Raw genomic sequence first — 102,202 nt, 5'->3', positions numbered from 1 at the left:
AGTTTATTTTACCAATGTAACTATTTCTAAATAGAAATTATTTAGATGACATACTATGCTATACTATACTATACTATACTATACTATACTATAATATACTATATATATATATATATGCGTGCGTGCATGTACAATATATATACACACACATATATATACACACACACACACATATATATATGTATGTATGTATGTATGTATGTATGTATACAGTCATGTATACATACATGACTGTATACAGTCATGGAAAAAATTATTAGACCCCCTTTGTTTTCCAGACTGTCTAGTCCCTACAGTAAAACATGGGGGTGAATCAGTGACGATCTGGGTGGTAGTTTCAGGATGGGTGGAACAGGGCAAATGCAATTGTGTGAAGGGCGAATGAACAGCTGGAAAACTCCTTTCCGCCTCCAATGACTGGATTTTCCAGCAAGACAATGCCCCTTGCCACATGGCAAGGTCAGTTCAAGGCTGCATGGAGAACCACAACATTTGAACCATGTCTTGGCCTGCTCAATCACCAGATTTAAATCCAATTGAAAACCTGTGGAAAATCATCAAACGCAAAATGGAGAACCACAAGCTCAAAAACAAAGTAAATTTGTTAGAATTTGTACAACAGGAATGGGCTGCTTTGACAGAAGAACAATGTCAGAAGCTGGTGGAGAGCATGCCAAGGCGCATGGCTGCAGTCATCAAAAACAATGGTTGTTTAATCAAATCCTAACTCCTGTGTGTATCATGTGACTAAAACAGACAGAAAATAAAATATGGAATACCTAAAAGCACTGTTTTTGTACAATGCCATACCTATTGATGTAAGAACTTAAGTGATTTTGGTTATTATCCAGAAGACCATGGAAAATGTCTAGATATCAACTCTTAAATTAAACTCCTATGAGCAATTTTTGTTGTTGTCACTATATTCCTCCAAACAAATGTACCTTTAGTTGTACCAGGCATTAAAATGAACAAGAAATTGAAGAAAACAAGGGTGGTCTAATAATTTTTTTTATGACAGTAGTTGCCCTCAGTAGGATCTGTTCAATCTGATGTGATTCAAAATCTAATGAGTCATATATTTTTCATGTGGGTTGGCCCGCTTAAGAAATAGGGGTTTAGTTTTCCTTTTAATATCTCCATAGAAACAGACAAAAAGCCATTGAGATTGGCCTGTCCTGTATCATATGGGCATAACTAATACAGCATTTCTAATTGTGATGAAGCTATTCAAAGGCACTGATTGTGAAAGTCGTACCCAGTTCTCACTAGATAGTCCATATCAGCACTACTACTTTCCACCAGTGAAGAAAAAGATCGAACTTATCAGATCTTTGGGAAAATGGCGCCTGGTGTTTCCAGTTGTCATTATCAAGAAACTCCTCATTCCATCTCCTTCTCTGGATCTGGATTTCTGGCCACCTACCAGTTAGGGGTGGCCCAGTGCTTTCTAAATCATGCGCCCTGGATACTACGCAATGCACCATCCGTGCTTGGCGCATCTGCTGGATCTCTGGTAGCAGCTGCTGTGGTGTGTGAAATTAACCTGAGTAAGTACCTCTAGCCTGTCCTTTGTTCTAAATTTACCTCTGTGGGATGTAATTGTTATTTCTGACTCAAAGTCCTTTTTTTCCCTTTTTTTAAAAGTTACCATGCGGGATGAGATCATTCATTTTGCCAAACAGGTGAAGGCTTCTACACTTGGACCGTTGAACCCCTCAGTCAATATTTTCCACTGGTTAGAGTGTATTGTGAACAAATATCTTCCCCATGATGCTCACCAACTGGCCGGTGGTCGTCTGGCCATCGCTATGACCCGCCTGACTGATGGCAAGCACGTTGTCATGTCTGAGTTCCACTCCAAGGAAGATATAGTACAAGTAGGTTTGCACTACAGCCATTTGTAAGGACTCAAAGCAGGCTATAAACAAAAAAAAAATGCTTATAACTAACAGTTGTTGTACGTTGTCCATAGGCTTTGCTCTGCAGCTGCTATGTGCCTGGATACTGTGGTTTTCTGCCTCCATCCTTCAAAGGAGTAGTGAGTATTTGTCAGCCTTCTGGCGCTTACCTGTTTAATCCCAGTAGAAGCAATTGCTGCCACTCATTTTTCTTTTAATTTTTATTCTCTAAAAGTGTTGTTTCGGCTTTGGGCAGCTAATGCAAGTTTTAAAATCAAAGAATAGGTTGTCTTGTCTAAACTGCATCAATGTCATGTAACTAGTGTGAATGGTCCCATGACTAGGCCTTATTACTTCCTGCCTGCACCGATGGAAGGAGGTCTGCCTCAAACCTGTACAAGAAGAATTTATTTAAATACCTTAATTTACAGATATAACTGAGATATTTTGTACATACATTTTTAAAAGGGTCTACTACTGATATATAATCAGAATTTTATGTCTGCATGCATCTTTTGATCATAAGCAACATTTGTTGCCGCTAACATAATACATAGTCATAGTGTTGTGCTACTTGTCAAAGGTTCTGACTGTTTATCCTATTTATCTTATGCTTTTTTTCCCATACAGCTTAAAACTATCAGAGGTTTTGAATCATCTAGACGTAAAAGAGCCCCAAACTGATATGTGCTACATCATAGTCATTCCTACACCATAAAAAGATGCAGTTAAAATTGACTGATAGTGACCGCTCAGATAGAGAGTACCAGGTACCAAGGCGAAACAGGCCATTTGTCTGATAGACTTCTGAATGGTGAAGCAGAGGTGACCAATCTGGAGGATGAGGAAGATGTTCTCCTGATAAGTGTAGACCAACACAATAACTACCTTTTAAAATAAGCAAAATAGGAACAGCGTTTTTAAAATATCACGATGACCAGCCACATCCAGTAAACCAGATCTTGTGACCTATGGAGCAACTGCAGCAGACTGCATGACTAAGGGTGCTCACAAGATGATGCCATACACAAAACAGCTATCAACTGCATGAAAGCATTATGTACACTCATCTTCTGGCCATGATGTTAGTGGTCAGTAAATAGTCAATCTAAGCTACTGCCACACTGTGAATTTATTTTATTTTTGTAAACTATGGTCAGTTCTTATTTTGTAAGATCAAACACTCTTAGCTCTACGGTTATTTAACTGTTTTATGAGACTGTGAAATGCAGTAATTGCAATGTTGTCAATTTTAGCTCTCTTCAGTATGCATTGCCATGGTATCTTTATGTATCTTATAAAATTGTGAACACATTTATAACCATGCCAAGTTACAATATAGTACATTTATTAGTGTTATTCTTACTTTTTTTTAAAAAAATGTGTAAATAGGTCAAACTGAAGAATCTGTGTGAATTTAGATTATGCGGTTTCCCATGGGGCAACGTTTTCAGTAACAAAACCAACATGAAATGAAAAAAATGTATACATATTATGTGTTAGGGAGGTCAAAGGAGTAAAATACATGCACTTATTTTGCAGTGAAAAATTTGGGATTAAACAGGTTTTTAATTAAGCCACCTTGTTTAGTCTGTGTTGTAATACATGTGATCCTACCTGGCAGCGTTATTTGGATGGAGGCTTTACCGGCATGCAGCCTGTGATGACTGTATCCCCCTGGAACACACTGACGGTGTGTCCATTCTCTGGAGAGACTGACATCTGCCCGACTGACACACCTTGCATGTGGGACGTGGTAACAAGTGGGAGCGTTCTCAAAGGCAACATGGCAAACAGCTTAAGGGTCATCAATGCCCTTTTCCCTGTGGCTGTGGAGGTCAGACCCCAACACCACACACACATTAACACATTAACAGTTTTACCAGTGCAACATAGTAAATTGTGCTGATTCAGAAAGTCACATTTTCTGTCAGTTTGTCAATTTTATACTACTGACAAACCTATGACCATATGACAATCCTAATTGGCCATTACCTTTACATTTGTTGATGAATTAGTGTGAACGAAGAGCAACCCAACAGCTACTCTCTGAACTTCATTTGTGTCTGTGTGTTGTTTTTTACTCCACCAAGCAACACGGCAAAGTTATATGACGACTGCCGTTGGTTTGTTTGTTTGTCTGTCTGTCTGATTGTCTGTCTGTTAGCAACATTTCTTAAGAACAGACTATGGATTTGGATGACATTTTCAGAGAAGGTCAAAAATGACACAAATGATTAGTTTTGGAAGTGATGTGGCTCGATGGATTTATTTACGTCACTGTAACTATGACTACAAGTGAACACAAAGTCAGCTGCCTGCTGACGATCACACGATTACGGTCCTACTACAAATTGACCGTTTGCGGACTTATAAAATGATACAAGAAACATTTGATTAAATTGTGGGGGTGTTTCCGAGTCCCATCAATCCCCGCCGCCCGCTACATATTTAGGTCACACGATTCGGTATCCGCACATAATGTACACATGCATAACACACATCTGCACTCAGCACAAGGTCATTTTGTTTGTGGGTACATCTATATTAAATTGCCACATTCCATGTTGCCATGATTTCTGATCATCCATAACTAATAAACAAATGCTGCATTTTGGGGGAAAAAAATGCTGCATTTCTGACAATGCCATATGGGGGGATGAACAGTCTTGGTGGAGTACTGCACTCTCTGAGCACTTTCCTTGTTTTCTCTGTAGGCTCTGGAACAAGCCTTCCACGGTGGCTACAAAGATGCCATTAATTTCCTTCTGAGCAGTGGTGGTAAATTACACAGTTAAAGACACTGTTAATATTTAGTGATGTGTGCACTTGATATGACCTCAATTCATCTTTCATGTTTCTCCCTCATATGTTTTGCCCCATATTTGATGGTACACAAAGTGTCCCCAGGGCCGCTTAGCTTTAAGCACAGTAATGAATGGATGCACCTGGAGGCCCCCAAAAAGCACGAAGAGGAGACCATGGTGGAAAAGACGGCCATCAGTCTGACATCGTTTACAGGCAACACTTCCAAGTCTACGGAGCAGGAACCCACAAGATATCCTCTCCTTTTTGACGTGATACAGAATGGTATGGTTGGAATGAACATGCAAAGACACACCAGATATAAAACAAACAGCTTTTTGCTGCCTATTCCAACTTCTTTTCATTTAAGAATCTAGATTTAGATTTCCTTTTGTAAATTTCATTTAACACTATTAGAATAGCTTTTACTGTCACTTGAACGTGTACATTACGGTTTGTTTTATTCATTTAAGAGTTAAAACTGATGCAAAGATAATCACTATAATTACTATTATTTATTTACTTTTGTATTTCAGGTCTGCTGATTAATATGGTGACTTATCTAAACATGGTTGGGCTCCCTGCGAGAGTCTTGTCCTACCTGCTTCTACCTCTCACGCTGCTGTTCAGTGTTGTACTCCAGAGTAGGCACAGGTAATAAATACACCAAACACAATACAGAGGACAGTACGTGGCTTTCCTGTAAATCCAACTTGTTGTGCAGATTATTAAAACAAGACACTATGTGTTAATTTAATTTTAAAAGGGTTAGGACATGGTGGTAGCAGCTAAGTGTTTTCCATTGATTTTGACCTTTAGCCACCTGGATGCTGGTTTAGCTTTTAATTTAGCTTCTCATGTTTTTAGTTTTTAGAGAGTGATTGATCTCATCTCACTTAACATGCTGAAAAAAAACAAATAAGACTATCTCAAATTGTCAAAATATTGTTTTTAGATAGATGTAGCATCCTTAAAACACTAATGCAGAGCAACTCAAGCCGCATCACACTTTTTTCTGACAAGGCCATTGACTTTGGTGAGTGTTTAGGTCAGTGTATTTATGTTAAAGTTATGAGACCGGTTCGATCATTTTGTTGGACAGAGACACTAACATCATTTATCAGTTAAAAGAACATTGTAATTTGACTTGCTGTGCTTTAGTGCATCTTCTTTGTTTCCCTCAGACTGCAGCTGCTGTTCAGGCAGCCGCCTGAGTTGATTGGCTGGACTTGGCACAGCATCAGACTTTTTACCTTATTCTTTCTCACTGTGGTTGTCTGTACCCTCAAGAAGAACATAAAGGACAGGTGAGGTGATGTCCTTAGCTGAATTATTGCTCTGGGAATTTGGTTGGATTCTTTCAGGATCACTGCTTGCTTCTTTTACTACTAATTTGAACTGTGCTCAGCCTTTTTATACTCGCCTCAGTTGGACCTGACTGAACTCTACACTTGAGCCCTCTCTGTGTTTTAGGGTCATGCCCGGCATCCTGATGTTGCAGTGGCTGTCGACACAATTTGAGGCTGCAGGAGGTCAGAAGCACCCATCACCTCAAAACAAGCTTTCCTCACATTCAGAAGATGTCAGGAGCGGGAGCCTGCAAAGACTAATAAACTCTCTATTTCCAGATTACAAGAATCCAAAGTTACAATTTATGTCGAAAGCTGACCAACCGGAATTGTAAACACTGTTTGTACAGCTGGTCACATGTATAGTGTGAAATATCTAAGCTTTTATGAGTGTACATTTCCACTGACTGCACTGAAAAATTGAAAGGAGTTTACAGTATACAAAGAGGGCTTATTTTATGTAAGCTTGTTATGTTGTGCAGACCTCCACTGAGACCCACTTCTAGCAGGAAAGGTTCTTATACAGTCAACATTATACTGAATGTATGGCTGAGTAGTTAAAGACTAGTTATAGAGACCGGTCTGAAGTCTGAAGGTGGCACAAGGTATAAAGACATTGAAGGTGAAAGCTGGACCTGACGTGGTGCTATTTGTAATTTGTTGTTTAACTTGTATGTTTATTAACTCCTATAACTGCTGACTTATCATAAGCTCACTGTATATTGTACAACGATATAACTATAATCTTTAAATACCTTCTATGCTATGTCCAATAGACAGTATAATCAGCACTAATAATCTTTCATATATTGTTGTGTCTGTTGCTAAAACGCAAAAAGGGCTTAGCTCTGTGGTACACTTTCATGCTTTGACATTTTCAGCATAAGCTTTTGAACATTCGCTTTAACTTGGCATGACGATTCACACGTGTCGTAACATATTTTAACCAGGTTCAAAGTGTTTTGAATATCTTTTGTGACTACAAATCAATAAATAATGCTGCTCTGATTCGAGTTGTATTTTCTATTTGTATTGTTTTATGTTAACTTTCCACCCATGCTTGCTACTATTGATTTAGTCTGAGAAACATGTAGCTAAACTTCTCTTTCTCAAGCAAAGGATAAGAGTCACTCTTTTAAGGACAACTGACTTCTGTGACTATAATAACTGTTAATTTAGCAGATAGTTATAATTACAAAAAGGGGCATTATGTGGACATTTTAGATACCATTATGTCTTGTTTGCTCACTGCAACAGACATAGGAGTGAGAACACTGTTTGTTTGATAATGCTTGTTTGGGCAGATATGTTTCTTCTCAATAAAGCAGCAAAATGAATCATTGATCACAAGGATGAAATAAAGTTAGGCTTTGTTAATTAGGAATGTACCAGGCAGTGGGATCAGAAGGTCTGCTAGATCTTTAAGAACAAACCCAGCTGAGAGAGCAAACATCAAACCAACACAAAAACACTGGTTTTCTTTGGACTCCTTGAGGTGGAGAGAATTTTTAATGAGAACTTTTACGTTGTTGATTTGGAACTGTACCTTCCATTAAAAATAGCATCCTTTTCAAATGGATTAAAAGGTGACATTCAAAAACATATTTGAGAAGAACTACGAAACTATAAAATCCACTAGGGTTTAGAATATTTTTTTTTTGTTTCTGAGCGATATGTCAAGCTTGAACATACTGTATGTGATTTCTGCATCTGTTTCATCAGCTGGTTGGAAAGCGAATAGTTAATCTTTTGATCACACTCCTGCTACAGACACACATTTGTGGGTATTTTTATACATTTATTACAGACAGAATAGAGGTTACAGAAAACTGCCAAGGAGAAAAATGCACCAAAGGCACTTACATGGATTGGAACTAGTGATGGTCTTAACCCCTAAACTACAGTCCATGCTCGCTTGATTGGCTAATCCACTTTTCGCACTCCTGTCTGAATGGTAACATGTGTTGGCACAGAGCTGGAACACACGATTTTGATCTCTGAGCTTCATGTCCTTTTTTATGCAGATGGCCCGTTACCTGCAGAGAGATCCTCTTATATAATGAGTGCGGATGGATCATACGGATAACACACACATCTGCTCCTGTTTCTACATCAGCCACTGATCCAGCCAGTCAGCTGGCAACCAGCTGGCTTTGTAAAAACAGAGCAGAGACATGAGGTGGTGTCTGTATAACTGAAACATGCATGGGTTCATACATTTAGGATATGCCCAAAAAAATCTGCTAATTAAAAAAAAAAACAAAAAAACTTTCAAGCGAAATCTCCTCTTCCCCTGACTGTCAAAATGATTTAAGAAAATGCCTGGCATGGCTAAAATTACCAACAAGCGTGGACTGTTTCCTGTCTCATGAACATGACCTTTTTACTAATCCGCCTAGTAGTGAACAGAGTATTTAGAACGACACATATGCAGATACACAAGTGTTTGTAGGTGTTGTTTTTGTAATTTTTGATATTCATAAATAGGTGTGGCATGCTGTATGTGAAAGAGAGCAGAGGAGGAACAGCCTGGGGTGCTGGTTGATTTCATACTGATCGAGTGCCATTGCCTTGCCACTCCTTGAGATGATGGAAATTGGTTGTGACATTTAATGCCTGACAAAGCACTGGCTGACTGATCAATGTGCTTCAACAAACAAACAAACAAACAAACAAACAAACAAACAAACAAACAAACAAACAAACAAACAAACAAACAAACAAAACCCCACCACATACACACAGATGAATAAAAACCATGGAAACAAAAACACCAGGAATTCTTCTTTTAGTTACATTTTGTATAGTGTGTTCGTGTGACATAAAGGACATATAACAACATCACTGAAGACTGATTGTGTAAGTGTATGAGAAGCCCCTTGGATATAAGCTCTGTATGAATGCAGTCAATTGGCACTTTCATGAGAACAGACACAGAAGGGAAATGGAGTACAGGAAAGAAAAACCACAGATGAGTTGGAAAATGTAAAGAATCCACAAGCTTTCATACAGAGCATCAACTGTAAAGTCTGTGCAGTCATCAGATCTCAACACAATTAAACCCAAGAACCTTTTTCTTCTCATCACAAACACACATATACAACTCAAACCAACACAAAGAATTGCCACAATCCCACATTTATAGATTATCTGTGACAATGTGCATAGGAATATCACAAAAGTCTTCTTAAAATAAATAACATTGTAATGCCAGATATGCCAATTACTAATTTTTAACTAGCAGCATTGTGAGCATTCCCCTCTGCTTTCCATTCAGTGCATCATTTGCTGCGTTTACATGAAGCAATTCACAAAGAACACAACCTTTTAGAACTGAAATTAGAACAGATCACAGGACAGACAGACATCACTACATGACTCTTTGTCCACTTAGCTCCAGGAGCAGTAGAGCCCTTAAGTCAGTGCAACGTGCTCAGATTGAAATGTCTCAACAACTATTGGACAGACCACTGTGAAATTTGGATGTTCTGTGGATGACTCTGATCTCATAACCTTGCCTCTGGCTCCATCAGCAGGCTGACATTTTAATGTGATATTTTATAACAAAATACTTAGAAAATTCATTCCTAGCCGCCTCAGTCAAACCAGTTTTGGCTGCCGACTCTTGCCATGCTTGTATTAATTTCACGTCATCCCAAGAGTAAAACAGTAAACAAGTTCTAGAAAATTCTCCACCTTTAGACGCCCAGAACATATGCGAGTATCACTTTGTGTCTGTCTTGAATGTGGTTAATCTGCGTTTATCTGGAAGGGATAATTTAGATTAAGTCAGTTACTCAATCAACAGAGTGAAACAGATGTTGTCAGGTTTCACTAGTGACAACTTGCATGTTATAATGAAAGACTCTGTTTGTGTGTATGTCTGTGTGATCTCAGACCCTCAGCAGGATCCTGTCATACAACGGACTAATAAACAGCAGCAGATTGACAGGTTGTTTTTGTTTCTAATCTTTTCTTCTGCCTCTTCGGGTACCTTCTAAATTTAGGGCCTGGTTGATTAGACTGAGAGAAAGTCTCTTATGGTGATGAAGCTCCACACTAAGGGGTGTCCCTTCTTTTTAAAACAGACTGGCAGTATTCCATTAGTCTTAATTCTGACTGTTCCACTCTTTACAACCTCTGCTCTCTTGACATCTTAAAACCACATCTAATCATCCCTTTAATTGAGAAAGTTGTTCCTAGTGAGTACTGTATGTGTACTGCCTACAGATTCCAGATTTAATGCCTATAACATTAACATTAGTAATTAAAATCATGTTTGAATTTTAATTTTTATTCATACTAAAGCATGTAATTGGTATTATATTTTCTAATCATGTCTGTATAAAAACTAATTATGCGACTTAACCATTTAAATATTTTTCAATTTATCAACTAAGTCATTCCAGAGAGACAGAAAAAAAAAATTGTTGACACAAACCCTTTACTGATTAGAAATGTTTCTCGGTAAATATGGTAAACAACTGTAAATATGGCTGTGTAAATACTGACTAATCCATTTGTGGATCAGAGATCCAATCTATAGATGGGATTTCTGCTCCACAGAGATCCCATCTATAGATTGCCTTTGGATGTGAAATAAAAAAGAACTAATCAGAGAAAAACTGCTGTAGTGAACAGTGCCCTCCAGAATTATCGGCTCCCATGGTGAATATCAGCAAAACAGGCTATTAAAAACTGCTGACCTTTTACTCAAAGTATTCACAAAATTTTACCTTTTCAATTAAGTAAAATTACTGAAAACAAAAAAAGAAATTTCTCCAAAACATATGCGCTAAACCTTTTGGTAGCTGTGGAAAATCACATGTTCGAAATTTAACAGAAGTATATTTGCAGTCATACTTTACATTTTCAAATTCACCTGCTTAGTTAGGAACTTTTAAGCAATCAGCCATTAATCACTGTTTCACTGGGGCCTAAATATGATGCGACACAGTTCAGATATCCTTAGTCATCATTCTCAACTTGAGAAATACTGTGACAATGTGGGATGAAAAGTTGAGTTTCACAAATTGGGATATGAATGTAAGAAAATGTCTGAACAGTCGAAAGTACCAATTTCCACAATCAGAGTGATAATCAGAAGTTTCAAATGACTGGAGATGTTAACAATAGTCCTGGAAGACATTGACACTGTTTCCACGTGCTGTGAGGAGGAGGACTGACTGAAAAGAATCTACAAGGATCACGGTTGGAGAATTGCAGGTTAGTTGAGTCTTGGGTTCAGAAAATCTCCAAAACATCCTATTGGACACCACAAGCTGTTTGGGAGCATTGCCAGAAAAATGACAAAAAACAATCACCTATCGTTGATCAAGGATTACTCAGACTTTACTATTTAATAGATCATTAAATGCTGGAAGATAGTAAATGCATTATAGGAGGCTTCCAATGGCCCATTTCAGCTGGACAGTGATCCAAAGCCTGCATCAGAATCTACAGAATAATGGTTCACCAACTCCAGATTAAAGGTTTTGACACAGCCATCATAATCCAGTTTAAACGCCATAAGAAATCTGTAGGGTGAGTTGAAGAGAAGAGGAGAGTTCATATGTGCCAACCTCAGAATCCTAAAGATCAGGAGGGGATTCTGTAAATTGTCTTGATCCTGATCCATGTGTCCTCAAACCTCATCGTGCATTATCGAAAACCTTTGCTAAAGAGAGGCTGCACAATCTATTAAATAAAAGGGTCACAATAATTATAGTACACACAGATTTGAGAAAAGTCTTTGGTGACACATTTATTTCATGGTTCTGTAATTTAAAATTGCAATTTTTTTTTGTTTAGTCTCGCACACTATTTAAGGTTTTGTTAATTGATGTTTCAATGTTACTTCAATTAATGGTTACATTTTTACATGTATTTGAAATGAACGACCATGAGGAAAAAGCCTGATGGCCTTTATCCTGACATCTTGTTCCGCTCAGTTTATGAAAGGATGTAGTTCAGTATGACACTGTATCTCATGACTGGCTGCAATGAAATGCAATTTTGTTCCGAATTGGTCTCACAAGAAGATGATTTAATCGGTACTAAATACGGCTAACAACCAAACCAGGGCACAGTTGAGATGATTGTGTCTGTATGCTTTTAATTCTAATCTTTTTGCTCAAGATGAAAAGATTCTCAGAATTACTGCATTTAGGAATGGCTTTGTGGAAAACTTTCTAGGAGAAGGATTTGTCCTCAGGGAGGTCTTTGTCATCGGACAACGAGAGCAGAGAATACTTCTGGTGCACAGAGAGATCGAATTTGGAGATAAAGTCAACACGGAAGAGGTCGCCCAAGCTGTCAGGAGAATATCACAGGAACTGCAGCCTTCAGAGAAGAAATAAAGCTTTCTATTGCCCCTGCTGAATCAGAATATGAGCCACAGAAAGTGTAGAAGGGTGTAAATGTTTGATTTGCTTGTATATGTATATATTTAAAAAGCTGAGTTGTGTGAATGGGCACCAGGGAGAGATATATAAATATTTATATATATATTATACATATATATATATTTATATATAAAATTTTAAGGAGAGGATGTGTATGTATGTATGTGTGTGTGTATACATACATATATACAATGCTGCACATTTATCAAGACTGCAAATTAAGAAATAGTCATGGCTATTAACTTGTTCTCCAGGGTGAAACCAGTGGAGTGCAAGGGAATGCCTCAGTGAAATGGAGTCTTTCAATCCAAACAGTCACCTGCTTGTTAAACTTTATTTCTGTAGTCTGTACATGTTGATAACTTGTGTAAGTCCATTACACCAGCACAAACAACATGTCCTGACCTCATTCTGCCTGCTGATGAGTACCATTCTGACCCCACACAATGCTCCCTTAATGGAACAGCTTATAAATGCTGAACTTTACATCACCTATAATGTCCTGCTCAGTATTAGCCATGCCTGTATTGCAGCCGCAGAAACTTATCTTGACTATCTATCAGGGGCAAAGAGAAGTGGTGACCTAGTGTGACTGCTATTATGACAGACTAAAGACTGACTACAGCCCTGATCTCTCCATCCAATAGTGAAGCCTTTTAGATGGCTGCTCGTGTATTCATTGAGTGTAAGTTATATCCAGTAACTACTATTTTTCTGGCAGAACTTTATTTGTGAAACTATTTCTTAAATAAAAATGTTAACAGTGCAACCACCCTCTCCATTCAGCCACATACAACCAAATGGTTCTGAACAACCACAAAATGCTTACGGCAATTTGGCAGCAACTCAACGATTTTGTATTATTGTCCCAGAAAACTGCATAGACAGTCTAAAAATGTGTAAATGGTGTTATATATAAATAAAGAATTTGTTTGTCTTAACTAGGCATGTGTTCTCAACAGAACAAGACAACAGCTTATTAAAAAATCAGAACTTAAACAAATGTTTCAGATGTTAATTGATTATACTGTATAGGAGTAATTGCCTAAAAAAAACAACAGACAAAAAAAAAACACAATTTGCTCTCATTTACTTGTTAATTGCTAAAACAACAACAAAAACACTGATACATTCTGGGACCCATGTATGAGTCCTGGTCTCAGCCTGGCCACCCCTATAAAAAATTGTCTGGCTTCAACACTGTCTTCTGCAAGTCTAATATGTACAGTTTTCAAATTACTTTGTTCAGAGCCTCTCCTCTTGCTCATGCGGATTCTGTAAATGAAATCCAATCGGAGTTCCATAAATATCCTTACATTTGAGCTAATACAATACCTAAGCTTTTAGTTTTTCATGGATTTTGATATTGTTCATTTCCCTAGCCAGGTAAATCTCCTGTATTACTGAGAGAAATCAAAAGGGTGGCCTATTATAAAAGCTTGTATAAAGAAGACAAAACTGAACCATGAAAGCCATAGAAAAGACTAGAATAGAGTTTTTTGAAATCTATTTTGACATCAAAATGTACCCAGTGGCATCAGTACTTTTATGGATTGGTGCAACAACCAATTCTTTGTTGACTCACTGCTCAGGGCTGAGCATGACTGTTAGCTAATATACAATATATATGTCATTTTTTACTGGTAAAAGAATAAAAAGCCATTGGTGCAGGTAGCTAGCTATTTAGCCAGCTTTGGAAATAAAGGACATGCTAGCTAGCTAATGTTAGCTGAGGTTTAGCTAGCCAGCCAACGTTTAGGAGATGTTCAGCTTATGTCAAGATTCACTTTAGGTGCGTCTGAAATTGTATTACAAGTCACTTCCATGAAAAAAAAAACAAGCAAATAACACTAGTATATTGTAACGTTCATGATTACAGGCAAGATAGGAAATGTTTTGAAATATTAACATCAACCTTATCAGTATACCTTATATTAATATACATTTTTGAAAAGCATAATCCTTTATTTTTTTTTACATTTTTTTAAGATGACATAATTTAATGTTTTCATGTGATAACCGGAGTAGTGTGATGCTACCACCACTTCTGTTAACCCCTTGCAGTGTTCAGAAGCCAGGGAACAAACACCACACTGTCTGCCGATGAAACCATTCTACATGTCACTCATTATATCTGCAAACTCATCTGTCATTTGCACATTTCTGTATCACTCTTGTGTACTTTGTAGATTTTTTTCTGCATTATATTTTCTATATTTTTATTTTAACTTCATTTTATACACTAATATTCTGTGTGGTCTATTGTTTACCCAGTTATTGAATATCCATGCTGCTGTAACAGCTTAATTTCCCCCTGGGGAAATATATCATCCAAGTCTAAGTCACAGGCAAGTCACAGTACAAAGAAATATATGGCATTTTATTTAGTTCATTAAAAACAATGAGGGGCCCGTCAGCAGCAACTACTAATAAGAAATTACCTCTGGAAAACTGGCAATGACTTCAGTTCCATGTGTTCATACTGAACTGGGTAAAAAGGCTTTTGTTTAATCTGCACTTTTTGCATGGAATATGTTGCAGAAAGACTGGAAATTAACTGAGTTAATCTCATTGAGTGCTTTTAAATTAAAACTACAAGTTCTTGAGACTGATTCCACAACATGCACTTGTTTTTCTGAACTTGCTTTTTTTTTTTTTTGTTCGTGTTTTAATTATTTTTTAATTAATTTTATAACTGTGTTTTGTATTTGATGCTATCTATCTTGGGAAGAACTGGCAAAAGAGGTTGTTAATCTCAATTGGATTTCTCCTGGTTAAAAAAAAAAAAGGTTAAATTAAATTAAAATTAAATGACCCCACAGCCCAAACACACAGCACTACAAATCATAAAAGCCACACCACTGGCACTACACAGCTTCAAGGCTCAATTAACACCAGCACAGCAACCTGGAGAGACCAGTCCAGACTGTAGGTGGGCCAAAACCATTTGGCTTCCTAAAGGAGCGTGAACGTTCCCTGTAATTAATTAGGGTTCAGAAAACTTAGTGCTTTTGATGGACTTTATATTCTTAAAAGTACAATTTAGAAAAATGATAAAAGACAATAACTACAAGGAAACATTGCATGCAGATTTCACGTGAAGAAAAGAGTCACTTAGGTGACAGCGGACACCCCCCTGTGGGGTCCGAAAATGGGGAGTCCCGGCAGACCAGGAAGCGGCGGTTGAGTAAAGTTTGACAGAAGCTGATACCAGTAGAGTGTCAAATTTCACTCTTAACAGCATGAAGTGGTGTAAAGCTGTAAAGTTAAACACGAATACAGGCCAGAGACACAAATTAATTTATGTTCCCGCGTTGTCTAAAGGAAGCTTGAACCCTCCCCAGCTAAGACAGACAAAGCTCACCAGTTGGACTGTCTTAACTGCCGGTAAAAGTTTGCTAACAGCACCCCAAGGCACCCAGCCTGGCCTTCAGTCCGTCTCAACTTGTGTTCTCATGGTCAGTGATCATTTTATCCTACAGAGAGCTCCTCCCTGCCTGCTCATACAGGTGACCATCATCAGTAACCCACCCAGGTAAGAACTCACCTCCTCCACAGTCAACACAACACATAAATGGAGATTGTCCTGTTTTTTTTTTTGTTTTTTTTTTCTTACGTACATGTCGTGCTTGCTTTGACAACTAGGTCAATATGTAATTGAGGGACTTTTGAAGTCCATGGGATATATCTTGCATCCATTTTTGTTAAAAGTAGAACAAAAATAATATTTTTTATGTTCATAATGATCATGTCTTTACAAATTCCACAATTATTTATTAGGGAAACAATCACTTATTAATAAAAAAATGACTGGATATCACTCAAATGTCAGAATTTAGTAACAGCCACCTTCTAATTAGCTAAACAATAACAAAATTAGCTTATTAAAAATGTTTTGATTGTGTTATTTTATTAAGTTGTGATAATCATGACAGATATTTCTTTTTTGGCAATATATCAAATTTTATATGGAAAATAAATTGTATCTGTGTCTGAGAAATCACTTTCAAGTTTCCCATTACAAAAACGCCTCTCAAGGAAGTGTGTTAATTCCAGATCACATGACCTGCTCCATATGATGTCATTTCCTCCTGAAGAAAAGACTGGCAAAACTCCAAGGCTTTCTGAGTTATTTAATATAAAGTAGTGTGTGAGTCAAGTGGGGATTTATAGCATGTCAACAGGTTTACTACAATATCTTTGTAAATAACTTTCAATTTACTCAATTATATGTCTAATCTGTAGAAGAAGCAGCAAAAATGTCAACTATGATACCTGTCAACTATGTTACAAAAAGTCCCACAATTGTATATTGACCCGACTGCATAAGCATTTCTATTTTAAGATGAGACCTTACTTGAATCCATACACCTGTTTCACTTTATTTCAGTTGCTGTTTCTCAACTTCATGGTTTATTGCTCAGCCAGTCATGGTGAGCAAAGTTGTAAAAATGATTACAATAATAATGACAAAGATAAGCCAACTTAGTGTCATTGCAAAACAAAGAAAATGCAGATAAAGTGAGGTGTTTGTGTTTTCTTGCAACGTCCTGATTTTCACTCTGAAAATATTGAATTCTCACAATTGTTCTTCATAGTAGCCCAAATATAACTAAATAAAAAAGCCAAAACACCAACAAACAAATGAAAAAGCATTTAGTTAACCAAATTGGGTTTTTTTTTTGTACTGTAGCGATATACACTGTGACAGTATTATTAACAATTTAAGTTAATTAAAAATGGACACACAGCATGACACTCAGATCAGTGTGGCCCCTGCGTGAACAGAAATAAACTGGTTGCCAGGTTTTTCCTCTGTGTCACACAAACTCCCTCCAAATAACTCTTCTCGTGTCCTCCGCTGTCTTCAGTCATCCCAGCGACTCCCCATATCTCTCACTCAGTTGTGGAACTTTCCATCAAAGCATCTCGTTAAAGATGGAGCACTCTCATGCAACTTTAAGAACTTGACAGGGATCTTCCACTCTGCAATTTTAACCTCTCGATCACACAAACTCACGCTCACTTAATTTTTTATTTATTTATTTTTTTTAGAGAAAAGTCTACGGTAGCAGAGTATCCACTTTATTTCCACTTGAATGATGAAAACCGCAGTGAAGAAAACGTCTTGACTGGATAGTGGACACTGCAGGTATGCACTAAGGAGGAGCAGAAATTTTTGTATTTTGGCTCAGATCTGCACTCATGTAATGTGTAAATGTGTGAAAGTGAACATTTTTTGTGGTTGTGTGTGTCAGTTTATACGTATGTGTGCCTTTGGAAAGCCAAAAAGTGCAATAAGAGAATAGAAGGAATTCTTGTAAAACAGTTTTGAGAATGGGAACTACAGAAGTCCATAAAAAAGGGAAGAATTTTTTGTCTGTAAAATGCAAAAGCTTATGCACAATATGCATTTTTTTGTTGTCATAGATTGAAAACACACTATACACATTTGTAAATTCAGGTATAAATCCGTATAAAACACCTCGTTTGTTTATACACCAAATACGGAAGGTAATCTGGAAGTATCTATTACTGAGTTTGGGTAATCCCTTGGATTACATTACCAATTACAATTTTGATGAGCTATCTAGTGACTGTAATGGAATACAATTTTAGTCACTCATTCCACCCTTGCGAAGGATTCCGCTGGATGTGGTTAAAACCCCACACTGCCATGAGAATATGGGACACACACACAGACACACACACACACATTCTGGATAAATAAACAGAAGGATTAATACGAAAAGCTGTTTTACTCCTCGCTGATTTGATAGATGATATTTAGATTTAGGATTGTAGATGGATGGTATGCGCTTTTTAAATATGACTTTGAATCCATGTGAATGATGAGGCTCAACTGTGTTTCGAGTCAAAATACAGCAGCTGTTGCTAGCTTAGAAACCTGAACCATCATCACAGACACAGATGCTACCTTGGATAGAAGGCCCTACAATTCTACCATTTCATTTAGCAGGCGCTTTTATCTAAAGTGACGTACATCTGAGAGTAGATGCAACACAAGCGAGGATCTAGTCAGGAGAAAAACTGTAGAAGTGCCATCTGTTCATCTGTGTTAGTAAACAGTGAGAATTAAATCAGTCTGAATAGTTCTCTGCTGTTTTTGAAAATATGGCAACAGAGACCATCCATCCTGATGACAATCACAAGAACAATGTTTTAAAAAGGAAGTTGTTTTAATACATTTCAGCTGTCTTTTCTCTGAAAGTTTCTGTTGTGCTGTGTGTTTGTTATTTTAGCGCACTTTGGATTGGATTGTGTTTTTTGTCAAGAATCTAGCTTAGATTTTACTATGGCTTCAGCCTACTCTTGCTTTTTTCCAAACGAGTCAGATCCATAGAGGTTTTTCTCACAGGAGTCATGTTGACTTGTCATAGCAGGAAAAGCACAGATGGACCAAACAGTAACGGTGACATCAATCATTGCAATGCAGTAATTAATGTGGCTCTTACTTGTGGCTAAAATATGACTTTTTCATATGTTGTATAGACTTTTGATGCTCAAATTGTGCCCAAATATAACCATAAATATGCATAATCAACCTTTGAGAACATGACTTTCAAGAGATATACAGACACTGTATTCTACATGCTACTAAATTGCATCTACAGATATTTACCTACATTGTAATGTTTTAATTGACAAATTTCCTCCTATGGCATACTACCTGATAAAGCAGAGGCTATAAAACGCCATAGGGTGTGGTCAGTGCATCTGAATTTGGGGATTTTATTGGTTAAAATATGATTTTTACTCTCATTTTTCAGATCACATAAATGCTATTTTTTTTGCACTAAAATGCAATAGTCTGCTTTCCAGTCTTTGTGTGTGCATGTGGGAACATGCAGACTTACAGTATGTGTGTGCCACAGATCTGTTTCACTTGTAACCTGTTTCCGCACCTGCTTGTAACGTATCTATGTGGCTGATAGTCCATGACCAGAATCCAGGTAGCGTGTGAACTCCCAGCTCCCAAGTGTCATTCACCCCTCCTTTCTCTCTTTTCATTTGCAGCTCTGTTTTCACTAAGCATTGTCCTTGGATGTCCCTCGTTGTCACAACAAATAATCTGGGTCATACATACATCCAATTCGGGTCCCTGTTTAAGATCTTCCTGAGTGCAACAGCAGCTAGAAAATATTCCGCATTCAGTTGAATGGTGGAGACACTTACTGTATTACTGATAACACAACACTTGTGATGTGACACAGAATATGATTCAGCTCTACACTTGCCTGTTTGTCTTAATCTACATTGCTAATTAGACTTTTTGTTGCAAATCAAAAGTTATATGTCAGCAAACACCCTGTAATTGTTTGCCTAATTTTAATCTACTGCTTGAACAAAGACACACCATCATTTCTGATATCGTAGGAATGTAGTCACATTTACTGTTTCTGTGTTTAGATTTAAGTGTGCATATGTCTCTCAGAGTTACATGCATAGTTTCATAGAAACTGCTTTCTGAAGTGTATTGATTGGACCAGAGCCCTTTGCATTATTTTAAATACTGGATTTTTCATCAGTTTTGATTAGTTGCATGACATATTGCAAATATGCATATCATTTATAGACATGTTTTAATGGTAAAGTTGCATCTAAACTTTCACAATAATTTATACAAAGAAAAACAATTGATTATTACTTGTACCATCCAAATATGAAGAACATAAACATGTATACTGTTTATTTACAATAAGAAGCTATTGTTGTCATCTTGTGCTTTCACGGCCCACCGGTTGCCTATCATGAATATGCATTGAATATTTTTAAACTGTTCATTCAAAAAAGGGATTAAGCTCTTTTTTTACCCCATGAATACACATGGAGGAAGCAAAGGCTTATTTTGGGATCCCTTTGGTGACTGCGACATATTTTTAGATGATAAAAAAAATGGAGAGCAGATGTCTCAGAGTTCAAAGATGCACAACATTTATTGCATCCATCTGCGTAGCTGAGAGTAGCCTTTGTCAGTCTGAGATGTGTTGAGGTGAGTCCACAGAGAAGGGTATCAAATGAAGCTCGCTAGCATTAACAGATAGCAGACTACTCCATGTCAACCAGAGACTGGCATCCTGTTGGTGTTTGAAAGACTTCCAGTGATACGGTACCACACATGCTTTGTTGATGTGACCTCTATCTTTGTGTGTGTGTGTGTGTGTGTGTGTGTGTGTGTGTGTGAGTGTGTATGGCACTACAGTGAAAGCAGAGACAGGTTAATGAAAGTAATGACGAAATCTTATATAACACGGGGGATTTTCTTACCTGAAGGGGAACACCGATGGAATACAAGAACGCTAACTCCTTCTCTCTCTCTTCCACTGTCTGTTTGTCACAAACAGGCACACACACGCACACACACGCACACACACACACACGCACACACACACACACACACACACACACACACCTTCCTATCAACACATTGGTGCACAAAAAACATGACAGCACACTTTTTAAAATCCCAGAATGTATTGCATCTACGTCACAGTAAATCATATACTGAAATGTTATCGTACATATAAATACAGTGCAATGGTCTTGTTGGTGTAATGAACTCTGGCCTGCTGTAGCCATGACGATACCGGTTAACTTGCTGTACAGTTGAACAATGACTTTACAGATGAAGGACTGGCTATATCAAAAACTGACATCAACTGTCATCATAACTGACATAATCGCCATGAAGCTGATGGTCAAACTGACAGAAAAAACATACACATACATAAACATAGTGGCAAAAAAAACAGGTAAAACTTTTGGAATTGTCTGCATTTCTGAATACATTTATTATGGTAAGATTTTCCTTTAAATCACAACTAGTAACACACAAATCTTTGTATCATTCGTGTCCATATAGCACATTCAGTGAACCTTTACCAGTGACACCAACAAAAGCTAGCTGGAGTCAGAGATTAGTCCGTTAGGGCTGAATTTACTTTTCGCAAGATGCAGCTGCTGATGTGGGCCATGCATAAAATACAAGTGATCCCAGTAGACTTAAGATCAATAATTACCCACAGTGAGACAAGCTGTAATTAAATGGAGACAATTCAATGTGGTGACTACTCTCCCTAGAAGTGGGCACCCAATTAAGATGACCTTAAAGGCAAAACACAGAATGGTCAAGCTCGGTGAAGTAAAAAAAGAAGCCCGGTCTAACAGCTGAAGCCTTGTAGGAATCATTCAAGCTGGTTATGATCTTACTTCAAGAGGCTACAATACATAATTACATGGAGCACTGTGTCGTTTTCAGCCACATCTGCACCCCTGAAGTTTGTCAAAGAGCCGCCTTCACCTTGACACTACTGTGAAAATGTTTTTGGACTGTTAATATCCAAGCAGCACCATTTTGCTGAAAACATGTATCTATGTATATTGCGTAAACAGGATGTTCCCCACCAACATTAAAGCATAATCCCAAAGGCAAAGCATGGTGGAGGCAGCATCATGATTTAGGGATGCTGCCTCCACCATGCAGCCTGCCTCTTGGCTTGTACCATCATCAAAATAATCGTATCTGTCTATTAAAGTTGCTTACTTTCTCCAACATTACTGGCTATGTCCAATTAGCATATTAAGCAAAGACATAAAATATCTTAATTGTTTGTGTGTTACTAGTTACAGCACATTTTGTTTGTGTACACTTGTCACTGCTATAAAGAACAGATCACACTTTATGACCACTTATTGCAGAAAAACAGGTAATTCCAAAGATTTTGCAAATTTTTTTCTTGCCACTGTATGATGTTAAGTTGATGCAAAACCAGAAATGCAGACGCTACACAAGTCTAAATCTATTTTGAGATAATATGATATTCCCAGATCTGGATTGACATGTCACTTACATCCCAAACTTTCTTCTATAATAGGAAAACACTTTATAAAAGAAACACTCATAGAACATACCACCAGTATGTTACACTGATACAGCATAATTTACAATTATTTGTGAAAATCGGATCATGGTATATGTTGGCCCAATGTCCCATGGCCCTACAGCAGTTATTATTAAGCAGTTATCTTTGGCTTACTGCTTCCTTTTCACTTTAGGTTTCTCATTGTTTTTCCAAAATTGATGGATGTATTTCTATGAATTGACAAAAATGAAGATGCTTCATCTTCATTTCCAACATAAAATTCATATTTTAAAAAGACTTTGTACCTCATAAATAGATAGGATCTCTTACAATTTGGATATTTTACATTGTGTTTCAGGTCAGGATAAATGTGTTATTTGGACATTATTTTAGAGAAAAAAAATGCCAGAATGGGGACAGAGTGGTTACAAACTTCTGCAGTGTCACCCAAGCAGAAATCTAAATACTGAGCATACATATATGATAAACATAGGTATTACAGAATGATTATATATGGCAAATTTGATAGTATTCCAACATGACATAAATTAAGGCACTCCATTATAATACATGATGTGGAGTCAATTAGACTGTTAGTGGAGAATTCTTACCTGCACTACTTGTTGGAGAGAGTAAATAAATAAATACAGGAGACTCATGATACATTTTAAAATACATAAATACAGGCTACAATCTAGACACTATGCACAGGTTACTCAAGACACTTGAGGAAAATTGTGATTGATTTTTTTGTTCATTTTTTTTCTAACAGCCTTGGTCTTATTTCTTTTGAACTGGCCATCATTCCTATCAGTTTCCCAACAAATTTTCACAGTTACTACACCATCTACTGGGAATCACAGAACATACACTTAAAACAGTTTTTTAAAGGTTGAAATAAGATGTTACAGGAATGGTCTAATATCAGTGTCAGCTTTAGTGTTTTCTTTATGCTGCACTCACACGCATGCACGCACACACGGTGGGTTGCACAACTTCCACAACCTTATAACTCATCATAAAAATCTGATGATTTATTAGTTTTCCAGCGACAGAAAGCTCATTACCATAAACGGAACCATGGAGTACCTATGCAATGCAGTTCTAATATTATAAAATTAAAACAGTGAAACTAGTGAGCAAAATGTCATAAACAATAGGATTAATGGCCAAGGAAATGAAAGTAAGACCGAAGTTATAACAAAAACAACTCTTAGATGGTCAGGATACAATAAGTAAGTAAAACTGTGTGCAATATCGCTTCAATGTCAAATGATTCAGAACTGTATTACCTATTAATATTAGAATTATTTCTAAGCAGGCATGTAGATTATTTTCTCTTACAGTCAGCATACTTCAGAAAGACTATATTGTAAATTCGGACTCCAGTAGTAGAAAGTAGAAACTCGATGCAACCAAAATAGCACAACCTGTGAGGACTGACACCAAACTGAGTACACCTGTGGTTTCCAATTAGCAGAATATTATTAGAATGGTTACAAAATGACCAGAATTTTCTCAACTTTCGACTAGTGGGTTGTGTCTATTTGTATATCTGGATCATGGAAAGGAATTTCCAGAGGAATTAAAAAGTGTGATTGTGAGACGACGCAAAGATGGAAAATGATATACAATGAAGACTGACTAAAATAAGTGTAGAATGAGCCTTAGTACCACTAAGTGGCCATCCTCCTCAAAATTAGACAGTATGGACACTGCACTATTTGCATAATCTAGCTCTGAAAAACAGATGGGCAACTGCTTCAGACTTGTAGGAGTTATCAGAGAGCATCAGAGCTTTTTCTGACAGCTCAGACAGTGTAAAAAACTCATAATGCATAACATTCATAATGCAAACCTGTAGGGATGGTGCCCCAAAAAAACACCCCTGGCTTGCTGTTCAGCACCAAACTACACGACTAAAGTTTGTTGAAGGACCTCAAAAGAAGCCTCATTAATACCGGGAGCTCATTCTTTGGAGAGATGATATCAAGACACGTTTGTTCGGCTCAGATAGGGTCCAGATTGTTTGACGTAAACCTGGCCAGGTCTACCACAGTGAATGCATAGTCCTGACAGCGAAGCACAAAAGTGGGAGTGTGAGGAATATTGTAGCATGATAACAATCCCAAACAAACTGCCAAAATCTAAACCTCTGTGCAGACTCCATGCAACAAAAACTCCATGTAGAGAAGGATTGTGTCTGTCTTCAAAAATAAAAGTGGACATATGAAATATTGGAAAAAAAAGAACAATCTGAATCTTAGGAATGAAAGGTAAACTTTTTCTATTTTCTAGTTTCTACTGTGGGGCTTGCATTTTCGATATTGTGAAATCTAAACAGCTAGTTTTAAATTCGACATATGAGCAACTATGCTACTGTTAAACTTAGGAGTGATGCAGTTTGTGTGAGGTGATACAACTTTGACTTATTTGACACTTAAATGATATTGCAGATATTGTTGCATACTGTACATGTTGCTGAAGTATGACAATGACATATTTTGCTCTGTCTATATGCAAATAAAATGCCTGATATTAAGTAAACTTGAAATATGTTGACATAAATTCCTGAACATGGTAAATTCTTCCACTTATTCTTCCACAACTTCAGTCTCCTTTTAAAAATATACACAAAAGAGGTAAATGTGGTCCAACTGGATATTCATTATAAAACATATTTTTCAACCACTTGTCGAGTGAAATCATACCAGTAAAATATTGTCCATATTATTTTTCTGCTGCATTCTTCCTTTGTGGCAAAGTTTGTCCTTCCAGTCCTTTGTCCTAACAGTATTCTTTTACAGTTATTTTCCATTGTCAGTCTGCCAGATGCCATTCGCTTTATTGAGTGATATATTGCTACCCTGTTTGGTACTTGTCTCGGCATGCATGGCTTGCTCAACAGCATCCGCCAGGGGCAACTTGTCCTCTGCTTCTGTTTCTCTGTGGTAGAAGTAGTTGAAGTTGGAAACGATGACAGGGACAGGCAATGCAATGGTCAGCACACCTGCAATGGCACACAAAGTGCCCACCACCTTCCCTGCCATTGTAATGGGACACATGTCCCCGTAGCCTACAGTGGTCATGGTAACCACAGCCCACCAAAAGCCATCGGGTATGCTGACAAACTGTGTGTTAGGCTCGTCTACCTCAGCAAAGTAGATAGCACTGGAGAAGAGAATGACTCCGATGAAGAGGAAAAAGATGAGCAAACCAAGCTCACGCATGCTGGCCTTCAGAGTCTGTCCCAGGATCTGCAGCCCCTTGGAGTGTCGTGAGAGTTTGAAAATACGAAACACCCTGACCAGGCGGATAATACGCAGAATGGCCAAAGACATGTTCTGTCCTGAGCTCTCCTCAGGGGTCGTGACCAGTTCTGTAACCACAGTAACAAAATAGGGGATGATGGATATGATGTCAATTATGTTCATGAGGTTGTTGAAAAACTCTTTTTTGCTAGGACAGACCACAAATCGTACACACAGCTCAAAGAAGAACCAAGCAATGCAGGCAGTTTCAATGAAGAAGAAAGGATCAGAGAAAGTTGTGGGCTTTCCACTAGGTGGCATCACAGAAGGGTAGCCTCTAGTTTGGTTGAACGGTTGTGCTGCAGTGGGCACAACTGAATCCGTTTCATCTCTGAATTCTGGCAGCGTTTCCATGCAGAAAATAATGATGGATATGACAATGACAAAGACAGATACCAGTGCTACACCTCGTGCTGCATTGGAGCTCTCTGGGTACTCAAACAGCAGCCAGAATTGCCTATACACATCATTATCAGGGAGAGGAATCTCAACATCTTTTATGAATCCTTCCTCTTCTCTGAACTGCTCCATGGCCTCGTTTCCAAGCTCATAAAAAATTATTTCATCTGCAAACACATCAAGGGGAACATTTGCAGGTCGTCTGACCTTACCCCCTGACTGGTAGTAATACAAGATCCCATCAAAGCTTGGTCGGTTCCGATCAAAAAAGTATTCATTTCTCATTGGATCAAAGTAGTCCATCCTCTTAAATGGGTCTCCCAGAAGTGTCTCAGGAAATTGGTCCAGTGTTTTGAGTTGTGTCTCAAAACGAAGACCTGCGATGTTGATGATGACTTTCTGGTCTCCATCATCCAGCCCCCGTTTGTCTACGAAGAGATCTTCACAGCATTCCTTAGCGAGCCGGTTGAAGATGATCTCACTCTCCTTAGTGCCTTCACTGTTTAGTAGCAATTTCCAGTTAGAGATCATACTGGCACAGCTACCGTGCCATTGTCTGTTTGGAGACAGCATTGTTGGGGACTGGGGTACTTGTAATGTCTGTGTCTGTGGAATAGGTGAAGATGACGTGGATTCCCACATGCGGGAGGGCACAGGGCTGTACTGGGAGGGTGTGGAGGATAGTTGAGGGGCTCGCAGAAGGTAGCTGCTGCCTGGGCCGGTGTGCTCTGGGGTTATGTCCACAGTGAGAGCTGTGGTCTCATCTGCATAGGTGTCCACCTCATCCTCGAGGCTGCCATTAATGTCATCCAGACTCTCAAAGTCTACCAGTGCCACCTCCATGACTGTGGTTGAGCCAGTGCAAAGCCTTGGGACACCAGAATAAGACAGTTACTGACAGACAGACTGACAGATGGAGGGCTCAGCCAGCAGAATCAGCAGCAGTGTACCAGAACATCCAGTTTTCGGCAAACTCACAGCATGCACTGAAAGCTTCCACTACTCTTTCCCCCCTCCGATACCTGTAGAGTTAGAGCCAGAGAGATAAAGAGAGTCATTATTTTTCTGTTAATAGTTTAGAACGTCTTCTATTTATCAACTGTCATTAGGTCATAAGAATATGACATCAGAATGAACATATTCTGTCATGGTTGCTTGTTTCTTAGATACCTATCTGTTTGGAATCAAGCAATGAGAGGGAAGACAGGGGAGGAAATATGCAAAACACTTAAAAGATAAAATGAAGAGGAGATTATAACAGTAGTGGAAGATGTGTTTTTTGTTTTTTGTTTTGTTCAAATGAGAAACAAAGTAAAGTTATTGCAACTTCTTTCCACAGTCTGGTATTGTGGAGGCACTCCAATGAGTCATGTAACTGTGAAATAAGAAAACAGCAGACATAAAATACAACACAAATAGAGTATTTTGATGCAAGTGTAGCAAAGATTTATTTGTTGCATGTTTAAATATCTCTAACCAATCAAGCCACTTTGACAAATTATTGACATAAACAACAGACTCCTTCAACTCTTAATCCATTGCACATACACAGTACCACAGTAATTAATATACTTAGATACAACATGTGCACACATAGTTGTATTTCTTCACACACATAAACATAATCACAAACATAACACCTGCTCAAGGGAAATGGAATCAAGGTGCACACCCTGCAATGACCCCAACACAGGTAGTAGGAGGCTAGAATAGTGCAGGGTAATTGGGACTGTGCATACATTAGTGCATAATTAACTGGCTGTGCAGTGATAGCATGGACCAAGCTTCTTTTAAATACCAAGGATCACATTTAAACTGCCCTGAGCCACATTATTTCTACTAGACGTGAGACTGAGCATCTTATCTGTTCATTTTTTCCCATAGATTTAAAGCTACCTGACCTTGTGTGACTTTTTAACAGAACAAAGATCACATGAAATGGTAAAATGATCTGTAAGAAGTGCATGTCTTAGAGTGTGTTGGTCTGAATGTGTATCGCTATGTGTGTTCGTGTGCTCATACTGTGTGTGTGTGTGTGTGTGTGTGTGTGTGTGTGTGTGTGTGTGTGTGTGTGTGTGTGCGTTTGTATTTATATCTCGATGGGGTCCACAACCTGACAAATCACTCACGCCGTGGGGTCCAATTTTTCCCGTGGGGCCCAAAACCGGGGCCCCACAGGCACAAGCATTGCAATCAATAGAAAATGGCCTCCTGACATGCCTGGTGCGATTTTCTTGAAAAAAAAAAATGGACCCCATGGAGTCTGACTTCACACAAAGTGTGTGTCGGACAGCGTCCCCAGTGGTCATTGGTGGGTACTGCAGTGTGTAAATTTGCATCCGTGGGGTCCATTAACGGAGAGTGTGTGTAAGTGTGTGTGACAAAAAAATTCATATTTCATACAGATTTATGCATTTTCAAGTGATTAAACTCGAATGTTATTGAATTACTTTGCCTAAAATCAATTCAGGAATCAATTTAATCACTATAGCATCCTGTCAAAGCAGTCAATTCGTTTTATTTGCAGTATGTATATGTAAATATAAATACATATTTTCATATAAATATTGTCATAGTGATTTTAGGATCTTCTCACTATCCAATGTTAGGATGGTTGTGCTGTTCCACTGCAATGTGTTCGGTCAGAAACACGAGGAGATGCCACTGTAGTTTGACGTCTTTATTGAGCACTGCCTCACATATAACACATTCCATGCATATTCTGTGCAGCTCTGTATCTCCCACAGCTTCAGTCTCCTCTCCACTACAGTCAGATACACTACCAATAGCCGTAACATCCTATTGGCTGTTGGCTGAGGTGACATGAGGGGTGAGCATGTCACTCACATGGGAGAGAGGATGCAACCTGGCTCACAAGAACTGCAATGAATCCTTTTTACAAATATAATGAATGTACTAGTTAAAGGCAAACTGTGAATGTCATACCTCAAGAAAGTCCTGAGGGAATTTCTTCACATTTATGCCACACCTCAAGAATTTAAACATCCACTTAGACTTGGACATTAACTGATTCGATTTTGAAGGTCAAAGGTCAAATGATGTCAAAACATGTTTTTGTCTATGACTCAAGAATTCACATTAATTATGACAAAGCGTCAAACAAAACCAACTGAGATAAAATTATTAAGTGATGACATGTATCCAAGGTATAACACTGAAGGTCAAAGGTCAGGCTCATTCCTAATAGTCAGATATTTCAAGAAAGGCTTGAGAGAATTCTTTCAAATTTGGCATAAATGTTGACATAGACTCAAGGATGAACTGAGTAGATTTTGATGGTCAAAGGTCAAGGTCACTGTGACCTAACAAAACATGTTTTTGGCTTTGTTTTATGAGATCACGTCAAATTAATTTGTTAATGATGACAAAACACACAAATGTCTGAAAGATTAAAGGTCAACAACAGAACACTGTCTCACAAAAATGCTATTTATGTCAGTTTATGGCCAACATCTCTCATGTTCCTATATCAGTTGACATGAGTGATGTCTATTTCTAAGCCTGTTCTCCTGTCTAATGCCTGATCTTCAGCTGACAGTGCCTGCTAACATGCTCCTGACACACCTGCAGCTCATCCTCACTAACTGCCACTCCCAACACCTGCAGTTTAAAGACCAATCTCTCCCTCCGCTCTCCACCAGTTTATTGTAAATCCACTCATGCTATCTGTTCAGTTTCTTTTCCTCGTGTGTTTCTTTCTGCTTGTAGCCCTGCTATTACCTCCAGTTCTGTAAATCCTCACTCAGACTGCTTCCCCATCACACCCCAGTGTTAGGATGACTGTTTTACAGTTGGATAAAACAGGAGGCTTGAGGCGAGATAAGATGCAGGTCAACCTGGCATTTGTTCACCAACATTCACATTAAAAGAACACAAATAGCAAAGGTGGTTAACTGGTGTGTTGTGTCGCTCCTTTCCTCTCTCCTCGCTCTCACTCAACTGCCAGTCTTTTATAGGCATCCCCCTAATCAGCCCCTCAGGCCTACCAACATAAGGGTTAACCAAAATAATCAAACACAAGAATTTCCCAAAAACGCAATGTCTTTAATTTTAACTATAATAACAAACATTAAAACTGGATATCCATTTCCGAAAAACGACTACCAACATCCTCATCAAGCAATACATTTATTTTATCACCTGAAGAGATTTCTTCTCACCCTCTCCTCACCTACACTTGGTTCCTCCCGGAACCTTTAAAAAGATGTTCCAGCCCATGGGGACTCTTTGGCTGGAACACCTGCAGTGACAAAAGACAGGTGAGTCATGTCACACTTTTCAATTTATGCATTATCAAAACAATGCCCCACACCCACTTCTACAGGCATTCAGTTATAAATGAAGTCCAATCAATTAATCCTTGTACTCAAACTGTTGCTTTCTGCCTTGTAGGCCTCAGCAGGGTTTTCACCCAATGTTGCAAGGAGAAGCCACCAAACAGCACATGGCTGCACATGGCAGCACATGCCAGCCTCAAACCCACACTCATTAAATCCATAAGACACAGTCATTGTTTTGTGTCTTATTGTATCTTGAATGTGAATTCCATATAGGTAATGAAGCTACCTTCATTAGACCCAGTTTTCCTCCCTGGATTTTGCCCACTGCCCCATCTCCTACTAAGCTCTGCTTTCCCTCAGTTATAGTTTTTGGTTTTTGTAATTAACTCTAAACCTGCATCCGTCTCTGTGTCTCCTTTGGGAATACATAATATCAATATCTACAAACTGAATTCGCAGTAAACAGAAAATCTGCCCTCTGTGCCCTTCTCCTCCCTGACTGAGTATTCAGTATTTGTACAATGTCACTGCTTGTCTGTCAACAATAGTCACCTACAGTGTATATCAAAGTATGTCAAAGGAAAAGGTGAATCACTCAAAAAACTAAGCTGGGAGATTTAAAAAAGCAATTGGATATATCCTGGCCTTTTCCTTTACTTATTTTTAAACTTTTACACTGATTCATTAACTGTACCACTTTAACAGGGCTCTGCTTGAGTCACACTTGTAACTGTCTGAACAACAGCAATGATTCTGTTGCCTTTTGACCAATTTCTTAGTCTGATGTGATGTTGGAGGCCATAGTTATGCCCTGTTTCCCACATATTTCCTATATGTTTGCAGACTGACTCAGACTCAGTCCCATCCTTCATTTCTATCACAGCTGATCATCATCTGATTAACCATGCCAGGATATCAGTAACTAACAGTGTTTCAGTGTGCTGTTTCAGCAGTGGAGGGACTTGAGGGCATCACATTTCTAACCATTAGCATGAGGGTCTTCTGGCTCACTTCAAGTCAGCTACCAACCTCAATTGCATGTAGCATTTACCTGTCCTTTCCTGTGCAGTAAGCGTTATGCAAGGAACCCTGAAGCATGAACATTTTTTGAGTTGTTTCTGAATTTTGCTACCAACCTAGCATAGCCTTCATCTGCCAGCTGTGGTTGCAATGGTAACTTTGCTAATGTTTACCGAAATCTGGTGTGAAGTCTTTGGTTCCTATAAAATATTGTCTAATTATGGAACATAGTGGTGGGACCTCTGCATCTTACTCACTCCATTAGATTGGGATGCTGAGCCAAACTGAAGAAATCTATTTGAAATGGCAAGATGTGCTACTTTAGCTTGAGCAGAAGCAAACTCCACAAGGACAGGGCCTAGCTGTTCAAACAGGAGTGTGGGTCATAATGTTATGGGTATGAGCATGTCAGACAATTAGGACAACCAGGAAGAAGAGCATTTCAGATTTTGAATACAATGCTCTGGTAAAAATTAACCTTGATTACAGCTAGAGTACATGACCAACTACAGACCTCTCAAAAAGGCTCCTTAAACACAAATGTGGGTTTGTTATGGAAGTTGAAATTATATGCTCACACACATATGCACTGCTTGAATTTTATTTACCAGCTATATACGTTGTATATTTAATGCCAAAGTCATACATCATAACAGTAAACTATGAATCAATTTCAATACTAGCTTGTACCTTGTATGTATCATCTAGCTATTCATACATGTATCCAACTGTATGTTATATGTTCCTTGTTCCCCTCCCCCCCTTCTCCCCTTTCCTCTCCCTCTCTGCCTCTCTTCCTCTACCTCTACCTCTCTCTCTCTACCTCTACCTCTCCCTCTCTCCCTCTACCCCTCTACCTCGCTTCCTCTACCTCTTCTGTCCCCCTCAACCCGTCCGGCCAGCAACAGATGGGTCCCCCCACATAAAGAGCCGGGTTCTGCTCAAGGTTTTTTTCCCTGTTAAAAGGGAGTTTTTTCTTGCCACTGCCCCATTAGGACTGCTCTGGGGGTTCAGGCATATGGTTTCTGTAAAGCGTCTTGATACAATTTGACCTGTAATTTGCGCTATATGAATAAAACTGAATTGAAGTGAATTGAAATGGTTACGCTAATGGAGAATGACACTTTCATATCAAACACTTACTAAAAACAAGTACGCAGTCAACTAGTCTATTAAAAATACAAATGGACACACAAGCTGGGCATATTGATGAAGGTTATAGAAGTAAGAAATCTTTTCTCCAACCACAAATATGAAAAAGGCAAATAGCAGAACATGTCCTTTACCAAAGAGACAATAAGCAGTGTACTGGTGTACTCCATTTGATTGCGAGATTTAAATGAAGCAACCAGAAAATTAGTTTGCACAATAGTTAGCAGGTCTTCAATCAAAAGACAAACAGAACAATCATTCTGGGAATGGCAGTGTATTGTTGTTAATTTGGGGGATTATGAACAAAGTGATGGTGTGGTGAAGAAGAACCACAAGAGGTTTATATTTTCAATAGGCCAGCTTTAACAGTTTACACTGTAAGTCAAGATGAATATCATGTAAACAAGGAGAGTCCTGACATGCCACTGGCAGAAGGGCATTCAGACATGGTAAAAAGATTGACTGGTTAATAAATTTCATCCACACCAAGTCATACATCATGCATTTACTGACATGAAAAGCCACATTAACTTTGAAGTTATGGCTATGGTTTTTACCTTTGACTGTCTTGCACAACTGGAGAAGTATAGCTTCTGTGCTGAAGTATATCTCCACTCATATTTTCAGAAAATGTTTGCATTAATCCTTCCTAGTGCAATGTTTTAAACAATGAGGTGCTTTGTGTACTGTCTTTTTGGCCAGTTGTTCGTTTTTCCACTCCATGTATGGCCATTTAATAAGTCCTGTTTGACGCGTTGAAAATACTGGTCACGTTCTGTGTGAATCTGCTTAATGCATCTCTTCATCTAACAGCTCATCCCCACTGCACTATGATCTCCTGCAATATTTAACTTGATCTGCAGATTAAACAACAGAAAATGGCCAAAAACTACATAACTAGACCCATTTTAACGTAAGTAAAGCACCAGTAATGAAGCTTTGCTAAGTTAGTGTCATAAACATCACATTTCCTGTTGCTTTCTTCATAACTGAAGTATCCCACTTGTTCCCTGATGGATCACTTTTATTGTGAAGGAATACCAACAGGAAATGTTAAGTTTTCCTTAACAGCAACTTAACACAGCTTTGCCATGTCATTACTGAGTGGAGGATGATATAGTCACCATGGGGACCACTAGACAGTAAAGGTGTGTACCAGCACCAAGTCAGAGGTAAGGGAGAAACACACACCTATAGCGGGCCCCACGCCGACCATGCCCATCCCCCATAGTCGGCATGGGGCCCGCTATAGGTGTGTGTTTCTCCCTTACCTCTGACTCGGTGCCGCAAAAGTCAGGAAGTGTGTACCAGCATCCACTCAGACATCAACTCCGCTCTGCTGTCTCTCCTCTCTGCTGTCTCTCCTCTCTGTCCTTTCCGCTGTCTCACCTCTCTGCTGTCTCTCCTCTCCGCTGTCCCTGTTGTCTCTTCTCTCTGCTGTCTCTCCTCTTCTCTGTCTCTCCTCTCATCTGTCTCTCTTCTCTGTCTCTCCTCTCTGCTGTCTCTCCTCTTCTCTGTCTCTCCTCTCCACTGTCCCTGTCGTCTCTCCTCTCTACTGTCTCGCCTCTCTGCGGTCTGTTCTCTCTGCTGTCTCTCCTCTGTCCTTTCCGCTGTCTCACCTCTCTGCTGTCTCTCCTTTTCTCTGTCTCTCCTCTCTGTTGTCTCTCCTCTCATCTGTCTCTCTTCTCTGTCTCTACTTTCTGCTGTCTCTCCTCTCTACTGTCTCTCCTCTCTGCTGTCTCTCCTCTCTACTCTCTCTACTGTCTGTCCTCTCTGCTGTCTGTCCTCTCTGCTATCTGTCCTCTCCGCTGTCTGTCCTCTCTCCTCTCTGCTGTCTCTTCTCTCTGCTGTCTCTTCTGTCTGCTGTCTGTCCTCTCCGCTGTCTCTCCTCTTTGCTGTCTCTCCTCTTCTCCTCTGTCTCTCCTCTCTGCTGTCTCGCCTTTTCTCTGTCTCCTCTCTGTTGTCTCTCCTCTCATCTGTCTCTCTTCTTTGTCTCTACTTTCTGCTGTTTCTCCTCTCTACTGTCTCTCCTCTCTGCTGTCTCTGCTGTCTCTTCTCTCTACTCTCTCTGCTGTCTGTCCTCTCTGCTGTCTGTCCTCTCCGCTGTCTCACCTCTCCGCTGTCTGTCCTCTCTCCTCTCTGTCCTCTCTGCTGTCTCTGCTGTCTCTCCTCTCTGCTGTCTCCCCTCTCTCTCTCTCTTCTGTCTCTCCTCTCCTCTGTTTCTCTTCTCTGTCTCTCCTCTCCTGTCTCTCTTCTGTCTCTCCTCCCTGCTGTTTCTGCTGTCTGTCCTCTCCACTGTCTCACCTCTCCACTGTCTCTCCTCTCTGCTGTCTCTCCTCTCTGCTGCCTCTTCTCTCTGCTGTCTGTCCTCTCTGCTGTCTCTCCTCTCCGCTGTCTGTCCTCTCTGCTGTCTCTCCTCTCTCTCCTTTCTGTTCTTTCCTCTCCTCTGTCTCTCTTCTCTGTCTCTCCTCTCTGCTGTCTCTCCTCTCTGCTGTCTCTCCTCTTCTCCTCTGTCTCTCCTCTTTCCTCTTCTCCTGTCTCTCCTCTCTACTGTCTCTCCTTTTTTCTCCTGTCTCTCCTCTCTACTGTCTCTCCTTTTTTCTCCTGTCTCTCCCTCTCTCCTCCTGTCTCTCCTCTCTACTGTCTCTCCTTTTTTCTCCTGTCTCTCCCTCTCTCCTCCTGTCTCTCCTCTCTGCTGTCTCTCCTCTCTGCCGTCTCTCCTCTTCTCCTCTGTCTCTCCTCTCTACGTCTCTCCTCTTCTCCTCTCTCTCCTCTTTCTCTCCTTCTCCTCTGTCTTTACTCTCTGCTGTCTCTCTTCTCCGATATCCCTGTTGTCTCACCTCTCTGCTGTCTCTCTTCTCCGATATCCCTGTTGTCTCACCTCTCTGCTGTCTCTCCTCTTCTCTGTCTCTCCTCTCTGTTGTCTCTCCTCTCATCTGTCTCTTCTCTGTCTCTCCTTTCTGCTGTCTCTCCTTTCTACTGTCTCTTCTCTCTGCTGTCTCTCCTCTCTACTCTTTCTACTGTCTGTCCTCTCTACTGTCTGTCCTCTCTGCTATCTGTGCTCTCCGCTGTCTCACCTCTCCGCTGTCTGTCCTCTCTCCTCTCTGCTGTCTCTCCTCTCTGCTGTCTGTCCTTTCCGCTGTCTCTCCTCTCTGCTGTCTCTCCTCTTCTCCTCTGTCTCTCTGCTGTCTCCTCCTCTGTCTCTCCTCTGCTGTCTCTTCTCCTCTGTCTTTACTCTCTGCTGTCTCTCCTCTCTGCTGTCTCTCCTCTCTCTCTTTTCTCTGTCTCTCTTCTCCTCTGTTTCTCTTCTCTGTCTCTCCTCTCCTGTCTCTCTTCTCTGTCTCTCCTCCCTGCTGTTTCTGCTGTCTGTCCTCTCCACTGTCTCACCTCTCCACTGTCTGTCCTCTCTCCTCTCTACAGTTCTGTGTAGCTCTGTATGCACTGATTGTGCATGTTTGGTTGACATGTTGAGGACTGAAGAGATGTTGTTACAGTACTGTAAAGCTCTGTATGGACATATATAGTACTTAAACCATCTAGTGTTGTTAAAGTACCTTTCAGTTCAGCTGTTGTTGTGAAATGGCTGACTTATCACCATGGTTACTTATGAGTAACATGGGGGACAAAATAAAATCATAGCAGATTGATTTCAGAAGCCTGTCTTTTGTTCAGTAACACTTCCTTACAGAGAAGAATGATCCTTCTAATGGTCACAGGAGATGCTGTTCTCTCTGGTTCCATCAGTGGAGACCTGAAGAACTGCTTCTCTCTGCTTCTGTGAGGCTAACAGACGTAACATGACTGAGTGGTGGTGGTGGAGTTACTAGTCCCCATGGGGGGCTACAAATCTGACTGAGGTGACTGGACCCCAGAGGGGACAAAATTTCAGGTCTAAAATTTTTGTGAGAGTGTTTGAAGTTTCAAGTGATTTTCAACCTCACAGGAATTTTTAAAAAATTTAGGAGTTAAAATGGTGTCTCTAGACCATTCAGAAAGGGTGGATCCCATGAGGAGGGTCCTGGTCAGGGGGTCTCACGGGGAAAGAAATACAAGTATGTGTGTGTGTGTGTGTGTGTGTGTGTGTGTGTGTGTGTGTGTGTGTGTGTGTGTGTGTGTGTGTGACCGAGTGCTGACGCCTGCAGATGTTTAATTAAAGACTCTGGAGATGAGTCACCACCTAAAACTAGTGCCAGTGACACCAATCCTGCTGGGAGAGAGCGAGAGAGTGTCAGAGAGAGAGAGCGAACATGAAGGATGACATGAAAATTGTTGGGAAGACGGATGTGGGTGGAAGGACTGGGTAGGATGAGGTCAGCACTGCAAAAAAAGGAGTGACAATACGACAGAAAGGGAGTCGATAGGTGGGTGGATGGATGGACAAGATGATGAGAGAGGACCCCTAACGAGGGAAGAAGGGTCAGTTGTCAAGAGCAGAAGAAACATATGGCGACGAAGGGATAAAAGGAAAAAGACTGTGACAGACTACACAAGTGGAAGGTTCATTCCAAACTGAAAAAGACATTTAATGGGAACAAGGCGAAAACAGAATAAATAAGGCTGAACCCGCTTTCAAGTGGGATTGCAACACCTGCTCAAAGACTAAAAGTTAAAGAAATAAAGTCATGCATAAGTAAGACAATGAATGAAATCAAAGTTTGGCTACTCTCCTTTCCCCTCCTCACTTTCTAATGTTCCTAAAATAGAATTCAGACACCAGAATCCACTGTCAAGACATTTGCACCTCGATCAATAGCTGGAAATCAGTGATACTGTTCTGCTTGATCAACTCCTAATGCTTTTCCGATAATTCGATATGCTATCAGTTGTAATGTTGCTTATTGCAACAGAAAGAACTACCAACTCTTAAAGGTTTGCCTCTGAAAGTAATGGAATGACATATGACTTCTCTGACCCTCCACAAAGACAAATGCTTTCAAAAATCGATGGAGAAAGTGGTGCTGATGCAGGTATTTACTTTTAATTACAGTCATGCCCAAGTTGTGTTAAAAGCGACAGGCTTATATTGCCATTCTGCTTACTCCTTAAAACAGAGTGAAATTTTGCTCAAGACATATTAAATGTGTCTCTGACCTAATAATGTAATTTCAAAAACTGCAATATCACATTTGCTCCCTGGACTCTTTATGTTAAAGGAAAAAACAGTATAAACCTCCCAAACAGGCTAACAGACAGAATAATAAACAAGCCACACACACCTTACCTTACGCTGCACAAGGTTTTCAGACCATGTGTGTATAATATGCTGTGACAAGGATAATTAGAAAAAGGCCCTCCACAAGTTCTGCCACTGCTGCAGCTTTCTGCTACCTTCTCATTTGGGATTACAATGACCTATCTATCACGGACTACATTGGGTAACCTTATGCTAGAGTAGAAACTAGAGCTGTGGCAAAGGCCATATGCGCAAACAAGCGCGCACACACACAAACACATGCAAACATGCACCACGGGCCACTAAATAACAAAGCAAAACAGCGGGGAGCAATCTACTCCTAAAGATGGTTAATTCTTTAGACAAGTGTGTGAGTGTGTTTGTGTGTGACTGTCTAGCCAAGTGTGTCATAAGGTGTCTCTCTGTGACCTAAGTTGGGTACTCAATGTCTTCTAGACTGGAACGGTGTGATTAGATCCTCAGATTTCTCCATGCTTGACTTACTTCCCCGACAAACGCAGACACACACGCATCCAGTTCGTATCCATATCTGACTTATTTACAGTATCACAATCAATAATTGATATTTAACAACTCCATTAACATGGTTAACACAACAGGGTAGAAGGGCTGATGGGAGAGCGACATCGCTGCAGATTTCCACCTTTATTTTAAACTCTTTCTTTAACTGTAAGCCTGCCCCTGTCTGAGCTGCACACCTTAAGAGCATCAATCTTTCTTAACTTTCAGTCTAAATTACTGTCTGACATGTTCCATCACTGAAGCAGAAAAAGTGGGACATTTAACCTCTTTAGGGGCCCCCAGGCATTTGTTAGCACCCAAAGAGATTATAGATGATCTTATGTCACATTCCACAAAGCGACACTTGGACACACTCGCCATTCCTCCCTGTCTGCACGCCGTAAAAAATATTTACACACATTGGCCTGTAAAGAAGCCACCACTCTATTTTTGCAATTCCAAAAGTATGTGTGAACAGCTACCGTGGAGAGCCTTGTCAACACTGTTTAATCAATATTTGTTGTACTTTCAGTTAATATTTGTGTAATTGTGAGACAGAATAAGGCTTGTTTTGCGACCTTGCACCTGACCCCAGCAAAAATATAAATTTGACTTTTTAGTGCCATCATGAGAACCTGTCAAAGTCATATTGTAATGACGTTGATTATTATTAATTCTCTAAGTAGAATGCGACACTGAAAAATAAAACAAATAAAAAAATAACAGTCAAACTTGCAGAAACTTGTCATTATATTGCATTTATATTCTATATTACACTGCTGACTGTGTGTGTCTGTGCTGACAGATGGCAGCACATATATTATATACCTGTAAATTCTAAAGCAAAAAAGTGGAAAAACCGACTAAACAATTAAATAAACATTAGCTTGGGATTTTCTAGCAGCTAAGATTCCTGCAAATTTTGCAGCTGTTGGTCAATTGCAGGATACAAATGAACAAAAATATCCAGAAGATAAAGTGGATTGATGTTCATAAACCAAAGCACAAATCTTTCTGACTGTAATGAAGTTAAAACTGATATACTATTAGCGTCAACATTCTGGAATTTAAGAAAGCTCTTTACTCTTATTTACTAAAATCTGGTCTTTAATTACAGAGGCTTTCCACATTAGAGGTGAAAGAAAATTGATTTGGGGCATAACAGAATTGGGGATTCAACAGAATAACCAAAACTTGTGGAATAAAAAGCTATCCAACATATACACAACCAGTCGAAAATTTGGACACACTTTCTCATTAAAATGAATGAGAAAGTGTGTCCAAACTTTTGACTGGTTGTGTCTGTGCAAATGCTACAGAGCAGTGTGGACAAAGCGCAGTGTGACCTTGTCTTGTGGCAGGACAGTATAAAACAGAGGTGTCATTTGGGGCCCATGCCAACCCATGGGGGTGTAACTATTCTTGCCCTGCTATTAATACACAGGGAGTCATAGTGAGAAAAGCCCATGAGATAACAACTCTTGCTACATGTGATGCTCTAAAGCTCACAAACAGTCTCGCACTGCACACCGTGGAGAGAAAAAAAAACCAATCTGGGACAATATAGGGATCTGCATCAGAAATATGGTAATGCATGCTGTACTGAGCTGTACATTTTAGTAATCTTTCCCCTCTGACTTTATCACATGTGTGTAAACACGGACAGATGTTCAGGCAGATCTAGCTTAAATGCAAGCCAATCCTTTGCTCGCTGGTTGGCAAGAAATGCATGTATATATCCGATATTTAAGTTAGAGAGCAAAATATTTAGTTGCATAACGTTCAGTGATTATTAACCTTTTCTGCTTTAATGCAATAGATGGGATGCTCTATTAGCCACCTTATACTGCTGTTACTGTCTTAACAAGACTGGTGACTTTGGACCTTTTAAAGCATTAAAAGGTTAAAAGCAGAGGTCAACCTAAAGACAAAAGCTATTTATTACACTCTATATGTTTCTCTGACTCTGAGCTCTGACCTCAGCTAATCTGTTTCCATTGTTTTTGTTGCATGTTTTTTTTTTCTTGTATTCTTGTTCTCGATAATATTACTCAGGCTTGTGTAAATTTGAGGTGATATTTGGCTTGCAGCTGATGAGGAAATATTCCTTAGAGAAATAAAACTCTACACTGATGCAAGTTAAGGGATCACATTTTTGACTGTTGGTTCAAATAATCGTGATGAGAAAGTTACAGAAAGAACAAAGTGGGTTTTTTTCTGTTCAAACTAAATAAAGAATAATTTAAATAATTCAAAACAATGGGACAAAAACCCACTTCGGTCCATGGAAGTCATCAAGATTCAGTTTACAGCTGAGCATGGCTGGTGCGAGCTCACACAAGTGTGTAGGCATTATGGTTGACTTTTAATTCAGCGTAGGGGATTACAATATAAGACATTCTAACTTTAACATGTATAAGTGCTGCATAATTGACCTTGTATATCGGACTCTTTGTTGTACTCCTGTAATGCGGTGTTGGTGGGGGTCTCAGGCTGTGTGAGGCCGTTGGTCGGTCGGTAGAGCTGGTATTTTTGGATCACTGTTTTGACCCTATTAAGCAGATTAATGCAGGCTGGGCAGCTCAGTGCTATAAGCCGAGGGATCTCTTCCGTCAGATCAACACAGATACCCGTGAGTCATAACAGATATGCACACAAACACAACAGACACAGATGTGCACACACAGAGTCACATATTTCAGTCTTTCAGCATTTCTAGATCCATCAGACAGAATATACAGATGGAACGTGCAAAATTTTCATGTTTATCATCTCACAACTAGGATTTCCTCAGAATCTGGAAGCTAAAGTTTATTTATGGCACACAGAACACCATGTTAGCAATGCACTCCAAAGTCACAGTTAGACCTGCAATGGACCATTAAAAAAGGCTAGAAGTCAATGCAGCAAACTCGGAGATATTGCCCTTCTTTCTCCATGCCTTCTTCCTGTTTATCAAAATTCGACACCTACATTCCCCACAATACAAACTGACCCCTGATGCTTAAGTTGGAGATCCAGTTTTTTTTTTTTTTTTTCTGCATAGCTTTAACCTACTATCCTCAAGCAAAGATGAAATTCAGGCTACAAAGGTTTGTTAACCTCACTTTTTTCCAATGGCACACCCCCAAATGTTTTTTTTTGTTTTCAAACTTGTGATCTCTAGCTCCAATTGAAACCGATTTTTGCGAAACTCTCTCTAGAACCATACAAGACTTTACCAAAGAACTCCTCAACCTATAAACAGATTTATGTGTCAAATTGGTTGAGTTCCTCTCTACAGTTAAATAGACCACATTACAGGACGTTCATGGCTCAAAAATTAAGCAGCAATGATTAGTTGATCAATGGAATTTTTCGGTCTCCAGAACATTAACTGCAGTCCATTTTCATGCAAAGTCCCCCAACATGTCCTGATTCCAACTTCTCAAATGCAGAAGGATTTTCCCCTGCTCTCATATCTTAAAGTAAATTGAATATATTTTAATCTTGCACAGTTGTGCAGTTGGGCTTTGGGAAACTACAGTTTGTATTTTTATATTTTATTCCATTTAATAACCAAAACAATCAATTTATTGTCTAAATAACTGACATATAAATAAATATGGAATATTATCATTAACTCTGAAGCTCTACTTCAAGTTCCATATTAAATTTCCCTTTCTTAGTTTGTGCTGCGCTCTATAAGCTTTACACTGCTTTGTGGAGTCACACAAAGTATGAGTGTAAAACTGATCATTCAGAAGTTTTTTATAAACATAATTCACAGAAGACAAAGATATTTTTTCAGTTACCCATTTTAAATCCTATTTTTTTTTACACAAAAGGAAACATTTTAAAATTCACACAAGCATCATAGTACATGCATGAAGGCAATCACCGTCAAATACACATACTCCCACAGTGAGTAATTTCTATTAAGTACAAACAGGGTTTGCAAAAAAATCAGAAAGTAACACAGATGGCAATTGATAATAAATGTGTAATTATCAAACATCTATTTATCCAAATAACAGATTTTTAAAAATACCCTTAACCCTCTCTCTTGAGCTTTTAAATCACTTACCGAAATGTGAATTACAAATCTCTATTTGGTAATGCAGTTCTCATAACTCGGGCCAAATGCTGCCTCTCATTAATTGAGTTAAAAATAGATACAAAGTGGACTCTCAATGTTCAGTGTGTGACTATACTGTAAGTACTGTATCAGTGCGAGCATGTTTTGTGTGAGTGAGCTTCAGTGTACTTTGGCTTTATTGCTTGCTTTCTTTTTAGGATTTCTGATGTGCAAACTGCAAATACGTCCTTAACTTGTGGGTCATTGCAAGAGAAGAGCGAGTAAAGATGAACACACACAATCAGAGGTATAAAAATATCAAGATTTATATGAAACCATTTAGTGTAGGAAACCATGCCCAGCAAGGCGGGAAGGTGCAAATAAACGCATCATAAAGAATGCTGAAAGCATCAACTTCTTTTATGAATGATGACTATAGAACTAGTGTGCTTTTGTTTTTGCAACTTACCTCTGTTATTTATATTTACATATTTTATACCTTTTTTAGGACTTTTACAACATCAATATTATATACTATTGCACAGTTACATTTTTGTGTTTATTACTAAAGTGGAAATGTCATTATCACTTTAAATGTTGTGTAGTGTGACCCAGGTCAGTATATAAGGAGATGGACTAAAGAAGATTATTGCCAGAGAAACTGTAGCTTAATTATTTACCCACAGCTCAGCCCTGCACGCTGTGACCAGAGTGATTTAAACATCTGGAATTAAGAGAGTGATTGATTTACCTACTTACCAGTCCATTATGTTGGATGACACACATGCATCACGTTAAATTAAAGACAGCTGATATGACATGTCATGACCAACTGTTAGGAAACATCTAAATGTTATTTGTACCCATGTAACCCATCCCTAGTCCATATGTCTGTCTGGAGCAGATTGGTAGTTTACGTGCAGCCTCCGCGAGGCATTCATAAGATGTAAGCTGCTGATGCTGACATGGGTGTGTCTGCAGGCTCCAGGCCAAGTCCCAGTGCACAGCAGCTGGGACCAAAATCCTCCTCTGGCCATTTGACAAGACACACACTCACATTTACTCACAACAACAGCAAAGTACGACCAAAATCACTTCCTAATAAATTAAACACTTCCTGCGGCGCATAACAGCATGTAGTAGGCAAAGCGTCTCTAGAAGCAATTATTACCGTCATTCCCTCAATCAGACGAATAATTTAAGTGATTAAAAAGTCAAAGAGAGATTATGGGAGTCTGTGTATTAAAAATTCAGAACCTGAAGCAAATTTTGAGTGTATTACCAGAATACTGCAGATTTCGTCTACCTGCCTCTCAAACACTATGCAGAAGTTTGCATAAACGCCTAACATTGCTGACTGAACTATAGCCCTCGGCACAGAAACGTACATTGTTTCTTAATACATGTAAACGTGGACAAACGGTAAATACTGCATGTCGGTGTGTGGGTGAAGAAAACAAAAGGAATCAGCCAAGTCAAGCCTTGTTGCTTTGACAGCACATCCTCAATTACTGGCACGGTAGTTGCCAAAAAGGCTGATATGCCAGCTTGGGTCTGTTTGTTCCACACCTACCACACACTTGCAGAAATCCAGCCAGAGGCCAGCCAAAGCAGAGTCTGACATGGTGCAACACCATCTCCACGATAGTGTCAAATTTAGTCATACACAAAAGAAAACAACACTAAAGAAATCTTATTTGCAAATGTTTGTTTTTCTCTGAGACTATGACTTTTGTGCCATTCGACTACACTCTTTGGAATTTGTCTGTATCCCCGACATTAAAAACAATGGACAACTCTAAACCACATGAATTGTCCTGTAAAGTCCTTTGTGCGACATGTGACACCCCTGCTTTACCTCACAAATTTCCTCTCCAACGTTCAATGTTTCTCACTGTCATGCTCTTGACATCCTTGTTCAAATCTTCATGACTTCCATCCAACAGCCATAGGTTATTTATTCCATGCCCTAAAACATCTAAAAAGTGAAATACTATCATTTTGTGTTACCTAAAAAGCTACAAAATCCATGCACCCTCAAACCTCCCACTGCCATCTCCCACCCAGGTCACCCACCTCCTCCATCTGCTGGCATTCTTCCTCCACAGTGGGGATTAAGCCTGTCTCATTTACAGAAATATTGCGTTATTTTTTAGAAGCCTTTTTTATGCCTGATCCAGACGGGCGGGGGGAAAAAAAAACTACGCCATCTGGTCTGACTCTCTATTACATACCACTAATCTCAGGTGGCACACAGACAAGTAGCACATATGCACACACTGGAACGAACACACTGCACACACACACACACACACACACACACACACACACACACACACACACACACACACACAGATACCAATATGCACTGTGCATATTGAGTGAATCTCCACATCTGCTAATAAAATCACCATATGATGCGTACTGTACCACGTTTGACCCTTTAAGACCTCTCTATCAACAAGAACAGACTCAAAAAGTCCGCTGTACACTTTCTTTTGGAACTAATGCAGCTAAAACGGTACATTATGGCTTTTGGCTGGTGGTCATCACAAATTATTTATGCTGTCATAAAACTCATTATGATTCCAGGTGAAACTTAGAGGCAAAAAAAAAAACTGTTATTGAAAGAGTATGTGGGGAGATGTGTGATACCCTGCAAACAAGAAATATAACAGTGCATAAAATGGAATTATTCAAGAGAGAGGTGTCTATATTTGGCATTTTGTGGCAAGCATGGGAATAGTTACACAGTGACCATGAGGTAATAGTGAATGTTTCATAGATAAATGTCAAAGTTGGATGCAACAGATTTCTTTTTAGTAGAACAGCCCTGGAGTAATGTGAGTTACATGCAGCTGTAACACACTATCTCTATTGTAAATACACGCATCCCTCCCCTGCTGCTCTTTTTGTGGTTTCTTCCTTTTCTTCTGTTCCTTATCCGAATGGATGGACTACAGATACAGAGCATCGTGTGCTGTGCAGATTTAGGTTTTTATGCAACTTGGCTCTAAATTAGATAATCTGAAACGTCCACCCTGCTGTGATTTTCATGTCGTTCCAGCGATAGGAGACGCGCCGCTCATGCGTCACAACTGTGCAAGAACTAGTTGGAACTCCCAAAAAAATTTAAAAAAAGACACCGTCATCGCTTACAGTAACCTGTAGAACTTGTAGTAACAGTCTGTTGAGAGAGAATAAAGCCGCCTACCTTCAGTGCCGGGACGATCCCGCGAACTTTGAAGCGCTGATGGTGAAAGAAGTTTGGTGCTCCGGGCCGTGCCGGAGGCATGGTTAGTGCGCACTGGATCGACTGACCATGGCGCGCTTCCTGTCACCCCCGGCTTGACCGCACCGACAGCAGGCACGGCTGAAGTGTCCCGGCCAATCACCCGGGGGCCAGATGTGAGAATGACATAACAACAGCATGGTTGCTTAATTTGGCCAATTCCCTAACCTTTGTAAAAACAAAAAAAAAAAAAACCTTGTTTTTCTTCGTCCTCCAACCAAAGCTGTCTCTTTATCTCGAGGGGAGGAGAGGCAGATAGAGAAGCAGACAGAGAGATGGAGGGAGAGTGAGGGGTAGAGAGAGAGGGGGGATTATCAAGGTTCTGCCCTAACCTCGGCCAGTCTGCTTTATGCGCTCTTGGCTGCACGATCATAACTTTCTATTCTGATTTCTAATCATAGTGTTGAAGAATGGAGCATTTCTATTTTTTCTGTCATGACAAATTATGCCTAAATGATAGATTTGGGAATTAGCATTGTTCTCCTGTCATTGAATTCATGGTGTGCATTTTTTTTAAAAATATGAAAAACAGTGCAGCAGAAACAGAGATGACCTCCTTTTGGTCAATATGTTCTTCACTGCTTATTCCCTCTTGTAATACAGGCTGCATAGTCAGTTAAGTTTAAGACAACTAAGACATCTTGAGAAGCCCTGAGAGTTTTAAACGTCTCCAGAGAATTGTAGGAGCTTCAGTAGAAATCAACTGGACCTCTCTTGTAGGTTCTTGAGGATGTTTTACCTCTCATCCAAAAGGTTTCTTCGCTTCTGAGTTGTAGAATTTCTCCAGCTTTCAACACCATACAGCCATCACTACATACGGTAAACATGGGCTGCCATCTGTCTGCATGGATCACAGACTACCTCACCAGGAGACCACAGTGTATGAAACTATGTGACGGTGTGTCTGATCTGATGTGTAGCACATTGGCTGTCTTTTCTCTCTTTTCTCTCACCTCAATAACTGCAGCCAACTTCACACATTCTCTGATGATGCAGCCATTGTTGGTTGTATCTCACAGAATGATGAAAGTGAATCCACAGGGCTCATTTGGCATTTTGTCAACTGGCACAAAGAGAACTGACTCCAAAATTGGATCACTGCAAAGGGTCTCATTGGAGAATGAGACCCTTTGCAGTGAACTGGACACTGTTTAAAACGTTCCATGACACTGTAGTGACATCTGCTCTTGTTTGTACAGTGGTGTGCTGGGGTGGAAGGGTCCTGAATAAACGGATCAGGAATGCCAGCTCAGTGCTGGTGGGGGGTGGGCACTGGACTCTGTGTGGGACGTAGGGGAGACATGGACGATAGCCAAGCTGTCATTAGCTTTGGCAGTGCCTCCCATACAGATACAATGAGGGTCCTGAGAAGCTCCTTTAACAACAGGCCTGTACCCCCATGAAGGTACAATATAGTCTATGCAATCACTTTCAGACAATACGTGCAATAATCTTAGAATTTGCTTAGTAATATAAAAGATATAATTGTCTGTATCTTTATAATGGACACGGCTTATGGTGACATTTCAGTGACAGAAAGATAATGACACAAAAGTAGATGTAGGAGTAGGTTAATCATGTTCAAGGTATTACAAACTGAAGATAAAATAACTGCACAAGAATGTTGTGATTGAGTGTTAAATGTGTTTGTGTGGAAGAAACACAAAGTAGTAGATCAAACTTCCTGGTGGAGACCTATAAAGTAGAGAGGTGACAAAGAGGTTAGTGTTCAAGCCACTTACATAAGTGCAGGCTAAAATTAAACAGGGTTTCTTCTTCTTTTTTCCCTTGTCTTCCCATTTGCTTGTGAATTAGAAAACAAACCAACCACACAAGCAACAGGCAGAGAAGGAGGGATGTCCCAAAACAGACAGTCAGCTCAGTTCAGGGTCATCTGGCTTGTACTTAGAGTATCAGAACACAGCCTCATATTGTCACTATAAGACTCTGCGTGCTGCACTTTTTGTAGCAAACATCTGGCCAAGTCTGGATTGTTTTAACATGGACTTGTAAAATATAAAACTTTCCTTCATTGCTATGTAGCCTTGCGTTTCTTCTGCTTCCCCTTTATTTTTGACAGCTGTATGTGCACCACTTGTTGGCTGTTGCATATTCATCCAAGTACCCATAGTGCATTTTATATGAGCAGTGCAGGTCAAAAGGATACTCCCTGTGGTTGAATGAGATTAGTTTACTGCAGTGCCTCCTGTAATGTTATTCTCGCTGTTTAGATGGATGGGTCTGGCACAGACGCTTCCACAGGCTGACCCTTGGACCTGCACACAGTCTCCGGTGGAGGACGAGAAGCCATCATCTGGCTCCTGGCTGTCTGGGTAGAGAGTCACATGCACAGTAAGGATTGGTTTCCCTCTGCTGGCTGCTAGTAGGACTGCTTCTCAGCTCACACACTCACGTAAGTGTAAAGTGACCAGATTTATCTGTAAATGCAACCAGTTTAAAGTCAGTCTTGGACTGTCAGTTTAAGGATGCACCATTTCCAAGAAAAAACTGCTTGATTGTGATGTAATCCCTCTAATTTTGTCCAGAGGAATATCCCTTTATACTCATCTAAAAGATAAATCCTATCTGTCTGTCTGTGGGGACACTACGTCACGGGTCTCTGCATTTTCATAGTTAGATGGACATAGATTTTCAGACTGCAGCGCACAGCCACAGACCAGTTACATAACATATTTAGCAAAAAAAAATCAAATCTAAAATGAGGAGAGCAGTTTCCATATTTATCCTTCTGTTGTTTCTACCACTCAATAAGCTCATATATCTTTTATCTATTTTCAGTATTATATATAGTGTATTTCAGCTGCTGACTGAACTCTCTGTACATTTAAGCTCTTTCTGAAATTTAAATGTCTTCCTTTTTTAGGTAAGACATACTCTACAACATGTGATGCACTGTTTTCTCACTGACATCCAAGTCTGCTTGTTTCTGACTGTTTATGTGTCTTTCAATCATCTTACTTCATATTCATGAGCAGAGCCATCCTCTTCCAGCAAGCCAGGAGCACTTGTCTCAACAGGCCTAGACTCCTACTCTTCTCTCTCTCACTCACACTTCTTTGTTTTTGTCAGATTTGAAAGCTGTTACTACAAAAAAATTTTCTGCTTTCCCACTGGAGCCACAAAAATAGGTCAAAGAAAGTAGGGGTATTTAACTACTAAGACAGTGCTGGAGAGAAAAAGACATGAAGGGGAAGAGACGGGAGATCTTTGGTGCTTTATGTCAGCTAGGTTTGCTAATACAGTTTTTTCTTATCAGGAGAATGAAAGTCCTCCTTATTCATTGCATTTTTTTTCTGACCCAAGTACTTAGTGATATCTCTGTTAAGTTCCATCCTTGAATGGTGGGGTTTCTATCCTTGTCTTCCCCACTTGGAACTGATTCGAGATGAACAATGAAGCAGGTGAAAAGTCTGGCTTAATCTCTCAGCATATCACAGATTGATTTTTTTTGTCTTGTGTAAGAAGCTATAATTCTGAATGTGAATAAAATGAAGCGATATATTTTATTGGGCTGGATCTGGAACAAATGAGACTAGCCAGATGGAGGGAGCAAATGGGCAATTGTGTTTAAGGTACAAATACTAATGCAAAGTAACCACTGACTGCTAATGCTTTCCAATCAGCATCCTATTATGTAATCCACCTCTGAGGCACACTTGATCAATACACTGAGAGGTAGGAAGAACAAAGAGAAACAGAATCGAACGAAAATGTGTGTGTGTGTCCAGCAGAACTGTGATCTCACATTTGCAAATCTGTTTTCACATTGTGCTTGTGCAAAAACACAGATCCGGACAGAAAATAAATCACACAGTATAGCAAACTTGTGGTTGAACTTGTAAAAGCACACCTGCAGGAAGACATACAAAACCAAAAGGGACCACAGATGAGGGAGTAACAGGAGACCAGGGAGGGATTGTAGAGCATTTGAGCTTATGAATTATTTAAGCGGGTGGGATATTTTAAGCCCCTCATATCATGTCTGTGAGCAATGAGTGGGTGGAGGTAGTGAAAGGAGGAGAGGAAGTGGATATCATTTGCCTTTTTCGCTCACCGTGATAACTGTTACTGTACTTTGCAACACACTTACAGACACACAAAACCTTGCTTCCCCACATGGACACGTAGAATGAACTATAAAAATAATCCTTGATGCCAATCAACACATTTTAACGTTAGAAGAGAATATTTCTCTGTCCTCTTGTGAATGGGTTTATTGCAGCTTTTGGGAGTTCAGATTTTTGTAGGGAGTGGTTTTTGACAGTCTTAATTTCTGTTGCATAACTGCTGGCTTTAAATCACAGAAAAGCAAGAAAAGCAGAACTGAAACTACACTGAAAGAAAAACAAGAAATGTGTGGAAAGTTATTTTTAAAGGCTGACTTTCCTCACAGAAACATAAAAGATGAGGAATATATACTTTTTTTCATCAGCATTTAGTGCAGTTTACCACAAATATTTAAATATGAAACAGTCTTCTGGATTTAATTTTTAAAGTAATAGAAATTAGAAAGACTTTTTTGATTGATTTTCTTTGTTGACAATCTCATATACACAGTATCTAAGTTGCACAGTTCTCCAGTGTTGCACAGATAAGCAGCATTTTTGATCCCAGTTGTGTGTAGACGTTGCCATGTCTCCTTATGGACACTTGAGGGCAGAAAGGATAATAGTAATGAATGACTGAGGAGTAATGCTCCATTGTCTCTCCACTCTCAAGTGGAAAAGTCTTGATGTCCATCTCCTTATTTTGATCCAAATTCACTGCCTGCAGAAACTGGGTAAATTTTACCTCTTCAGGTCATCCATGAAAGCAGCCGGATTTCCAGATGTCATGCTGTTTGTCTACAATTCTGCAATTTTACAGTTTCATTTAGCAGACACTTTTGCATCTGAGAGTGGATACAACACAAGCAAGGATCTAGTCAGGAGAAAACAACATGAATAAGTGCCATAAAACAAGTTCAAGAGTCATAATAGGACCGTGGTGCCTACAGGTGCACCACGGTCCTATTATTAGACGTAATAGGATTTGTATTTTTTTTCCAGTCTGTCAAGTGCAAAGGTGCTCAGTGAAGAGATGGGTTTTTAGTCTTCTCGTAAAGACTGAGAGAGACTCTGCAGATCGAATAGAGTTTGGCAACTCGTTCCACCACCAGGGAACCACAGAAGAGGAGTCTAGCGATCATCCGGCCCTGTTGTGCCTTTTGTTGGCCGAGCGTAGTGAGTTCAGTAGTCAGTTCTAATTCACAGAGTTACTGGTGAAGCTTTTTAATAAAGATGAGTGTCTGATCAAAATAATAAGAAAGGTTTTGTCTGCAGTCACTACTAAGTCTATGTACTTCAGACAAAGCTGGTTGCCTGTTAATATGCAGCAGTGCTAATGCTAAAATGATGCAGTGAGTGTATTCCTTTACTCATTTATTGCACAGTTAAGAATTCTTTGGATATTTAGTTTTCTCAAGGCCACTGCAGTGCCTGATGTGGTAGATTATGTAGTTTAGCTTGTTATACCACACACGGTTTGCTTGTTTTATTTCTAAGTGGCTCATTTTGTTGGTGGCAAATTTAGTACAGTAAAGGCTGAACATATTAATAGCAGTACTTTCAATTTCTGTTCACATGCAGGAAATGCCTCCTTCATATACGTTATATATGGATGTATTTATCAAATTGTGTTCCTGCAAATCAGCTGCAGAAATGAGATGAAGTGAAGAATACAAATTAGCATTCTATACACATCATCTATTAAAAGAGTCTTGATATTACACACTATTTTTATGCATTGTTTATGTTACATCTTTGAATAATATGAGACTGTGTCACTGATATTAAATTGTGACTATCAGAACTCTTAAAATTAACTCACTACAACTGCTATATTGTAGTATACATTTATAATTATATAATGATAGATTAAAAAAAGTATCAACATAAATGCATCTTATCAGATAATATTGAAATTCAGTGCATTGCTGTGTTGGACTATAAGCAAAGATATATGATGGCAGCCAACAGAATGTAGGCCAAAATCATAAATCAGTTAATCTCATTAAACACATTGACAGGCTGAAGCTCCCATGTGGCGTTCTTTATTTCTCATATGTCCACCATTTCATCTCTCAAAATCTATCCATTTTCTCCCCCCATCACCTCTATTATTCACTCTCCATCTCAGCCACACCCTGCATCTGATCATTTAGTAACCTGTGTTCCCCAATCTGTAGAAATACTCTTATTTTGACCCTTTGTCCTTGGATTCAGTGAAAGAAATAGTGATCCAACAAAAAAAAATCTTGGTGGCCCATGATCATAAAGTGCACAATTTACATAGCCTGCTGCCTGTTTGACTATGAATCATGAGCTATAGACCTATAAATAAAAGGCGACCTACTGCGGGTAATATAGGGGGTCTTCCACTGTTAGGACAGGAGTAATGAAAAAAGGGCTTTCCTCTCCTCCACAGACACACACATATGAAATTACATGCGTGCACACAGTATGTACACAGGCTTCCCCTATGGAACTGTGTGTGCTATAAAGAAAGTTCAGGTTGACAGGCTATTAAGTGGGCTGTGTATTAGGTTATAAATCAGCTCATACTGCAATGGCTGAATGTTCCCAGCATGTGAGGTATTCACTTGGCTTATTGGGTGTTGCCTCATACAACATCAGTCCGCTTGTGTTGATGAAAATGGTAGGCTATAGGATTGAAACCACGCGATAAAAGTTATAGGTAATAGAGTATGCACATTTTATTATTTTATTGTGGCCACTGAATCAAATGTAAATAGAGCTACCTTAAAGCATCAATTAAGACAAGAGCAGAGAGCCTCACGTGTTTTAAGACATGATAAAACACAGACGTGTGATATAATTGAAGCTTGGTTGTCTGTCTGTCTGGCTTAAAGTAAACTTGAGAAAAGCGTTTTTTATCAAATGCACTGCTAATCAAACAACAATCAATGCATTAATGCCCATCAGTTATTTGGAAGGCTGCCGGGCTGCTGTCCTTAGCTGACATACTGGAACCCAGTCAACTGAGACATCCAGAGGGAGCATTGGACTCCTCCTAATATATGTCTGGCAGGAGAATGAGATCACCCATTGCATTACTTTGGTGCTTAGAGCTGCTCGAGAGGGGGAGAGAGATGAACACGAGAGAAAATGTGTGGGAAATGAAATGTGAGAGGGGCAAATGATAGAAAGAGGAAAGCGAGAAATAACTCAAGCAGCAGTTAAAGGAGCAGAAGGGTAAAACAACGCGAGCAGAGACAACCCAGCTACGAGGGGAAGTGTTAGACTCGACTACATGGCAGTGATACAAAGAAGTGTTTGTACTTGTCCTACTCTGTGCTGAACCAGAAGTCAAGAGGCTTTTGCTCTCCTCCCTCTTACCTACTCTCCCTGCCTCACTTCCCTCCTTGCTGATTTTATAAATAGGCCACTTTGCCTTCTCAGTAATCCACAGAGAGCATAAGATTCACTTAAGGGGAATAGCAGGACACAAAACCATTTAGGAGGTGAGGGTTGATAGTCCATTCAAATATACATTCTGTAATGGACATGAGAGCAGCTGCACCAGTAGTGCTTTTACCACTGTATAATAAACTTTTTACTGTCTCTCTTGTAGCTTTACTCTTTTGGCTTTCAAAAATGGAAAGTGTTACGTACGTTTTCTTGGGGCACCTTAATACAAGTCATACGATAAGTTGTTCACTGACATTCACTGTCACTGATTTTAAAGTATCATTGATTTCTGTTCTTTAGGCATATAAATTCTAAATTGTGAAATAAATCACAACTGGTTCTGGCTTGCATGACAATTTAAGCATCATTTTGGGACAACATGATCCAAATCCACATGCAAAAAAACACAGCAGTAGCTTGAGGTTATCATAAAGATGTTATTATTGTTATTATTTCTAATACTTTGATTAATTTACAGTTATATAATAATATTCTCTACTGATCAGTTTGTATTCATTTAAAGTCCATGTAAAGGGCATGACAACCATTCAGATCCATTTTTCCTTTGTGTTTAACAATGTACAGTTTGCATCTTGGTTCAGTCTTTTCCATACAATGGCAGAAAAAGCAACTGTTTAACAGATAGCTGAGCACTGACCACCATAACAGCAATACAGTCAAGGGACTGAGGATTATCTAAGTTTCATCCACACATATATGTGAATGGCAGATAGTTGAAGAAGGCAGATAAAGTAGATTAAGTGGAGATGGGTGTCTGGGGTAAATATGTATTAAGACAGATATGATGATGACAGAATCTATTCGACTAAGGCCTGCATGTGTTTTTTTTTTTTTTTTTGTTTTTTTTTTTTAATCAAACCTCAGTCCCTGTACTGTGTGCAGCTCAAAGATGAGCAAAATGCTGACATTCAAATATAAAAACATGGTGAAAAAAACAAACAGATCAGTTTTACAGCGTCTGATGACACAAAGTTGTCATAGAAGTGTGTGTGTGTGTGTATATATATATATATATATATATATATATATATATATATATATATATATATATATATATATATATATATATGTACGTTGTCCCTGGAGCATAACAAAGCTAAGAGCGAATACCCTTATTGTACAACTTTAGTTTTATGAATTCAGCAAGCATACATCTCGATTCCCTACTACAGGAATCTATACATGGCAGAAGCTTGTTTTAAAGCTGAAGCTTTAGGCATTTTAAGACATCATTAAAGCAGCTGTAAGCCTTGGATACATTTACATGGCTACAGGTGTGTAAACCCACCAGCAGCAGGTTTAAGTCCATTGTGACCTTGAAGTCTGATAAAGCCACAGGTAGACGTGTGTCCTGACAGCAGACACGTCCGTAAAGGTTCCTGTTCACAGGCAGTGTGTACACGTGTGTGTGTACACCGGCTGTATATGTTCAAATGCCCCGTGTGTGTATAAATGTCCTCTCATTTGTGTTGTGGAGTACAGAGATGATGTGGCTTTCTTGGTCCAATCCTGATGCTGCCCTGTTGGCTTCTCCAAGAGAGTGCTTTTTATCTTGACAGAGTGTCACTTCAATTGTGTGCTTGGTAACAAGAGCAGAGAAGACAGCAGTCCAGGTCAAGCTTAAAGTGGCATAGGTGGTCCAGTATACAAGAGCAGTTTAGAGAAATACAAGTACACATCAGAGTAAAAGCACAGAAGGGCGTGGGCAGCGTTATCTTACTTTCATTATCCCATTTTCCTTCCCTACATTTCCTCTCCTTCCTTGTATTTCCTCTCTTCCATTCCATGGAACAGGCCACAGATTAGGCTGCACTTTATCTCAAAAGTCAACACATGCTCATAGATCTAATCTGTAGCGAGTGTAGTAACACATTACTTTCAGTTTTGTTGTTTAATATACTATGTGCATGTGTTGAATATATACTGTATAGCACACAGACTGGAAACAACGTGCCTAGATGGGACAGAGTGCACTCACTGAGCACCATTGTCATCCTGATCTGGATTCAAGAAAAGCAGTGTTTTCCAAAACTCCTACCGCATAGTCTCTAAAAGCTACACCCTCAGCCTGCGTGTATCTAAAAGCTCTCAGTTTCTGTCACGATCCCACACTCTTTCTCTCTCTCACACACCCATGCACAGACAACACTGCACACACAATGTGATGGAGCTATATATCAGAGGTTGGGGCACTCAGACAGTTCCTTGGAGCATTATGATACACTTGGTCGAGCAAAAACTCTGACTGACCAGCTATGAATCTCTGGTGCATCCATTGGACTGGCGGCAGATCGTAGCTGTTGTTGTGCTTTGATTATGTGACACAGTTATTTAGGTTGTGACTGCAAAAGACTGTAAAGTCTATAGAAGTGAAGGGAGTGGGATGTTCTTTAATATTTATTAACTGTGGGTCTTAGGTATAGAAATCCCTGATCTGGAGTCCAGAGTATAACTTTAAAGTCTCACCTCACCATGCTGTGTTTTCTACACCTCTCTAACTTAACCTGTTTCCTCTCGTGTTTAAGCTGCTGTTACTCCCTTAATCTACATAACACTAGAGATAACAAATTGCCTCGTGAACACATAAGTATTTTACATGGATTGCGACGCAAGCACTAAACCTCTAGAGACATAGGAATATATTTAAGTCAGTTTGCTGTTTGAATATTATTCATACTAATGCATGCTACAATGACTACTTTACAGGACATGCAGCTCTACAAAAGCAGAATAGCATTTATTTGATAAAAAGGACACGTAAGCTAGGTCCTCTATTATATCGTCACAGTGGACCACTGGAATGATTGCTGAAATTGCATGGATACAAAAAAAAGACAAACAGAACTACTAAGACAAATAAACTGTCTTTTACAACCCAAGATGCAGTGTGCCAGGTGGCAGCATGCAGCAAAAAAAAAAAAATGGGAACACATTTTTGTTAGTTTTAGTTTGTTGCAGAGGCAGACAAAGTTGACTAATTCTGATGTATTTGTTCAGGCGAGAGATAAAGAGGAGTGTAGGCATGAAAGGCTAAAATGATGTGGCAGTAGTTTCGGTCTGATTAGTCATGTTTACCAGTAATGCTAATTGCTAATGGGTTTCTAGATACCATAAGCAAACTTAGAGTAAACTTAGAGGCTGACTTTGCTCCTTATCAGTTAACCAGCAAGACTCAATAATACAAAGCTGGCATTGCTGGAATGACTATAGATGGACCTTAAAGGTCTTATAGATTAACTTTATTTCGTATTTTAGCACTTTAGTTGCAAATCTGTGATTTTAAGCCTTTGGGGTAAATACCATAAAAGCCTTAATTAATTAAACATCAGACTAGTTAACTTTGTTGCCTTAATTCCTAAACTGTGTTGACATTAACTTCTGAAAAACTCACTAAAATGTAATCCATTTGCCCCTTAATCTCATTTTATCTACTCCTACAAACATGGAATGCTATGAAGTCAAGAACAGCAACATCTTTGCTGGGCAGTGGAGTCAAACTGAACACTTCACACTGTACGTCTGTGTCAACGGCAGCTAGAGACACACTTAAAGGTACAGTTAAGAGGATGAACAAATAGGCACTCACTCCAAACACTACAACGAAAATATTCTGTCTTTCATTCTACATTAGGCATAAAAAATATAAAAATATTGGTGAGAATCCCACATTCATCATGTATTAATCATATTACAAAAAAAAATACATAATTACAAATCAAATGAACAGACGTCAAAAAAAACAAGATACTCCATTTAGAGAGATATTTCTGTTGTCAACCTGTTAGTCTGCATTGGTTAGAGACAATAAAAAGGCAGAGTCTTGGCAAGTGTCTACATATGACATGCATACTGTAAATCCACTTGAGCTTCATCAAGAAGAAACGGCAGGAAAAGAACTTGGTGTGCTACTGTGGTCCAGAATTACAGCACAGTCTTCTATCTGTTGGTCCCTACAGAGGCCACTAACTTGTAGACAAGATCTAGTGAGAGCCAAGGGATGAATGGTAGTGTATTTTCTCTGATAGAGAAAGCAAAATAAAATAGAATAAAATTGACCATTTGGCCAAAAAGATATTACTATTATTCTCTCTTTCATTCTCTCTGTTGCTCAATTCAGTGTTGCCCTGATACAACAGCTGTGATCTCAGTAATATGTCTTCCTCTGAGTCAGGACCTTGGCAGTTAGAGCAGCAGATTTTAGTTGTTCTTGAATGCTGATAATATGGCTTGTGTTAATCACAAGGTATTAGGTTAAGTTACATGTAAAAAGGAAAAAGGGTGTCTGATGTAAGTTGCTGTTTCACTTAGCTTCTCTAGAGCAGTTTGAGCACGAAAGTTTAAACTAGTGGTCCCTTTATGTTGTTAGTATTAATTATTAGAGGTTAGGCTACTATTTGGCTACTGTTGCAAGCAGGACAACTATTGTCACATAGGTAAGACTAATGCCATGCAGACACTAACAATGTCCTAAATAAGACGGGTGGCAGTATTCTGATATGCACTGATAGGTCCAAATGATGTAGAAGAACATGGGTTGCGCTCTGTTGACCCTTTCTCCATGTTATCCTCAGTCATCTGCTTGGTGTACTTCCGTACTGGGCCCCATATGTTGGGCAGTACTGGGAGTCACACCTCCATCTTCCTGCTACAGTCTCTGTAGATCCTGGCAAACGCTACCCGCGTACAGTAGCTCACATTATACATCTGTACGCATCTTAGTGATGTTTACATAGTTGGTGTTGGACATGGTGCAGTTCCCTGTTTTCCTGCTCTCTGGTCTGAAGTCCTCAGTGCTATGGTTCACAGCCTCCTGGATCTCCACGTAGTCAGACTTGCTGAGAGTTGATCCACTGCCGCTTCGACCTTCTTTCTTCAGATCATCAGCTGAGCTGGCTTTAGGCACACTTGGGATGTTCAGATACTGTGCCTGTTCCTCACCCTCTGTCTCTCTGTGGTAGAAGTAGTTGAAGTTAGACACAATGACAGGTACAGGCAGGGCGATAGTCAGCACACCGGCAATTGCACAGAGAGACCCCACGATCTTTCCTCCAATTGTTGTTGGGACCATGTCTCCATAGCCTACAGTGGTCATGGAAACCACTGCCCACCAAAAGGCCTCGGGGATGCTGTTGAACTGGGAGTCTTCCTCGTCTGCTTCCGCGAAGTAGACTGCACTAGAGAAGAGGATAACGCCGATAAACAGGAAGAAGATGAGGAGGCCCAGCTCACGCATGCTGGCTTTTAGTGTCTGTCCTAATATCTGGAGACCCTTAGAGTGGCGAGAGAGTTTGAAGATACGAAACACCCTCACTAGACGAATGACACGGAGAATAGCCAAAGACATAGCTTGCTGGCCTCCCGGGCTGTCCTCTGGGCGCTCTGCTAGCTCTGTGCCCAGGGTGATGAAGTAAGGAATGATTGCCACAATATCAATGATGTTCATGATGTTGCCAAAAAATCCAGCTTTGCTTGGACAGGCAAAGAATCTGACGAGGAACTCAAAAGAGAACCAGATGATGCAGAGGGTCTCTACAATGAAGAAAGGATCTGTAAAATATGGTGAGCTGTAAACGGTAGAGGTGCTGTTGGACCCATACTCGAATAGAAACCGATTCATCATTTCTGCATCATCATTTCGGAAAACTGGCAGTGTCTCCAGACAGAAGCTGACAATTGAGATGAGAATCACCATGACAGAGATGATGGCAATGATGCGAGCTGGTCCTGAGCTTTCTGGGTATTCAAACAGAAGCCACACTTGCCTCTGAAACTCATTCTCTGGCAGAGGCCGCTCCTCTTCCTTTATAAAACCTTCATCCTCCCTGAAGATTTCCATAGCCTCCTCACCAAGTTCATAAAACCGGATCTCCTCAGAAAATATGTCCAGGGTCACGTTAACAGGCCGGCGTAGTCTCCCTCCAGATTGGTAATAATACAGAATTGCATCAAAACTTGGCCGATTCCGGTCAAAGAAATACTCATTCCGGAGAGGATCAAAATACCTCATCCTTTTCTTTGGGTCACCTAGTAGCGTCTCTGGAAACTGGGAGAGCGTCTTTAGCTGCGTCTCAAAGCGCAACCCTGAAATGTTGATGACCACCCTCTCGCAGCACTCGTGGTCCGGCTCTGGGTCGTACTGGTCATGAGGCTGGCCTGGATGTGCTGCCGCTTCGTCGGCAGGGTCGCTGGTAGCAACCGTCATGGTGGAACAAGATGGGACCTGCAGCTTTCAGACAAGGTGGGGCCACGCTGGGCCTTGAGGAGATAAAGGCTTCACACACTCGTGGGTTCAAGCACTGGCAGCAAAACCTACAAGATGGGACAGAAAGCAGAGGAAGGCTGACATATTAATATGATTACCACATGCTTCATGTTTTGTATGTGATCAGCAAGGAAACCTTTACTTTCCAACTAAGTGACAGATGTAGATTTTACGAGTGTAGTTCTATTCCATTCATTTCACTAAACCTAACATCTTTCTTCACACTCAAATTGTCAGGATTTCCCAGAAATACATTATTTCCACACCTCCCTGCAGACAGAGAACAGCAAAGAAGATGAAAATAACAAGCAAGGGGGGGCAGAACCATTTGAGCACATTGGCTCCATTGTGTCTATGTGTATTAGGTTATGAGTTCTCCCTCATATGAGCACGCTGCAGGATCAATATGCGAGCCAGTAATACTGTATCCACTCTCACCGGGCTGCAATTACAACCAACAAATCTGATTATACGCTGAGTGCTCCATACAATCTCTGAGATAAATTTGCTCTTTCTGTATGTGCAGTGTGACCAACACTCCCTCCTAAAGCTGAGAGAGAAAAAAAAATTCATCAAGTCATTGATCAAATTAATCGATTATCAGTAGACTATATTTAGGGGTTGACATTACCCCCTGCAGAACTGTTTCAAACTCTAAAGGCCAGTCCACCATGCACTAAGCCTGTTTCAGGTCACAGCCCACAGATGTGATTGTAAAAGCAAAAGTTGCGAATCAAAATCAGAATCTCCTACCTATTTGCACTGGCACTTGTCAGGCTCGTTCACAGTTTGTCCTCTGGGCTCTACAGAAGTGTCCGGTCCAAAGTCAGCCCACCCTCTCAGGTCAAAGCGGCTCCTTTCGGTCAAATCATGTATCACCAGAAGCTCCGGCTCTGCAGCAAGGCGGCAGTGGGGATGGGAGAAGGGGACAAGGTGTGAGGATGCAGGAGTTACCTCCCTCGTCCTCAGTAAACCAGCAGACAGCTACATGTTGTCATGCAGCTACTCTACAGGTTGAAAGCTGGTCAGAGGAGGCGATTGTAGGAGGAAAAGTGAAAAGCAAACATGCTGACAACAGCAAAAAAAAGGAAAAAAAAATACACCCTCCCTCCTCAAAACAACCATGCCGCCGCCAGCAGCAACAACAAATAGCAAACAAAAACAAAAAAAAAAAGGTGATCCTCCAGCCTGGTATCTGCAGAGACGCACGGAGGGAAGGGATGGTTGCGGGAGGCGCTGCTGGCACTGTTTCTACCAGGGAGCACCCATGCTTCAGCAGATTTCATCTAGGGCGAAATCACCTGTTTGACACCCAAACCACTTTGTTTGTTCTTTTAGTTGTTAATCGTTATCTCAATGATTCACTATTTAGTCATGCATCTGCGCGTAAATTCCACCATCCTGTTTTATTTGTTTCTGAATATGAAGACACCAGTGACGCGCATTAGTAAGAAACGGAGACTTATGTTCACTGCCCATAACACAGTACAGTGTTTCATAAATTTGCAGCCAACTTCATGCACTATACTGTTCAAACATGTTGTAGTTGATTGGCAAGCGCGAGTTAGTTTTGGAGAGGCAGGTGCCAGACATGCTCAAGCCATTTGCAGCCCTTAATATCCCGTGTGGATCACGGGCAGCCACAGCAGACTCCATGCATTAAAACAAAGCAGCACAGCATCATTCTGTCAGGCTACAGCATCATAGTGGCATGCAGGAATTCACCGCGATTCGCTCGTTACGCATGTATGTTTTTTTATCCAGTTTATCTCCTCTTAAAAGGTGCCTTGAGGTCGTTCGTCCGCGCCTTCATATTATCTCCAATTCTTCCCTATTTATTGGACTAATCTGTTCGGCGGCTGTGTCATCTCATCACGACTAACTGTTGTCGAGCTGCCGGCTCTTCCCGTGACTCTCATATTTCACCATATTTCACCGTAGTTGAGGTGCGTGGGCTGCAGTTGGGCATTGCAGCGCATACTAAAAGCTCCGTGCGCGCCTCGCCCCATCCCTCTGCGCTCCCCTCTTTTCCCGACACTCCTGTCCTCGCTGTTTCACATTAAAGAGGAAGCGTCGCCCACCACGCAGGGGAAGCGTTTTTAAACAAAACTCGAGGAGAAATAAATAAATGGATACGCGAGAAAACAGATAAAACAGCATTTAGAAACAGAGGCAGATGAAAATATGATATGGATTTCCCTAAATTGCTGTAAATGACTTGGATTGCGCTGTGCCACAACTTGACAGCATGCATGCCCATAATGTGAATTCAATCTGGGTCAATGATACACTGAAGGTAAACAAAATCCAATATAGACATATGTTTTCTTTTGGTCTGCAAGATCGTGTAGGGAAATTCTGACAAATACAGCTGGGAAATGAAGAAATGAAGGAACCAGCAGCTGCAAAACCTGTGCACAACCGTTTCAGGAGAACATCAGAACCCCAGGTCAAGATGCCAGAGCCATCCTTGTGACCCCATGAGTCATTTTAATCAAAATCCTCCTCCATATTCTCATTTGAGCACTTGACTGGGCATGCAGAGTCTTGGATGGCTGCCCCTGTGCAAGCGTTGTCACAATTTACATCTCTACGCACAAATATAGAGTATGCTCAAGCATTAGGGTATAAGATTTGAACTGTGTGAAGGAAAATGTGTGAGCAGCCCAATGAGGTCATTCAAAGGCAGGCACCAGAGTTGTTGATTTTGCTTTGATCATTTACAGGGCTGAATGCTACATCACCATCCTGCAATTACTGTCCAGACCTATTAAGCACACATAGAAAACACACTCTCAAACACAGAGGACTCATGCTAAAAGCTCTTAATGCACTCGCAAACTAGATGAAACTCATACCATTCCAACAATTACGATACAGCGAAATTAACTGGCGCACTTTAGTTTTCCTCCAGTCAGTCTTCCCTGGCCTTCTTTCCTCCACAGCTTTGAAAGTGGGCCAGGTGGAAACCCAGATCTGTCTCCAGGCAGAGAGCAAGAATTGCACATAAGAGAAAAAAAAGAGACTCCACAGCTCTCAGGGGGATACATAGGGGAATACTACATGTCCTTCCCCGTGTGTTCTCCTTGCTCTGCCATTCTCTACGGCGCCCAAGGACAGGTTCAGCACAATATGCAATCCTTCTCCAATCAAAGTGTCAAAATACTGATTAAGATGATGACATGGGGCCACAGGGACTGCAGCAGTAGCTCACTCTGCGTCGAGCTGATAACCAGCTCGCTGCTCTGGCTGAAGGTCTCCATGAGGAGCTATCGACACTTTTACATAAGTAGGCTGATTGATGGCCAGGAACTCTTAAGTCCTCGTCATCTGTGAATGTAAATGAAGAGGGCCCATTTCTAAATGCCGGGCAGTTGAGAGCACGGCCAGCCAATATCCAGTGCCGGGTGTCAGGAGTGGAATGATTCATCATCCACCACATTCACAGCAATTATATATAGCACAGTTTTACTCGTGGTAGGGGGAAGAGGGCACTTAGGTTAGGCTATGGGATGTGAAATTGAGTTTGTCGAGACTGAAAAAGGGGTGAATCCAGGCCTCTGACTGCAACGTTTTATTCAATTCTTGCAACTATACTAACATTTCCATTGTGAACATATTGACAGAGTCATGTTACAGTTCAGCACTTTAAACCATGAATGCTATTTTATTCTGAAACAAAATAAAAGCATTTTATTTAGCTATGCGAAATCCTGTCACCGATCAGCAGTAAGTAATAAACAGTGAATATGCTTTTCTTGTCTATATCATCAGTTGCCACTCTCAGATCTCCTTGGGGAAGAAATTATTTTTGCTTTAGAATATAGGCCTCAACATGACATAACTCTATACAGTTGGTACTTTTTTTTTAGTGATGATCCAAAACACATTATATCAAGTAAAAATACAAAGGAACAATATGTAACATTAGGGAACAAGGAGGTAACAGACGTAACTTGGTCTGTTATCATGGGTTTCCGTATGTATCTTAACTACACTTCATGATTAATTGAATTTGTCCAATCTAAGTATGTTAAGCAGTCTAAAATAAGAAGTTATGAACTTTTATTTTATTGGCATCCAGTTCTCAAACAATACACAGTAACACTGATGATAATTAGACACAAAACATTTATCAACTGTTGCTACAAAAAAACAATAAGACAGCAATAGACACTGAGTTAATGACTGCAGGTAAGCAAACTGAATAGTTAACTGTGATCGTCATGGAAGCAGTTAGAAAAGCGATGATTTATTTAGAATCACTTTGGAATTGAGAAACCAGTGAGATCTTCTGAATTAAGTTGTTTAGCACAAAGAAAGTGATACTTGCATAGTCTTTGAAGTAGCTGCTGGACCAGTGTCGGATGTCAGGAGAAGCAGAAGGGTGTGTCAGTGGAGATCTGCTGGATGAGGCTGGTTCAGAGCCATGGAGACAGAATGACACTTTTACAGAATTGTATCAAAAAAGTGTTCTGAAGTAAAAGTACTGAGACTCAAAGCTCGTGTTTATGAAGAAAAAAAGAAGTGGTTGAGCTGTAGCATTGAAAAAGCCCCAACAAAGACCTTATTGTTGAAGGTAGAGCAATTGTATTTAACAAAGGCAATGCCTAGTTACAGAAATAGAAAGCTTCAGCTGCCTCCCAGTCACTTTCTTTTATACAGAAAGTTTTGGAGCAAAGTTCAAATTGGCATCTAACCAATCAGACATACGCTCACGTCTGGGGTTGGTCTTCAGCTTCAATGTTTATGAGAGGTCAGAGGCCAAATGCTTTTAGAGCTGACGTTACATTAAAATCTTCAACATATAGACGTGATTGTTAAAAGCTGATCGTAATGACAGATATGAAATCCATATTTGAGATTAAACACATCTCACTTCCTGAGATTATAGTGAATAGTGTAATTGTTACACATAGTAGCAAACTTGTATTAAAAATGGAATACAAGCATGTACACATGCATCATTAAGAAAAATAAGCCTCCATTCTCTTCACTGCTGGCTCTGATGACCTGGTGTCAAGGACTGGGTTAATTGTTTCTGGATAATCCCTTGGTGTTGGAATTTAATTTTGTTGCATAGTCTGCTGTTCTATAGAAAGTTATTTTGTTTGTAACAAAAGAAGTCAGGAGGCCAAAGTAAGGAATTGCATGGGTGAAAATATTTAGATAGTCTAAAGCAGTAACAAAAATTACAAACCAGCAAAAATTAGAACAGTGACACTGGATGGGTTACAAGTAGACACAACATGTTGAAGGCATTAAACAGAAATGTCTGTCTTTAGGGTATTAGCCAAAAACAAAATTTGTTAAAACAGATACACTGGTTGTTAATGAACTATTTTTTTCTCCTTGTAGCAATAACTCCGTCAGATTTGAACAGACATTATGTAAAATAAGACCAGAGTCTTCTTATTAGTTATAGCCGAAGAATCATCACATCCATATGTTTATGGCAAATAGAAATGGCTAACAGTGATGTGGTATACTTGTAATGCTGACAACTTGCCAAAATGTGAACAAATATAGAATTTAAAAAAAAATAATTAAATTTTAAATTCTGGCAGAATAGGGATATTTAGGAGTGGTTGACTGTTCCTTGACTATCACCTTGGCGGAATTTCCAAACCACTGATCATAAGCTATATATATATAAATATATATATATTGCATATGTAGTATATATACAGTAGTAATTGTTTTAAACTGTCACATTTTATCCTGAGTGTTGACAGCCCAAAGCCCCTTTGCCATTTTAGATGGTCTGTTCTGCAGTTAGTGGGGTCTCCAGTTCCCCCTCACTTCCAGGATGTGTGAACAAAATGGGTCCTTTGACTGTTTTGTGTTTTTCCGAGTAGACCGGACAGAGCCTCATAGCTTCGGAATTGTTATCAACCATTGACCCCACATAACTTCATCACCCATGTCACAGCCTTTTTCACTATTCAGAACATGTCTTTGTTTCAGACATTTTTTTTCCTTGTACCATTCAGTACAGATGCTGCAGTTGAGTCGGTTACCCAAATATCTTGACAGAATGCCTGAGTTTTTTGAGTTTTACATTGTTTATAGAGTGAATGATGAAGTACAGTGCCTATAAAAACTGCTCATCCCCCTTGAAAATGTTTCCCTTTTATTACATTTCAGCATTAAATCCTGGTCCGTATAATTTGTCTTTTTTTGACATGGAATTTACAAAAAAAAAAATATCTTTCTTGTTAAAGTAATGTCTAATAAAATTCTACCATATAAGATATTTGATTGCTTTAGTATTCAACCTGTTCAAGTCAGTATTTCGTAAATATGCCTTTGCCCGTAATGACAGCATTAAGCCTGTGTGGATAGATCTCAATCAGCATTGCACACATAGACACTGCATTCGTGTTCACAAAAGTGCTCAAGCTCTGTCAGGTTAAACGTGGACTGTTAACCCCAACAGCCCCTTTCAAGTCCAGCCACAAAGTCTCAGTTGGAAATAGGATTGAGCTCTCGGCCACTCCAGAAAATTCCAGAAAATTCTCTTGCCGACTGCTTTAGGTTGTCCTCTAGTATTTCACTATATTTTACTGCATTCATTTTACCCTCTACCTTTACAAGGCCTCCAGTGACTGCTGCTGAGAAGCAGCCCATATCATGATGCTGCCACTACCATGCTTCACAGTAAGAATGATGTCAAGTTTGGACTCATCACAACAAAGAACCTTCAGAGACTCCCACGTGACTTCTGAGGGACTGTAGTTGAGACTTGATATGAGCTTTCTTCAACCGCAACTGTCTGTTTGCCATTCCCATAAAGATTTGACTGGTGAAGAACAGACAACAGTTGTTGTTTGCACATTCTCTCCTATCTCACCTGCTGAAGCCTGTAACTCCTTCAGAGGAGTCATAAATGTCTTGGTGGCCTTCCTCACTACTCTCTTGCACGGTGTCTGAGAGGATGACCGTCTCTAGGGGAACTTTATGCATGAGCCGTATTCCTTCTTTTTCTTTATGAGCATTTAACTGTACTCCAAGGGATATTCAGTGACTTAGACATTTTCTTGTGTGCATCCCCTGACTTATGATTCTCAGTAACTTTCTCACAGAGTTGCTTGGAGTGTTCCTTTGTCTTTATGGCATAGTTACAGCCAGGAGTACTGACTCACCAGTGACTGGACCTTCCAGGTACAGGTGTCTTTATACTACTACTTGACACATTCACTGCATTCAGATGATCTACGTTTCGCTAACTGTGTGGCTGTTGGCTGCAGCCCTGTTGAATCAGTTGAGTCAGTTTAAAGAGGGGGAAAACATCTTCAATCCTATATTTTACATTTAATGGACATTACTTTGTAGAAATCTGTTTTCAGTTTCACATGAAAAGTTCTTTGCAACAAAACAAAAAACAAAAAAAAAAAAAAAAATGAATTAACCATGATTCAGTCTTGACCAATAGTACAAGGGAAAACCTTCCAAAGGCATAATTACTTTTAATAGGCTCTGCATAAGGGAATATAAAGCATTATTTCAATTTACTTGCGATTTAATTCTGAGAAAAAAATCTCTATTTTACCACGTCACAGAGAACAGAGATCAGCTGAGATATATTGTGAGCTGATTGGGATATTTGTATATCAGTGTATGATTCAGCAGACCTGCACACCTCAAATCTCCACCCTTTCCATTGCAGCAGAGAGCGAGGAAGAGACAGAGTGAAGGAGAAAGAGGGTGTTGATCCAACTTATGACAGCAGACTGCAGGGGAGGAGCTTTGTCCTGGATGACCTCTGCTGGTGCTGCAGCAGGTGATCACTTACTTACCAGCTACTGCACACCCACAGACAGCAAAAGGCTGCTGTATTGGTATATGCATGAACACAGCATTAGAAAAATGTTTCACACGTTGAAAAAAACATTTAGATAAAGGTATACTGGCTACCTATTTCTTTGTAGGTCCTACTTAATACAGCAAACCTAAGTACTGTATGTTTGCATAAAATCTACGTCCACACTTACTCCAATACTTCTTAATTTACTTCTTTTTTAAACTCTACACAGTTTTAATGGATAATAGACAAACAAAACCATATAGACGCATAGTATACACATTCTCGTGTGACACTGTCTTGCTCTGTTACACAACTTGGCTGCTTTGCCATTTTCACACTAATAGTCCTTAAGGATTGAATGGCAGAGCTACATGTCATTATAACATTTGAATATATGAAAATCCTCCTTCTGCTCCTCATTCAATACAGGATGTAGGCATCACCATAACACTTTGCATCAGGTATTCTCCTCCAAGCAATTCAATTGCCTCATCAGCTTATTTTGACCCTTAATCACGCCTTTCTCCTCATTTTCTCCTCCGACTTCTCCCTCTCCCTCCATGCCTCCCTCTGGGTTCCTTCTATATTTAGATACTGACCTTGTAAGTTCTACCTGCCTGTTGAAAGCAGCCAGGCTGATCACGATCACTGCTTTCATGATGAGATACGTCCTTACCTTTAGCGTAGATTACTCCAGTATTGATTCTGGTTGTGGTTTCACTTTCTGTTGTTTTCTCAACCTTAGAAAACAAGGAAAAATCAATGACCTGGCTGATCCGGAGGTGTGGCTTAGCTTAGAGAGGAGTATATAAATGAAAATCAATTTTGCACGATACATATGGCTGAATATGGATGCTATGTATGCAGAGATCACCCTTGCAGTGAGGCTTGGCAGCCTGATTTTGAAATGTCCACTGAACGTGCAGGGCCACAAAGGAAATCTCCCCCCAGGAAATGTTTCTTTCTGACACTGCAGGCAGCAGTTAAGTGCTGTCTGTTCGGTCAAATGGACCATTAATGTATACAAACCACAGTCTGGCAGCCAAAAGCATCAGCCAACATTCTGTCTGTTGTGTCTGTGAGTCTTCTGCGATTTGTGGAAACACGGTGCCAGAGACAGCATCCACAGCACCTCTCCCTGGAGAAATGAAACTGAGGGAGCATGAGAGGACAGAATTAAAAATCAAATGGGTGAAAATATGTCAGGAAAACCAGATGTTTGTGTTAGAGCAGAGAAGACATAGTGAGGAGAGTAACATAGTCAGCAGGAAATGCAGTTAGAGGTGTGCAGAAAATGAAAATGAAAGGGAGGGAAGGAACAATAGAGGTTGAGAGGGTAGCAGATAAAGGTCACAGTGACAGAGTGATGAGTCATCCAGTATAACACACCAGCATCCCTCTCTCTCTGTTCCACTATCACCCTCTCCACCATCTGTCTGTTTGTTTTCACAGCAAAAACTGAGATGGCTGGCAACAGATCATCCCTTCCAACAGCTAGAAAAAAAATCTAATGTGTCTTAACATCTGGGTCTGAATATGCTATTATTTGTGATCATTTTGCATTGTCATGTTTGTGGTGGCCCTTGTGTGTTTGTTTGTGCATTTTTGAGAGTGCATTTCTGCAATGGTTAGGTTCTTCTTGTGCATATAGAGCATATGTCTGGGTTGGAAAGTCTGCCTCGTCTGCTGCGCCTGTGGAGAAAAACTGGTACTGATCAGCCAATCAACATCCAGAAATAATCAGATTTTTGTGGAAGCACTAGCAACAGCATCATCGTCCTTAGCAACCGCTCTTCCCTGCCCTGCCAATGGTGTGGCTCTGCTGATGCACATGGAAATACCACACAAGTGAAAGTCGCAAAAAGACAAAATGAGCCATGTGCACTGTAGGTGGCAAGTGTGAAGAATGAGAAAAGTTTTGTCTTATTTTAGGTCATGTTATGTAAGCCAGGACAATTTAAAAATCATTAGTCGGTTTATTTTTAAAGGTCTTGACATGATTTATGAAATCGTGTCAAGTTAAATCAGTTCTGTTTACTTCAGAAAATTGCATTACCTTGACACCCTAGCTCATTACACCATTACAGCTGTAACTGGTAGTTCTTCTTCAAAAAAATACTGGACATTCATGGTATTAATTCATTTTAATTTTAAAATAATGTATCTTGGTGATCTAGAAGAATTTAATTGTGCAAAATGTTATAGAGGCCTATTTGAAGTGCTGTTAGAATAAATGACTGGACTGACCTTGTGTGCAATCTATATTATTTTATATTGAGAGAATAACATTCGAACAAAGAATTCTGATTAAAGTGTTTGAAGAAAATAAGTTGAAATAGCTTTTCGAAATTTCAGCAGTAAGGCCTCACTTTTCTTCTTCTTCTTCTTCTTCTCCTCCTCCTCCTCCCTCTTCTTCTTCTTAAGATAAGATAATCTTTTACTGCGCCCCACGCCAGGGGAAATTCACATTGTTACAGCAATCATATTTAGCAAATAAACATAGTAATAATAAAAAATGGTAATAATATTAACAATATGTACAAGGATGAGAAATGAAAATGAACAAATACAGTATCGACACACTGTAAACAACACAATATAAAGTGGCTTGAAAATAAATTTTAAAAATGCAAAGATGCAGCAGTGCAAATTTTATGGTTTGGGATGATATGAGTCCAGTTTATGTTAACATCAGCCAGTGATGCTGATATTGTCAAGTCTTACAGCAGATGGGATGAATAGCGTCTTCTTGTTATTATTATTGCTTTTGTTTACTTGTTTTCAGCACTCATGGGTCAGAGCACACCCAGCTCTGAAGTCAGCATTGATGTGGCACTATATTGATAAAATCTGTGCACAAATAGACATATCAACACCTGCCAAAGTTCTCAAATACAGCCTTTGTTGTTCCTGCTGCAGTAGGTGTCTCCAAGATAGCAGTTTGCCATGATAAGAAACACACGCACAGACCCGCAAGGTAAAAACAATACCGCCTTTGTTATGGCAGCTGCCAAAAATCTATCAGATGAGAAGGTGGAAACAATGTGTGAAGGTGATAAGTAAGAGGTTTCTTGTAGTGATGACAAAAATCTGCTTCGCTGAGCTTCTTAGTGAGTTTTAGCTCATTGTGTGGCCGTCTGACATTAAGTGTTCTGTTCTACAGTCTTATAATGCAGTTTTTTGGCCACAGCAGGCAAGTGTGTTAAGAAAGTTGCTTAAAAACCCCACTATGTTCTACCTGCTCGCCACCAAATGGTAAATAGACATGGTATTTCTCTTAGGGGACGCTCGTTGCGTGTTGTTTTGAGAATGAAGACAAACAGCTTCTCTCTCTTTCGGCTGTTCATTCTGCAGTGATGAAGAAACTCGCAGTCACAAAGCTATTACTCTGCAGCCAACTTTCCCAGAGTGAGCGCTGGATGGAGTGTACAGATACTGTATATGTTATACCATTTGAGAGGAGCTTACAATTATGATTGGTTGTGACCAGTTTAAGGAGTGACCTGCCTTAGACTTAGGTCTCCCTTCGTTGGTGCACAGACTTGTCCATATCCTGGAGAGTCCCAACCTGAGAGTTCCTCCCTGTCCTGATTACGTTGCATACGCTGTTGGTCCTGACGTGACATCTACCTCGCCATATCTGACTCAAGTGCGTGGTTAACTAGAACGACTTACTTGCAATTTTTGTGCTTCTCTCCCTGATTATCATTCACGTATTCTGTGATTATTTATCTGTGTCTTTGTGTGGGTGTAAGCTGCATGTTCTTTCTCAAGGTGGTTATTTATCTGTGTCTGTGTGTGGGTGTAAGCTGCATGTTCTTGCTCATGACTTCGGTTAACCTTCATGTTTCCAACCCTTCAGAGCCTGGGGCTGGTGCTTGAATCCTTTCTTCATAAGTTTAGGTCAGGACAACTCAATAAAATAGCACAATAGCATCAGTGTATGTGTGTGTGTGTTAGCATAATCATAAGCTAGCATCTCTTCTATCAAAATAAGGCACATCTCGTACCAAGTAAAAATAAAATCCTCCACATGCTTGAGACCCACAATGGAGCTAAAAGAGAGTGAAAATTAGATTTACGATTGCCAGATGGCTAGTAAGACAATCTCTAATCGTAATGTTGCTTTATGATTTCTTGATGTGTAATTAGACAGCTGTTTATAATAGATTTAATTTAAAAAGTTACGATGAATCTCTTTTGCCCACAGGTGACCAAAAAATGTGTTTTTTGGTGATTCCATCGCCTTAGATGTTGGAGTGTCCTTTCGTCAGTCTTGTAATGGTTTCATTTTATTTGCGATCTGATGTTGGCTCATAGCGCTGGTGTTTTGTTAACTCAACTTAGACTTGTTGCCTAATAATGAGACACAATCTGCCTTTTGGACAATGCACTGATCTTCTGCCAGAGACACAAACACACACACATACAGTTTACAATGCTCATAGAGGCACAGACTCACACTGCCAACCCCTCCTGTTTCTCAGAAGCCGTGTACGCATTAATGCTGCAACAGATGACTCTAATCTCTCCAGTGAACCTGTAGACGGCTGGAACTGCCATTCCCTTCATCTCAGCAGCAACCCTCCCTTGTTACTATGGAGATGTCCTACTGTAGTGCCACGGCTCGTGATGAGCTTTGATGACATCATAGGTATTTTAGTGAACTCAAATGCAATAGTAAACAGGTTTATTAGACAATACCAGACAAAACAGGCACAAATCAATTACATGAGAGCTGTATCCATGTCTGTGTTGTACTGGTAAACACGGGAAGCCCTAATTTTCCAATATCTGTTGCAAAAAGGTGCTTTGATACTCTTGGCCACACATTATTTGAGAGAGATGGCAGAGTTATTAGTGAACTGGCAAGCTTACCGAAGCAATAAAGCACACTTGCTCATACACAGCATGACAGTATGATTGCTGTAAACCTCTGGTAGAATGTTAATATTTACCTCTTCGGCACAGAGATGATATGAAGTTTTCCACTGTGCTCGGACACCGTTTAGTTCTCTTAAAGGTCCAACCCTGCAGTTCAGGGAGCACCCAAATATATGGCAAGCAACAGGAGAAAATATTCTCATAGAATAACATTTTAGAATCTCTTTTCCAAACTAAATATAAATCCCCGGTGCTTGTGATGTTGAGCTTCTAATATCCATCAGACAGAATAGTGTCTTTTATTTGTGGTATTTTCCTTCTGCTTCATTGTTGTTTATAGATGCAGCATTCTCTCATAAAGGGACTGGCCCGGTCACCCTGTTACAGAATGGGTGCCTTTATCTGTCTTCTGTTGTGTAGTGTGTTTTTCAGCGCTCAAATGACTGAGACAGAGACTGCTATTCACTACTAGAATACAGCCCCTGTGTGAAGCTCTGAATTGAAAAACACATACTTAGCAGTGGCATTTCCTGCATGTCAGTAGCATTTAATAGACATTTGTGTCCAGATTAACTCAGGAAATTAGTGATTTTGAAAGAATTGTTTACCATGCACTCAACTGAATTTCTGTCGCAAAAATGTTTTGTTTTTTTTTTTTTTTTTAATTTGACTACTATGCTGATACATCAAGCGTCTTGTATTGAAGATATTGAAGTAAGAGAGACGAACACACAAATGCTCTTACACAGGGGGTTATGTGATTACATCTTTACATTAAAACTAGAGAGTATATTTCACAGAACTGAAATATACTGTATCTACACAAAAAAAGATCTGAAACTAGACCTAGATATCCTCCCAGACATAAATCACCACCATTCTCTTGGTAATTAAGCATAAACAAACTGCAGCTCCTCTCAAATAAAGACAGTACACCTCATAATCTCTTTATATGGATCATGTTTAAGACAGCACAGAACAACACAGAACAAATACTGGCATACACAGCCTTCCCCTGACAACATTCTACCATCCCACAAAAACACCAGAGAACTCTGGGATAGCAGAGAGCCATCCACAGGCATGTGTATACATATATGTGCATGTTTGTGTGTCTGTTTGCGTGTACGTGAATGCCTTTGTGTTGTTCTCCATGTATACGTCGAGGGAATAGCAGCAACCAGCACACGTACATTATGTGTGTTTCACGTATTAGCAATAGAGCACACAGAGCTTACAAAGGCATATGGCTAACAGTCTTTGATTTGGATCACAGTTTCATATCAGTAAATCACGGATGGCCTCAGTTTTTGCCACTTTTGACTTGCACTTGTTTGCCAGTTTTTGTCCATGATGAAAATCACTTCCCAGAAACATGAGCACAGAATGTAGAAATCTTTGTAAATTCCAGGAATGTGAAATGTGCTTTGCAAGAATGCTGGCTGTTTCCTGAACTGTCCTTTTTGAATTTCATACAGAAAGCAGTGTGAAGAAATGCCAGAGTTCTTAACAGAGTTCCAGCTGAATACTGTCACTGTCTGAATCATTTTGATCTTGTGATGGCTCCATTCACAGTGTAACTCCAGAACAAAAGCAGTTATACAACTGCGGCTACAAAACTGTATGAGGAATATCTTTTGAGTCTGTTGCGATTGTATTTTGTTGCATTTTTGCGGTCCACTGGACGGGGAGAGCTGCTAGGCACCACTTGTTTGTCCAGGTTTGAGGGCACCAGTTGAGAGCAAGAGGGCATGGGAAGAAGAATTGATCCAGCAGGATTTCTGCCTCAATTTCTGACTTTGGCCCATCTGGCCCAACAGGAAGACCAGAGTCACCGCGACCCTAAAGGGGTAAAGAGGGCCACAGCAGGTTAATGGCTAATCTATACAGCTTGGAAATGAAAATTAATTAGCGTGAATCTTAATTAAAGGTCATGCCATGTTTACTCTACGAATAAAACGCAGCCTGTTTACCCAAATGGGAGGCAGTCTACTTGGGGTGTTTGGGGGTTCCAGGAGGTCTGAGAAGAAAAATGGAACAACTTGCACCTAGGAAAAAGAGGAAGAGGAGGAGGAGGAGGAGGAGGGGGAGGGAGGCAAGAAAAAAGCTAAATTGTTAGAGACACACAGCATGTCCATCACACAGTTCGATGGTCTTATTAACAAAGCAAGGCTGCTCTTCTCCTCCCTGGTGTCTCATTACCAGTCATGCGAAAATCTAACTGTAAATACCGTCAGTTCAGAAGGAGAGGAGAGGAACAGGCAACGTTGTGACAACAGAGACTGTAACAAGACAGTTAACATTTCCAAATCTATCCCCACTCACTGATGCCTTTCCTATTAAACTGTCTATTAGTCAAGCTGTTGTGCCACTTAACCGCTGGCTTATTGCAAGTTAGCCTGCATAAGAGCATCAGCTAAATCATCTACAGTGTGGCAAACTTAAAGAAGAGAGCAGCGTAGGTTAAGGAGATGGAATTAGTGTGTCACAGAAACAAATGTAAAACTCAAGTGATCTGTGAGGATTCACATTAGCAAAGGACGGCAGAATGTGAATGGAAAAGATGATTGCAGCAGTAGTGCATGATGGCTGTGTTTTTGCCTCGAACAATCCATCCTGCCCGTGCCCAGGAGAATAGCTTCCAGACTGACCAATCTAGTTAGATGATAAACAAGTAGCTCCCATCTCCTCCATAATATATCTCACTTACTGATCAATAGACCAGTGTTTGTCGTCACTGGAGATTTTATGAGACCTGAGAAACGAGCAGGCCGTTTAACTCATGGCCAATAAGAGTGTATTCGCAGGAAAAATATAAAGTCTGGTCAGGGGTCAAATTGGATTGGAATAATCAATGAAGAGGCCATTCTGCTAGACCTCCCACTGCGCCTTTAGGGCATGCCACCGAATGAGACTGCCCTAATTATCACCCAGCCCTGACTGGATGGTTGTAGATATTATTAGTTCATATACTACTCACATATGGTCACAAGCACATGTTCGAATACACACACAGCCGCACTGAATAGATTCAGAACACGGACAGATTCCACATCCTGCCTTTTGATTTTTTCCCTCTTCCCGTTTGCAGTCTGTTTCAGTTAGAGTAACCACAGCCAGTGAGGACAATGGACATAAATCTTGACATAAATCTGGAGAAATGGCACTGCAGCAGTTTCATAGACAAGAATGTTCTGTGCAAATACAGCAAGGGCATTTTGAAATAGCTTTTCAACCCAGTGCATACATGAATATAATCAAATAATGTAAACATAGGTATTATGATTTACTACAGCAATTACACTACTTGTATTAGAAAACATAATTTATTCAGTTATACCACTGACAAAGAGTCTGCTCTTTTTGTGCTGTTGTCTTGTATCTCATTGATATTTGACCTTTGTGTCTCCCTGATGTCAGTGTTGAGAGGATACAGAGGTCACAAAGCAGGTATGAGCCACCTGCTCTGTTAGCAGGAGATGATGGCCACCAGAGAGCAGCACTCAGACAAGCTGGGTGGGCATGCTGTTGGTGCTCTTATTCATTTCATTGACAAAGTCAGCTGAAGGTGAAATATAACCTGGGTACACTGCAGGAGCATCACGCCCATTATACATAATAGGAAACCCTACACACTCAGGTCGATGGAGGTCATAACATATACATACCTGCACCTTTTTAGACGTCATTAGATTATCAAAATATAAACAATCAGCTGCATCCTCCCTGCAATATGCTGTAATCTAAATAGATGCAATAATGGAAAAGAACTGTTTTGACTTGAACCTGTGAGGGAAACTTGTCATATTTTTGCAGATTGAACCAACCTGCCCTGGATTGACAGTTCTGCAAAATGTGTAAATCTACAAACAGTGAAAATATGATTAAGGGCAAAAAGATCATTCAGAAGGAGACAGAGGGCATGACAGTGCTCAGAACTTACCAAGTTTGTCTGTGGGAGAACAGCAGCCTCTGCTGAGCGCCCACAGTAGCGCACTCAGGACAGCCAGACAATGTGCTCCCAGTCCATTCATAATTCCACACGTGCTGTCTCTCCTCATTCTGAGTTGTGCCTGGGGTTTTTCAGTGGGGGCAGTTCATTGTAGCAATTAATAAACAGACCTCCTTGCTCCAATTTGTGTTCGTGCCAATGTTAAAGTCGCCGGCTGAGCTTGCTGATTTGCTATAGGGGCGCTGGGCATGTTTGGACTTTTACGCACGCAAAATTAGAGACTGGGGACAAGATATTTTCGATGAGAATCTTCAATATAGCTTCCAAGCCATCTGGGAGGTTACTGTGGAAACAAGGGTGCCATGGCAACGGTGACTGGGGGTTACCGAGGAAACGACCGTCGCCATGGAGACTACATCACAGCGGGCTATATTTGAGGCATCCAAAGAGAAAGACGCTCCATCTTTGATCGCTGTTTGCGTGCGCGATGGAGCTCTGTGTTGCACCGATCACGAGACACTGACAGTCGGCTGGCCCCTGTGTTTACATGGCGGCATGTGTGCATTAAACAGCCCACCAGGACAGTCCATATCGAGGAATTGTAGGACAATAGCATTTGGACTAGACTTTAACGCACGATAAAGGCATAGCACAAAACGGTCTAATTGAGATAATATATGCTGAACTGTGTTTTTCAGACATTACATGTGTTTGAACACACACACATATTTAAATGATTCTGAATATTATACATAGGCTATGACTGACGGATCACGACTCATAACGCATGTTAATACAATGTGAGTCCTTCAAGTAGCATACATTTGTACTCATCTTTCACAGTTATAAAGCTTCTATTTCTACCTGCTGTGATAATATACTGGCTATTGCACAACGCACAACAGGTCAATCCCCTCACTCAGAGAAGAATAGTAGGCCTAATACTTTAAGGAGCTCTTTCTCTCCATGCAAGCGCGAATGGAACCATACAGAATTATGACTTCATATCACTGAAATGAATAAAAATAAATCCTGATTTCTTTGAATGGAGCACAAAGCAGCTTCTCTGAAAAAGACAGGGTTTGCTCTCTCTTTCCTTCTCCTTCTCTTGTCTTTCTTTATTCCCTTCTTTCTTCATCTGATCTACCGCTGCTTCCACACGCTGGTGCGCAACGACAGAACCAGCTGCGTGTTGACACATCACCGCTTCCTGCGTCCAGGGTCATGACTCTTAAAACTGGCTACACGTCGGTGAAAATCTTTTTGTTTATGTTCACGCAATTCTGCGAGTTGTTCTGGGCAGTGGTGGGGAAGTTGGGCTGCTGCTTGAACGCGCTGTTCATGCCGTGCTCCTCTATCACCATGTACTCGCTCTTGCTGAGTGAGGAAGAAGAGCGCGTCTTCCTCAGCTCCTCCGTGTCTGCCAGAGGCTGACAGCTGCCCACGTGCAGGTACTGTGCCTGCTCCTCGCCCTCCGTCTCTCGGTGGTAGAAGTAGTTGAAATTGGAGACGATGACAGGCACGGGCAGGGCGATGGTCAGCACACCGGCGATTGCGCACAGAGACCCCACAATCTTTCCCCCGATCGTCACGGGATGCATGTCGCCGTAGCCCACTGTAGTCATGGTGACGACAGCCCACCAGAATGCGTCCGGGATGCTGTTGAAACCAGAATCTGGGTCGTCTGCCTCGGCGAAGTACACAGCACTGGAGAAGAGGATGACACCGATGAACAAAAAGAAGATGAGCAGGCCCAGTTCGCGCATGCTGGCTTTTAAAGTCTGTCCTAAAATCTGAAGCCCCTTGGAGTGACGCGAGAGTTTGAAGATGCGAAACACCCGGACGAGTCTAATTACGCGCAGAATTGCTAATGACATGGCCTGCTGTCCGTTTCCCTGCCTCTCTGCCAGCTCGGTGCCCAGGGTGATGAAATAAGGGATGATGGCCACGATGTCAATGATGTTCATGATGTTTTTGGAGAACGTGGCTTTGCTCGGGCAGGCGAAGAAGCGCACCAGCAGCTCGAAGGAGAACCAGATGATACACAACGTCTCCACCACAAAGAACGGGTCTGAAAATGGGCTGATGAAATATGGGAGTGTGCCATTTATCCCAGGCGCGATGGTCGTTGGATCCCTGTTCTCGTCCCTAAACTCCGGCAGTGTCTCTAAGCAGAAGATGACAATGGAGATGAGGATGACCAGGACAGACACTATGGCTATTCCCCGGGCGGGACCGGAGCTCTCTGGGTATTCAAAAAGCAGCCACACCTGTCTTTGAAATTCATTCTCTGGCAACGGCCGCTCCTCCTCCTTTATGAAGCCCTCATCCTCCCTGAACTTCTCCATAGCCTCCTCACCCAGCTCATAGAAGCGTATCTCCTCAGAGAAAATGTCAATGGGCACATTTACGGGTCTTCTGATGCGCCCGCCAGACTGGTAGTAATAGAGAATGGCATCAAAGCTGGGTCTGTTCCGATCGAAAAAGTACTCGTTCCTGAGAGGATCAAAGTACCTCATCCTCTTCTTGGGGTCACCCAGCAGCGTCTCTGGAAACTGTGACAGAGTCTTGAGCTGCGTCTCGAAGCGTAACCCTGAGATGTTGATGACCACCCTCTCGCAGCATTCGTGATCCGGTTCGTATCGGTCCAGAGAGTGGTGGCCCGGGAGAGCCGCCGACTCCTCCAGCATGTTGTCGCACGCCACGACCGTCATCACGTCGGCTTCTGTCTCGGTGTATCCGTGGTTCACCAGGTTGTCGCCCCGGGTTTTGGTTGCGCTCGGCGGGGGTGATTGCAGGAGGCTGAGGTGGTCGTCCATGCGCGGCTGAAGACGCATACAGGGGCGGCCGCCTCGCCCCCTCCGCGTACCCCGGTCAACCACAGCCGCCGCCACAGCCTCGTCTCCTCCACGTCTCTCGCACTCTCTTCCTTTTTCCTTCACTTTCACTCCCCACTCTTGCTGTTCCCGCCCACGGGGGGACGATCTGGGTTTATAAACAGGCCTTCCACCCGCCCACGGCGCACCAGCGCTGGGTACCTTTCACCGTCCTCCGCCAATCGCAGGACACACCGATGTGCCGGAGAAGCAACAGACGGGCGTCATTCAACACCATCGGCTGGGCGTGCCCGCCTCCTTCTGCCCCTCTCCCCGTCTTGTAGACACGCGCGCACACACTTACTTTCCGAGCCCAAACAGTCTCCTTTTAAAACAAGGTCATTACGCACAGACAGGGCATATTCTCTTCATTATTTCTTAATAGATGCGCCAATAATACGCGTGTCCTTTGGTGACATCTTTTGTTCATATAACAATTGGGTGTGCCGTTGTAAAATTAAATGCATTCGGAGATGGAATAATGCACCTTATCCCTTATCTTTTTAAAATTACGCACAAAGAAAGGAGGGATACCGTTTGACTTCCCATCTGGAATCTGGAGTCTAATTGACGTCTGCGTCCCAAAGTGGCCAAGTGGAACATATTCAAGCGAAGAGGAGCAAACAGGGAGGGGAGGGGAAAGAGCAAAGAGGAGGAAGATCAGACAGGTCGAAGTGAGAGAAAGAAATGTGTGGTTCAGTAATAGAAGCATGATAAAGAAATATGTGTTATACACACATAAAAAACAAACAAGTAAAGAAACACTAATGATCACAGCATCAAGAGACACCCACACACACTCCTGTCATTGGCACCCTGACCTCACAAGGGCTAATATGGTGAATGTCAAAAGGGCAACTGCAGTATGCAGCAGCTTCAGCCCTCTGACAGATTTGATCAGATATAATCACACAAAAAGACTGAGAGAGTAATCCTCCCTTTCTCATCTGAAACGTGACCAGTTTTTACCCTGACGGATTATCAGCCCCACTGTGTTCACCAGTCATGTTCAGCCTACTTTACGTCTTGAATGTTAAGATATTCAGCCATAGAATTCAGCACGTTTAGAACTGACGTGTCCTCACATATGATCATCACAATACATGAACAAGCAAGAAAATAGCAAGTATTTGATTGTAGTACTATTATTCTGAGTGTGACAATGGTACATCATAAGCAGATACTGTATTGTAGATTGACAGAATTAATTTTTCTGTTAATACATTAAATGCAGAATCTTTTCTTCCCCAGTTAGTGCTCCAGTTGTCTCCTCTGATTCTTCCATAAGCTCAGTGGCTAAGTCTTACTGTCCAGTGACATTAGTTGCATGAATCTTCTGAAGTGACGCTGCTTGAAGGGTTGCTGTCCGAGGTGCTGAAATGGCTCAAACTTGACCATTCGTCAAGATTTTTATATATGTTTTTTTGCATAAATATTTCTGAGGTGGAATTCAATTGCTGGCAGAAACACCTCCTCCGGTTAAGTCACGCTGAATAGGCTTACAGTAATACAGTCACTATACTAGCACTTGGTGACACAGACAACTGAGAAAGCTTGTATAGCCACTAGTTGCCATCTGAAGCCTGTTGCTATTTCACTAAAAAACAGTGTAGCTTCTTTCTGAGTGTTTTTTTCCATTGAAGCTGAAGATTAGGGAAAGAAAGGTGTCTTACTGGCTTAATTTATTAGCAATAACTCAATTATATTTTTACGTTTGGGAGCACTAGTAACCCAGGGGTTAATGTGCCAACCTTAACCAACCCTGATTGTGCCATGATCCAGTCCAGCTGGAGACATTTGTTGCGTGTTTTTCTCTATTTCTCTCCTCCCTTGTTTGCTGTCATGGTATTTTTTTGATTCAAATGATGCATGAGGGTTTTGGGTCACTAAATATGCCAAAACTGAAATAAAGTTTCAAAACCATTTTCTGGCCTTCATTGTTCTGTGATTGTCAGAATATACTTTTTTTTCCCACTGTTGTCGTGGAAAATTGCTGTAATTGTTGAGCTTAGACAAAACACTTTGCAGTGTTTTTGGCAGATTTACTGTTGTATACAATATGGAAAATAACAGTTCATCCAGATTCTCAAAGGAGAAATACAAATATAACAGCTTTTATAGTGAACAAACAGTCAGGAATTAGGGTTTATTTGACATTATACATTGTTTGTAAGTTGACCCTGTGATTTTTTTTCTTCATAACAAAGAGAAAGAGTCCACATTTCCAAAGACAAAAAGCCTTTACGGTGTGTACATGTATTTTCTGAGGTGGACTTCAAACTTTGCCTTTTGACCTCTCAGGTAAACTTTGCAAAAACATGCTGAGCTACATGAAAGTCATTCTATTACCATGACAACATTCCCCAGCAACAAAGATGCATCAGCATAAAATGAACAAATAGATAATAAATGTCAAGATAAAAGCTCACAATTAATCTAGTTTTGACAATATTCACTTTTAAACAAAGACAAAGTAGAAATTCAGAAGGTGAAACTGATCTACTGTACATGAAGTCTGCTTGTTTATTCAGAGTCAGGTCAGTGGCATGTAAGGAAACGCTGGGGATTGGAGAAGATCTTTCTCTATCTTTATAATCAAGCACTGTGACAATGTTAGAATAAATTATGACTTTACCCAAAGCTGAGCACATTGTGCTGGTTCTCACTTCTTTAAAGAGCTGCTCAGTGTTTAGGGATAAATGTAAAAATGGAAGTTCCTCAAGCCGATCACTGCCAACGCCAAACACATCCCTGTGTGTGTGGGTGTGGGTGGGTGGTGGTGCACATGCGAGCTGAGAATAAAACGAAAGGGAAGCATAAAAGCAAGAAAGCTGACTAGTTACTAAGCTGAATCTGCTCAACAAAGAGAATGCCAAATACAAAGAGTGTCATTAAACATTTCCTCTGTCTCTCTCAGTCTGCTCCTCTGATGTCTTTAAACAGTTGGAAGTGTTTACACTCTGTAGTTTTACCTTCATGCTCCCTACATCACAGTGGAACATGCTCTCAAACAACATATCAACAAGTGGATGGGGAAAAAAAACACCAAAGAGAGGAAAAAGACCTCGAGCTAATTGTGAGCGATGACTGTTTGCTGTTCATGAACATCTGCTTCCAGATTAAATTAAATGTGCAGCGAATGGCTGGTCAAATCAACATGGGCAATCTGTGGCAACACTCATTCTGACACATTAAGTTCCACATTCACACACTCAGCACACAGAAATTTGTACTTTTGTGCACTGCATTTTTGGGATAACATTTATTTACATGCATTTGCATTGCATGTTTTTTCCAGCAGTCTTAATCTATGTTTAATCAGATGCGTAACAAGACAAACAAATATTGTAGACACCATCCTTTTGAGGCAAAGGAGAAACAAGTCGTCAGAGAGAGTGGAAGAATGAAAGTTTGTTAAAAACTTTGCAACCAAAGAAATACCATATTTCCAGTAACTGACCCTCAAAGTATTTTAATATCTAAACCCGTTGCTCATAATACACATTAAAATATATTATTGCTGTCAACAACCAGCTACAGGAATGTTGTGTATTTCAATCCTACATCACATTGTTATTCTTATTTATACTTAGACACTACTTACTTTCCAGATTAAGTTTTTCAGACAAAACTCTTTATTAATGTGGAACATATTATGCACTGTTAGAGATTATGCTACCAAACAGATCCTCGACTAGATTTTCAGAAGTAAAAATAGCTATACTTTATTTAATACTTTAAGTGCATGTCTTCGAATGTATTTTTACACTTTTACTTAAGTGAGATTATGGATGCATTAATGCTTGCATTTTTGCATTACAATACAACTATTCTCACTTAAAGGTCTGACAGCAGAACTGAAGTTTTTCAACCCTGTGCTGGAAGCACAGTCCTCTAAATGCAAAAGTTAATGAGCACTTTAATAGAAACAATACAGGGGTAGAGAAGTGAAATTAGGAAAATGATTGCAGTGAAAGATCCCCACTCTGATGCATGATAAATGTCAAATTCCTGACAGTGATTTTAAGTATTGTGACTCTGACAGATTCAGTATAGACCCTGTTTTCTTATTCAGGCCACATTGAAGCTGTCTTGTATTAAAAAGGGCCAGTCAGTCCAGAGGGAAAAAGCTCAGGGACAGCCAAAGGGCCTTCTAATGTGGTTTCCACTCTCTGTGTTAAATATAGGACCACCCCAACTCCCTTATTAACCTACGAAATTAGGCTACCTTGCACTTGAATACTTTCGAACTGGAATGCGGCTGACTGAAAGACATTGAAACAGGCCCAGACAGCATGTGAGGAGGGAGAGTGGGTCATTTTACAGGGAGATCAGCTCCTTTGGCTGAGGTGGTGGACATCTGGTTGCACTTGAAAAATTGGGCTGGTTTGGATCTTCTGCAGCCTCCTTTCACAGACACACACATATAGCTCCTGGAAAAAGGGTAAAGTTAATATCCTGCCTAAAACTAACGAAAAGCAAAATAGGAGTTTTGGCAACCTGTTCACGATTCTACTAGTTAACATTTACGAATAGTTGTAATCTCTGACTTCACAAGTAGACTATATGTGGATTAGTTTTTTCCAAACATGCCCTCAGGTATTGTTACCTTTAGTCTATATCCCACCCACTTTGTTGTTGTCGGCACTCTTGCTGTAATGGAACATTTATTCTGCACGCTGTTGGTTTTTTTTGTTTGTTTGTTTTGTTTTTTGCTTTCCTTGTAAGCAAAATTCCTGTCCCAGCATCTGTTTACAACCAGCCACCTTGAATGGGAATTCCTCTTCAAACTGGACCAGTTAATGCCTCTTTGTTGTTATCATTATTCTTATGTTTTAAGATTGTTTTTGGATGTTGTGGAGACATCCTATTACAACCATTTGCTCATATCTCATTTGAGTTAAGGAGATGCTTTAGGTTGCTTTCTGTTTATATTCCCCAGTAAAGGCCTTAGGCAGAGTTTGGAAAGCTAGTATCAATGACAGAGTCATGCTATGCAGGATTTGCATACAAAATATACGTGGAACTAATCTTTTTAGCATTTCTGCAGCAGTTTTTATTTCTTCTTTTCTTGATTTAGAGATAAACATTTGCATGGCACTATTCTTAATTATGGCCAACTTAATTCGATGACGTGCTATTCTGGGATGCAGTTACAGCCATATCCACGAGCCTTTTGTTATTACGCCTGATGTAACTCAATAATTCCACCAGCAATGTATATAATTAATTAGAAGCAGATTGTGAGCCCTCTACTTTTACAAGCCATGTCTTCCTGTTACTCAGCCACTGGCGCGTCCTCACCAATCCCATATCCTCCTCCTTATCCGCAGGCACATAAACAGTAGAGGCACACAGGGGTGCTGTAAACTGAATATTTACAAATGAAGAAAAGGCCCATATGGACAAAGCACCTGTGTGTGGACTAATTAATTAACTGCTCGTATTAGCATAACTGTAGATATCAGTGCGAGGCTGCAGCTGCACATGACAGAGAGGGACGGAGGATCAGGGCCCATCTTGTAAAACAAAGACTAACCGGCCAGGAGCTGCATCAGGTCCTGCTGTAACCCCAGCAACCAAGAGAGGGATGTGGGAGAAAAGGGTGAGGTGTGGAGGGAGGAGCACGGCAGAAGCTCTGCTGTTTGTGGCAGTTTGTCATTGCTCGGACCTGATGATCATCTCTGCATTCTGATTGAAGCACCACACATGGTCGCACAAACACAGAAGAAAACACATTTACCAACGGGACCAGACTTTGCGTGGCTGCGCTTTCTCGTTGTCTGTAAACTGACTTTGCCACTTGAAGGCATCTGCTTTTCTGTCTGAATTCAATCTGGTTGGTGTTTCTCGCAGAGTTCCAGCATGACTGGAGTGTCATAAATATGAAGATGTAGCGGCAGGCGATATGTATGCATAATAGATACACTCCCAGCAGAGAATATCAGCTGCAGCAGCGAGAGAGAGGGGCTTCCCTGCTTCACGCACCAACCATCAGTTCTATTTAGACACAGAATGAGGACAGAAACAGGAAAAAAAAAACTTTTCATTTGCAGTGGAAAATCCTGGAAGGTCGAGGCTGATGGAGCTGAGGACTTCAATGCGTTATACATATTGAAGCTCTGGAGACCATGCAGGACTTTGATGAATTATAAAGCCTTGTAATTATCTATTAATTAGAGTGTTTGTCTTTGTCTTCTGCCCTAGTTAGACCCTGCTCAAAAACCAAATCTTTCTTAGATTCGAGCATCAGAATGAATAAAACGTACAAGCACAAGAACAGCCGTGGAATAATTGCATTACATGACAATTACTTCATGTGTTAATCCATAAAATAGAAACCAGTGTGCGAATTCCTTCCCATGGTGACAGTATTTGTAAATAGTCTGGGGATTTGAAACGAAGAAATGTGAGAGCCTCATCACATTCCCATCCTCTCTTTGCTCCCACCTCCCTCCTCCTCTACAAGTAGACATTGCACACGCTTTAATTTCTCACATCTGACATGACTTTCAAGCTCGCTCTTCAGTTTTTTGACCTTAAAATGTTATCTGTCATCTGGCCAACTTTTAGCATTTTAGTCGTCTATTTGGAGACAAAGAATATTCTTTTGTCTCTGCTGTATGTCTACATGTCTTCATTCTCTATAGGTAGAAATGCAGAACCGTTCCCCTGTAAAATGCTTTTCTGCAATCTGTTGTTTGATTTTATGTTCTTATGCAATATCTATTTGACAAAACCAGATCAGTTACCTTGATTATTTTAACCGTACTGAATGTTTTTACGGGGCTGCACAGGTGGTTGGTGTTTAAGCACTCTTGCCTTGCATCTAGAAGATTCCCGGTTCACGTCCCGGCCTGCGCCTGGGATCTTTCTGCATGGAGTTTGCATGTTTCTGTTGGGTATGTAACACAAGCAGTCCTTACTTGATTTCTTTACTTTATTTCAAGCCAACGAATAGCATGGAACAAACCTGCTAGCAGGGTCCTCCTTCCAGCAGCGCTCTTACCCTGCTCTCCTTCCTGCTCACTCTGTCCTCGAGCGCCCTCAGGTGGTTAGGCGAGACACCACATATCCCCCTTAATTAAGCCACCCTTATATCTATATGAACATTTTAGCTGTGAAGGTGAATGAATTACAAATGTTATTCGTAACTGGCATTAGTATTTAGAAATGAACTTAACTCATGCTCTAATGTTCATAAAATCAGTGAACCCTTCTTAAAGTCTGCATAAAGAACATGAATAAAGTAACAGTAACTTTGCAGTCTATAAGTTTCTAACATTATCCTGAGCAGTTAACTATTCGTTTTGTTCAACGCACAAAGTCTTTAGTCCACTCAGGCAATCGTCTGAGCCTGACTGGTCTGGTCGAGGGTGTAGGTGTCACTGGTGGTGTTGGTGGTGTGTTCACAAAGTCCAGTGGCGGTAGTTGACCATTACTACCCTTCTCCGGACATGAAGCAGGTGCAAGGTAAGATGCGTTCCAGGATCTTCCGTCTGACAGCAGGTAAGTATACTGTCCTTTTTGCTCCATTACTCTGAGTGGTTTGGAAAACTTGCTCTGGGTTTTAGGAATAATGCCAGGTTTTCTGACCCGGACATATGATCCACATTTGAAAGACACTGCTGTTGCTCCTCGCTTTCTATCCGTGTACTCTTTGCTCTTCTTTTGCATTTCACTCACTCTGCGAGCCACCTGTTCTGATGACTGTGTTTTATTGGTGGTCAGTGGACGTCCAGCCACGTTCAGTTTTGTGCGCATGGGTCGACCATGTAACAGTTCAGCAGGCGAACATTGGGTTGTAGAGTGAGGAGTTGCACGATAGACATGTAGAAATTCCCTCATAAACTCCTTCCAGGGTCTTCCTTCGAGCACGGCTGTCTGCAGAGTGTCTTTAAGGCTGCGATTGAAGCGCTCAATCTCACCATTAGCTCTCGGATAATAAACTGAAGATTTCCTGTGTATGATGCCTCTGTCACAGAGAAATGATTCAAACTCTTGGGACACGAACTGGGAACCATTGTCCGAGACTAGCTCCTTGGGGTCACCTTCCCTGCTGAAGACTGCAGATAAAAACTGGATAACAGTTCTTGAGGTAACCTGTGGGACAAAGGTTAGTTCTGGCCACTTACTGTAGTAGTCAATAAGTGTTATTGCAAAACGACAGTCTATAGGTGCTCTATCAAAAGGCCCCACCACATCAATGGCTACCTTTTCCCAAGCTCCATCTGGATATGGCACAGGTTGTAGAGGAGTATTGTGTGTGACTGCGGACTTGTCGTGTGACTGGCATGTAATACATGCTTTGATGGCTGCTTCGACTTGTACATCCATTTTTGGCCACCAATATGCTTCTCTGAGTCTCTGCTTAGTTCTCACAATACCCTGATGAGTGTCATGTGCCAGTGAAATCATTTTTGGTTGAAGACTGTCAGGTACCACTAGTCTGTGCGTGCCACGCACGATTAAGTCATTTTGTAGGGAAAGTTCATGTCGCAACTTGTGAAATGGTTGGATATCAGGCGTTAAGTTTTTTTCTGACTTTGGCCATTTGGAAGTAAGCAGTTCACGCAGTTTTGTCTGTACAGGACATGCAATACAAGCAGCTTTAAAAGCAGAGTCAGAAATGGCCGTCAATGTAGAGGTAAGTGCAACCTCTGTGTCCTCCTCTGAAGTTGGTTCTGAGCTTGGCAGTGGGAGTCGAGACAAACAGTCTGCAGTCACGTTTTCTCGTCCCGGTTTATACTGAATATCATAGTTGAATGATAACAGTCTAGAGGACCATCTGGCTATCCGCATACCTGCTCGTCCTTGTCCTTTTGATGCGAGAAGTGTGGTGAGAGGGCTGTGATCAGTACGTAATGTGAAATGTCTCCCCCACAAATACGTTCTCCATCTTTCCGTTGCCCACACACACCCCAGGGCCTCCTTTTCAACAGTAGAGTATTTCCTCTCCGCCTGGGTGAGTGTACGGGATGCAAAAGCAACTGATTTTTCTGATCCATCTTTATGAATCTGGGTGAGTACTGCTCCAAGTCCGTAATCTGATGCATCTGTAGTGACCAAAGTAGGTAGTTCTGGGTTAAACAGAGAAAGTGCAGGACTGTTCACTATGAGCTTTTTTACAGTCTCAAAACTCTCTTGGGCTTCTGGTGTCCATGTGAATGTGTCTGCTCCCCGTAACAGCGCTCGAAGTGGCTCGACAACAGCGGCATATCCTGGTATGAATTTAGAATACCAGGATGTGAGTCCAAGAAACGACCTCAACTTGGGCAGGTCTGTAGGAGGAGGAGCTTGAGAGACTGCAGTCACATGTGAGGCATCAGGCTGTAATCCTTTACCTGATACTGTGTGCCCTAAGAAAGATAGTTCTGTTTGCCTGAAGTTGCATTTTCTGTGATTTAGTTTAAGTCCAGCTTCATGTATACGACGAAGTACAACTGAGAGTCTTTTGTCATGCTCCTCAGTCGTTGTTCCCGAGACGATAATGTCATCAAGGTAGCATTGGACACCTGGTAAACCTTTGAGGATGGTGGACATCATCCGTTGAAAGCAGCTGGGCGCAGATGCCAGTCCGAATGGCACCCGCTTAAAACGGAATAAACCGTCATGTGTGATGAAAGTTGTTAAACTACGGCTGTCCTCGTGTAGTGGCATTTGATGGTACGCACTCTGAAGGTCCAATGTGGAAAACAGTGTTGCACCTCTCAGCTCTGCAAACATTTCCTCCATATGAGGTAATGGAAAGCCATCAATGACAACAGACTTATTTGGTTCTCTTAAGTCTACACAAAGTCTTGGCTCAGGTCTGTCTTTTCTTGTAGTGACTACTATGGGTGAAATCCATTCTGATGAGTCCACTGGTTCTATAACATCCTGGTCCACAAGTTTCTTTAGTTCTTTAGACACTGCTTCTCTCACAGAGAAAGGTAATCTGCGTAGTTTTTGTTGTACTGGTGGTACATCTGGTCGAACTTTAACTTTATGGACAAAAGCTTTGGCACATCCTATTTCTTCAGCTTTCACATTTGCTACTGTAGTTTTATTGGTATCAGTAGTGACTTTTCCTCCAGCGACTTGCATCTTTAGTACATTGAACAGGTTTCTGCCTAGGACTGCTGAACCTTTCTTAACAATGTAGAGTACAGTGTTTGCACTTAGGTCACCAAATGTCACATTAGCTTGTAGACAACCCTTCACAGGAATAGAATTTCCACCATAATCCTTCAATCTTAGTTTTGGTTCTGTGAGGGAGGATGCAGGGAAGTACTCAGTGACCATAGATTCTGGTAGGATGGATACTGCTGAGCCTGTGTCTAGTATTAGCTCAATATCCTGACTCTCAGATTCTGCAGTACTTACTTTAACTGTACACATTATGACATTAGAGCCTACACTATTCACATTCAAAATAGTCACTTCTGGGACAGCGTCAACCTCACTCACATGCTTGTTTCCTCGGCAAACTTTGGCGAAGTGCCCCTTCTTTTTGCAGGAATTGCAGTGTGCCTCTTTTGCAGCACATCCTTTGAAATTTGCAGTGTGTTGGGTTGAGCCACATCTGTAGCATGATTTCTGTAGTCCCGTTTGTGATATTTGTGGTGTAGGTTTTCCTCTTTTAAACTTTCTGTTTTGTTGTGGTCCTTGATGAACAGCTTGGACAGCGTTGTCTGTTGCTCCAGTGCACACAGTCATAGCTTTAGCTTCTGCCACCGCAGTTTCAATTTGGCGCGCAATGGTCAAAGCTTTGGCGAGTGTAAGGGGAACTTCCAGTAGTAGCCGCTCCCTGAGGCGGGCTGAATTAGTCTTTTCAATGATTTGGTCCCTTATCATCTCTTCTTCCATGTTCCCGAACTGACATGTTGTGACCAGTTCTTTCAAAGCGGCAACAAACTGATCCGTAGTTTCCCCCGGGCGCTGGCTACGTTGCCTGAAACGGTAGCGCTCCGCAACCACATTCACAGTTGGGGTGAAAAAGTCTGTGAGGGCCTGCAGTGCTGTGTCATATTTATCATCAGCTACTGTCAATGTATAAAAGAGTCTTTGTCCTTCTGCCCCCAGACAATGTATTAGTAGAGCTCTCTTACGTGCCTCCTTCAGATCAGCGTCTGACAGTGCTAGTAGGTAGTTTTCAAAAGTACGAATCCATGCTTTGAATGGGACCGGCGGTTCCCCGACATTTTGTAGAAAAGGGGCCGGCTGGCTCAGGTTCAGGGCCGTCATCCTCGTCGCCAATATGTTGGGTATGTAACACAAGCAGTCCTTACTTGATTTCTTTACTTTATTTCAAGCCAACGAATAGCATGGAACAAACCTGCTAGCAGGGTCCTCCTTCCAGCAGCGCTCTTACCCTGCTCTCCTTCCTGCTCACTCTGTCCTCGAGCGCCCTCAGGTGGTTAGGCGAGACACCACAGTTTCCAAAGACATGCTGAGGTTAATTCTTGATTCGAAATTGTCTGTAGCTGTGAATGTGAGTGTGTTGTTTGTCTCTATATGTGTAGCCTTGTGCAGGGTGTCCACTGCCTCCGCCCTAAGTCAGCTAGCCCCCCACAACCTTAATGAGGATTAGGTGTATAGATAATGGATGGATGGATGAATGTTTTTGCTGTTCCAAGGTCATTGTTTATGCATTTCCTGTCATCGGGGAGGGAATATTTTTCCAACTGGATCGTATTTGTACCCATCTGTGTTTACAGTTTACCTCTGTTTGACATATTCCTCAATGTGCTACTGCCTGCTTCCATTTCCACCAAAGCTCTGCTCTGGAAAGTTGGTCTACATGGTTGTTGACTGTGCATCCGCAACAGCCAGGTGTCCTACACACCTAAACGTCGTCCCTCCCGTGAATCCATTTTTGACACCATTTTTTGAAACATTGCTTGAAAATATTATGGTTGTTGATTTTGTCCTGACAAGCAGATTTCCACTGTTAAAGGTGCTAAATTTTACACAGCATTACATCCACTGTTTTCAGACTAAGTAAAAGATTGGTCAAACAATTAAATAAAAAAAGCAGCTAATTTTGGACATACTCTACCTTAATTTTCTTGGCAAAATGTGCAACACAAAACCATTTGGTGAGCAACACTTATTCTACACTCCTCTAACAGAAAGCTAGGTTTACCACAGCAGCTAAAATATTTACAGAACATTCACAGTTTCCTCAAATTGTGTCATGTGACTTTTACACGATGATGTCAGAAAATGTAATGCATTGCAACCAAACTGGGAAGCTGCATCGTGTCCTATTAGATACAGCTGGAATAAAGAATTTGGTATACACAGATGCTGCAGGTGAAAATAGTGTTAGGTAAAAATAATTGGAGAAAAGGTTAACATCTAAAAATGGCATGTACTGCATGTTGCACTGTGGTAGCACTGCTTCTCTACTTTTACAGTCTCTAGTGTTTACATTTTTTCAACAGACGGCAGAAAAACATTGCCGTTTCAATGATATGCTACTGTCAATGGCTGTATGGCTACAGGAGCAAAATACTATTACTTGCTAAAGTGCTCAGTATAGCATAGATAACACAGTGTTGTTAACCAGACATGATTTATTTTATCATAGGTACCATTTTTTGTGTGCTAGCTTGAAATTTTTATTTTGCTGATTAGCCCAGAAGCCAAAGTACAGCTGAGGCTGAAGGGGATGTCATTAATTCTGCAGGTATCTGGTCCTAAATCAAATTAAATTTTTACCAAATGTGACTCATCCAAGTTATTACAATTCATTTCGAGGGCTTCAGGAATCTCTGTAACACATTTCATGCTGTTGGACAAAAGAGGTGGGCTGACAGATTGACATACGTCACCAGCACGGCTACAAATCCCCACAGTCAGGGCCACAACTGTGCCAGACTAAGCCATGAATTTTTTCATTCATATCTAATCTTTTTTTTGTGCAATAATGACTTCCATATATGAATTACTAAACACAAAGACTGTAATATAAATGCTGAATGGAAAATTTCATAGAAGCTTCCACTGTAAGCCCCCATCAGGCTCATTTCCATATTTCTCTTCTATGACTCTCTCCCACTGTGTGTTTGACGGGAACGGGAAGATTTTTGAGCCCCAGGATGTGTGTGTGTGTGTGTGTGTGTGTGTGTGTGTGTGTGTGTGTGTGTGTGTGTGTGTGTGTGTGTGTGTGTGTGTGTCTGTGTCTGTGTGCGTGTGTGTGGCGAGTGCTTCAGTGATGGTGTCATGAGAGGTCCAATACCTTTTCAGAGTGAGCCAGAACTCCAGAGAGGCAGAGGTAATAAGTCATTAGCTGACACACACTGTGGCTGGAGCTCCTTGGTGGCCTCTCTGGCCTCTGTGCACATTCCTTCTCAGGCAGTACATCCTCGCTAAGTGGGTCAGCTTGTCTTTGCCAATAGCAACACTACAAACAAGAACTTTTTGGCTTTTATATTCACCTCCTTGACTTTTTAACACCACTGTGCATTAATCTTGTGCCATCTATTTTTACTGCCATCATCAACTCCTGAATTATCACACAAACCAAATATGTGTGCATGTGAGTGTGTGAGGGTGTTTAACTAATTAAATAAATGTTGTTTTAGTGTTGTGAGTGCAATGTCACACAACAATGTTATTACCATGACAGCTCAGCAGTTTTTTAAATGACAGTTTACTTTCATTAACACATCACTCACACAGCTAGTTAGTTCTTTGTCCACCTGGGATTCACTGTCACCTAAATAGTTGGAGAAGGATTTTTTGTTGTTGTTGAAAATTCTCTCTAATTATCATGTCTTAAAAACATGTATAACAATTGACTTTAACTTTATTCCCTTCAGTGAATGAGTTTTGAAAAGTGTCTACACAGGCAAATGATGAGTCACTATGCAAGCATTTTTGTTAGCTGCAAAAAACCTGATATTCATTACTTCCCTCATTAAACGTGTTTTCTCTTGTTTCTGGCCCCATATTGAATTTCAAGCAAGATGAAAGGCCACAAATTAAGATCAGGAAAAATGTGACTTAAAAAAAATGAACTGAGGTATTTTTTTTCATAAAAATAGCCTTATAGGTCAGCCTGTAGAAGCATTGCTTTGTGTTTGGTCTCCAATATAATCTCTTTGGCACATTTGTACAATTAAAATGTACTGTGCATGCATTCACAGTAATTGAAAAAATTTTAAAATGATTTTAATTTGTAGTGTCACAACTCATATTTTCTTGAATTAGATTTTTTGTTCTCCTGGTTGACAGGTTATTCTGCTTATCCTCTACTGCACAACCAGTTCTGACAATTCTTCTCTACTAATATTATCTTTATGCTTAATGTTTCTTGCAGAAAAACAACAACAACAAAAATAACTCATTCGTTGCTTGGCAAAATTTTGAACTTCAGCTCTCCATATCTTGAAACCTGCAGTTTTTGCCCTGAAAACCTGCGAGGATTATACCCACTGGGTCTTGAAATAGAAAGCAGCAAGGACTCCCTCCTGCTGGCAGGTGCTCACGAGGCGGAAATGGTCCTGTTTTCCGCAATAAGAAAATAACTTGGTAGGATTCAGAGTGATGATTTTTCCAGCTTGGAAGGGGCATCACCGTTTGAGTCAGTATCACCAATGAAAGTCTAAAATGTGTCTCCTGCTTCTCTGCAGTAGCATCTAGCTGCACTCATAGAAGAAGCCCTGGGTTAGATAGTAGCATTTGTTCTCATGACAGAAGTGTACATCAAAGTTTGAAAAGTAAAACAATAGTAAACTTATCTCATTTCCGGCAGCACTTTCTGAATGAAACATAGGAATGCATTCAGAAATACTGCTATGAGTCATTTTAAATTTATTTTAAATTCGTCTTTTGTTCAGTAATGGAATTCGGTTTCGTAATTAGCACACCGTCATATCAGAGAGAATGTGCTTGATTAAAAAAAAGTTGCCTTTCAGCTGCTGCTGATTAACATGCATGTCAGGATTAATTCAGGAGCCACTACTAATACCAGCTCCACTCCTGAGCTGTCAGTGCATGGACACAATGTATGTGTGGTCACATACACACATTAACACACTGAACACGAGCAGTCGTGTCTCTGCAGCTCCTGCTTACGTGTCTGCATGTTGTCCAAAGGTGTTGTCTTCTCCACAGCTCTTTCTCTCCACTTGTCCACCACTCACTCATTCATGAGACTCATCTTCTTTCCATCTGTCTTCGTCCCCATCCCTGGCCTCTCTGAAAGGTGTTGCCTTGATAAATTATTCAGTTTTGGCATTTAGAAATCTCTGCCCTTGTGAACAGAGAACACACACATTTAAATGTGTGCCTCATATAAACCCTGCCCTCAGCATGTGCAGCATCCTCTTCCCACTGCTTATGTTTTTAAAATTAGCAGTCACACAGAGACCGGCAGTGCGCTGGTGTTTCTACATGAGAGACATGCTGGATCTTTTAAAACAGAATTGCAAAAAAGGCTTTACGAACTCAGACTATTGAGCTCAAACAGGTGGAACCTGTTACACCGTAGTAAAGTGTGGACCCAAATGCAGCACACAGACTCTGGGAAAGGTTGAAAAGGTTTACTAAAAAACTAAAGGGGAGGAAGGGAAACATGAATGAAGCTCAAGATGGGATGGACTTGGGATGGAGAGTGAGCAGGCACCTATAGGTGAGGGTGAGCGAAGAAGAGGATAGATGAGGCTGGGAAAAGAGCAGAACTGATAATGAGAATAACAGGCAGGCAGATGGCAGTTTAGAAAGCTGGCTGGCCAACAAGGGAGAATCTCAAGCACAGGGAGACACACAGTCAGTTCAGCAAAATCACAAAGAACAAAGCTCAGAGTGAGACAGTTGGCCTAAGAGCGTAGCTACTGGGTGACAGAACAATTTGGCAAGGACTGGGAGGAAAGCTGAGTTGACATACTGCAGGGGGCAATGAGGAAATGAAGAACAGGTGCATCAGCCACAGGTCGCTCAGTAGCACGAGGGAGAAGTCGTGCTCGGCAAAATATATACATGTAGACACACAGAGAGAACACAGAGACAGACAGGGAACCATAGGAGACACGAGGGAAATGGAAAAAACAAGCACAAGGAAGAATACACTGGAATCATGACAAGAGCCATGACAGAACCATAACAAATAGAGGATTTCCTTCTTGTTTTTAGCAACACTAAGCATCGCAATAGAGTGCAAGTTATGTATTAGCCATCATTTAGGTAAAACAAAGCATCACAGTTAGACTCATTTAAAAATATTAGGCTTGTAGCACAACAATCAAAGACAGGCCTTTGAAAAAAGCACAAAATTTACATAGTTATAATATCTAAGTGTTCTTTCCAAACATCAACAAATTATATGTCAGAAAGAAACAGAAAGTCTTTTTTTATTCTGTCACAAAAGCACATCTGACAGGCTAAATGCACTATGTAATACCTTTTGCTTGCAGTGGAAATTAAACCCGAATGAAGTCTCGTATTTCAGATTGACACCCAACTCACATTGTTGTTACACAACTAGAGTTTTACTGCTTTGTGATGTCCACTGTTTCCCAACAAATCAACAGATTGCCAACCTGTTTTTTTTCTGAGATAAAACTTTGTATTTTTTTTTTCTTGTCACTGCTCATTTTTTTAAAACTCTCTTTGTCATTCGGTACATTGTGTGCCTGTGATTCTGCGCTCGTTAATTAGACGCACAAGCTTTCTGTTCCCTGTTGTGAGAGGGGACAATGTGATGAAAGAACTAACCCAATTTCTCACAGCTTTCCATAAAAGGCTTCTGATACGATTTTCTCAAGCACCCACATACACACACGTATGCAAGAGATGCACAGACACATGCACACATGCATGAACACACACACCAGAAGTTCAGTGTTTTTTTTCCCTCTTTATGTATGGAAAGATGCACAAAGTCTGGACCACCAGCGATACTAATGACAAGACTTAGTAACTCGAAACAATCGAGAATTGAATGCCACCATTAAAAATAGAAAAACTTTCGAAACAGTTGAAGAACCTACTGTAAGGTAATGAGTCCGCGCACTATTTTAGTAAGTGGCGTCATTCGGAGATTACAAAGTCAGTACATCTGTGCTTTTCACTCACCTCTGGTGGGCCCGAGGCTGCTGTCCTGGGACTCAGTGCTATTTCTATTCAGAGGAAGAGAAGAGAAGAGAAGATGCTCGAAGTATGAAGTTATTGTCCGTATATAGAGTGTTTTCTTCCGTCTTTCCCTTCAGAACAGGGCAAAGGGCTAATAGCACTGAGACTGTGGAAGGCCTGAGCAACTGGAGGAATCAGAGCAAATAAAAACTGCCCCACAAAGACCTACAGAAACACACATAGACATTCATACTGTAGATACACATCCTCGCTCACCACAAACCTCCCCAGCTACCCACTTTGACAGATGACTTCCTCGGGCATCTAGGGGATGTGAGACAGTGTGAATTGAATTTCAAGGGGGAAAAAAAGAAACATACACGCACACACTAATGCACAGAAGTGCACAATCATCCACACCGCCCATAAACAGAATGACATTGGCACACTTAAATCTCAATTACATTGCAGCGATGGTGCCCTCAATCTCTATAAGACCCAGCGTCACTTTGTCCTCTATTGTCCCTTTTCATCCTTCCTCCATTTTTCACCCTTTGTCTCCTTCATCTTTCAATTTACCTGCCACTCCACCGATTCCACATTTATTTCCGATGTGTCGTGCTTGCTTGCAAATCTACGTGTTCTCATTTGAATGTGCATGATTTTCTGCATCCATAAGAGTGTTGATCCTGAGGGAAGATCAGCATTGAAATATTAAAAAAAAAAATTTTTTTAAAAAAACAACAAGAAACTGTGAAACAGAGGAGCTGAAGCTGCAGGAGCCATGATTGTTCTTGGGGAAGTAATTTCAGACGCATGTGGCAGAACAGAGGTCTAAGAGTTGCTGTCGTCTGACCTCATTTACATAACTACGCCATGGCTAAAGGGCTCCGATGATGAGCACATGGTTATAGGTGGGGAAAGTATATCAGGGAGAAAGACCCCACCAGGTTTGTAAGTGGAATTCATGTGAGGAACAATGGGTGCACAATGATTGGGGATAAAAAAAAAATAGCATCCTTTTTAAGAAGGTCTTGTCAAATCAACAGATTAGATGTCTGCATATGCTGTATATCTAAAACGTGCAACATTTTGTATTAATTGTTTTGTGTCTTTTTTTGGTTAAATATACTTTTTTAATTTAATGCATATACATGTGGAGTTTTTGTCATAAAATTGTTAAAATATGCTCGGATATCTGACAAGTGTGCCAAAACATGTAGATTATTATTTTTAAAATTTGTTGCACAAGGGAAATAATTAAAAGAAAACATGTAATTGAGAAGGCTACAACTTTTTAAATCCTTTAATTGGCCACAGAAACAATCTATTTGCAGTAATTTTAAAAATACTTAGAAGGAGCTTTTATACAAGGCAGCATATACTGTAGTGTTCTTTTTGAATCATGTCTCTGGTCTCATTGAGATCACTGAGATTAAGCTTTAAGAATTGTTGCTTGGTATAATAGTAAAATCCTCAGCCCACTGTTGCATTTAGAGTAAACCAAAGCTTTAAAGATGTGAGCCAGAAAGCCAGCGACAACCCAGAATGAGCTAGAGGGCAGAAAATACTCAAGGAACAGCTGGGTGGTAATAACGGTGGTCTATGATGCATTTAGATCACCTATTAAAATGAAAGTTTTAACACCTCCCTGTGAAAATATACCACTGCAAGTGAAAATGGGGCTTTCAGAGCCTTACTTAAGCAAAAGTATGCAAATATTATCAGCAAAAGTTACATTGGGTGTCAAAACTGGTCGTTGTGAGGTATGTTTCTTGTCAGTTTTTGGTATATAGAATGTTTTTGGATTAATATTACTGCTGCAGTAATGTGCATATTTCATTTTACTCCTGTAGATGTTTAATACCAAGCCAATTCTAACCACTTTATACACTGTTGGACGGTTTAATATACAGGAAAGCATCACGTTCGACGAGATCGCCATATGTTTGTAGGGGCTCTGCCAAGTGAGAACTACCTTTTTATGAGCACAGTAGTAATCCTTTATTTTATCATTAACATTCAGAATCCCAAAATTTGGAAATATGCGGTTTTCACTGGATAGGAAGAATTGTATTCTGAAGAGTAACCAGTGAATAATGCTGTCAGTATTTGCCTCTGAGATGTAGTGGAGTAGAAGTGAAACAGCTGCAGAAAACGGAATAAATAAAAAGTAAAAGTACTTTAAGTAAAGTACTTGAGTGAATGTGTTTAGTTACATTCCACCAATCCAAATCAAATGACAAACAGTCTTTTGTTTAGTTGTTAATATAAAATATGTATCATAGCTGCCTTAAAATGACTTCTATTTCCTTCTTAAATTCACCTTTAATTATATTGTAAGTATCCTATACCTGCCCTGTTCATCTGACCCAAGCAAGACTTCACTGTATTTGTGCTGAAATGCAAAATGAATGTTGAAAAGTCAGAGTTCTTTTTGCTGAGAGGCTTGTATATGATTAGCCCGGCTTACAAAGGTGCCACTGATATACTTGATATCTGTGTCTATTAGTGGAGCCCTCAGACTAACTAAAGGCAGGTCAAAATGCTACCTGAAACTCATTTGTTCAGCCCCGTGTGTCGCTATCAAGCGGCAAACTTAGGGAGGACAAACCAAACCGAAGAAGAAAAGAAGGGATGTATTCAATCAGAGATGGAGGGATGGAAGGAGAAAGAGATTGAGTGTGTTTTTTTGGGAGGGGGAGTTGGTCTGTCTCTCCTCTGGCCTGTATTGACCTTTACCATAGCAACAATGCCCAATAGAGGCATGTTAATAATGTAACAGATGGGAAAATAAAGCTGCCAATCAAAGAGCTCCAGTCCCCACTGCACTGAGTGAATTATTCACCACAGGCACTGATTAGACTAGGCAGAGAGAGCAGGAAAAAGAGACTGACAAAGGTGTGGAGAGCGTGACAAAGGAGAGTGATGTGACTCAAAGGGGAGGGGGAGAGACGGACCGAAAAGACAAGAGGGAGAAAGAAAGGTATTCGCTTGTTATGTAACTCAGGGGTTGAAAGAAGAGAGCAGTGGGTTGTGACTATTTCAAACCGCTCAAGGCAAAATAAGTCTTGTTGAAAGAGAAGGTGGTAACCTCATGGTACAGCACTGTCCTGCTTGGACATAGTGTGCTACCTTTTAATGTCTCCGTCTGTAAAAACCTGTTGTTCTGTGCTATGACTAAACTGGCAGATTTAACATTCATTCATTTTTGTGAACTTTTTTTTTTTATTGCTTACATCTGTCGCTCGTGCCCCAGTTTTCTTTCTATTGCTCATTCACTTTTCATGCTCTGAAAGTGGTGGAAATGAACACTCACACACACAAAGGAAACATATGTAAACATGTCATCTTCTAGTCACCGACAGGAATGCAGATCTCCGACAAGCAGCTGCAATCACCATCGAGGACAATGACACATAACACAGTCATCCGTTTGAGAGGCATGAAGCAGAAGCTTGTGTGTGTGTTTTCATGCGGTAGTTTGTGCCGTTAATAGAAGCAAATATAATGCTGAAGAAACAAAGACGGTTGATGGCTTTTCATTTGATTCAGTCACAAATTCCACAAGATTTTCTTTCCTGTTCACGTCTCCGTTTGTGTCCCTGCTTTAGACACAACACCACTTCCTGCCCTTTCAATTAGCAGCGCTTGAAACACGTTGCTTCCTGGTAAACCTTTAGTCATTAGGACGCAATTAGTGACTTAAACACATTGAGCTCATGTATAAATTTAGCCACGGCAATGCAGGCATGGAAAGAAGCTTGTAATTAGAAGTCTGTGGCACGAAAGGAAATGTGCCACATAACCATTTGCACGTGCGTGCACACAAGACACACATGCAGGTACACACACTGCACACACACTTGTGATAGATATACAAGGCTTTAGAATAAGCAGAGGTCAACCTTTCTAGTTTACTCATTTCTTTTAATTATCATATTTTCTAATTTTTAAGTTGTCTATTGTCAAAGTTCTTTTTATTTCTTTGTTAGGTTCTACTTTCATTTTTAGGTGAAATAATTTAATTAAATTAAAATTAAATTAAATTTCCTACACTTTGAGAATTGTCCTGAAAACTACAATATAATCACTCCAAATATGGGCAGATTACAAGTAATCTAGCAAAGCAGTTTTCCTGTCCACGTTCATTAGCATTTCCATCAAAACATTTCTGGTTAGCTCTGTACATCCAACATGGCATATATGAGTAAAGACACACCAGCCCACATGTGCCGCCGCGGTGAACTCAAATCACCAGTCTTTCCTTTGTGACCCAGTTTACTGTTTTTCCAAGACTGAGGGCAACCCTCTGTGATGAAGCACTGCTGGATGAAGCATCGTCTTTCCACATGTTGGTAGTCAGTGTGTGCATGTGCGTGTGCTTGTGTGTGCTTGTAATATTTATATTGTGAGGACTTAAACTTGTTTACACAGTCACATTGCCGGGATTCTCCTCCCTTGCGGGGACAAGAAGCAGCTGTGTGTAATGTAAATCATTACATTTTAATGTGAACGCTTGGCTGAAATGTTCAATTGAGTTAGGTTAAGGTTAAGGTTTGGGAAACAGTGGTTAGAGGTAATCTCCAGGAAATGAATGTAAGTCAGTGTAATGTCCTCTGAAGTGATGGAAACACAACTCAGCGTGTGTGTGTGTGTGTGTGTGTGTGTGTGTGTGTATGTGTGACCGTGCTTGCATGTGTGCGTGTGTGTGTGTGTGCTGAGGGTGGTAAGACATTGTTGAGTTTTGTTTTTGTCATGATTACACATGGTGGAATAACGCCTCAGGCAACCAGATGGAGTCTCTCTGTGTGAGAGCTACATAATCAAATTCATCTTTGCAGTCCGCTTACTGTGTAAGAACAGACATGCAGCAAGGGAACCGAGTATGAAGTGGCCCCTCTTCAAATGCATGATCTTATTAAAGATAACTTTTTGAAATAATTGTCACAAATATATTTGGATTAATAGGAACAGAAACAGAAGTCCCAAATACTTCACCCGGTCATTAATTAATTAATTAATGCAAATGTACAACACTGTGAATGCTTGACTTACTGCTTCTCCTAATTTTCCAGTCTGCTCTTTGCTAGGAGAAGTTGACTAACCTCAGCATCTGTGTTCTGAGCACAGTGCTTTTGATCCTTACTTATTATTCATTTTGTAGTGGCCATTGGAAACCGAAATTGGAAACTTGACTTTATTGCATCTGAGCTATAAATGTGTTTTAAAAAATGGCATCTGCGATATTTGTTTTCATTTTACCAACACATGTTCCACAAAACAATACTGAGGCATCTGATTTAAGACTTGAAACAGCTCTACCACATTTGAGAAGGTAACTCAGCTGGGTAGTTATGGTGTAACGTAACATAATCGTAACAACAGATACAGATACACTTGCAATAAATATTTTTATTCTCCTATATGAAACCACAACATTAAAAAGCCCTTAAACCCTTCACACTCTATCGAGCACAAAAGTATGTAAAAATAAATACAGATTCAGTTTGATCAGTGCAACATGTCATTAAGTTATCACCAGCAGTTCAAATAGATAGATTTAGCAGATCCAGCAAACACCGTTTGTTATTCAGTCCTTGGATGGGTTGAACAGAGTAATAAATGTTTTTTTCTTCTTTTGCTGATACTAAAATGCAATTTGCTGTTTTGTCTTAAAACTGGAAACCAGCCTATCTCATTATCTCCTGAGACATAATGCACATTTTCTCAATTACCTGTCAGCCAGACAGCCCAAGTTTAAAATAAAACACACTTCATCTGATGAGTTTGTCAGTGTAGCTGTGCCTGCATGCTTTTTGCTCAAATAACTGCACCTGCACTTCAGTAACATCGAGAGCGGGCCGACAGTGAAGCCTGTTTTCACCCCTTCATACTGGCTATGGCATGTATTTATGTGCTTGATCTGCTCCATAAGTGTTGCCTTTTACAGACTTTACACGCTTGACTACGCTTTCTCAAACCAGAATTACCACTAATAAAGTCAAAAGAGGCTCCAGTAGTCGAGGCTGTGTTATGATTACAGAACATCAGCTGAACATATAGAGGGCTTGAAATGTGCATGTGAATGAGCTCCAGTTTAACATGGGGGGCCCTGTGTTTTCCGCATGATGTTAGACAGAGAGACAGATACAAATTCAATCCACATGAGCATCGGCTGTGTGGTCCCTGTGTGTAGATTAAGCATAAAGGTGACAGAGCTGTTGTTATTATTAGCACAATCTTAAAGACAGATTGATTAACGTCTGTGTATGTGCA

The 102,202-nt window shown here is 40.5% G+C and overlaps 4 protein-coding genes across 5 annotated transcripts; 1 reads left to right on the top strand and 3 right to left on the bottom strand.

Moving 5' to 3' along the window:
- The first annotated feature begins 1,254 nt into the window (after nucleotides 1–1,254).
- pnpla1 (patatin-like phospholipase domain containing 1) lies at nucleotides 1,255–7,063 on the top strand. The gene is made up of 9 exons (XM_035951867.2): nucleotides 1,255–1,550; nucleotides 1,648–1,880; nucleotides 1,976–2,041; nucleotides 3,526–3,738; nucleotides 4,619–4,682; nucleotides 4,803–4,991; nucleotides 5,243–5,360; nucleotides 5,891–6,013; nucleotides 6,180–7,063. Exons 1-9 carry the CDS (start codon nucleotides 1,343–1,345, stop codon nucleotides 6,388–6,390), a joined length of 1,425 nt encoding a protein of 474 aa, XP_035807760.1. The 5' UTR covers nucleotides 1,255–1,342; the 3' UTR covers nucleotides 6,391–7,063.
- Nucleotides 7,064–20,945: 13,882 nt separating this feature from the next.
- kcna10a (potassium voltage-gated channel, shaker-related subfamily, member 10a) lies at nucleotides 20,946–45,807 on the bottom strand. The gene is made up of 2 exons (XM_035951863.2): nucleotides 45,493–45,807; nucleotides 20,946–27,075 (listed from the first exon to the last, which is right to left on the bottom strand). The coding sequence occupies exon 2, from the start codon at nucleotides 26,894–26,896 to the stop codon at nucleotides 25,151–25,153; it is 1,746 nt and encodes a 581-aa protein (XP_035807756.1). The 5' UTR covers nucleotides 26,897–27,075; nucleotides 45,493–45,807; the 3' UTR covers nucleotides 20,946–25,150.
- A 7,670-nt stretch (nucleotides 45,808–53,477) lies between these two features.
- On the bottom strand, nucleotides 53,478–63,637 carry kcna2b (potassium voltage-gated channel, shaker-related subfamily, member 2b). 2 transcript variants are annotated; one of them, XM_023278214.3, is made up of 3 exons: nucleotides 61,069–63,637; nucleotides 60,097–60,236; nucleotides 53,478–59,390 (listed from the first exon to the last, which is right to left on the bottom strand). In XM_023278214.3, exon 3 carries the CDS (start codon nucleotides 59,281–59,283, stop codon nucleotides 57,778–57,780), a length of 1,506 nt encoding a protein of 501 aa, XP_023133982.2. In that variant the 5' UTR covers nucleotides 59,284–59,390; nucleotides 60,097–60,236; nucleotides 61,069–63,637; the 3' UTR covers nucleotides 53,478–57,777. The 2 variants fall into 2 exon arrangements, with proteins under 2 accessions (XP_023133982.2, XP_035807778.2); XM_035951885.2 differs by having other exon boundaries at nucleotides 60,097–63,637.
- Nucleotides 63,638–72,977: 9,340 nt separating this feature from the next.
- Nucleotides 72,978–79,127, bottom strand: LOC111573864 (potassium voltage-gated channel subfamily A member 3). The gene is made up of 3 exons (XM_023278213.3): nucleotides 75,978–79,127; nucleotides 74,008–74,082; nucleotides 72,978–73,876 (listed from the first exon to the last, which is right to left on the bottom strand). The coding sequence occupies exon 1, from the start codon at nucleotides 78,821–78,823 to the stop codon at nucleotides 77,228–77,230; it is 1,596 nt and encodes a 531-aa protein (XP_023133981.1). The 5' UTR covers nucleotides 78,824–79,127; the 3' UTR covers nucleotides 72,978–73,876; nucleotides 74,008–74,082; nucleotides 75,978–77,227.
- Nucleotides 79,128–102,202: the final 23,075 nt, after the last annotated feature.

Source organism: Amphiprion ocellaris, chromosome 8 (genome assembly GCF_022539595.1).
Source record: "Amphiprion ocellaris isolate individual 3 ecotype Okinawa chromosome 8, ASM2253959v1, whole genome shotgun sequence".
Taxonomy (NCBI): Eukaryota; Metazoa; Chordata; class Actinopteri; family Pomacentridae; genus Amphiprion; species Amphiprion ocellaris.
Note: the sequence above shows the minus strand (reverse complement) of the source record. Positions and strands in the feature narration are given on the sequence as shown.

Coding starts and splice junctions, on each gene's coding strand:
- kcna10a (XM_035951863.2), bottom strand. CDS start 26,896: ATGGAGGTGGCACTGGTAGACTTTGAGAGTCTGGATGACATTAATGGC.
- pnpla1 (XM_035951867.2), top strand. CDS start 1,343: ATGGCGCCTGGTGTTTCCAGTTGTCATTATCAAGAAACTCCTCATTCC. Junction 1,551..1,647: donor GGTGTGTGAAATTAACCTGA/GTAAGTACCTCT, acceptor TTTTTTTAAAAG/TTACCATGCGGGATGAGATC. Junction 4,683..4,802: donor TTTCCTTCTGAGCAGTGGTG/GTAAATTACACA, acceptor TGGTACACAAAG/TGTCCCCAGGGCCGCTTAGC.
- kcna2b (XM_035951885.2), bottom strand. CDS start 59,283: ATGACGGTTGCTACCAGCGACCCTGCCGACGAAGCGGCAGCACATCCA.
- LOC111573864 (XM_023278213.3), bottom strand. CDS start 78,823: ATGCGTCTTCAGCCGCGCATGGACGACCACCTCAGCCTCCTGCAATCA.